General features: G+C 38.8%; 4 protein-coding genes, 1 long non-coding RNA gene and 6 other non-coding genes across 13 annotated transcripts; 3 read left to right on the forward strand and 8 right to left on the reverse strand.

Annotated features, from left to right (window-relative positions):
* The first annotated feature begins 1,980 nt into the window (after positions 1 to 1,980).
* On the forward strand, positions 1,981 to 3,716 carry LOC139933848 (probable G-protein coupled receptor). Its single transcript, XM_071928080.1, has one exon. It carries the CDS (start codon positions 1,981 to 1,983, stop codon positions 3,340 to 3,342), a length of 1,362 nt encoding a protein of 453 aa, XP_071784181.1. The 3' UTR covers positions 3,343 to 3,716.
* Positions 3,717 to 35,394: 31,678 nt separating this feature from the next.
* LOC139934014 (uncharacterized) lies at positions 35,395 to 42,509 on the forward strand. The gene is made up of 4 exons (XM_071928286.1): positions 35,395 to 35,521; positions 37,074 to 37,552; positions 38,698 to 39,495; positions 40,562 to 42,509. The coding sequence occupies exons 2-4, from the start codon at positions 37,232 to 37,234 to the stop codon at positions 40,763 to 40,765; spliced, it is 1,323 nt and encodes a 440-aa protein (XP_071784387.1). The 5' UTR covers positions 35,395 to 35,521; positions 37,074 to 37,231; the 3' UTR covers positions 40,766 to 42,509.
* A 10,425-nt stretch (positions 42,510 to 52,934) lies between these two features.
* On the forward strand, positions 52,935 to 78,123 carry LOC139954043 (uncharacterized). Its single transcript, XR_011788044.1, has 3 exons — positions 52,935 to 53,036; positions 59,756 to 59,853; positions 77,149 to 78,123. It is a non-coding gene; the product is annotated as an uncharacterized lncRNA (long non-coding RNA).
* LOC139954035 (origin recognition complex subunit 5-like) lies at positions 71,576 to 87,626 on the reverse strand. Of its 2 annotated transcripts, none has more exons than XM_071953697.1 (10): positions 87,421 to 87,626; positions 84,869 to 84,980; positions 83,771 to 84,067; positions 83,066 to 83,258; positions 82,341 to 82,471; positions 80,767 to 80,906; positions 79,200 to 79,422; positions 78,644 to 78,754; positions 76,312 to 76,424; positions 71,576 to 72,131 (listed from the first exon to the last, which is right to left on the reverse strand). In XM_071953697.1, the coding sequence occupies exons 2-10, from the start codon at positions 84,965 to 84,967 to the stop codon at positions 72,083 to 72,085; spliced, it is 1,356 nt and encodes a 451-aa protein (XP_071809798.1). In that variant the 5' UTR covers positions 84,968 to 84,980; positions 87,421 to 87,626; the 3' UTR covers positions 71,576 to 72,082. The 2 variants fall into 2 exon arrangements, with proteins under 2 accessions (XP_071809798.1, XP_071809787.1); XM_071953686.1 differs by lacking the exon at positions 87,421 to 87,626 and adding an exon at positions 86,944 to 87,351.
* Positions 87,627 to 90,313: 2,687 nt separating this feature from the next.
* On the reverse strand, positions 90,314 to 108,558 carry LOC139954588 (ER degradation-enhancing alpha-mannosidase-like protein 1). 2 transcript variants are annotated; one of them, XM_071954467.1, is made up of 14 exons: positions 108,464 to 108,558; positions 105,525 to 105,976; positions 103,596 to 103,668; positions 103,251 to 103,354; positions 101,276 to 101,447; positions 100,511 to 100,694; positions 100,041 to 100,132; positions 98,613 to 98,695; positions 96,866 to 96,986; positions 96,005 to 96,175; positions 95,422 to 95,495; positions 94,506 to 94,602; positions 93,884 to 94,075; positions 90,314 to 93,409 (listed from the first exon to the last, which is right to left on the reverse strand). In XM_071954467.1, exons 2-14 carry the CDS (start codon positions 105,833 to 105,835, stop codon positions 93,323 to 93,325), a joined length of 1,761 nt encoding a protein of 586 aa, XP_071810568.1. In that variant the 5' UTR covers positions 105,836 to 105,976; positions 108,464 to 108,558; the 3' UTR covers positions 90,314 to 93,322. The 2 variants fall into 2 exon arrangements, with proteins under 2 accessions (XP_071810568.1, XP_071810569.1); XM_071954468.1 differs by having other exon boundaries at positions 105,525 to 105,700; positions 108,464 to 108,549.
* Positions 108,559 to 109,274: 716 nt separating this feature from the next.
* Positions 109,275 to 109,346, reverse strand: Trnaw-cca (transfer RNA tryptophan (anticodon CCA)). Its single transcript has one exon. It is a non-coding gene; the product is annotated as a tRNA-Trp (tRNA).
* Positions 109,347 to 109,966: 620 nt separating this feature from the next.
* Positions 109,967 to 110,038, reverse strand: Trnaw-cca (transfer RNA tryptophan (anticodon CCA)). The gene has a single exon. It is a non-coding gene; the product is annotated as a tRNA-Trp (tRNA).
* Positions 110,039 to 110,333: 295 nt separating this feature from the next.
* On the reverse strand, positions 110,334 to 110,405 carry Trnaw-cca (transfer RNA tryptophan (anticodon CCA)). Its single transcript has one exon. It is a non-coding gene; the product is annotated as a tRNA-Trp (tRNA).
* A 782-nt stretch (positions 110,406 to 111,187) lies between these two features.
* Positions 111,188 to 111,259, reverse strand: Trnaw-cca (transfer RNA tryptophan (anticodon CCA)). Its single transcript has one exon. It is a non-coding gene; the product is annotated as a tRNA-Trp (tRNA).
* A 792-nt stretch (positions 111,260 to 112,051) lies between these two features.
* Positions 112,052 to 112,123, reverse strand: Trnaw-cca (transfer RNA tryptophan (anticodon CCA)). The gene has a single exon. It is a non-coding gene; the product is annotated as a tRNA-Trp (tRNA).
* A 295-nt stretch (positions 112,124 to 112,418) lies between these two features.
* Positions 112,419 to 112,490, reverse strand: Trnaw-cca (transfer RNA tryptophan (anticodon CCA)). Its single transcript has one exon. It is a non-coding gene; the product is annotated as a tRNA-Trp (tRNA).
* Positions 112,491 to 116,075: the final 3,585 nt, after the last annotated feature.

Here is a 116,075-nt window from a genome sequence, read left to right on the forward strand (position 1 = left end):
TGATGTAGACGCTGAAATTTCGATGTTAAAACCCGCCAGCGAGAGACCTGGTTGCAATGCCCGACAGAATTTTGTTCAAGCTCTAAAGATTTGATTAGCATTTTCAAGAATTTTTGTCACGTTTGTTGTTAACTTTGGCTAATTTAGGCTTTTGTTTGTTTAATTAATCACTATGTTAATTTGGTTTGATATACCTGTTTGCAACAAGTTCGTCGGGAAATCATCTCGAGAGAGGGCGCCCCGGTGAGTTTCTTTTTTAGGGGAAAAATACGATGTCTGAAAATGAATGACTGATACGATGTAAATACTAAAGTCTGCAATCAGCAAACTTCATTAGACGATGCTCTGTTGTTTACAAATTAGATCAAACTGCAAAACAGAAGGCTTTTTTTTAATTTGGTATCATTCAAGTTGAAAAACGAGCGCGAATGAAAAGTTCACGCGTTGTCTGGATTTAAAATCACGTTCTTTCTGTCTAGCGCCCTCTTCTACTTCGTTGTACCCAATTATACAAAATCTTTGATCCTACAAAGATATTGCTCACCTGATGTTCGGACTTTTTATCGCTGCCTCATTTTAATATGCTTAGGGAAGATAAAGGGAAAAGCCACGGTAAATCTCTTCAAAATTATTTGTTTAAAGTGTAAAAGTTAGTACAAATCATAGGAACAAATTCCGTCATGACTAAAATGTGAAATAACTATTTTATATAAAGCATCGGTAATACAATTTTCGGCATTCGAGTGTTATCGAAACTGAAATTTAAATCTCAATATGAAACTATTATTGATTCATTTTGTTATGAAGCGTTAACAGCATTTTAAATCTTAAGTCAATTAACATAAATCGACATAGATGTTTTTCCATTCCTCTATTCTGTATTTGTTAAACAATTGTTGAATAAATCGTGCTGACGAAAGTGGTTTCTAAACAAAATGAAGCAATTATTAGCAACGGCAATGTATTGAATTTGATGCTAGGATAGAAAGCAGTTTGTTTTAACCATAAGATCATTTTTCTGCTAGCATTTATTTTTTGTCTCACGGCAGGCACATCATTGTTTTCCCACTGGGGCCGCACTGCATCTTTTCCCTTGACATCCGTGACAAAGTACATGCCATTCAGCTGATCGTAATTGCATTATTAACTAACTAACGGGGATAAAGATCAGCCTCCCATTGACTTTATGTACATAGGATGTATTCTAAGTTATTTGAAAGGATCGTAAAAGGACTCGGCGTGGGAGGAGGGAGAGCAGATGAAGAGTGCACTGCTGGCGAGGAGGGCATAGTTTTCAATTCCAGGTCAGCAGCGCGTGCTGCGTGGTTCTAATGACGAAAGAGAGAGTGAAACAAGTGTATGGAATACTGAACAGGGGAAGACGGTGACTTGAAGACAGATAGCGAGGTTGTATAATAACTGCTGGCTTCAAATTCGTCTTTTTCTACGTGTTGGATGGAAATGAGGAGGAGGTGAGCTTCGATCCCCATGCACAGCTTGTACAGGTGACTTCTGAGCGTGCTTGGTGTACGTTGAACGCATGTCAGTGATTTAACTTTGCTTGGCTGTACAGCGTTATGGTAATCGTGTTTCGTCATTATCATGTACGGTGCGTAGATGTGGTTTGATTTCCCCTCCTTTGTGTCACCACCACCCCCCCCCCCAGTTGTGGATATGAATGCTCAATTCAACGCTGCATCACCAACGTGCTCCCGTCGCAACCTTGGTGGGCTGAGATGTAGTGCTGTGTAGATCACTGCAGCAAACGGTATACCTCGATTGATCATCAGTCGACGAGAGACCCAGCTGTCAGCTCAACCATACTACACGCGCGCTGTAAAGTTATCTCATTCACACACACATGCTACCTTGGGTTTTTGTTTTCAAATTGGTAGCTTTTAATAACGGGTAGACATTCTCAACGATCCACGCATAGTGATGTGGAATTAAACAACACCGGGGAAGATTTAAACCACCACCATGGCGAACGATACCAACGGTACGGGATCGATTGACAATTTGTCGGCCGGAGAAATCGTCTCGGTGCTGCTGATGATTCTCGTAGACATCGGTGCCATCGTGGGGAACCTTCTGGTGATCACCATCATCGTCAGGACTCCCCAGCTCCGCAACCTCACTCATCTTTTTGTCTTTAATCTGTGCATTTTGGATTTGCTCTGCGCTTTTACCGTCATGCCGGTCTCCATTGTATCGTCCATCACCGTGGAATGGAGACTCGGAGACGCGTACTGCAAAGCCAATGGATTCCTGAATGCATTTTTTGCATTTTCCTCGATACTAACTCTATGTTTGATCAGCGTGGAGAGGTACTACTCTATAGCCCGCCCCATGGACCACGCTGCCAATCTGACCCCAACAAAGACCATAGTGACCATAACTTACATTTGGCTGCAGAGCGGTTTGTGTGCCATGCCGCCCTTGATCGGCCTCAATCACTACGCATACAGCCAACATCGCGGACACTGTACTTTCGTCTGGGAGCATTCGCCAACCCACATCGCGTACGTGGTGCTTGTAGGTTGCGTGTGTTTCCTACTACCAGCAATAGTCCTAGTGGTAACCTACTGTAATGTCTTCAGGGTTGCCCGTCAGGCGGCCCGTCAAATAACACCCAGCTACACCTTCGGGAGCTACGGTGCCACGTCGTCACGAAACACCGCCGGGTCGTCGGCTGGCAACACCACCGTATCCAAAATGGTTGGAGGTGGGACCCCCAACGGTAGAGTGGGAAGATCGAAGACCAATAATCAAACACAGAAACCCTCAGAGTCCGACAGCTACCAGAGAAATGCGCCTGAGAGTCAGAATGATGTCGCCAAGAAAAGCCGCTTCTCGCCTAAGTCCTTCTTCAAAATCACGAGCAGCGATCTGAAAGCTGCCAAGACAATACTTTTCATCGTATCAATGTTTCTAATATTGTGGACTCCTTACTTCGTCTTACACGTCTACGGGGTGATCTCGGGCCATCACACCGGCAGTACAGCTTTCTGGGAGCGCCTGACGACGTGGATCGCCTACTCTTCATCAGCAGTCAACCCCATCCTCTACGGTGTCCTCAACAGGCAGATCAGACAAGAAATGGCGGATTTGTTCCAGGGCCTGTGGGAGCGTTTCGTGTGTCACCGAGCCACGGTTTCCACCCTAGACGATGGGATGGATCCGGGTGGCGCCGAGGATTTCTTCCAGTTCTTGGAGAGGACGAGTATGTTCACCAAGTCGACCTCGGTCACCTCCGGCTTGAACACCAAGACAGGAGACCAAGACATGATCAGGATTCCTGGGCAAATCCCGGAGATATCAGAAGACGCCCGCAGTAATTAGTTATAGGTTCCAGACTACTACCCTCACACGCTGTCAAGTCGTATTAATGTAGATGGTTGCATTAAGTAGTTAATGGCATAGAAACACTCACCGCTCACGGCCAAATTTGCCGTTCTTATTGCAAGATTATAGTATAGATAATAAAGGGCACTTTAAAATGTGAAACACTTTACTTAACGTCAACGTTGGTCACAACTAATTACTGTGTTGAGGTATTGCATTGTTGGTTTAGGAAATTTGAAAATATTGAGAGAACACGTGTCTCGGTTCCCGTAATAGTACGCAACGGGGATTGTTATCAACTGATGACTGACCTGGGCTAAATTTCATACAGCTGCTAAGCACAACAATTTGCTTAGCATGAAACTTTTGCCTGGATAAAAACAGGATTTCCAACCAAATTTCTACGTGATTCTCAGAATAATCAAACACTCGCTGAATACCAGTTACAAGCAATATGCAACAAATTGAAATTTTGGTTGGTAATCCTGTTTTTATCAAGAAAAAAACTTCATGCTAAGCAAATTTTTGTGCTTAGCAGCTCTATGAAATTGGGCCCTGGAGATTCTAGGCACGCACACAGTTTCATTTCAGGTATTAGACTCGCGCGAAAAGATTGAAGGTTGCTATTAGCTCTTAGAGATCTCCTTGAAACAACAAGATTGCCCGTTGCAAAACACATTTCAGGGTTGCAGATATTGTTTTAATCTGAAATGCTCGTCGATGGTTTAATTCTGATGTGGGGGGGGGGGTGGTTGAGTTTTTGTGGGGTATAAGTTTAGGGTGACTTTTTTCCATTCTGATTTTCGTAAAAGAATCCTGGATTCGACTTTGTTTTTTTACTTTTATGTGAACATTTTTTACAAGCACATGACTTAAAATAAAGTCGATAAAATCTTAGATGCCTAAAGTTGCCAAAGAGAAAAACCCATTGGTTTATATTAAGTATAATAGATCAACTAAAATATTTTTTTTTCGAGTGAATTTAAGTCAACGTTTATTGAGTATTTGTGAATTCGGCTCTTTTCATTTCCATTCAGTCATTCATTTTTATTAAAAAAACCAACAGTCAGCACAAAGCTGAATTTTGTAGCATTAGAGGGACAAAATATTGAAAAAATGCACAGATAAAATACATTAAATTGCACCACATTAGTACAGGGGTACATATGTACATTAAAACAAAGATGTCAATAAACATAAATGATGAATGGTGAATTGACCTTGTGATACTAGAAATCAAATTAAATACATCATAAGAAAGTACTTCAAACATATTTAATCTCTCTATTTTGCACAATTAAAAATAATAATGAAAAAATATATAAACGTACAAATAGATATTTTTCCCAGTTATTTACGAAAGCTGATAATAATAATATGCACTACGTGAATAATAATCCATGTATTTCTGTCTCTATCAAAATCAATCATGCCCTATGGGTGTGTAGAGAAATTGCAAAATCCATTACTTCAAAATTGAATGTACATCACTTTTAGACACTTTGAAATCCATTCACCCTAGGGGAAATAATGCACTGTAATCATCGAGGTTTTACTCGTAATATTAAAATGAATATTCCTGAATTATTGTATTCGATAGTTATAATTTCTGAGAAAAAAATGTAACGGTATTTGCTATTAGCATCAGCCATTAGCCAAGTGGATAACGTTTTTCCGCTTTATTTTAAACGGAATGCAAACATTGGAAGGGTTTATTTTGTAATGATTTTTTTTTAAATGTATAATTAAGGTTCCAAATTGTTTTGAAAATTTATGCTACATCTAAACCCCGTCACTAAGATAGTCGGAAAAATTGTAGAGACTTCTGGTATTGGAGGTTCTTGAATTGTGGGTTTGGTGATTCTTGGAAGTTAGGAGACAGTGAGCCCGGAGTTAAAGGAAAAAAGATTTGGCTATAGGGAGATTTGGCTACTTGGCTTTGAAACATTGCAGTCCATTAAAGGCAGTGGACACTATTGTTAATTACTCAAAATAATTATTATCATGCGACCTTATCTTGGTAATGATTAATGGGGAGCTGTTGATAGTATAAAACATTGTGGGAAACGGATCCCTCTGAAGTAACGTAGTTTTCGAGAAAGAAGTAGTTTTCCACGAATTTGATTTCGAGACCTCAAGTTTAGAAAGTGAGGTCTCGAAATCAAGCATCTAAAAGCACAGAACTTCGTGAGACAAGGGTGTAATTTCTTTCATTATTACCTCGCAACTCCGACGACCAATCGAGCTCAAATTTGCATAGGTTTGTTATTTTATGCATATGTTGAGATACACCAATGAGAAGACTGGTCTTTGACCGTTACCAAAGGTGTTCAGTGTTCTTAAAACATGGCATCATTACCACAATTTAACAATTGTGGCTCTTCGTGGTTGTTTTGTCAAAGGACAAATCTGCGGTGGTCCTTTAGCAAAATATCTTTCCCATGACATATTCTGACTGTAGCAAACTTTCTGCTTGTATCGTCAAAGGCACAGTTTCCCTTAATGTTTCCCATATCTGCCCCTCAGAAAGAGTTGTTTAACAACCGGAATAATGTGCTGCTTTGTAACAGCATGCCCTTAAGAGCTTTCTCTCGACCATACTGTCCAAAATACGGTTTGTCTCTAATGTAATTTTTTTTAAAGAACCTAACTCCAACTGCCACCAACCGAAATCCGATTTAAGGATGTTTCGCACTGTACACTCTTTGAACTTTTAAATGGATTCAACCTTAAACAATCCATGCGAACTGCGGGGAAAATCACTGGGATTTCATCGCCTGGTGGCTTATTTTTCGAACCCGCTGGACAGCTGAAAGAGGAATTAAAATGCAAAGTGCGTCTACGTCTGTCATGTACGTTATCTTACTGGTTTAAATTCTCAAAGCTCATGGTCTTGCTCAATTATGCTCGATTTTGCTGAGAGTTCCGTTTCAGTAAGAAACGTTACAATTGCGACGTCAACAAACTGTTGTTGCTGGTTTCGGTGTAAAAGCCTGAACATTTTCGAAAAACCCTTTTCAAAAGTTGCTTTTCTGATGTTTATGGTTGCTATTGTGAGGAAGAATTTTTTTTTATCTGATACAAAATATTATTGTTTACTTTCACTCTAGTTTCAATCTCAACCCAATATATTATATTAAACTGAACATTTTCAATATAACTATTTGTTGTATTATTAACAGATGAAAGGCCTATTACAATATGTTTTCCGAAAGATTTTAAATTTTGTGAAAAACAAAGCCCATAGCCATTTCACCTGACATAAATGGTGTTTGAAGCTTTGCATGGCATGAAAAGTGAAGAGTAAGAAGTAGGGGGCATAACTATAAAGTACTAAATAGTTAACTTGCGGGTACAACCGTGGGAGTGTTAACTCTGAAAAGAGCCTGTGTGGTATCGACGTTTCGAACAGTATACTCTGCTAGTCTTTTTATTCCTGATCGAATGGACTCGGCATAATATTAGGCGTATAATACCGAGCTGGTGACAGTCACTATTGTGGAGCTAATTTAAAACACCATTTTAGTACTTTACAATGTATACTTTAAAGAGGTGGCAAAGTTTGTTTTTCCTAGACTGGGGCAGTATTTTGTAAGACATCTGTAAGCACTGGTGCCGCCATCTTGTTTCTCCCACTCAAATCTGTGTGACCAAAGTGAGGCTGAAAGGGGGAATAATCTGGGGGGGGGGGTGGATACTGGAAATCACTGTGCATAATTAATAATGGAAATCACTGGGCATAATTGCCTGTTGCATACAGGAAACATGACCAATAATGTGTGCATCAAAGAAAGGGTCAATTGGCGTTGATGAAGGAGGAACCAAATAGACTGTTGTTATTCTGCCGCTTAATGTTCCGTGTAGTTCCTGGCATCAATGTGTACCAGTGTTTCCTACCAAGTAAAAAGGTTACTGAACAATGATCCTCCCAGCCTTGCTTTGATGACGTTGGTTTCATCGGCATAATTAAAAATGGCCGGCTTATAAGGATACGGCGACCGTTGTATTACAAAATAAGAAACCGAAAGCGCCCGACATTAGGCCGCATAAACTTCTCATTAAAAATGTGTAAACAAATCTGAAACTGCCAACTACAATATATGTGTCAAAATAAACAAGCATTAAAATGCGAAAGTACAATTATGCAGAATACTGTGATGATTCTACAACGCCGTGTTTGTGTTAGTTTAATACGGTTTGGTAACATGAGCTGCGACAAGGTACAAAGTCAACACCCACCGTACACCGATGGTTGTGTTTACTCTATTCATTTTGAAAAATTCTATGGAATGGTGTAGGACACTTTGTGTTTCTGTTTTTCTTTCGTCTTTTTCCCCCAAGCATTGCTCCCGATATGTTTCTTTCTTGCGTCAAAATAGGTTGTTGTAAGCAGATGAAAATTTTATTTTTAAATAATGACAACAACAACAATAACAACCACAGGGGAGGCAACAGCAACAACAACAACAACAATGTCATCATCAGCAACAGCAAGAAACAAAACCAAAAAATATTAACTAAACAACAGTGGCCAGTCTTAAATTAAGAAAAAGCTTGCATTGGAAAGTTGTGGTATAGACCTAGTCAGCTGAGAATGGCAAAACATTTGTAAAACGACAACACCAAAACAACAGCAGTTGCAGCTGTTACAACTGTTACACCAATAGCAGTGTGAGCAAAAACTAGCAAAGAACGGTGACATTTCTCTCTCCAGTGAAAACAAAGGGTAGATTTAGTTTTGTAAAATTTATATTATTAGAGGCACTGGACCCTTATGGTAATAACTCAAAACAATTAGCTCGTTAGACGTTTGGTACTCACACTCTTTAAAGTGTGAATTCAACACTGTAATTTAAAAGTGTAAGGTGGTCACTGTGCTTAACCTTCCTTGATTTAAGTTGGCTTGAAATACTGTAATTTTTTTTTATATTTTTTTTAAGTCAACCATTAGTTTTGTTCTTGCTAGTCCAAAACCCGACTCACATCAATTTTGTTAATGGTCCAGAACCCTTGTATAACACACAAAAAACCTACATAAATACACGCCTTATTTTATATTGTTGACTCGAATTTCCCACTGGTTTGTTGTAAGAGTGTTTTGAGTACTTGCGACAGGAACCAACAAACATCAACATCTTCAACAACAACAACAAAAAAGAAGTAGTTTCCCCTTGAATTCTACTATATTTTGTCGGGAAAAGTTGAAGCATGACATAGTTCAAAACACACAGACCTATACTAGACGTGCGTTCATGCATCTGTACCATCAACCATTCCACACATAATTGCAGGCGGCAAACGAAGATGCTCCCCTCTCACTTTCTTTCCGATCAGTTTCACATTAATTATAGGCCGAGATTAGGATGACATTGGACGTGTTCCTCAGAGCTTGATTCCAACCTCCAAGCTCATCTGATAAGGAGTTTAAGATGGGGGATTATTTACGTCGCCAAGGTTCGCATGAAGCACAAAATCCCCCCCCCCCAACACACACACACACACACACACACAATTTCTTTTTCTGCATTTAAGAATTGCCATCCTCAACAATTTTTTCCTGAAATTGTTTTTAAGGATTCAATGATTCCCTTCTTTAAATCGTTAAGAATTTAAAAATGCATACAGCTTAGGGGAAAAGCGACTAGAGTTGAGCATAGTCATTGAATGTCTTCGTGAAATGCATAGGAGTACTTTAAAATGGTGGTTGAAACGAGCAAGCGGCATAGACGAAAGCGGGCAATGTATGACAGAGACACTATGTGGGTCTATTTATTATTCATTTATACACATGCCTTTACTCTGTGCTGAGTTGTTTGGGTTTTATTTTACCAGGAAAAGCTTTTATCAAAGGTTATTCTGTGAATTTCGGCCAAATTATGGAATAATGTCAGCACTTGCATGCCTGGATAATATTTGAAGGAATCAAGAGGGGTTCTGGCGATGATGACATACAACGAAAACATCCCCGAAAACGTCCGCCCGTCAAAATGCACTGATTTAGCAAAATGGGTTAAATAATCAGCATGCATCTTAAACAATGGAAATATACAATCACTCAAGTACTGTAAAAATACTTCATCGTAGATGGCAGGGCTATTGTTTTCGGAGGAATACATGCAATGGTGTTCAAATTTTAGTAGAAGGAGAAGTTTGTTTTAACCTCGTTCGTTGCCATTGGTCAGAGGTAAGGTTTCAAAAATTGTTTTAGCACTGACTTATGTTGTAAATGATGTATGTCGTGAGTTCGAATCCTCCAAGATGCCTGAGGATTGTTTTCACTTGCTTTAAGAAACCTTGAGTATTATTGTAGTTGGTATACATCAAGCAGCCAAAAACAATTATCCCCGGTGCAAAATTTGACACCGTTGACAAGCATTGCGATCACACTACAAAAACAGGATTCGAACCGCCTCTAGCAACCGGGCCAGCTTGGTGATCTAGAATGGCAAAGGTCGCGGCTTCGAACCCCATCTGAAGAAATACCTGTAGTCCCTAATAATCCTTTCCACAAAAGTACTTATGTATGGATAAAACACACACAACAATTAGTTATTATAATCCCCGATGCAAAGTTAACATCCATCAGAAAACCATCTCACTCGATTGTCTTGGTGTATAATAGAGTTGTTTGCAGCGAACAGCTAAAAACAGTGACGTCATCCCCTCTCGATCCATACGGTCTACACCTCTTCATTCTCCTCTCAATCCATACGATCTGGCCTCTTCATTTTACCGACAATTAAAACAAAAACCTGTGACATCGAGAGTGGTTGTCAACCCCAAGCACCTGCTCGAAATGATCCCCTAATAGAGAGACGATTTCGGCTCAAAGTGAAAAAAAAAACACTTAATTTATTCACGTTCGGAATCAAGTTGTTTTCACCGACAAAGTCTCGAGCTGAGTGTGACGTCATGTTCCCATGGGGATCACAGCGGATGATATCCGTCGTTTTATTGTGAACTGCAGCGTTTTTTGTGAAACTCTGACGTCATTCAATATCTCTGTGAAACTCCCTGTTTTAATCTCGTAGCCAAAACGAGCTTTTAATAATGCATTTTCAGCAACAACAACTTTTCTTTCTGATGTAAATATGCCTCTGCTAATAACAAATTAAATTGCGCTTATCTTTTGTATGTACTTAAGCGGCTCTTATGAAGTTGGCCCCTGGAACGGGCTCATATGAAATTCTTCTGAAAGCTGTTAAGCAGAAAATCCTACTCAGCAAATTTCTCTGATGAGAAAAATTGAGTGGGGCACCAGTCACAACAATGTAAACCTAGTAGAATTTTGGTTGGTAACCAATTCCTGTTGAGCAATACTTTTCTTTGCTTAGCACGTTCTTGTGCTTACTGGCTTTATGAAATTAAACCCAGGCATTTTTTTTTTTATTCTAATAGATGTTAACTTTGCATCGGGGATAAGGAATATTATTATTATTTTTTTTTTAATCTTCTGTTTTTTTAAATTCTGCTAAGCAAAGATAAGCAAGGTAGGCCCCTGCCGGTTGTACATGTGACATGGTGATTCAGGATGGTAACCTTGTCCTAGTAAACATGATTGTAATGCGCTTACCTACTTTAAGGCTTTATAAAGTAGCTCTATGAAATTTGGGCACTGCTGAGATTCTTTTTAAACGATTTACGAGACTCCAATTCGAACCAATATCACAAAAGCGACAAAATTGTGTTACCCCCCCCCCCGCACCCCCCCCCCCCTCAATATTCACCAGCAGCGCTCACAGTAATTGCAAAACACAGAACATGACAAACATTGACAGTGTGATAAGAGATCTACAGAAAAAAATTGTACAGGTTGTCAGCGGCCACTTGTCATGCTCCCTTCCAACATTTTCGGTGCAACAAGTTCAGCCCTTCCTCTAAAACATGCCGCATTCATGTTCATATAATAAGGCACGGCGCATTCTTTGGCACGCGTGTACTTGTAATAGCTTCAAGCAGTTGAGAGAGAGGCATCTATAGTGTGTTCAGTGATCAAGCTCATACACAATGAATAGGACTCAATGTTGCTTAGCAAGAATGTTGAGAAAATAGAATTAGCTGTTGCAAACAACTTACCAACCAAATGGACCGATGGTATAAATGCAACAAATAGTCAGGCCATTAAGGTTTCGACCCTAGCACTGCCTAGCAGAGTCTTTCTCGAAAGTGTAACATAGCAAAATTTTGTATTAGATTTTGAGGCATTGCATGGTGAGGTATCAATATATATTTGGTTTAGTGCGGTAACACAAATACTTATTGCCAGTTAGATTTGTTGTTTTGCTAGATATTCTACTCCCGCGGAGTAGATTTTTGTAGATTTTTGTAGGAACCAGTTTCAAGCATCGAAGGCAATATGTGGTATTTTGGGCTGGTAAACTTCTCTTGGCTGGCACTTCCATAAGCATGGTCCCATGTGCTAATCGATTTGATGTATTTTTTAGCAAAAAAAGAATGCACCCAAGTGGCCAGTTTACGGACGCTGTCAGCTAAGAGTGTGATATAATATGTACATATGTGGGAATTTCTCGAGGCAATTCTTATCAAGCAGCAAAGACGCAACCAATTTCGTGCTGCGATCATCCTTGAGCATAGGGCACTTGAGAAGCACTAGATGAATTTTCTTAAAGTGTCCAAGTGTCCCCAACAATCGTCTTCGTCTTCCTTCTGTTTTGGATGTGTCACTGTAGTGTACTGCCAAAACCGGGGTGTTAAAATTGACACCAGGGGTATTGTCAAACAATTGATACCAAAGAGGGAATCTATTGTACATAATGGTGTTAAACCAGCACATGCATGTGTTCTGGCAGAAATCAGTGTTATTATTCGGACTTCATCTGGCTGCCAGAAAATCCCGGTGGTCTATAGTGGGAAGACATCTGCTCTGTGGCAAAGGTCCTGGATTCGAATCCCACCCGAGTTATATGCACTGTAATGTTTGTTCACGGGGAAAGTACCGAGTACACGGTGCTGTAACTCACATCGGTGTATAGGTAAACAACAAATCATGTTCTCCGTCCCCAATGCGTCTATTAATTTTGTGTTCCTATAGATAAGTCGCTTGCCTAATGCTCTGCGTCTTTATTTGCAAAGTGACTGTGAAAAATTGGGCCCATATGGAGCATCATGACAAACAAGAGCCCTCGATTAATAAAAAATCCCTCGTTGAACATCTCTACAAGGGTTGTTTTACAAACATTATTGCCTATAGCCTCACCGAGGGACTCTATATAGTATTGAACACCCGCGGGTCCCCCTCCTACACTCTCACCCCCATCGTACGGTTAAGACTCAAGTTACCCGACCCCAAGTCACACACAAACATGGATTGGGTCGATCAACTCAACAAGGAAAAACATCAAAATGCCATCCCCCCTAGCGCTCCCCCATTAATGACGAAGACCACGTCAAGCTTTCTGGTTCTGAGGCAAGGGATAAGGGGGAGAGAGTGAGGTCGAGGTTGGAAAAATATTTGTTGGTCGCCGACGTAAAGGGGAAACATCGTGAACGCTCGAAAGGGCACATTTCCGGTTGTTGAACATGGTGTGCATAGTCTATTATGAAGAGTTTAATCATAATGTAGACGGCAATGTACGACACCGATCGACTGGCAGAGCGTAGTGTGTTTGCTCTTCGCTTTGCGATGTAAACAACATCACATGACAGATACCAGTAGTTAAAGACAATGGACACTATTGGTAATGTCAAAGACAAGTCTTCTCACTTGCTGTATCTCAACATATGCATAAAAAAATTGAGTTCGATCGGTGGTCAAAGTTGCGAGATAATAATGAAAGAAAAAAAACACCCTTGTCACACGAAGTTGTGTGCTTTCATATGCTTGATTTCGAGATCTCAGACTCTCAACTTGAGGTCTCGAAATCAAATCCGAGGAAAATTACTTCTGTCTCGAAAACTACGTCACTTCAGAGGGAGCTGTTTCTCACACTGTTTTATTATTACCAACCTCTCCCCATTACTCGTTACCAAGTGGTTTTATGATAATATTTATTTTGAGTAATTACCAATAGTGTCCACTGCCTTTAACGATAGTTCTAACTAATCATCAAATGTATCAAAGACAGCTGTTAAGTTTAGAATTACAAGAACTGTATAGAATAAAATTAAAGTATACCTTTGTTCAATTGTATTATCCCACGAAGATGCATACAATAAAACGATTAAAGGCAGTGGACACTACTGGTAATTGTCAAAGACTAGCCTTCACAGTTGGTGTATCTCAACATATAGATAAAATAACTAACTTGTGAAAATTTGAGCTCCATTGGTCATCAGAGTTGCGAGATAATAATGAAAGAAGAAAACACCCTTTTCACACGAAGTTGTGTGCGTTTAGATGGTTGATTTCGAGACCCTAAGTTCTAAATCTGAGGTCTCGAAATCAAATTCGTGGAATATTACTTCTGTCTCGAAAACTACGTCACTTCAGAGGGAGCCGTTTCTCACAATGTTTTATACTACAAACCTCTCCCCATTACTCGTTACCAAGTGGGGTTTTATGATAGAAATTATTTTGAGTAATTACCAATAGTGTCCACTGCCTTTAACGATAGTTCTAACTAATCATCAAATGTATCAAAGACAGCTGTTAATTGTAGAATTACAAGAACTGTATAGAATAAAGGCAAAGTATACCTTTGTAGTTGTTCAATTGTATTAATCCCACAAAGATGCATATACAATAAAACGATTAACATGCGAACATTTCATTTTTAAAGGAAATGGCGTTTTGAGATATTGCCGATAGTCTGAAGCGATAAAGAACAATTCGTATTAATGGAATACACAATATTTGACGGTATATGACGCTTCTAATGTTCAAATGTGGGTAATAAAACTGATATCTTTTCCCATAACCAAATTACAAGTAAAGTGTTTCTCAAAATACTTTATACTATATCGAAAGCTGCACTTCTACCAAAAAAAGCAAGTTTTTGTCAAAATAGTACGTGCACAACAGCACGCTTTCTCAGTCGATATCATTTGCGTTCAGATTTATCAAGTTAAACTTCCTCCTGAAATGAATCATGAAAACGAAATAATATTTGTTGCTCAAAACAATCCTCTCTTATGTTGTATCCCCGGCACCCTCCACCCCTCATTCCCATTTCATCTCCTAAATCAATGGATGTGTTTATACTTGAATGGTTATTGTTTTTCCAGCACCGTGAGCTGACGCACGCCTGGTGGGGCAGTTCAAGATGCTTTTTTAGAAGAAGAAAAAAAAGTACATGGATTTTAGACCAACATAACATCAAAACATGTTTTGAAAGACCGGGACATGTCATTTTTTTTTAGCTTACCAGAAAAAAGTCACTTATACGCAATTTGATTTACCCAGCTGCTGTCACGTGTCAGGTGTTGATGAAACATTATTTTCCCACAGTAGCGAGGACGTTTAGTACCGGTTCGAGTAGGCCTCTCTGAAACTCGGAAACCTTTTAACAATGCAACAATGTTTTTATGATAATTTTGTTCAAAAATGCAGTTCTATTTAACGTTTTTTTTTGCGTTTGGTTGTATTGTTTTTCGTGAGTAGTGCAGAGCATTACCATAAATCTGTATTTTATGAGACTGGGCGTTACATACGTTTTCGTTCTATTAGTGTGTGTCTTTGTCATTGGTGTGTGGTTGCATTTAGCTTTTTGTTTCCCCTTTCGCTATAGCGAGTTATATATACTGTAGGCACTGGACACAGTGAATGCTCTCACTTGGTGTATCCCAGCATATGCGAATAACAAATCTATACAAATTTGGACTCGTCGAGTTTGCGAGAGAATACGAAATTTGTGTGCTGTGAGATGTCAAATAAAAGGCTTCAGGCCTGAAACTTTAAAGGGTGGCTGCATTTTTTTTTTTTTATGATTTAAACGATTATTAATTTAAACGATTAAAGGTTCAATACATATATCAGAAATAAATGACAGCAAAATTAACTGTTTTATTTTAATTCACTGCAGCATCCCTTTAAATATTGAGTGAGAAATAACCTATTACTCAAAGAACTTTACTTCTCACAATATTTTATACAATAGACAGCTCTCCGTTGCATGGTACCAATTAAGTTGTTATTCTGACACATATTGTCCAGTGCCTTTAATGTTTTCTTTCGTGAAGTTGTGTACAAGTCGTGCCTGATATTGGAGTCCAGGCTCTGTTGATATTTGTAAACGTTGTCTTCACTATTATTGTGATATAGTGTGTTATATTGTGCTATATTGCATAGTGTAACGTGAAAAACATTAGTTTATGTAGTCAAGAAAACCAGACCATCAATGTTAATTAAAACTAATAATGAAAAAAAAATATATATTAAAAAATAGGCGACACTGACACTGTGTTACTAATTAACACTTTCAATTAAAACAACATTTGTTGCTCTGTAATTACATAGAAATGGTCCTGCATGACCTATTAAATAAACCTAACAAGCAGTTTTTTGTGTGTGTTTTTTAACGAAAAGGTAACATCAAGAAACGCTCCCGCTACAAAAATACCCCAACTATTAGCCCGCTATATAAATACCCCGCTATATAAATACCCCTTCCCCGACTGACACGATCGACCCAAGGGTGATGGAAATACTTGTACAGTAATCAACATTGAACCTATGATAATATTGTCAAGGTATAGCAAGCTTCTATTTGGGTCTAGTGTAACAAGATACAGGTCTCGTTACAACAACACTTTCAATGTTCTGGGGTGTTTTTCTTTTACTGGACGGGGTATAAGTGGATTTTATTCAATTGGTTTCCATAAGTCCCTTTGCGCTGAATTATGCTATGATATGTAATACTGAATACTGAACTGTGCTTCTAACTTGGATAGGTGGTTTTTTTAACTGGCTCTCTGCTTTGACTCTACATGATATCTAATATCGAATACTGAACTGCGCTTTAGCACAGGGATAGGTAGTTTTATTTTAACCGGCTGTCTGCTTTGAATTATGCTACATATCTGATACCGAACCTTGAACTGCGATTTGTACGGGTAATGATGGGGGGGGGGGGGGGTCTATTAGTCGTCCCTCTGCTTTGAATTATGCTATGATATATAATACTGAATACTGAACTGCGATTTATAAGGGGGGTAATGTATTTTTTATTTGAATCGGCTGTCTGCTTTGAATTATGATATCTAATACCGAACAATGAACTGTGCTTTATACAGGGTAACGTATTTTTATTTTATCTCGACTCTCTGCTTTGAATTATGCTATGATACCTGATACCGAATACTGAACTGGGATTTAAACGGGGACGGGGTTATTACCAATTAGGCACCCGTTTGATAGACGTGGTTTATTCCAGTGCCTCAGTATCGACTATGTGTCCATTAGGGTAATCTCGTAGTTGTTCGTGATAGTTTATAAATGAAGACGGCATTATGGAACTGCATGCTAGCTGCATCCCGTGTATGAACTACCCATCATCGGTGTGTATGTTTTTTTCTTTCAGTTTTGGGAATTTTGAAGTGTTTTCGTGGTGGGCTCTTCGAGATGTCTGCTTCCGCATATATATCCTTAGGCAAAGAAACACCCCCCCTTTCCCCCTTACGACGACCCCCCCCCCCATTCCTTTTTATTTGTCCACTATAATCTCAATAGATCTTGACGTATTGGAGAGCAGAAGTGCCACAACAGAATGGAAAATGAGAGCCTTTTCTTTTCATGTTTTTACCATGTGGAGAATCAAATAGCTGAGGTCGTTCCTGACGTCACAGGGCGAACCTTGCACGCAGAGATAATTACACAAACTATTAATTCATTTGAAATGAAGCCCCAGGATGTTCGATAAATGTTTGATACAAATAAAATAAGTCCATGTGTTGGGGCACAGACAGTCGTATCCCCGGGGTGGGGGTGGTGGAATTGTTTAAAATAAAAGAGACACACACAAAGTTAAATGCAATGGATGTTATTCGTTTGCTCAATATAATTGTTAGAACATAAAAACAGTACTTGTTAGCCATCAATGGAGACAGTACAAAACATTGTGAGAAACGGCTCCGTCTGAAGTAACGTCGTTTTCGAGAAAGAAGTTATTTCTAACTTAAATGTTTGAACTTGGTTTCAATACCTCAGAATTCGGCCATTTTTAGTTTCTTCTATTGTGCCTAACCGCACACAAAGCATACACTTACTAGCTGCTGTTTTCTCACAAGTGCGAGGAACAAAATTCAATTTAATTTCCACTTTTCAATTTTAATCCATGTTTTTTTACAGAAACTGTTAAGGGAACAAAATTCTATTTCGATAACTTTGACTCCACAACAACACTGTCTCTTTAACCTATTTTCAGCCATACCGGAGCAAACTATTAAACACTTTTAAATACGTTTGGTGCGCACGGTGGTCTTGAAAACGTTACCATAGCAACGCTGCTCTCCTCCCGGATGAAGAGAAGAGGCAAGTGGGAGACAAGAAGAGAAGGGTAGAGTGGGAAGGAATATCTTGTAAGTAGGAGCAGGACTATCGACGCAACTCCAAATAGCTTGATTCAATTCGACTCGATTCAATAAACACTAAAACTTTCAACGCTACTTGTCACGTTCTGACAAATTGCAGAGAAAAGAAACACAAAACTGATGTGGCGTATTTTTTAGTATAGGAGTTATATACGGTGAATAGTGTCACATCGACCTGACATGTTCAGTTATGTGATCAAATTAGTAGGTAGGCAATAGACATATACATCACTTGTTTGGACTTTTACTCAGTGGAACAAAATGTATCCACATAATGTTTTTTTTGTTTCTTCTTTTTCTTGCTAAACTAGGTCCTCACAGGGGAATTCTTTAGAAAAGGGATTAACTTAGAAGAACAACGCTAGCAAATTTCAACCATGTGTGCATATGGAGGACAGTCCTCATTTTGCTTTCGTGCACAAAAGCAATGGGGTGTCTCTAAAACAATGAGTTCAAACAATGGGAGAACATGGGGTGTTGTCCTCGGTTTACACCATTTACAAAATGTATGTATATATGACTTAACTTGAACTTGTTTGTATTGTGTTTTGTTGCGTTTTGTTGTTTTGTTTTGTGTAGTGCTGTTATTTGGCTTTCGACAAAGACTCCGCTGTGTCGCAATGTCAGGCAATAATATCCGTCAATTTTGTAAGCAGTTTGCAACAGCTAGTTCGCTTGTCTTTATGTCATCAACTCATTATTAAATCAACCTAATTAAAGGCAGTGGACACTATTGGTAATTAGTCAAAATAATTATCATCATAAAATCTTTCTTGATTACGAGTAATGAGGAGAGGTTGATAGTATAAAACATTGTGAGAAACAGCTCCCTCTGAAGTGACATAGTTTTTGAGAAAGAAGTAATTTTCCACGAATTTGATTTCGAGACCTCAAGTTTAGAATTTGAGGTCTCGAAATCAAGCATCAGAAAGCCCACAACTTCGTGTGACAAGGGTGTTTTTTCTTTCATTATTATCTCGCAACTTCGATGACCGATTGAGCTCAAATTTTCACAGGTTTGTTATTTTATGCATTATGTTGAGATACACCAACTGTGAAGGCTAGTCTTTGACAATTGCCAATAGTGTCCACTGCCTTTAATTTAGCGTCAACTTGACTAAAGGCGACCGTAGAATTGACTTAACGGGACGGTACCGTCCAAAAAGCGACCTTTGGGCCTATACGCAGTGCAAGTTTAGCATAGACTGAGACAACATCGTCCCGGCTAGAGCACGGTAACCAAAGACGGGAGACAAATCTGCCCTTTTCTTTCAAAGTACGGTCGTCTTCCCCTCCTAGCCCTCTGCCAATCGCCGGGAAATGATTTTTACAGCAGGGCTACTTTGCAATTGGAGAGGTTGACAAACAGAAAGGCGAACATGGCGGGTGGGGGTTTAGTTGACTGTGAATGCACAATGTCCGTGCATACGCAATGCCATAATGCAGGATTTGCTAATTGGGCCAACACTGGTCACAAATCCATGGTTTGACGTAGGTGAACTTTAATTAGGACAAAATATTGAAGGGTTGTCATGGGGGGGGGGTACAAAATCACATCCACCAGCCTAAAATTTTGGTATGTTTGGGGAGATTAATTGACGATTTCAAGGCTACAAATTGAACCCATTATAATTATTGTTAGGCAAGGATGTTTCAAAACTGTCAACACTTAAAGAAGTTGTTTTCATTTATATAAAAAAATCTTTGAAACTCGAGCAGTTTGTGTGAAAGAAATGTGCTAAAATACAAAGTAGATTCTTCTGTTTTAATACTTATAAAAACTGTAAACCTTGTTGCGTCTGTAAAGCCATTGGACACTTTCGGTAAACAGTAATGTCCAAGGCCCACACTTCGTGTATCACAACCTATATATAAAATAACAAACCTGTGAAAATTGAGGCTCAATCGCTCATCGGAGTCGGGAGAAACACCCTTGTTTCCGCACGTTTGGCCGTGTCATGACGTGTGTTTCAAATAAATCCGTAATTCTCGATATCGAGAATTTATATTGTTTTAATGTTTTCTCAATAAGTAAAGCATTTCATGGAATACTATTTCAAGTATTTAACCATTACCTTCTGTAAACCCTGTAAGTGATTTTTAAATCTGTGAACTTTAAAAAAAAATTATGTGCCGAAAGTGTCCAGTGCCTTAAAGGAACACGTTGCCTTGGATCGGACGAGTTGGTCTATAAAAAAGCGTTTGTAACCGTTTGTTATAAAATGCATATGGTTGGAAAGATGCTTTAAAAGTAGAATATAATGATCCACACAAGTATCACTCGAAATTGCGTGGTTTTCCTTTTACTGTGCAAACTAACACGGTCGGCCATTTATGGGAGTCAAAAATTTGACTCCCATAAATGGCCGACTGTGTTAGTCGACGAGGTAAAAGGAAAACCGTGCAATTTCGAGGCATGTTTGTGTGGATCATTGTATTCTACTTTTACAGCATGTTTCTACCCATATACATTTTATAACAAACGCTTTTCAAAGGCCAACTCGACCGATCCAAGGCAACGTGTTCCTTTAAGGCCAAGCTCGGTGGTGACGTCTTCATACACGTGTACCTCTTCTCAATGCATTTTAGTCAGGTAACCTTAGACCCATGTCAAACTACGGTAATTAACAGGCAACCAGGTCCACGCAATCTCATTGAAGTAAAACCATTTACATTTTGAATATCACATAATATTTTTTGGGGGGGATCATAAGACACCGTTTGTAAAATCATGTGAATGTGATCCCGTGAACATGCATTCGATATGTTGCCTGTAAAAGTTGCATCGCTCCAACAGTGAAATCTTCTGTTGTATAAACCATGCGCAGATTGTGTACAAAGATAAAGATCGATCTTAGCCGCGTGTCAATCTTAATTGTTAAGAAAAGTGTGAAGACACAATACAAACCACCGTTGAAACAGACAACTCATCTTTAAATGAATCTTTGTGTTTTTGTGATATCCACTCCATACTCTGCCATGCTTGAGAGTCGAGACACTGACAGTAGGTAATGTGAATGCACTTTCAACTCTTCAAGAGGTGATGTACTTTATATGAAGTGAATTGAGTGGCACACAGTGCACCTAGACATTGTGTATTTAATGGGTATACCCATGATGTCATCAGGCAGGCAGTGCGTAATTCGTCCGCACCGTTTCTCGCTTTAGGTTGACGGATGGTGTTTATAGGCGCACCCCGTTTGAATTTAACAAGCGCGCAAGAGTTCATTTAGGACGTTAATATAAAACCCCGCCATTTTTGACAAATAGCAATGCTTGTCTTAATATACTAGTCATATATCGATGGATAAACGATAAACTGACTGATAGCAATCACACAGTCTTCCAGATAGTCTCAGAGATTGTATTTTACCATCCTTTGGGCGGACCAATTTACAAGACTAAATTAAAGCTCGTTTGTGTACAAGTCAAGGGGAAATTTCCATTGAAACAGCGGACCAGTCTATGTTGCAAAAAATCCAGCAGGTAATCCATCTTGCATTGGCCACTTCGAATTTAAGTTGTTTATCAAGCATTCTCTAGAAGTCAGGGGCAATGGGATGATTTTAACTAAATTCAAACGCAAATTTATTTAAAACAAGCTTGAACATGAAGTTACTAAACTGGCAGTGTGACGCACTGTATTGTTTTAAAGGCTGGGTATACCTTAGGTACTAAAATTGTCAAAGACCAGTCTCCTCACCTGGTGAGCACAACGTATGAATAAAATAACAAACCTGTAAGCATTTGGGCTTTATTGGTCAACGAAGTTGCAAGAATGAAGAAGTCAGCTATATTTCATGATAAAACGAAAACAGTTAGCAGACTCCGAAATCCGAATCATGAAAAAAAATGCAACTTCAAACGTTAGGCGAGATTTGGTGGCATGGGACCTTATAGATTACTTCGTGGGTGGGACCAGCGATTAATTATTATACACATCCGAATGCCGCTAGAGAAATCCAGGGGCACCGGAAGTTCGGTGTTCAAACTTTCAATCTTCCGCATGGGAGAACTGTTAAAGCGGTGAAGAAAGACAACCTCGTGCACTTTTGTTGATGTGTTCGAACCCGTGACCTTATGCATGCGCTCTAGAACATGCCTTTAAAGGCAGTGGACACTATTGGTAATTACTCAAAATAATTATTCGCATAAAACCTTACTTTGTATTCGAGTAATAGGAGAGGTTAATAGTATAAAACATTGTGAGAAACGGCTCCCTCTGAAGTGGCGTAGTTTTCGAGAAAGAAGTAATTTTCCACAAATTTGATTTCGAGACTTCAGATCAGAATTTGAGGTCTCGAAATCAAGCATCTGAAAGCACACAACTTCGTGTGACAAGGGTGTTTTTTCTTTCATTATTATCTCGCAACTGTGACGACGACCAAATGAGCTCAAATTTTCACAGGTTTGTTATTTTTATGCATATGTTGAGATACACCAAGTGGGAAGACTGGTCTTTGACAATTACCAATAGTGTCCAGTGTCTTTAACGACCAAAGTTGACCGGTGACGAGAGGCTATTCCTTCTGCTGTTGTTCTTTTAATACGTTTTAAATCTCTCTACTCTGACTGTAATTCATAATTATGACAATAATAATGGACATTTGTAGTGTGCCATAATGTCAGAGTGCGCAAAGAAAAGAACCCTAGTTAATGACGGTACTTTAAGCTATGATTGAACAAATGACTTTTCATTTTGGTCTTGGAGCTGTAGATAGTTTCTACTAGTCTAAGGTTCAGTGGGAGTAATGTTTTTTCATGATTCTCATTTTTAAAGAAAATGGACACTTTTGGTAATTGTCAAAGACCAGTTTTCTCACTTGGTGTATCTCAACATATGCATAAAATAACAAACCTGTGAAAATTTGAGCTCGATTGGTCGTTGGAGTTGCGAGATAACTATGAAAGAAAAAACACCCTTATCACACAAAGTTGTGTGCGTTCACATGCTTGATTTCGAGACCTCAAATTCTAAACTTGAGGTCTCGAAATCAAATTCGTGGAAAATTACTTCTTTCTGGAAAACTACGGCACTTCAGAGGGAGCTGTTTCTCACAAAGTTGTATACTATCAACCTCTCCCCATTACTCAGTACCAAGTGAGGTTTTATGCTGATAAGTATTTTGAGTAATTACCAATATAAGTGTCCACTGCCTTTAAGAAACATTACCATTATGTTAAACAGCCGTTGTGATTATTTGTATTCTGTATAAAGATCTTTGAGAAAATCCATAATAATTTAGCAGTGGTTGGGTTCGTAAACAATTATTTAAAGGCAGTGGACACTATTGGTAATAGGCCTACTCAAAATAATTATTAGCATAAAACCTTTCTTGGTGACGAATAATGGAGAGAGGTTGATGGTATAAAACATTGTGCGAAATGGCTCTCTCTGAAGTGTCATAGTTTTCGAGAAAGAAGTAATATTCCACGAATTTGATTTCGAGACCTCAGATTTAGAATTTGATGTCTCGAAATCAACCATCTAAACATACACAACTTCGTGTGACAAGGGTGTTTTTTCTTTCATTATTATCTTGCAAGTTCGATGACCAATTGAGCTAAAGTTTTCACAGGTTTGTTATTTTATGCATGAAATTATGTTGAGATACACCAACTGTGAAGGCTAGTCTTTGACAATACTACCAATAGTGCCCACTGCCTTTAAACCGACTGGAAATGTTGTTTGGTGTATTATTTTGAATACAAATTCGCCTATCCTTATGATTGTCCCGTTGCTGGGGTACCCAAGGTTTAACGTAGAATGTGGATGTGATCCATGACTACACGGCAGTTACAGGTTGAGTTGCTTCTGACTGGCACACTCAGAACAAAAATCATTTATGGAGACCGCCAAAATTGGGGCTGTTGATCAGTTGTCTCTCTCTCTCTCTAGTCGACCGAGGTCGGAATCATGTTGAGGCTCGCCCATCCATGTCTTCCTCTCATTAGGTTGGGAAGATCAGCTGGAAGCACCCCGATGTCCCTAGCAACTACATCTGTATAGCTGAGCCTTTGTCTTCTCTGTTTCTCCTTCCATGTTTCGGTGACCAGGTGATAAGCTGGGAGACAGTTTTAAAACTCCTCTATTTATGGGCTCTCCTGGAAATCGTTGAGCCAGTCTGTTTGAAGGTGGCGTGGTTTGCAGTGGAATTACGTCACAATTATGATCATGATTAAAGATACTGGACACTATTGGTAACTGACCAATAATAAGCATAAAACTTACTTGGTGACAATCAATGGAGAGCTGTTGATTAAGTATAAAACATTGTGAGCAACAGCTCCCTCTGAAGTAAGGTTTTTTTTTTTTTTGAGAGGTACTTTGTCACTAAAAATACTTTAGCTGAAGCCTTTCATTAGACATCTGATCTGATAGCACACAATTGTAAAACAGGAGTGTTTTTTCTTTCATTTTTTCTTCCAACTTCGATAACCATTTCAGTCCAAACTTTCACAGGTTGGTTATTTTATGCATGTTGGACTTCATCAAGTGGGAATCCAGTGATATTTGACCGTTTCCAAAAGTGTTCTGTGCCTTTAATCTGACACATTCATGTTTAAAATAAAGCCACAAACCCATCTAATCAACCAATTTAAACATCAAAATGTTGTTATTCTTAAAATTCCAATATTCTCTTTACACGCAGCGGACTTCGGCCCGTTTGCAAGATACATCTGACCCCTCGATCAATGCAGTGTGTTCGAGGTTAAATATCCGTGACACCGATATCGATTCGTTTTCTATTTAAAGTGTGTACGAGGTTGAAAAACGACAGTGGCAATTTGTGTGTATAGAAACAAAGATATCTTGCCCAATCGCTGCCAAATGCTGGCTGCTTGACGATCGTCCAGGAAGTTTTTCACTCTTTGATGGTTGCATTATCGGATTAACTGAGGAATAAAGCAAACACCAGTAGTGTCAACACAATCGTGGATGTCATTGTGTGCCGAGAATGTAAATTTCTTCCGTGTAAATACTGATGTCTGGAATTCAAATTATTTTTACAAATACAAACTGCTGGGATTGGGGAAAACAAATTGCTTGAGCAGTTTTCTGTTAAAGACACTGGACACTATTGACAATTGTCAAAGACCAGTCTTTTCACTTGGTGTATCTCATGCATAAAATAACAAACCTCGGTCAATTATCTCGCAACTTGGACGACCAATTGAGCTCAAATTTTCACCGGTTTCTTATTTTATGCATATGTTGAGATATACCAAGTGAGAAGACTGGTCTTTGACAATTACCAATAGTGTCCAGTGAAGAAAGAACAAATTTTGAGATGTGTCCAATCCTTCGAACAAGAAGTTGATCACAAAATGTTCAACTTAATTCTTTCTTCCATTAAACTGTGTACATATTTTGCCTGCAGGAAGTCCATGCTCTGTAGCTCTTTTGTGAAATTACGTAGTCATAATCGATAGTGTCTAACATTAATGCACGGAATTGAGTGAAAAATAGCACTGGGGCCATAAAGTGTGATCAACCAAGTCTGTGACGTAGACCGTAACTGACGTGATGGGACAGTGTACGTTGAGCTCTGGTGACTTCGTGACGACAGTATAAAGTGACAGCGAAAACACTTGTTCGTTAAAGGGAAGTACACGTTTGGTAGTTGTCAAAGACCAGTCTTCTCACTTGGTGTATCTCAACATAAGCATAATAACAAGCCTGTGAAAATTTGGTCATAGTAGTTGCGAGAAAATGATGAGAGAAAAAAAAACCTTGTTGGACGAATTTGTGTGCTTTAAGATAGGAATAACAGACTTTAGAAATTACCTCTTTCTATGCTATACAGTGGGAGCCATTTCTCACAATGTTTTTTACTATCAACAATGCTTGCTACCCGTTGCTTGCAGTGCATGTTGTAATCAACCACATACATTAACTAACAAACGTGTAGAAGTTTGAGATCGACGATTGCCCCAAAAAAGGATTGCCCATTTTGCATGTTCACGATGCAAACAAAATATTAATAAAACGCTCACTGAGCGATAAACTCCAATCGTGAAATTGTATTATTTATTTCTCATCAAATGTGACATTTTAAACTGACAGAAATATGTCAATCTACTATCATCATCAGTAGACTGTGTTAGTTTTATGTAAATCTGTGATCTTCGCGATTTTTTTCTTCTTACCAAGTGTATAATGTTCCTTTAACTCTGTGTGGAGAAATGTGCCAAAAAGGTGACTAATCGGAAACTAAAGTGAAGAGCAAATCGTCCGTCGACGGTCCTCGATCCCTCATTAATTATTCAACCATTTATTCATAAAAACCTACGCACATCTTGGAAGGACTGACACGGTAGTTCCGTTGTTGTGTCGTTCCTGTAAACCCGATTCGTTTCCCGAAGTGAGTGTGTATTCTTGGCCATCACTTAAAGGACACGATTCAAGACGGTATTATGATTCGTAATCGATTGCTCGCTTCTTTTATAACACGAAATCTTACGCTACAACGATGACGACAATTTCGTCTTAAAGGGGAGTTAACGTCAGCGGCGTCAGGGGGGCATTGGTCCAAAGAAGGGAGTCAGGGGGTGGGGGTTTGCCGTTTGTCATTTGGGGGGGGGGGTCATGCTTTTGTTTTGGAAGGAGTCACCATCCTTGTATTGCATTTTGCTGTCGTAGGGGTCTCGCGGCCGCGGTTGCAATCTTTCGTATGATTTGTTTTGTTGTATATACAAAAACGCATTTCTTGTTTCTGTCTACCTTTTCTTTCTAGCATTATCGCATGTTCTCGTGGGGGGGGGGGGGGTCCACCACAGGGGTACTTGAACAACTGGATTTTTTAAAATTTATTTATTTGTTTATTATTTATTTGGGGGGCACGTACCTCCCCCCCCCCTGCCCCCTTCCACCCCCCCCCCCCCCCCGCCCTGGCTACGTCGCTGTACGTAGAATTATCAAATCTATATGTAAAAGCTAAATCTATAAGGGACGGGTTCCACTTCAATGTACAGCCCTTGGCCTGCTTATAGTTGATGGATGAGAGCTATTTTTACCAACTCTAAATGGTATATTGAAAGAAACGTACAGTTTGTAAATACTGACTTATGTAGAAACACGTGAATAAAAGTGTAAGACACTCATAACAAGTAACCTGCATTTGAGTTGACGAGTTTCAAAGGGTTTGTGAATAGTGCATTCCTCTTGATTGTTACGCTTAATTAGGTAGGCGTACTTCTCGGGGTGCAGAGAGTGCAAGATGTATTTTATAGAGCTTAAAACATACATCATGTTGGTGTAACTGTAGCCTGCTGCACGCCTCTCCAGGCACGAACAATGTGCATCTTTCCTGACAGTTTTGTTGCACCGTTCATTAATGTGGACACCACTTTAAATAAAGACAAGGTATACCGGAGAAAAGTAAAAAAGTTGATTGTGCTCTTTGATAAGAATACTTAGGAAAGGTCGATCAACCTGCTTCGTAGTTCAAATGTCTTCGCTCTTCTAGTCCGCTATCAGCACATCAGACGAGCACAGCTCATCAGCATATAGGTGAGTTTTACATTATTTTAACGAGGGTCTATAGTACGTCACTTCGTCAAAATACCACATACACTTATTTTCGGACCAATTTAAGATCTGTCGAGATCGTTAAGTACTGAAGAAAATAATGTAAAAACATAATATATAAATCTCCATGTATCTCTGTGTTTAAAGGTACGGTTTGGGGTAAAATAAAATCAGTTACATCCACTTGTTTTAAATGAACACATCATTGTGTTGAAACTAGACTTTGTTTCGCCAGTGGTCGCAAACTTAGAGAAGACGTTGTACAAAGTCAAGCTGTTTGCTCAAGGATTTTGAGAACCCCTGACCGAGTGACTCTCGCCTACAGGTCGCCGTACAACTTTTTAAAACGTCGGATCGCCAAAAAAATGCGCACAACAAATATGGAATCGGGTTAATCTCTGACTTTAAGAATTAACAGCGGCAATCGAAATCTTTAATGTGGGCTTTCGAAAAATAGTGAATGTTTTCTATATCATGATAAATTTACGATAGTGTTGTAATCTGAACATCACGAGTCTATTACAGAGCATATGGACAGTATAAGCATATGTTGACATTGACTGTTAACAATGTTGACTGTTTACATATCGATTTCAACCATTGAATATTTACTCAGATATTAAACCAATACACAAGGCCTGCATAACCCAAAAATGCATATATTGTGTACCAAAAGCGTGCTGATTCTACTTCAGATATTAAAGGGCATTAGGCCTATGTCATTCGTTTATCAGTTGTTAATCAAACTTCAGTTTTTGTCCGGAAATGTCGACCTTGTTGATGTGTTTAGTTCCCGATATAGGCCTACTTAACTAGTGGTGGGCCGGTCGTGGCTGTTGGATTGCGGACCTCGAATCGAACGATGGTGAAACATGAAAACGCAAATCTTTTTCTCGCACACTAAGTGTATACGCGTAAAACCGTATAGTCTTGGTGCAAGACGTTTCTCGTTTTCCTTTCACGCACACCGCGGCCAATTCACCAACAGCGCCCGCACCGACTCACCTGACTTAGTCCACACAACGCCCCGCACCAAGACTAGTAAAACCGGACTACATGTCCCTATACTCTTAACCTTTTTTGCAACAGCTCTCATTGGTTTTGTACACGTTTTCCAACCGTGTCCTCGTTTGTTAGGTCCCCGGTTTGAATGTGTATATGTACCTACAGGATACTGGCCAATGAGCAACCTTCGTTTTAGCCTGAACGTCTGACGTCAAACTTCGAGGCTCTTGACTGCCGCCTGATATCGGCAATAAATATAAGAACTCGGCATTTGCTGTCAGATGTACTTCCACTGCCACATGTCATAACATTTTGTGTCCGGCACATTAAACCGGAGGTCGTTGGTTCAAATCCAACTTTAATCATTTGTTTTTCTTCGTTCAACACAAAATTATTTCAAATTTACCCATATCGTTTCCCTCATGGTTTATGAAATGATACTTAAAAATATTAAGCCTACCTCTTTATAGTATAAATAATGTATAATAAAAACAAACAGCTTCACTGAATAATTTAGCCCTGTTAGATTAGCCTGTATTTATGATTACCTTCTACGGCAGGTGTTCGATCGGCCGCCCCAGCGGTTGAAATTTACTCTGGGTTGCTGGCCTTAACGTTTGTGAACCGCTGAACGCTTTAAAGGGTAACTCGTTGCCGCAAGTGACCGGCTGCACTCTATGAACACAATCGGGTGTGCAGTTACACAGGTTACCTTTCGTTCATTCCAACGGCTTATGTAGAATTCCACTGGACACTGGTTAAAAACCAATTTCATAGTCGAGCTGCTTAAGCAGAAAATATTGCTTACTATTTTTCTGCTGAGCAAAACTAGGCAGGACACGGAGATTATATGTAAACATGTCAAATTGTGTTTTAGCTGGTAACCGTATTTTGGTCATAGTTTTGTTTCGTCTAACATCTGTGCATACTTGATGACATTTGCCCAGGTCGGAGTCTTCACATTTTGGTTAAAGCCATTATACACTTTCGGTACAGAAACAAAATTGAAAGTTCACAGATTTACAAATAATTAACAGAAGGTAGGGGTGAAAGACTTATCTTGAAATATTATTCCATAAAATGCTTTACTTTTTGAGAAAACATTAAAAACAATATCATAGCCTTCATTGGCTTCCTTATCATAAGCTGTTGCCATAACACCAAATCTTATGTCATACTGATCTGCACTTTTGTTGCAATATCCAGCAAATTTAAGTCTCCTCTTGCCGGGATTTTACTCTTCCTTACTGTATAGATGACCTTCAAATTGACATTGTTTTTCAGAAAGCCCGCCCTGCCAGTAATTGCATAATTCAAAGGGTTTGACACAAAACACTTGACGGCTATTGACTGTCACAAAACAAAGTCAAAACCTGTTTGCACCTTTCCAAATTAATTTCCCGTTCGTTTAACACTGACACCTGCATTCTACGTGTTGTAAATCCGGTGTGGGATCGACCACTGAGAAATCAAACAGTCTTTGTGAATATTGATCAGCTGTCTTGTTTTGTGTGGATGGGAAGAGACTCTTTAAAAATTAATGGAAGAACTGTACACTGAAAAGGGCGTTTCAGTTAATAGCTGAAAAAGGTTTACTGCCAACTTCACCTGTGACTTAAGCTATTTATTCCTGTCATATTATCCGTACGTCAGTGTCGTCATGTGACAAGAAGTAAAGTTGTTTACGCTAGAGACATGGAGGTTAAAGCTTTTTAGAGAATGGATATTTTGGTTACGCGGGCAGAAAGTGCTCGCGGATCTAATGGAAAATAAAAATTAGTCGAAACAAGGCCTGGATACCATGTCTTGTAAAATGGAAAACGTAAGGCCTGGATACCATGTCTTGTAAAATTTAAAACGTAAGGCCTGTATACCATTTCTTGTAAAAAATAATAGAAAACGTAATGCCCGGATTTTTTGTACCATTTCTCGTAAATAGAAAACGTTAAGCCGGGATAACAGTTCTTGTCAAATGGAAAACGTAAGGCTGAGTACAATTTCTTGTAAAAATTGAACGCAAGGTCTATAATTTTATACTGTTTCTTTTAAAATGGAAAACGTAAAGTCTGGATACCAATTGTCAAAATTTAAACACAAGGCGCGGATACCATTTCTTGTAAACTGGAAAACGTAAAGGCCAGGATACCATGTCGTTTCAAATAAAAAAACGTAAGGCCTGGATACCATTTATTGTATAATGGAAAAGGTCAAGTCTGGATACCATTCTTGTAAAATGGAAAACGTAAGGCCTGGATACCATGTCTTGTAAAATGGAAAACGTAATGCCTGGGTACCATTTCTTGTATACTGGAAAAGGTCAAGTCTGGATACCATTCTTGTAAAATTTAAAACGTAAAGCCTGGATACCATGTCTTGTCAAATGGAAAACGTAAGGCCTGGATACCATTTCTTGTATACTGGAAAACGTAAGGCCTGGATACCATGTCTTGTCAAATGGAAAACGTAAGGCCTGGATACCATGTCTTGTAAAATGGAAAACGTAAGGCCTGGAAACCATGTCTTGTCAAATGGAAAATGTAAGGCCTGGATACCATGTCTTGTCAAATGGAAAACGTAAAGCCTGGAAACCATGTCTTGTCAAATGGAAAACGTAAGGCCTGGATACCATGTCTTGTATAATTGAAAAGGTCAAGTCTGGATACCATTCTTGTATAATTCAAACATAAAGCCTGGATACCAATTGTCTTGTAAAATGGAAAATGTAACGCCTGAATACAATTTGTCAAATTTAAAATTCTTGTAAATTAAAATAGCGGCACAAAACCCCTTTTTCGCACAAAGAACAGCCTCAAAGACTTCTCAGCAAGAATTCTGATCCGTGATGTTTTCAAACCTCTAATTCTGCCGACAAATGGATGAGTTTGTCGGTTGAGACCTCGGTGTGTGCCGTAATTTCTTATCCATTCATTCTGAGCACGAGTTGCTTTGCCTGACATTTGAAGCTAAAGCTCCGATGGGCTGTCTGTTTATTACGATTGCCACTTTAAAGACGTGCTCCCGCGGCCGCAGTGTGGTCCAATAATTGTATTAAAGGCAGTGGACACTATTGGTAATTACTCAAAATAATTATTAGCATAAAACCTTTCTTGGTGACGAGTAATAGGGAGAGGTTGATGGTATAAAACATTGTGAGAAACGGCACCCTCTGAAGTGCCATAGTTTTCGAGAAAGAAGTAATTTTACACGAATTTGATTTCGAGACCTCAGATTTAGAACTTGGAGGTCTCGAAATCAACCATCTAAACGCACACACCTTCGTGCGACAAGGGTGTTTTTTTCTTTCATTCATATCTCGCAAGTTCGATGACCGATTGAGCTCAAATTTTCACAGGTTTGTTATTTTATGCATATGTTGAGATACACCAACTGTGGAGGCTAGTCGTTGACAGTTACCAATAGTGTCCACTGCCTTTAAAGGGAATTAAAAACAAGTGTTCTTATTATTGTACAATGATAATCCATTTATTACAGTCTAATTATATTGACTTGCCGGCAATGCCTTTGAAGTATCCACACCTTTTTGGGGACACGGGGTGGGGCGTAGCTAGGGCTTTTTCGGGGCACTTGGTAGACGAGACAGGCATGGCTTTTCATTTGGGGAGGAGCTGAAGTGGTAGTGTGGTGTTTTTGTTTTAAATTAATACAGTATTAGGAACATTTCAGGGTCTTTTTCAAACCGTATTAATATGCAGACTCACACAGGGACCTATATAGCTATTTACGTTTTAAACGTTTGATCACATTTTGGGAGGAGACTTGGCAGTTGTAGCCTAACATTCCCGGTGTACCCTCTGGCTATACGCTGTCCACTAAGTCACAAGTTAGAAATTTGCTTTAAAATGTCACCAAAATGTGAGACCTGTATGCATAATTAATGTCCCATAATTCTGTTTGTCTAGTCTGTCTTGTGTTTTCTCACTTCCTGTATAGTATTTTATGTTGTTTGTCTGTCCATAGGTTAAGGCACAAAAGCCTCTGCTTCACCCTAACCTAATTGTTGTCCTACTTTAAAAGCTTCCTAATAAATAACTATCTAAATCATTGTAAACTTTCATATCCTAATAGTAAGTAATACTGTAAACTACTCATAATTTGAATATATTTATAAAACTTTGTAAAATGTGTAAGTTCAAATGTAGGGCAGCAATGAAATAAATGTGTGCAAATACAAATAAATGCGCACGACGAGCGCGCAAAGAATTTCAGGTGAAATTCGAGTCAAAGCAGCACCGCCGGCAAGCTGATTTGGAAGCAAGATTGCCGTACACAATCATGGCCCTTTTCGAAACCACGGCTTCGGCTTTGGATTTGGCTTCAGGCCCCGTTCTCTCGTCTGAAGCCCTGGGCGCATACACGCAAAACACGACCAATTGTCAAAACAACCGCGGAGCCAAGCTAGCCTGAGCCGAATCCAAAGCCAAATCTATAGTCGTTTCGAAAACATGCATTTATAAAACCTGTATCTTGACAGCTTGATCCTGTAATACTAATTGTAACTGTCTCGTTTTCCCGAGATGCATTGTGGTATCTTTTGAATGGCGCTGGTGCATGAACATTTCTCATTATTTTATACATGATATAAGCCTCCGGAATAATGTGTCTCAGATAGTTATTTTTAACCTAATGTATGGGCATGCCTCTTTAATCTGATACCATTTTAGACCTACATTTTAATTTAAATTCTGCTGTGTTTGGAACAACATTCCGCACCCTTTTGATGTTGTCCTGTTGGCATCCAATGCGTATCTTCTTCAACCCTATTTTTCTTCTATCTGCTGAAACACCCCTCAATGCGAATGCACAGTAAAAAACAAACGCCACGATCCCACGTCACATGTACAATGTTCAATATGGCCCTCGGTGAAAACTCTCATATCACTTAACCGGTGACATTTTGTTTTCATCTAACGTAGAGCCCCGAGGTATCTCGGGAAAAAGACCCACCCGTTATGCCGTACATCTGCGTTAAAGGCACAGGACATACTTGGTAATTGTCAAAGACCAGGGCCCAATTTCATAGAGCTGCTAAGCACACAAATTTGCTTAGAAATGAAGTGTCTACCTTGATAAAAACAGGATTACAAACCATATTTCCAGTCAGTATGAACAAACAACAGCTGAATACCAGTAACAAGCAATATGCAACAAATGGAAATTTGGTTGATAGGCCTGTTTTTACCAAGGAAGAAAATGCTTAGGCAGCTCTATGAAATTGGGCCCTGTATTCTCACTTGGTGTATCATTCCCAACATTGTGCATAAAGTATAACGAACCTGTAGTTGTTTTGGCTCGATTGACCATTTGAGGTTGCAAGGGAATGAGAAAAAACACTTGTTGCACAAACTTTTGTGCTTTGAGGTGCATAATAAAAGGCTTTTTTAGCTAAAGAAACTATTATTTGACTGGAAAAATGACCTCTTTTTCAAAATTAACAACGTTACTTCAGAGGGAGCCATTTCTCACAATGTTTTATAGTACAGTGCGTTTAATGTGAAGAAGAAACCACTAATCAGACATCTTGCACTCACGGGCTCAAAATGATGCTTAATGCCCAAGATGAGTAAAAGACGTGTATCACTTATCCCAAAATAGTGCATAATTGACACTTGCAATAGACCCGACGACCCGGCCGTGGACGATTATGCTCAATTGCGTTGGATTACCAAGTCGGTTTGGTTTCGTGTCACACTCACTTACCCGTTCTCCAAAGTATGACAAGCCAAACTGCAAACAACCTCGAACTCAAGGTGATTTAAATATTCACTATTATTTGTAAACTTCAAAATAAACGTTAACTGTCTGATATTGGCCGCCAGGCACAAACCCCGAAGCTTGAATTTCCCGACGTCAGAAATAATGCAAAACTTGTAAAAAAAAATCATTTCGCGCACAGTCATGTAAACTTTCTAAATTCGTTTGCTTGTACATTATTTTTGAGTGGCAGTTAAAAAAAACTCATTTCATCCAAACACGACCGGGCAATGCATCTACAAAAACCGATGGTTCTAACTACTATGCAGTTGGACTTAAATTCATATTACCGCTGCAGGAGTGCTTGCCCTGACGGGTAATTGATGTGTCTATTATATTATAGGCTCTATAGTGCACTTAATTAGCAGCCTGTAGATTTCCAATGCATGTTTTATAATCTCAAGGCTGTCTTAAAGGGATAAGGTTTAAAAAAACACCTCATTGTTACATTTTAGTATTAAAGATGACTGATTATTCCTAATAAATAATTTCCTCTAAAAAAATGAAGTATCTGAAATCCTATTTAAAACCGCAACAGCTGAGTACGGATCCAAAAGGAAGGAGGTTATCAAACAGAGCCTTTACAATGAAGTTTATACACCCGTAAACGTGAGGTAATAGAAAACTGAATGTTTTTCTCCCCACAAAAAAGAATGCATCACAAAGGTGAAGTGTGTACAGCCCTTAGCTCAACCAAACCATCTTCCTCCAAGACCAACTTCCCATGCATTCCTTGTTTAGCAGATTGAACAAGTTGCCAGACAAAACACGGGGCGTAGTTGGCTTAGTGATTACCTGCTCGTGTTATTCTAGCATCTTGAGGAATGCATATTCGGGTGCGTTCGTTTGGCTCCCCCGGGTCGACCCCGGTCTGCCCCGGTACGTTCGAATAGCTTTGACGGGGCTCACCCGGGTCAGCCCGTGACCGGATCGGTGCATACCGTCACCACGAGAGGGCGAGTGTGGTCGTTCGATTAGCTCTTGTAAGGGGCTCACCGGGGTGAGCACCGCGGGGTGTAGACCCAGGGAAGCGAAACGAACGCACCCTATGGATCCCGAGTCGAACATAGAGGTGTAGTTCATGTTCCCGTGTCACTACTTGTTTATCCAATGAAATCATCGCAACCACGGCGCGCGGCAGCCGTGCCACTTTATCGGCTTATTCAACTTTGACCCCGATGCCTGGTAGTCAGCAGCAGCATGCAGCGAGCTAGTGAAAATCGATGCTAAAACGTAACACGTCCGAAGTATATATGCAGCAGTACACCGGTGTGTGTGCGCGGAAGCAACATAATTCATGTTCAAAAAGCTGATCAAACTGCTCAAGACAGCCAGAAAGTGTACGGCGGAGAACAGCATTGTCAGACTATTGAAGAAAATGTAAGTTATTTTGCATAGAGTTCGTCAATAAGTAGTCAATAGTTGGTACAGTAGTCATGACTATATAAACTATAGGCATGATCGAGTTCAGCCCAGGTTGGACTCCTCCGTTGCAGGCAACTGACGTCCTACCAGGGCTAGATCGAGTTGTGTCTTGGATAACTTTTTTGTGAACTTATTTGTTATGACAATGACCGCATGCACATCATCATCAGGAAAAGTTTCCGTATGACGCCACCACTTTTTCATTCGATATGAAATAATATAGTATCTAATTTACCTCAATGAGATATCCCTTTTTGTAAAAATGAGTGAAAAAGTGGTGGCGCCATACGGAAAGTTATCCCATCATCATCTGATCATGGCGATTGTGTGGTTGAACTAGCACCACTTGTGCTACTATTTACTAACTACACCGTACTAGCCTTGGGCCACACATTGGGGCGAAACGATTGCCAGCTAAATTGTTTTCAAAACATTATTATAAGATGACACCCAAACGACAGAGTTAATGTGCTCTGTACATTATGAGTGCTCATGAGTCATGATTATATAACTTAATAATTAGCAGCAATGACTAAAATGAGTTTCTACTTGCACCATTGCTTTGTACAAAAGTTGTTGCGATAATAATGTAACCCTCCACTTGCCGTCAGAGGAAAGTTATTTTTATGGGCAAGTAGAGAAGAGAAGTACAAGTAGTCCCTTGGCTTTTACGTCCTGTCTTATGGACCCTTGCAAGTATACAAACATACAAGTACTAGTAGGAGTAAAAGAGCTATAGTACCCAGTACAGCGTCTGTAAAGTGACAACTGGGGAATAAATCATACAAAAAAGGGTGTTTCTATTAGAAAAATTATTGGATAACTTTCCGTATGGCGCCACCACTTTTTCACTCATTTTTACGAAAAGGGATATCTCATTGAGGTAAATTAGATACTATATTTATTTCATATCGAATGACAAAGTGGTGGCGCCATACGGAAACTTTTCCAAATTATTTCACTTCTTGTAAGTTGTAGTAGGTACTAGGGCTCAGGGCCCCTCTTCTTAAAGTACTCCTAGAACTTGGCCCCTTAGGCTTAGCACATCTTTTTGGTGAGCTGTTGATGGCTCTCTTTTAACATCAGTCTCATCACAGTCACCATTATAGAATGGCGACTATGATGAGACTGATGTTAAAAGAGAGTAATTATTTAACAGCTCACCAAGTAAGTTGGGCTTCCCTACTACTACACTAGTACTAGAACTATGAGGTTTTTTCCGCTATAGCGAACCAAACCTCATAGTTCTAGGAGTAAGGGCCAAGAAGTGTATTGGCAGCAAATCAGGGCTAACAAAACAGTATACAGTAGATATAGCCTGCATAGAGTAAGATATTATTTACATGCAGTATAAAATTTTATTACATGCAATGTTCAAAAATTGCTCGCGAGAAGTCCAGTCTCACTTTATTAACACGGTGTTACAGGTAGCATTATGACTGTCTATTGTCTGAAATGGTTAAAGTTCTATAATCATATTGCTTTTTTATGGCAACTTGTTTTTCAGTCAATCCCGGTCCGGACAATTCTGATGCTGGAAGCACAGCAGGAACCTTGATGATGTGGTCTAACTGAGCAAATCGCAAAAGTATCAAGGCATTAAAGTGAGCATTCCACAGACGAAAGAAAAAATTCTGCCGCACAAAGAAAACCAAAAAACCAAAAATGTCCTCCGAGGGGACCTTGAAAATGCAGAGAATAACTCAATTCCACACAACTAGAACAGTTTGTTTTGTGTGCCAAAAGCTCACCGATTCCAAAAGTGGGAGCAGTGTTTTTTCGTGCCGGGGTCGCCTTGACATACGAGAGTGTTTAAAGAAGTATGTATGCCTAGATGTTACGGGGGAGGCTTGGATCTGTCGCTGTTGCAAATTGAGACTGCAATCGATGAAGAAGAAAGTTGACGAGTTTAGAAAGTCTGTCTTGGACGGTCAGCGCAATTTCCGACAGCAGGAACTGAGCAATCAGAGTGCCGGCATCAGAAAGGTATGTATTTTGAAGCGGATTGATTTAAGTAAGGAAATATTTAAGTATAAGAACTAAGCCTGTGTGACTAGTGTCAAAGTCATGACTATATTGGTTGCTTAGTTGTGTTGTGACTATCGTTTTTAAACTACTTGTCCTTGGTTAAACAAGCTGCAATGACTGCCACAAAAAGAGATGGGACTTCCTGCTCGGTGGACAATCTGTCATCAGTCATGTCAGTGACACATTCCAACCCTGCAATCCTTTTTTCTGTGAATTTTGCTGCACTATCAGCAAAACAATATGCCTCATGACTAGTCGGAAGTCGCAACTTTTTGAGGCGTGACTGGTTGATTAGTAAAATTCACTAGACACTCGGGCTTGAAGGCACAGGAAACAATTGTTAATTACTCAAAGTAATTGTTCACATAAAAATTCACTTGTTAAAGAGCAATGGAGAGCTGTTGGTACAGTGTGAGAAACAGCCCCCTCTTAGTAAATTACATTTTGAGGTCTCAAAATCAAACGTCTGAAAGCAAACAATTTCATGTGACAAGGGTGTTTTTTCTTCCATTGCTGTCTCGCAACTTTGATGACCAATTGAGTTAAATTTTTCACAGATTTATAATTTTTTGTATTTGTAGAGATACACCAAATGCGAAGTCTGGTCTTTGACAATTACCAAAGGTGTCCAGTACCTTTCTGGAAAGTACTACCTCAGCCAGTGCTTATCGAACATCAAATGTAACTTTACACCCAGAAACTTGTCTAAATTCCAGATTCAATTACATGTAGTCGCAGTTCCCACTGTGCAGGGTTCAAACTGATTTCTTTTGCATTATTAAGGATAGTTCTAAAGAGACCGTGTCACATTCTTATGACAGGCCTGTTAGCTTCATTTTTGAAAGGGCACCAAGGCGTTTTCCACTAAAGTAAAGGGCACCCTATGAGGAAATTGTAAATTTCTAGAAATTCTAGTGGAGCATTTCATGGGCACCAAGGCAATGACCAGTGAACATGGAGGCACTGCCTTTTAGTTGCCTTTGTGAAACTATCAACCATAATTAGACCTATGAGATGTATGACAGTGGCCTTTTTTATACCAGTTTCATCATTTCCATATTCATAAAACTTTAATGACAAACAATTGTGTTTGCTACATACAGAATCTGGAGGTCATTGCTGTCTCTGGAACACAACCTATTGACAAAATGGCAAAGGAATCAAAGGACGAGGGAAAATCACTATCGCCCCAGTATAAACCAACGTTTAGAACCATCTTTCCCAAATCTGAGCCAGTCACCAAAGCACACCAGCAAGAGGACTCTACACAGGATGGCTCAACGGGCCAGATTGCTGAGTGTCCCCCTAAAGAAGATGAACCTATTAATGCTGTGGATCATTGCTACGCCTTGAAGAAGGGACAAAAGAAAGAGTTCACTCCAGCGAAAGAGGTCCAATTGTTACAGGGGGTGCTGGTGAGAAAACCGACCCTAATAGACAGGGCACAGTACCACTGCCTACTGAGTGCCATGCAAAGTAAATCGACGGACATTATTACCACAGAACTTTTGAGAATCCCTGCTCTACGACAGAGCTTCTTGGACGGGTTGTCTGATGAACTCGGCAGTCGCCCGGACAAGCAGAGAAGTCATAGGGTCAAGGGTCAACAAAGGAATGGGCAACCATCGGTGTTGATGATCAACGATTTCCTGGAACTAAAAATGCATTCCTGTTGGGACGACATCATTGTTGAGTTTATTCAGAAGTACCCGGAACTGGTGGAGATCCTAGTGAAGATGATGCTGGGTCCCGGGGCTCGCAGGAACGCCGTGAAAGTCCAGCAGTTGATACCCAAGTTGGCTACTGTGTATGGCATTGTGCTGCAACACCGCAACCATGAACTTAGTCGAATCCAACGTCTTGTCGGATGCCTCTTTGCTGACAATGTCGTGGAGCAAAAGGTAAGTGGTTAAATTCAGCTCAATAAGATCCAAGATGTAGACAGAGCTGTCAACTCTGTCTGATTCTGCTGAAAGTTCCCTGAAAATCAACCATTTTTTCCATGTTCTGATGAACCAATTTGAACATCTCCCTAATCATAGAACAGTTTTCCTACTCTGGTCGATGTAAATCTGAATATGTCCGACATTGCTGTACAAAAGTCTCCCAGATATCCAAGATGTACATGTTGACAGCTTTGTAAGAGCAGGGCCCAATTTCATGCCTCTGCTTACTGCCGGAATTCCTAGCTTGCGATCACGATTCCTCGCTTACGTGCAAGCCCCAAATTTCTGTGCTCCCTTGTAAGCATAGAATGCCTAGTAACGTGGAGTATGCACGCGCAGAAGCCAAAATTCGCCGCTTACCCGTGAAATACGCTTGCCTGGAATAGGGCCCATGTTGTTCGGTCTTGATGGAACATGACAGAGTTTAACAATACAAGCTGTAGTCAAGCTCATTATTCTTTTCACCACCAATAAGGGGAAAGCAACATTTTTCAAAAGGGAGGGCAGGTGTCTTGGGAACCTCGGAAGCTAGCCCAGGCTACCAGCAAGAAATGTGGAAGCCTGCTTCAAAGAACAGGTACCTCCGATAAGTCAGAGGCTTTAGCTGGGTACAAGTAGATCTATACATGGTGGACGTGTGTCAGTACATGTTTGGACTTGATCCCCCATTTATACAGTGGAATGATCCAGTGTACGATATCAATGACTTTGACTCCCCCATTGCATTACACAGTGAAATACTTCACGCCATGACTAAAAGCACGGAACAATTTCATCCAGACTTTTCCATAGCAAAGTATTATGACAGAACAGACTCTGTGCACACAGAACGCTACTACTGAGTGTTTAATGATGATTTTTTGGTAACAACTAAAACATTTTGTGTACCAGTTTGCTCTGATATGTAAGGGAAATCTTTCTTAGCGTTTACCAATGCTCATTTATAAGGGTTTTAAAAAAGCTTGAAATCTCATTTTCACTGTTAAAGTAACGCTGTGGTCTCATTCCAATAATGTTACAGGTGTATGACAGAATGAACAAGCTAGGCATCTGCTCAAGTTACAATCGGATGTTCTTGATGAAACGAGGAGCTGCAGCCTTGTGCATCCCTGGCGAGACCAACACGAAGAAGCGAAAAGCTCAGAAGTACGCGGGAACGCCGGGCTTCTCTGAGATTGGTGAGCAGTTTGATCGGGAGTCGGATGTTGTGAGACGCGCAAGGTGATGAAGACCGCCACTCGGGTGCAGGTGTTTTCTTCGTCGTTTTCCCCCCGGTTCAAAACCATGCAACCACATTGAGACAGTTGGGGAAAATTATATTGCCCCTTACTTTTTTGTATGCAAGATTGGGAACAAGTAGCCTGAAACAGCAACTTTTACTGTGCCCAATCAAACTGTAATTAGTGGAGACAACTGATTTTACGTAAAAGCGTACAAATCGTCTTGACAGCCTATCCACTAATCCCTGCCAACTTTTGCATATGGCCTCAAATAGACCTATCCATAAAGCTCCACCCACCTTGTCATCTTCCTGACCTTATGGCCTCCCATATACCTATCCATCCAGCCCCGCCCACCATGGATACACCAAGTGAGAATACTGGTCGTTGACCATTACCAAACGTGTCCAGTGCCTTTAAAGACACTGAACACTATTGGTAATTGTCAAAGACTAGTCTTATCACTTTGTGTATCTCAACATAAGCATAAAATAAAACACCTGTGAACATTTGGGCCCGATTGGTCGTCGAAGTTGCGAGATAACTATGAAAGGAAAAACACCCTTGTCACACGTGCTTTTAAGATGGTTGATTTTGAGACCTTCAATTCTAAATCTGAGGTCTCGAAATCAACTTCGTGGAAAATTACTTCTTTCTCGAAAACTACTTCACTTCAGAGGTAGCCGTTTCTCACAATGTTTTACACCATCCACCTCCCACCATTACTCGTTACCAAGAAAGGTTTTATGCTGATAATTATTTTGAGTAGTTACCAATAGTGTCCACTGACTTTAATAATAAAAAAAGGACAGTGGAACATCATGAATTGTATTTATGATACCCCCAGCCCCTTATGGCTACATTGTGTTCCAGGAATCTCAGGAATTCTGTAGAAAATTGTCATGGGGTTCTTCTGGCTGGACCAGAAGACAACTGTTTATTGTATGGGCTTTATTGGTAGTTACTCAAAATAACTGTTGGCATAAAAACGATATCATCATGCAAAATGGGCAATCGTTTTTGTTTCACCATTTCTCGTGACCCAGGTGGCCGATCGATCTCAAACTTCTACAGGTTTGTTTGTGGTTGATTGCAGCATACACTGCAAGCAACTGTTTTGTAACAAGCAATGGGAAGCTGCTGATAGTATAACACATTTTAATGTTATTTAATAGTAGTTTAGTAGTTTCTTACTAAACTACTTGAATTGAATTTGCGACCTCAGCTGAGGTCGAGAATTCAAGCATCTATTTTATAAAAGCACACAAATTGTGCGACAAGGGGTTTTTGTGTTCATCTCTCGTAACTTAGACGAGCAATTGAGTTCAAAATTTCACATATTTGTTAATTTATGCATTTGTTGAGATACAAGTGAGAAAACTGGTCTTCACCAAAGGTGTCCAGTAGTTCCTTTGGAGTACATGTATGTGGACACTGTTAGGGGTACCCTCTGCTGCAACGTATGGTTATGGAATATTTCTACCCACATGTACTACGTGTATAGCTGTACAATTTAAAGAGTTGGTTTTTCAATTTTTTATTTTTTTTATCAAAATCAATACTTGACATTTAACTCATATTTGAACTGTATAATATACAATTAAATAAGTATTGTTTGAAGTTATAAATAAAAGATGACTTTGTTATGATAACCATCATGTCGTTTTGATTTGATGTTTGCTGTTTATGAAAGGACGGCTTAGTGAAGAAACCAAATAAATTCTGAACCAAATTTGGAAGATGACGTTTAAAGAATTAAAGCAGATTATTTGTCAAGGTTATTTTTGTTGTGTCAAAAACGTTTTTTGAAGCTATTAGTGGTTCCTGAGAGGTTTCTGTCACCTTTGTGGACCCAGGTTCGAATCCTGCCTTAGACCGAATTGGTTTTTCAGTCCCTGCCTGGTCGCGTATAGGTTTTCCTCATTTTGTTTTTCCCTCCTCTAAAAATTAACATTTCTTCGTTGTTTCCTATTTATCATTTTGTTGGCATTTGCACTGTTGAATGTGTAGTCTGTAATGAAAAAAGAAGGGTAAGGTTTGTGGTGACATTGTGGTAATCTCTTCCGAATTGTAGTGCTTGACCAAAGAGCTGTTTCAACAGAAAAAGTAGCTAAGCTCAACAGAATTACGCTTAACAACAGATTAAGGTTACCAGCCCCCCCCCCCAAAAAAAAAACAAAAAAAAAAACATCACGAGTCAATCCGTGACTAGCAACCTGCATGTTTTTTTTGCGAAGGTGGGCATTTTGAAGCGATACTTTTTGCGTTAAGCTCTGGACACTAGTGATTATTACTCAAAATAATTGAAAAGCAGATTCGTAATTTCTTGCTTAAATATTTGAATTGAATTCGAGACCTCAGCTTAGGTCGCGAAATCAAGCATCTGAAAGCACATGACTTGTGCGACAAGGGTGTTTTTTCTTTCATTGTTCTCTCGCAACTTCGACGATTAATTATTGTGCTCTAATTTTCATAGGTTTGTTGTTTTATGCATATATTGAGACACACCAAGTGAGAAGACTGGTCTTTGACAATAACCAAAGGTGTCCACTGCTCTGCAGCTCTATGATGTTTGGACCGAAAGGAGCCAGATTCTTACTAAATAAAACTGTCATTTTGGGCCACAACAATCAGGCTGTCTAAGTTCTGATACACGATTGCTGTGGGTGCGATACAAATTATGATAATATAGTTTTTCCCGGCCGTTTAAAAAATAACCCGTCGCATCATCATCCCGAAATCAAAAGTCTGAAATTCAATTTCAACAGTTTTAGCATTCTCTCGTCAAAAATGAGATCATTCAAATCATTGAGGTTGCATGAGATAATTCAATCGTGTCAAAGCCAGCGGCGATGGGCTAGTCAACCATTCAATGTCATCAATTATAGGTACTAGATGAAATTCAAATGAATCTAATAATGGTGAAGTATTGAGTGACTGTAAATGAAATAGAAATGACTAAGTCAAATCTGATTGAGCAGACAGTTATAAAGAGTGCACGATACACGAATTGAATGCAATAGAGCCTATAGACTATGCACAAGAAAACCTATCTATTGTTGGAAAGCGCTGGGCAAAAAATTAATGATTTTGGAAGCATTTTAATGTTGGCTGAAATTTGCCAAGAAAACTTAAAAATGTAAAACAGTTTGACGGCCTATGTTTTACAATTTCGACACGAGTAAAATAAAATATTGCCGTCCAAATTAATTCAACAATAAGCGGAAAAAATCAGAAAAATGCATCTTCCTGTGACGTATTTATTTTAACATAATTTTGCGTACTCGGGTGGTTTTGTCTACCATCACTCTGATTTAGCATTAATATTGTTACCTTCCATCGCTTTGATTTTGTTGGTCTTTGTACGCCAATTGTGCCGATCTTTACTTTAATTTTGCTTATACCCCGAGTTGGTTGGCCGACCGTTGTCCTAATTTGGCTTCTACCCCGATTTTGTCTATTCGGAGATATGTAATAACGAAACTGAAGTAGAAAACGATGTGTGTTTACCGGGAAATATGTCTGGTCTGCCCAAAGGCACACAGGTGCAACTAGTAACCAGTTTGTGTGTTTACTACCTCGGGTGCTACTCAAAGTTGTATCGCTACTCTTAAGTTGTTACTGTAACTATAATCATTATCGAATCACATGTGACCTACTTCAAAATAATGTCAAGTGTTTTATTGTGATTCATGAATGTTTGCAATAGTCGAGAGAAGAGAGTTGGCGTGATTTAACTTGTTTAACCAATCAGGTAACATTTATCATATGACGTCACGTGAGATTCAACCAATCGAAGTCTTTAACTGATACGCCCAGAGCATATACACCGTGATATTAAAGGAGTTGTATCGCGTCCTCAATCGTTACAAAAATGTTGAGTAGAAAATTATTGCTAATGCTTTTCAACACAAGCCGGGGCAAAGCAGCACTTGCAACAGTATAAAAGCGCACTGCCCGATTTTCCGACGGCAGACCCCAAATATGTAGATTTTGCTTTCTTGAGATTTGTGATGTTATGAGAAAACATGAAAACATATCATCATTTGGTACAAGTCATAATAGTTTATTTGTATTATTTCCTATAATGTGATAAAATTCATAAATTTGACCCAAATGTCACAAAAGTCATAATGACTTATGTTAATTCAGAATTATAATAATAATAAGACTTGTAATGCGCACATATCCACCCTGCTGGGTGTTCAAGGCGCATGAGATGCAAGCCATAGTTTATGACTTTAAATGAAACTTCCTCGACCACGAAAATACATTTTTAGTACTTAAAACAATTTTTACAAAAACCTTCTTTAGCGATGCATTTTGGCTGGTATCCTATTTCTGCTTAGTAGCGAGTAAGCTATATGATAACCAGTTGGGTCTTCGTACAAAGAATCGGGGAATTTTAAATAATCGTAAAAAATCCTCTGTGGTCGGTTAAGATTTATTATTATTTATTTTTTAAGCGGTTTTTATAATCCGCCAAGTGACGTTTCTACCGAAATCTATTCGCACAACCACCTTCTATATACCAAGATCAACGAAGCATTTCACTACAGACCATTTTGTTATTGATGGGGTGCTTTCTTTACTTCTAATTAATTAGAAAAATCACCCACACCTTTACAGTTACAAATACAAGCCAACAGTATGTCAAATAGATAATATTAGTACATGTACAAAAGTAAATACAAAGCAAGAAAAATATGTTCTCTTCGATTGCCTCATGACTATCTGTACTTTCAACAATCAGTAGTAAAATCCAGACGGTATGTTGCTCGTTTGTTTTGTAGCGGTCGTGCCTATGAATCTGTTATCGGTGTCCCCAAAAATCAAAATCAAACCTCTGCAATGCGCCGGGGACGGAGCGCAGAGGGGGTGGGGGAAGTGTAGACTTGATTCAAAGTCTGTGATCGTGGCTCTAAGTCTACCCGATAGCCAATGACCGCGATATTAGTCTTGAAATCAAGTCTAGGGGAAGTGCGGCGTGTGTGCCGTTGAATAATTTTGGCACGCAAATCGGAAAACGAGGCGAATCCGGCCGGTTCTCCGTGTCCGAACGTCAGATCCGGGTGTTACAACTCCCGAGACGACGGTTTACTTACAATGAAGGGCCGGCATTTACGGGACCTACAATGTCCTTTGAGGGATGATGATCGAAGAAGTTTAAAACACGGGGTGACCACTCTAAAACATTTGTTGATTTTGAGTCTTCGTCGTGTTCGGGAAAGAAATGCTCGCATTAACGCATGCTATTTTGTATTATTTGATTGTAACTATTTTGAATATAAATTGGTTTTATGCACAACGCGAAGAGGCCTTGTTTAGAAATGCTGCTGAGTTTACTTCGCCGAGAAGGTACATAAGAAATTAGCGTCCATGCAGGCAACCTGCCGGCTTGCAGCTCTGAAATTATATGCAGTTCGGTCGTTGCCGAGTCGAACAAGGTTGATAGAAATATACAATAAGGCAGTGGATAGCTACAGTGCTATACTTCTCGCGGCATCCAACCGTGCTAGTTGCCTTCATCGAGTAGGAAATTGAGGCTTCGATTTCCCTACAAGCACCTCGTTACGTATTGATGGCCCCTGTATCCCGCCCTGTTGTTTCCGCCCGACGCTGCGTGCTGCACCGGGGCGAGCGAGGCATGCCGGCCGGCGGTCGAGGCACACACGGGTTCTCTCAATCCCACCATTATCTCGTATGACGACAGAGACTCTAGTCCCATGGGTTTAATGTGTGGGTTGTTTTTTGTCGCTCTTGGCGGCGAGCTGAGCACCGATCGATGGCCATACCCTGGTTTTTAATATCCTTCATTAATGGATGAAATATTGGACAGCCATTGGTTTGGGCGAAGTTCATCAGTCTACTCTAAAGTGCTATACATGCGGTCGGGAATTTCTCGTGGACCGAACGTGCTCCTTGTGCGAACGTAGTCAGCTGTTGTTCTTTACTCTGTTTTAAGGCTCTGATTAAAACTTGTTTTAAGCTGCTTATTCGTTATCTGCTTACTTGAAATTGTATCTTTCACTCATTATGTTATTTTATTGGTAGTTCTCTTTATGCGCTTATAGAGGCGTTTGCATGTATAGGCGATTTTACACATGTCTTTATTATTGTTAATATTATTATTGTGTTCACGATTATAATGATTACGTACTTCTGGAATTGTCCATAACTATTAACGGTTAATTACATACATGTTATTTTGGAAATGCATTGCTCAGAGTTCAGAACACGGCCTTCGCTCTAAACTATACACAATCGTCTGATATTAATTGAACCATAACTTAACTATTCGTAAAGTTAAACTTAAATGCGCTAACTATAATCATAACTAAACCACATCAACTAAAGCCACTCTGTACAATCTCCCGGATCAGAATTTACTCGGCTGATCCCAGTGGGCCTGGCCCACTTTTGGGTCAATAATATTGGGAGCCAATGGTTATTTAGAGATCAATTCGACGTGGTTTTGTGGTGAGTCACAATATGACTTCGTGTAATTGACTTTATCAATTTAGTCACGAACCATCCCGCATGACGTCAGAACTTTGCAAATTGCAAAAGTGCGTCAAGCCATGAAGCTAAAGATGAACTGGTTATGAATAATCAACCTAAGCTGCACACCATTTTGTTGTCTTTAATGCTGACTCTGCTTCTGCTGCTGTTTTTGAAGTTGTTTTGTTGTTGTTGTTGTTGTTGTTGTTATGTTGTTACTGCTGCTGCTGCTGCTGTCGTCGTCGTCGTCGTCGTCGTCGTCGTCGTCGTCGTTGTCGTCGTCGTCGTCGTCGTCGTCGTCGTCGTCGTCGTCGTCGTCGTCGTTGGTGGTGGTGGTGGCGGTGGTAGTGGTGTGATTGCTGCTGGTGTGTTACTGTTGTTGTTAATGTTGTTACTCATGCTGCAGATGCTCGATGTTGTTGTTGGTGTTGTTGATGTGATTGTTGTTGGTTCTGTTGCTGTTGTTGCTGTTGTTACTTATGCTGCAGATACTGTGGCTGCTGTTTTTTATTTATGTTTGGTTACTGTTGGTGCTGCTGTTGATGTGTTGCTGGTGCTACTGCTGCTACTGTTACTTTTGCTGTTAATGTGATTGCTGCTAGTTTTGTTGCTGTAGTGCTGTTGTTACTTATGCTGCAGATGATGTTGTTGGTGTTGTTGATGTGATTGTTGCTGGTTTTGTTGCTGTTGTTGCTGTTGTTACTTATGCTGCAGATGATGTGGCTGCTGTTTTTGTTTTTGTTTGAATGCTGTTGTTGCTGCTGTTGATGCTGATGGTGTTGGTGCTGCGGGTGCTGTTGTTGTTTTTGTTGCTGTTGTTGCTGCTGTTGATTAGGTGCTGAGGGTGTTGGTGCTGCGGGTGCTGTTGTTGCTGCTGTTGCTGAAGTTTGCTTCATGCTGTTGCTGTGTGCTGCTGCTCCTGTTGGTGGTGATGTTGCTACTGTTGCTGGTGTTACTTTTTCCATTGATGTTGTTGCTGTTGCTGTGGTTATTGCTATTGTTTCTCTTGCTTATGGTGATGACGATTGTTAAGTTTTCATTCTGTATCCTTTTATATTGTTCACCATTTAGATTACTTGGCATACTTCTTTTTATACCTTTTCCTAGCATTTTTCCTATTTGTTATACTCGTCAGGAACTTCTCTTCCTACGCACAGACCCAGGGGCTGATAACTCTAACTTGAGACTGATTTTCGTCTGACCTATTTCGTAATGAATTCATCCATTACGCTCCATTGGGTGTTCGGCTTATAAAGAATACATGGTCGCAACAAGTTCACTCCTGAGGGGTGTTTTGTGAGTTATGTATTATAAATAATCCTTCATGATCATGTTATATAATCTGGGTCAACGCCTTAAAGAGGACTCTTATGTGTGAATACAATAAATTACAAACAACCGTTGACCTGGAATCCGGTTCCGGGTTCTGACCCTGAAAGTGGTTTTAAAATGGGATTTTCCCTTCGGATTGTATGTCACCTTGACCAATTTCTGGGTAATTTTGACACAGATTTCGTGTTACACTGACCCAGAGATGAGGTCAGGCCCCAATATGACCCGGATCCGGGTCAAGATCCGGGTCCGGGTCAAGATCCGGGTCAACTTTGACCCAGAAGTTCTAAGAATCACGTTACAACGATTAGTATGGTCAACTGAAATCCAACATCATTTGCAACAAATATTAGAGTTTTCTTTAAGGCACTGAGGCACAAAATGAATGGATAGTAAGCCTGATGGAACAGGTGAGCTTTGAGGAATTTTTTTCATGTGTAACCAATTTTCCAGAAAAATTGTAGGCATAATATGTCTGAATTATTTCCTTTCTCCATAGTCAAAGTCAAGGCAATTTTCCAACCTCCAACATCAGCCTATGTCGGTTGCTGCTTCACTAAAAGGTAGCCACTTTAAACACAGAGCGCGCTTCAAGAGTGTAACTTCATTCAAAAACATCCGGCGTACCAACTTGACCTTGTTGTATCAAACCGATTGTATTGCCCCTAGCACCCGGGCACCAGCCTTTGCCCTATAGTCTCATCAATCGGATGATAATATAGTACAAACCACAGAGAACGTATGACCTCCAGGCTTTGGGTGTAGTTCATTACATTTTTGCCTTCAAGTTCAGGGCGTTTTTTTGTAAGTTTTTTCATTGTCCATGGATACAAGTTGGGCCTCACGAGTCTCTATATCTTTAGCTTTGTGTGCTTTCAGATGCATAATAAGGCTTCAGCTGAAGTTTTTTTTATATTCTGAGTGAGAAATTAAAGTTTTTTTTATGCTGAGTGAGAAATTACTTCTTTTTCCAAAACTGAGTTACTTCAGATAGAGCAGTTTCTCGCAGAGTTTTCTACCATTAACAGCTCCCCGTAGCTCGTTACTAAAAAAAAGTACGTTTTTACGATAACAATTGTTTTGAGTAATTACCGATATTGTCCGGTGATTTTAACCATACATAAAGGAAATATGGAACTGTTTTCTTCTGAGAAGCTCACACAGTAATATCAAAGCGGTACCGACCCAGAGAAATAAATAAATAAATTAATGAATTAATTAATAATTAAAATGAGAACTCTATTAAGACGTTCACAGGTTGGTTGAATAATTGAGTCCTCGGAAGAAAATTACTCTTATTGCAAAACAAGAACAAAATGGAGAGCTTTCCCTTTAAAGGTGTTGTCTTGTCCATTCTCGCAACTGATATTCACGACGCGTCATATAAGCCAGCCGAGGGGATGTGTACGCTGGGGTGCATTCAAGTGGGACTTGATATGCTTTGGAGGGTACGATGACGTCATTCGGGAGCGTGTCTCTAAAAGTGAAATGTTGTTTTGACGAGTTCAACTTTCAGAATGAGAATGTTTTCCCTTGCCTATGGTAGACTTGCGGACAAGTCGTTAAATTAATGTCTGCATGTCGTGTTGATAGCGTTTCAACTCAACTATCTATCACCGCGACAAACTATTAACGACTTGTCAACAAGTCTACGCCATTAGATGTTTGATATAGTGAATAATTGGGACATGTTTTTTTATAATTGATGCGTTTTATATGAACGTATCTCCAAAGTGGCGAAGTATAACATTAGTTCCAGCGACACCATGTAACCCCGTATGTCTGAAGATGATTTGTAGAGAATAAGTTTTAGATGGGGTAATGGGATACCAACGCAATCATAGAAACTTGACCAAATGCACAAGGTGGGATTCAAACCGGGGTCCACATGCTGCCACGTTGCAAGACAGCGAGGAAAACAACTGAGCCAACCTGAACGTCTGACTATAATTATTTAAAACAAATTATTTCATTATCTTAATCAATCACACCGTTAAAATGTCATACCTTAGACACGCCACCCGCCCATCAATCAATCACAAAATACGTCGTTGTTCTGTCTAAATATTTGGTAATTCAAGTTAATAAAAGCAAACGAACATCCGTATATGGACGTGTATGCTATGGTTGATATAACTTAAGTGCTTTGCAAATAGACAAGATAAATACACGTAAACTCCGGTAAAAGTAGACAGGATGTCTCGCAAAATCTCGTTTATAATCCTCATGGATGAATTGCCCGCTCTATTGACAGGCGAGATTTGCAATAACAAATTGTTTTAAAGGAATTGCATGCAACTTCGTTGAAGTATTTAAAATGTGTGTTAATAATTATTATGTGTTTTAAAGACACTGGACATTATTGGTAATTGTCAAACACCATGTCTACTCAATTGGTTAATCTCAACATAATATGCATAAATAACAAACCTGTGAAAATTTGACCTCAATATTGGTCGTCGAAGTTGCAAGATAATTATGAAAGAAAAACATCCTTGTCACACGAAGTTGTGTAATCTCTACATATGCATAAATAACAAACCTGTGAAAATTTGACCTCAATATTGGTCGTCGAAGTTGCAAAATAATTATGAAAGAAAAACATCCTTGTCACACGAACTTGTGTGCTTTTAGATGCTTGATTTCGGGACCCTTAAAATCAAATTCCGAAGTCTTGAAATCGCCTAATTCGTGAAGAATTACTTCTTCCTCGAAAACTACGTTACTTCAGAGGGAGCCGTTTCTCACAACTTTTTATATTATCAACAGCTCTCCATTGCTTGTTACCAAGTAATTTTTTATGCAAATAATTATGTCCACTGCCTTATAACGGTTCCACTGGTTATCGGACAAGGTTTTTTCATGAACCTTATTGTTAGTGTACTCGACAATACAGTTATAGACTGGTCCCCTGTAAGACAGGCACTGCTCTTACAGAACCGGCGATTTCATTGGATATCATGCAGTGACGTAAGCTTTCCATATCCGTGTTTTGATTGGTCCGAGCTGCGTCAGCTCCACTTGCGGCCGTCTGCATGAATGCAACGGGCATAATGTTTGTATGTACAATATGTGATGTTGTGTAATGTATACATTTACGTATGATTTGACTGCAAATCTGCATCCGAAATGAATGCTAGGTCAAAGGTGCAATCGAAATTATCCGGACGTACGCACATGGCAGGATCTGGCGTAACTTAGTAGCCTCGAAATGTGACGTCAGAATGTTCGGGCTACTACTGTAGTCTCTCTATCAGGTGTCTGTTAGAAAACAATGTACTTTTCAAGACAGCCTCGTCCGTCAGACGGTATCATGAGACATCCGTCATCGCTATAGTGTTACTTTGGTGCTTATGTTTCGCCCATAGATTCACAAACACACCCCGAGTCTTTATGAATTATAAATTCATCACCAACAACTGCCCGAGGTATTTTGTCTGTCGAGCTGAATCGCCCGTAGGGAGGTTTCCTTTTGCTCGTCGGTCTCAGATGTGTTGTTCCCCCGCAATTTTACTTCCCTGCAAAAAAAAAGAAAAAAAAAAGAAAAAAAAAAGGAAAAAAAAAAGTAAGTTTTAGGAACCAACAATTATGGAGTAGTTTTCTGGTTACTGTTTGGGGTTGACCAAACCCACCTGACGTCATGTCACAAGAGGCCTACATAGGCCCACATGCTTTCGCCATGTTGATCCGATTAAGGAGTCGACATAACCCTTGCATAAACAGCGCCCTCAATGAGGGTAAGGGAGGCAGATCGTTGGTCAACAATTTATCTTGATGTGTAAATACGTGCACGTGACCTCAGCGTACCAGCAGCATTGCAAATCTGCATCCGAAATGAATGCCCAGTAGCCAATACCCCCCGCCCCGTGTAATTTTTCATATAGTAGAATTACCTGATTTTTGTTTAAGAATACCCTTTTTTTAATCTACTTAGACATTCCTTCCACAATTTAAAAGCACCGCGGCAGTGGCATATTTATTTTGATTGTACAGAAAAATAAAATTGCCCTCGTTTATACAAAGGTGCGCGGCGCGCATGCAGCATAGAAGTCCAGTCTTCCATGCATGTTTAACTCCTAGGCAGACTGTGATCAGACAATGTAACTATATTGGGCAGACAGTGGGCAGACAGTTGCCATGAATGACGTCAGTGCTCAATTTTTATAATAGCAAACAAAAAAGTGCAACTCTACAAAGTTTGTCACAAGTGCATGCAACACGAGATTTTGTTTTCTCGCGAGGAAAGAAAACAACTTCTGATTTGTCGTACTGTAGGGACTCCGTAACGTTCACATTGCATTTATATTATTTTATTTTGTCATTGCAGGAACCGTGCAAAAATTGTACAGTTAAAACAAAAAATGGCGGATGGCGTCATCATTCTGGGGTTTTAAACTTCAACACACTTGCAAGACGTGTCTGCATTGCTCGTCAATATCAATGGTAAGTTAACGTAGGCCTATGAGATTTTCCTCGATACATTATAATAAAAAAAATAGTTATCTCCCAAACCTCAAAATTATAGAAATTTCAGCTATAGTGTGGAGATATTGTTCAAGATGTCATAAAAACAAAGTTACGATGTTAGCCTATGGCCTAAAATTAATATGAAAAAAACATGCCTCTAAGCGCATAAAGAGAACTATAAATTATACAATGAGAGAAAGAAACTATTACAAATAAACATATTGCAAATAAGCAGCTTTATAAAATGAGTTTTTAACAGAGACTTTAAACCATTGTATGTAAAGAACTAGCAATTAAATACCGGAAGACTATTCAAATGAAATGGTGCGGCATATGATTATGCTCTGTGTCCATAAACACAAAATGGAAGAAGCTCTCTCGTAGTTGATAGTGCAGAAAAATAAGCAGGAGATTGACGTGTTTCAGCATATACTGAACCCGGTAATTATAAAGTAAAGAACAGCAAGAGTTTGTATTGTCTCAAGTTACATTATGAAGACGTCTGTTTGTACGTCATAAAATCTAGTCTGGTGCTAAGTATGCAAGTAAAATACAACGTGACGTCATACACTCGCACGCACCCCATACCTGCACTATTGTCGACGGAATATACCTTTCTAGTGCAATGTCACAGCCCACATTTTGTCAACGCAACCAAGGTTGAAAAACTATGGAAAGCCATAAATGCAAAGCAACAACAGGTCGATGCAGTTTGTAAAAATGTTAAACAAAACATTTAAAATAGTGGTGGATTTGTTGGAAACAAAGCTGCAAATCACGGGATGTAGTTCGTTGGGCCGTCCGTGCCAACCAGGGCGGTTTTCTATAAACTCTCCGTTGCTCGTAAGGTTTTATGCGAATATATATTTTGAGTAATTAACAAACGTGTACAGTGCCTTTAACAAGAAATAAAAATGCTCAAACCTGTTGACTCTTTAAATCGATTTGAAGTTGTTGATGTAAAATATTTAATGGGCCCCAATCAGACACATTATTATCTTCGGCGTCAGCGTTCCCACCGAAAACACAATGGATTTGACAGAAATACAGTTTTGTAATCTTCATGGTCTTGGCATAAATCTTTTGAATTTGCATTTAATACAATGTTTCAAGCAATTTACAGTTTTATGCTGATGGCCAAGACGTGGATACCCAAAATGTCAGAAAATTATTTCGGGAATTGTGAAAAAAAAATCAAAACCTTCCAATTTGTCCGTATGTCACACTTCAACCCCGTGGGGCCAATATCTGCTCGGTAACAGTATGCGGCTTTAGTTTGACGGGGGCGGGTCTCGGAAAAAAAAAAAAAAAAAAAAAAAAAAAGTGCAATGCAATAATTTAATCAAAGAACTTCAGCAGTTTGTAGGAAAAGTGCTTTTTTGGGAGGAGGGGGCTAGATCAAATTCCATCCTGTGGGTTTTAATGAAAATAATAATACGTCATTGGTAAAGTTTGAAACAAAACGAACCATTCATTCAATACCATTTTCATTATTTAATTAACACACATCATCCCCCAAAACCACTGAACCAATACAAAGTGGTTTTATTGTGCTAAAATAAATATGGAAATTTTGTCGAAGTCTTCAAGTTCAAGGCAAAAAGAAAAACATGCAATTTCCCTTTAATTCTTAATTCTAGAAAAGAGAGGATCTATATTTCAAATGAACATGGGGATTTAAAATCAATTTCCGTTTTATGCCTCAAAAAATGAATGTTATAGAGGTTGATACGACTTGTATTATTATAACTCATAGACTGGACGAGACCTCTGGGTTTTGCAGAAATTGGTTGCAAATCTTTGCCGTCGGTGGCTCTCTTGCGACGGTACGAAGGGGAGCTACATCAAGCCTTAAAGGAACACGTTGCCTTAGATCGGACGAGTTGGTCTTTGAAAAGCGTTTGTAACCGTTTGTTATAAAATGCATTATGATTAGAAAGATATTTTAAAAGTAGAATATAATGATCCATACAAGTGTCACTCGAAATTGCGTGGTTTTCCTTTTACCTCGTCGTCTAACACAGTCGGCCATTTATGGTTGACTCCCATAAATGGCTGACCGTGTTAGTTCGCAAAGTAAAAGGAAAACCACGCAATTTCGAGTGATACTTGTGCGGATCATTTTATTCTACTTTTTAAATATCTATTATTGAGGCCCTGTCTGACAAAAAGGCACTAGACAACTTTGGTATTGTCAAAGACCAGTATTCTTACTTGGTGTGCCCAAAAAAATAACTTGTGGTAATTTTGACTTATAACTCATCGAAGTTGCAAGAGAATAACGAAAGAGAAAGCAATAAGCAAACTTTCAGATCACTTAAAACAAGTTTTCAGATCACTTAAAAGGGCTGCAGGCAGGCCTGAAGTCTTATATTATTTGAATGAGAAATTACCTCTTTCTCAAAAACTACGTTACATCAGAGAGAGCCGTTTATCACAATGTTTAATACTATCAACAGCAGCCCTCCGTTGATCGTTTGTGCGGCACCTAAATGTAGCCCGAGCCCTCAATGTCGCCTGACCTAAATGTAGCCCAAACCCTATACCTAAATGTAGCCCCAAACCCTATACCTAAATGTAGCCCCAAACCCTATACCTAAATGTAGCCCCAAACCCTATACCTAAATATCGCCCGAACCTAAATGTAGCCCCAAACCTGTACCTAATGTCGCCCGAACTTAAATGTAGCCCCAATGACATTTAGGGCTCGGGCTACATTAATGGGCCGCACACTCGTTCAAGGTTGTTATGCTAACTATCAAAAGTGTCCAGTGTCTTTAGATGATCGGTATGAGCTGACAAAATAGTCACAAAAAGTTGTTTTGTTTTGTGTGGTTACTAACACGAAATAACAAACATGTGAATATGTTGGCTTTATCCTCTGTGTGCATCACAGGGGAAACTAGTGAAAACTATGCACAGCTTTCATCATGTCAACTCATTGTCCTTAATTCTGTTTTGTAACAACCGATATCAGCGGACAGTTGTTCTGGCTTGTAGACACTTTCTTTAAGAGATAAATATTTCACAAAAAGCAAATTGCTCTATGTAGGAGGTACTTCATGATACCAATGCCAACGCTATTTTTGATTTGTTTAAACCGAGAAAATAAAGTCTCGCAACAACCGTTAATTATTTTCTACGTGAAAACATTTCGTGATAGCGCGTCCTGCCTAAACGCAATGCGTATGCTTCAGTAATAATTTTCATTAGCTGTAACTGCACACCAGCTATTTTTGTGACAGTGACATCCCCCCCCCCCTCCCCACACCCCCAACACACACTCTCTCCATTTGATTTTTAACCTTCGTTTCGGAACCACTAGTAAATTATTACACTACAGATCCTGTGTAAGCGAAGAATGCCTCGTGTGGAGTACGCACGCGCACAGGCCAAAATGCCATGATAACCCATGACGCTTGACGTACGCGCAGAATCCCCCGCTTCCGCAAGCACCGATTCTTTGCTTACGGTAAGCAGAACCTTGAAATTGGGCCCTGATGAGCTTGTACACAATGTTTGCTTGTTGAATTCAGGATGGTTCCGGATGTAGTGACGCATGATGGGACTGGCAGATTGGTCGGTGCACTGAACCGATCGCAACACGTGCAGAACGGTTAGTTAGTCCCGTCTTTTTAAATCAAACTGTTCAGGTAAATTTTGAACTTTGCAGACGAGTCCCACTTTCTTTTTAAACACGAGAACAATGACTTTAAAGAAAACAAGCAGTTTTTGTTAGATGTTAAACCCCCAAACTGAGCTTGTTTTAAACTACTCACGATTCGATACAGACAATGCATCCTTTTGTAAAAAAAAAAAGAGTGAAATACTGTTATTGTACATGTAGGTCTACGACCATGTTCCTTTTGTGTGGCAGGCAAGATATTGCACTGTTCATTTGGAAAACTGTACATTTTGTGCCACAATTTCCATACAAATTCAGAGTTCTTACATAACAGCATAAAAGCCTGCCGAACAAATTTTGAGATGCGCCCATTTATTCAAATTATAGAGAGGCATTTGGTGGTTAGTGCGTATTTAAGCACTCGTCTCTATCACCAATGTGACACTGGTTCGATATCCGGTAATGGCACCGGCGCGTTTATAAAGTTGTGCGTTGGGTCTATCCCTAGGCCGTAAAGATTTTCTCCCGGGCCCTCTGGTTGTCCTCCTTCAGAGAAGAATCAAACACTTTCTCGATCTCTGGCTGTGCTCCGTGGGTATGGGGTTGATGTGGAAGGCTTCCAGGGGCGCTCTTAAATGCAAGTAGCCTGAGCACGTTGTAGCGTCCTTCGCAGTTCAGCTTCCCAGCTGCAAGTAGGCCTAAAATGATGACTATATAAGCCTTTATAAGGGTTGACACAAAGCATACAGTGCAAACCCCATAAAAAAATATAACATTTCATGTTTTCTCCCATTGATCTGTGTACAAAACGTGCCTGTAGTAAGAGATGCTCTGTGGCTCTTTTGAGAAAAACATGTGACGTCACACATTCCCATGATCTATACTAACGTTGCCCTTTCGATCACTTCAACTGTCATCTACTGCTCGGTTTCAATTAGTGACTTTCAATTAAACAGCGTGTCAATCCGAGCTTTAAACAAAAAAAGGAAAGACAAAAAAAGAAAGACAGAAGAGAAAGGCCTAAGATGTAAATCAATTTTAAGAGATTCGAGGGTTTCATGCGGCGGTTGCTTCGTTCGCAGCAGTAGAGACGGTCGTTTCATTATGCACAGCCACGTGGAATCGTACAGGATATAACATAGAGTAGGGAGGATACCAACCAAAAAAAAAAGGAAATGTCAGCTGTCGTGAAGTACTGAACATAAGATGCAATTTCCGTACGGTTGATGTTTAGCCCGGACGTGTCTAACCGGGCATGTATTCTACTTTGGAATGAGATACTTTATATGGTTTACAACCAATGTTTCCCTTTTAAGGGAAGTCAAATTGAGTAATGGTCTTTTCTACAGGTATTTCTTATGGTAAATGTGCCACCAGTGTGTCCGACCTGGGCCCAATTTCATAGAGCTGCTAAGCACAAAAATTTGCTTAGCATAAAATTTATTCCTTGATAAAAACAGGATTACCAGCCAAATTTCAATTTCTTGCATATTGCTTGATACTGGTATTCAGCTGTTGATTGCTTATCCTGAAAATCACGTGGAAATTTGGTTGGTAATCCTGTTTTTATCAAGGAAGAAGTTTCATGCTTAGCAAATTTTTGTGCTTAGCAGCTCTATGAAATTGGGCCCTGGTTCCTCATATTGATAGTGAGGCAGTCTGCATCTTCCAACCCAAACACCCTTGCTTTGGTAAGATCGAGAAGAAAGAGCTATTCCACATACTGCATACCTTTGGAACTCCTTGATGCCTAGTGTATATTTCCCTCCAGCCGGGAATCTAGACTGTTTTTAAGAGGAGTATCAATGCCTAGGCTTCAGCTCCCTTGAGTTAACTAAAATGTTTTCTTCAATAATAGCCACTTGAGTAATACCAAAGTGGTTTTTAGCCTTGTTTGCGGCTAGCTTGAATTCCTTTAAAGGATTCTGGTACTTTATGTAGGACACAAAACACTATACAGACACAAATAATTTTCGTGACATTGTTTCACTCATTTCTCAAAAACTACAGCACCTCCTATACAAGTAATGTTTTAAGGGAGGCTTTCTACTATCATTATCTTCAAACCGTGTAAGTTTAATGTAAATCTGTGGACATTGTGTTTTGTGTTACAAAAAAGTATTCAAACCCAGACAATTGAAATTCTTACCTAAAACAAATATTTTCAAAATCAAAAGGTTTTTTTTCCACATTGTTCTATATTAGAAGATCAAAAGGGTTCCCTAAACAAATGATTGGTTTCAACGTATACGCCTGAAAACACTTTGTGAAGAGAAGGCGATTGGCGAATGTTTAATTGAGATATCTAAAAGTGAAAAGAACTATAGATAGCAAGGTATTTTCCCCCACTATTTTCTTTCGAATGATTGAGCTTAAACTGTTACACTTTTGTTATTCTTTTGAAAGGATGTTGGGTCACATTTAGTGTGGAAACCAGTCATTAAATACATACTGTCTTCGTGCTTGAGATTTAAACAACCCCCACTCTATATCGTGTGTCTAAAAAAACACTATACTTTTGAAATGGCTGACGGATGATTAAAAAATATATGATTCTGGGGGAAAAGGTTTAGATGAATGGACAGCTTATGGACTCAACTTTCATAAATCATATGACACGAATAAGTCCGAAAATTATTAATGCTCGGTCGGTGAGCACTGCTCACTGAAGAAGACATCTTAGAGTGAATTTTGTAAAAGCTCTAGAGGACTTACCTCCCACAGATTGGAAGGCTAACTACTGCACAACCAATTTTCATACCCTTTACAAAAGTGAGCAGTGCTCACCCAATTATAAATTATTTTCGGACTTTTTGGTGTAATATGAAAGTTGAGTCCGTAAGCTATCCATACTAATAACCCTTTTCCCCAGAATCATAGATTTTTTATTCGGTAGCCATTTCAAAAGTGTATAGTTTTTTTTTAAACCACCCTGGAGTGGAGTCAGAGAAACGCACTTGGCGTTGCGTAGCGAAAGGAACGCATTGTGCAGCCTGTAACGTCTTCCACAGTATCTTCACATCAAACTATATACAAATAACTTTATAACTTTTAATTTCTCATTCATCAGAATGAATAAACATTGAGGATACCCGTCGTTGAGGATACCTGGATACCTGACAAAGTGGATACCCGACAGACGGAGACTTCACACACACATAAAGCAAGGTACATCATGAATACTTTAAATGGATACATTATTAATAGTATGGCTCCTTGTGAGCAGGTGTGCGTACACCGGCAAGTGCGAAGTGTATATTTTATATACTTTCTCATCATTGAACGATTTTAATATTTGACGCACTGAGTTGAATTTTTTTGGAGACCGTGTTTCTGTAAGTTGCTGCTCAAATTCAAACGGCGCCGCGCTACTTCAAAGAAGAATAATTTATTGTATAAAAAAAGGTGTTGGTCATAATAACCTCGTTTTTCAGAAAGCTAAATTATGGCATTGCTTAAAAACGACATCGAAGATGTCAAGTTTAATGTTGCAAAAGGTCAAGAATACGTCAAGACAGTCAATACAAAGCAAGACAAGACAAAACAATAAGACAAGACGTATTAAGTTAAGACAAGACAAGTCCAGGCAAGACTGTTATAGGCAAGGAAGACAACACAAGCCAAGACAAAACAAGTCAAGAAAACACTTGGTAAGACATGAAGATAAAGCAAGGCGAGCCAAGACAAGACAAGGCAAGACAAAACAAGACAATACAGGAAAAGACAATACAAGTCGATGCAAACACAGTTTATCAAGTCAAGATCTGGCAAGACAAGAACGAAAAAGGCAAGTCAAGACAAAACAAGGAAACACAAGACAAGACAAGTCAATTCAGGACAATACTGGACAAGGCAACACATGAGAATACAACAAAATACTAAAAGGCAAAACACACATGAAAAAGACACATACAAGACATTAACAACAACAACAGTTAAAAAGAATAAGAGGAGAGAAGCATGAAAAGGGTGAAGAAAACATCAAGAGACATACAAGACAATAACAACAACAAAAGTTAAAAAGAGTTGGACAAGAGAAACATGATTAGAATGAGAAGATGGTAATTGTAGAGAAGAGAAGATTATACAACACAATACAATTATTATATAACACTTACAAGACAAGATAAGATGGGACCAGGGGTAACATTTAACATTGCTTTGTGACAAACCATTAGAACATTTGCACACTTCAAGGTTTGAAGTGCGTACACCGAGTTTTAATGGAAAACTCAGTCTACGGTCTACGGTTATAAGCTTTTTATGGTATCATCATCAAGTTTCTTGAAAGATAAGCTCCATTGATTTTAAGACGACACTTGTGGAAAGAAAAATAATCCGTACAAACCCCTGAAGGGTTTTTGCCGCTTCAGAATAAAGAAATGCCAACAAGTTGTGACACCTTTAGTAATTGTCTAAGACCAGTATTCTCAGTTGGTGTATCCCAACAGTAACACAAGCATAAACAAAAAACTGTGAAAATGTGGACTCAATTGGTCATCGAAATTGCAAGATAATGATCAAATACAAAACACCATTGATACACACATTTGTATGCTTTCAGGCCTGAATGCTTTTAATATTTGACTTGAGAAATTATTTTTTTTCTCAAAAACTATACGTAACGTCAGAGGGCGCAGTTTCTTACAATGCTTTATACTATCAACATCTATCCATTGTTCGTTGCGAGAGTACGTTATTACACTAACAATTATTATGAGTAGTTATCAACAGGGTGAATTTCACAAAGAGTTCAGACTATATAGTCTTATCTCGAGTTAAGACGAGTCGAGTTAAGACGAGTCGAGTTAAGACGAGTCGAGTTAAGACGAGTCGTCCTAACTTAGGACTATAGCCATACGTTTCTGATATCTATTAGGACTAGTCCTAAGTTAGGACTTGTCCTAAACTCTTTGTAAAATCGACCACCCCCTCCCTTTAAACCTACATTAGCATTTTTACCGGACATAATGTATTTTGGGGGATTTAGGAGACATACGCCTTTTGGTGATAGTTATTTTTTTTTTACTTTTATGCTCTCCTGGGCACCCCACTGTTGTTTTACTTTGTTTTCTTAAATAAATGTTTAATGTATGAACATGTGCTTGTAAATGTGATTGCCCGAATAAATATTATTATTATTATTATTAAAGTAACAAAATGTAAGCTGGAGGATATCCGCGCTACACAGCCACCGTACGCCTATAAACAAATGACTGGCCCAACAATCTCTTCTTTTTTTTCTGTACACCAAAACTGCCTCTGTCGTCGTGCTTTTCATTGGGGAATTATTTTTTTCTTTCTAAATCGATTCAAAAAAAGAAATTACTTTAAAAAAAAATCAGGAAAATGTTTGAGCATGGCAATTCTATACTACAAGAAAACAATAATTGCGATCGGGTCGCCCCCTTGGGGTGTAATTCTTAACCCTTGCCGGCTGAGAATCATCGACGTGACCTATCGGGCTCTTTATTATTCACGCCTTTTGTCTTTGTTGAATTTACCTGTCGGCTAAACACTGAGTTAAGAGACACTAACCTTCATTTGCGCTTCGGGTAGCAATTTTGTTTTTCTTCTGCACACTAGAATTGACATCCTTGGTGTCCTTGTCGTGTACAAGTTCCTACCCGTCACGGGGAAATGTGCAAAAGCAATATGCTCAACATTTTCCCCTGCATGTTAGCTAGCATGTTAGTTACACTCGATATTATCTTCATAATAAAAACCCATTTTGTTGCTCCCCTTGCGCACTGAAGTATAGTGATGTGTAGGGTAGGGTATACCAAACCCGATATGTGGCAGACCACGGTGAGAATTGTTGGCTTACCTTTTAAGTTTACTTGAAGATGATATCTGAATTACACTCGGTAGATTTCCACTGCGTCTCATTGAACAGTCACCTATCGATTGTACTATTCTTGAAGTTCAGCATTTGACTTTTCCAGACCGGTTGCAGGATTACAGAAGATATTCATATCCTGTGAATTTGTGCTCGACCAAAAGTTACAAGATTCGATATAAGCCAATCAATGACGCGTTAAATAATTAACATATTTGACCTCGATTTAGCAACGGGGCTCTGGCTCTGATAATGTCAACAATCGTCGCCCTCTCTACTCCACAATTTCACTTCCAAAATTAAATTCTGCAAATTGAGGTTTATAAATGTACTCGGGTGTGCGTTAGTTTAAAGCCATTGGACACTTTCGGTAAACAGTATTGTCCAAAGGCCCACACTTCGTGTATCACAACTTTTATATAAAATAACAAACCTGTGAAAATTTAGGCTCAATCGGTCATCAGAGTCGGGAGAAAATAACGGGAAAACCCACCCTTGTTTCCGCACGTTTCGCCGTGTCATTACTAGTGTTTAAAATAAGCCCATAATTCTCGATATCGAGAATTGATAATTGTTTGAATGTTTTCTCAAAAAGTAGAGCATTTCATGGAATATTATTTCAAAAGAAGTCTTTCACCATTATACCTTCTGTGATGTAAGTTATTTGTAAATCTGTGCACATTTATTTTTTTCTGTTCCGAAAGTGTCCAATGGCTTTAAAATAACTATTTGGGAGCCACATAGAGTTATTCATTAATCATTAAATCATACCGGCAACCGGCGGTGTTAATGTTTTGGGGGGATATTTGCTTTTTGATCGATGTTATCAAAAATGATGTTATAATGTTTTTAGTATTCTAAAAAGATCGAAAACAATAAGGCCATCTACTCTACTCATGTTTTTAGTATTCTTATTCATTTTTTTTATTTTTTTATGACAAGACTTGTGGATGGCACATCTTGTTGATGACAGTTTTTCTTCCATGGACTTCTCCTGGTCAATATGTTTTAATTGCCAACATCTGCATTTTATGAGACCCATTATTATAAATAATAACAAACCTGTCAAAGATTAAGCTCAATCGGTCATCTGAGTCACGAGAAAGTTCCCGGGGAAAATTTTTATTGTTTTTACTGTTTTCAAACCTCGTCTCATTGACTCTCGAGATCAAAAACTTTAGCATTTCTTGCTTAAACATTTCTAGGTTAAGCATTCCGCCATGACCACCTTTAAGTTGAGTGAAAATCAGTGATAATTTTAATAGTTTTATACTATAACCAATGTTGTGCGCACACTTTAGCGTTGTGGGAAATAATCAACCTTATGTGAATTTGCTAAAAGGAACAATATTGAGTTATGGGTCAAAAAAGGGGGGGGGGGGTAACTGCTTCAATTTAAAGACAAAGGTCAGCCTTTGAAAAAAAATCTCTCTTTTTTGTCTTTAATAGAACGGAAATCTTAATATTGATGCAGAAACCGCCCTCTCCGTCGATGTCCTTTAATGTGATACGTTTGCTCTTTCAACTTGATCCCGTTTTCCAGATAACAGGGTACGGCCGACCTCGGACATAAAAAATGAAGGGATAAAAATCTGTCTGTCTGGTGGGATTGGATTGATAAAATCCAAATTAAAAAATAACTTACTTGGAATGTTTAACGTCCTTTTAACTGATCTGTTGTGATATTGTTTAAATAAGTAGGTAATTAGGCCGACGTGGGCGAATTTCGGCTCGTATTAATGCCTTGGATCGGTCGAGTTGGTCTTTGAAAAGCAATTGTATACGTTTGTTATAAAATGCATATGGTTAGAAAGATGTTTAGAAAGTAGAATACTTTAAATTGCGTGGTCTTTCTTTTACTTTGCGAACTATCACGGTCGGCCATTTATGGGAGTCAACATAAATGGCCGACCGTGATTGTCGACGAGGTAAAAGGCAAACCGTGCAATTCCGAGTGATACTTGTGTGGATAATTATATTCTACTTTTTAAATATCATTCTAATCTAAGCATTCTATAACAAACGGTTACAAACGCTTTTCAAAGACTAACTGGACCGATCCAAGGCAACGTGTTCCTTTAAAAATGTACCACGGTGGTAGAGCAAAATGTTTTACATGAGTTGTACCATTGAGAACGCTTGAACCACTCACATTTTAAATAATGTAACCGAATTCATTTAAACTGGAGGCGCCACCGATGCAAAGTATTTAATACAAACAAAACCTGTTTAACACTTCATATTAAATACTAAACTGCTTTATGTCGAGTGAAATGAACAAAGATAAATCAAAGGGGAAAAAAGCCAGCCCCTAAATATTAAACATCGTGGAGACTATAATCACGAAAACGAATCTTAAACTTGATCTTTATTTACATGTATTTGTGAATAATTCAAAGAACTTGGTTGTTCAAATAACACCACGAGGACGTCTGCGGCTATAACGTACAAACAAAACCTCCATACGGAGATCATTTAAAAAGAGTGAATTTCGATTGCTCAAACAAGATGACCATTGCGGAGCTAGAATTCTACCTCGTAATATTTATACCAATCTTTGCCGAGCTCGGAATGTCGACCGAACAAATAAAAAAAAAATACTCTGCCGTGATCAAACAATAGAACAGCGAGATAAGAAATGAAATACAAGTATATAGGTCTAATAACACTCTGCGCTGGATTTCGAATAGCTCCTTGCGTGTTATCTCCACTTCCAATCGATCGTGGGTCATGCGGTCCGATGGCGGGAGTTTTCTGCCCCGTCGGATCACGCAAGTCGGCCCCCCTCTTGAAAACATCTGCCGATGGGCATTGATTCTTGAGTGTTTCCGTCAATCATTACGGTATTCAAATTAAACGCATGGATCGTGAACCAATCTAGTAATAATAGTCTGGTAAAGTACACCTTTGTATTTATGAAGAAGGAAAAACAATGGCAATAACACGACAATGGTGAGGAATGTATTGGGTTTAAAATCAATCATTGTTATTTTTGCCAATTTTTTTTTTTAAACGCGTCACACTTATGATTAGAAAATGTATTTTAAAGTACTCCACTTCGTGTTAAAGACAGTGGACACTTTTGGTAATTGTCAAAGACCAGTCTTCTCACTTGGTGTATCTCAACATTATACATAAAATAACCAACCTGTGAAAATTTTAGCTCAATCGGTCGTCGAAGTTGCGAGATAATAATGAAACAAAAAACACCCTTGTCACACGAAGTTGTGTGCTTTCAGATGCTTGATTTCGAGACCTTAAATTCTAAACTTGAGGTCTCGAAATTAAATTCGTGGAAAATTACTTCTTTCTCGAAAACTAAGTCCCTTCAGAGGGAGCCGTTTCTCACAATGTTTTATACCATCAACCTCTCCCATTACTCGTCACCAAGTATGGTTTAATGCTAATAATTATTTTGAGTAATTACCAATAGTGTCCACTGCCTTTAATACAAAGTGTGATATTTTGTAAGGCTAGACACATTTTATAGCAATAGCAAAAATATATCTATTTGGGGGTGGGGCTATCAAACTTACACCATAAACAATTTCAATCAAAATGTTAAACTTACAAACAAATTTTGACAGAAATTAAGAACAATAGTGTGTAAGGATGTCAACGTTGTCTTTTCAGGCCTATATCGCATGATTTGGCTTTATTACTTATCTTCCCCCTCTTGTGTGCATGTTCTCTGAGCAATGGTAATTACAAAGAAATCTATATTATACGAATAAATATTAGTCAACTTAATATCTTTACCAATTTTTGTGAAAATATTTCTGACGCGTGCCGTTATCAATTAGGGTTGAGTATTGTTCAAATATTGAATAAATGTTGTTTTTGTTACTTCAGCATAACGAGATCTTGCCGCAATTAAGTTTCACTTCAAATTCACTAATAGTACCTTGTTGGTAGATACGTGCGCCGTATAAGACTTCGATATTATATTATTTTGTATTATTTAGTGTTTGGAAACCAACAGTATTTTAAAAGAAGCCTTGAACCAAAGGTGAACAACCCCTTCAGTGTGATATTCCGGGGTGTCGGCAAGTCCTTTGCTGATAACGGCTGTAGCTATCATGCTCAAGAGCGAGTGACAGGAATAGATCATTAATTGAGACATGTCAGTGACACTCATGTGCAAATCACTCAACAAAATATTTGCCCAACAAAAAAAACATTTTAAATCAAACCAAAATATACGCGGCAAGACGTTTTTTTATTTTAACATCAAGCTCTCCGAAACGCAAGGACGACTTCATATTCCCCCAGTGTTTGTCTTTCATTTTCTGTCTGCATCTTAAATACTTAGGGAAAGTAAATCCAGATTTAATGAGCGAATTATTGTGATATTATGATTGGATTTGCGCGGGAACATTTCTAGGCTAATCACTTTTTGATATCTACTTACCCCGGCGTCTGGTGGCTGCGGATAGATCAAATATTATCCGACCGCTGCTCGGAGATCGACCGTTCATGATCACTATGGGCCCAGTACGCCGCGGCCATACTTTCATCTTTCCATGTTAAAGACGCATTCTGCCCTAAAAGACGCATTCTACATCTAATAATTTTAACAGATTTTAATCTTCGTATAAGTCGAGAAAAATGTAAATCCAAATAGATTTTGCCGGCGGCACAAGGAGGTATATAGCATAATATTATTAGTGTAATTTGTACACAATAATAGCGTGATCAATCTGGTTGCAATTATTTTAGGTACAAGGTTAGAACCGCATTTAGTTTGCGACTTCATTGTTGCTTTTAGGTTTAGCAGGCATTTCACAAACAATTTCGTATGGCGTTAACGTTTTTAGAAAATGGGGGGAATGACTGGCCTCTTTTCTTTAAAAATAATAACCAACGATGCTGTAATCCGTAAAAGTGATTTGTAAAATAAATTATTGCCAATTAATCTTCTGTAATAAGGCGGAAAGAAAATAAACTCAGTAGATTGAATTAAACAAACTTTTAAGTATCAATCTGACTGTGAAAATCTCAAGGATCGGGGAAAATGCATTACTCTCCCAAGACTCTCCCAACAATAAACCACTCAACTATAATATTGCTTTCTATTAACAGACGTTCAAATGTCATTAGTTTACCTATCACATTACCTTGAGGCCCTCCATATCTTACCACATTGCCAACATAACAAAACAAAAACTATTTTGCTGTTAATGTACGTCATGATGTGAAATAAATTATGGTTGTCCGGCCATGTTCACACTTCATATGCCACTCGACATCGACAGCTACTCTCTTTCTTTCTTCGTTTTATTGGTAATTTCTCAAAACAATTGTTAGTATAAACACTTACTGATAACGAGCAATATGGTGAGCTAATGGTGGTAAAACACACGTGAGAAACGGCTCCCTCTACAACTTAGTTTTTGAGACAGGTTATTTCTCACTCAAAAGCAAACAAATTTGTTAAACAAAGGTTTTTTTCTTACATTGCAACTGCGATGACCAGTTGAGTCAAAATGTTCACAGATTTGTTATGTTATTGGGATACACCAAGTGAGCACCAAAGTTGTCACGAAACGCTAGGATTAATCCCATCTCGAGTTAGGACGAGTTAGCCCGTCCCAACTTAGGATGTATGTATCCTAATGTCTTCGAATACGGAACTTAAAGGAACACGTTGCCTTGGATCGGACGAGTTCGCATATACATCGCGTTTGCAACCGTTTGTTATAACATGCACGGGTTGGAATGATGTTTTAAAAGTAGAATACAAAAATTCACACAAATTTGCCTCGAAGTTGCGTTATTTTCCTTTTATTTTGCGAACTAACACGGTCGGCCATAATATGACTCACATAAATGGCCGACCGTGTTAGTCGACGAAGTAAAAGGAAAACTACGCAATTTCGAGGCGTATTAATTTGTGTGGGTCATTGTATTCTACTTTTACAACATCTTTCTAACCGTATGCATTTTATAGCAAACAGTTGCAGACGCTTTTCAAAGACCAACTCGACCGCTCCAGCAACGTGTGCCTTTAACTCGTCCTAAGTCCTCATATTAATCCTAAATTAGGATGAGTTTGGTGAAACCTAAAGACAGCGCCTTTAAAGACAAACAAGGTGGAAGTAATACTTCCCATCTTCTGGAGAACGATAACAATTCTTGTACGTCATCACCGGAGTGCAGAAAGAAATCCCAAAAGACGGGAAAACTGTCTTGACAAATCTTCCCAGGGCGTCACTTTTGCGGTCACTGACATTTCAGAATTTGTGGCCGTTGTTGTCAAGTGGTCAATGTAGAATGACGCATTTTACGGAAGCAATAGCTTCCCTATTTACACATCATTTGAAAACAAACTCCCAAATCTTGCCGTCAATCAAATTTTCTTCTTCTATTTTTGAACTTCCCCATGGACACATAATTGTGGTGTTTTTTTGTGTGTGAAATAAATAGCTTTAGCTTTCGACTCCATTTTATTGATAATAGTACGGATAGCAAAAACATCGATATTGTTATCGGCGCCGGAGGGTACAATTTAAGGGGGCACAAGGAGGTGCGCATTTTTTTTAATGGGGGGGGGGGCCTTTTAATGTACTTTACACTTTTGAAAAGAAACTCTGGCGTTAGTGTAAAAACAAGTACATTGTCTGCGTATAAGTGCAGAATTAAGTTTCAGAAACTACAAGTCAAAAAAATTATAACACTTATATTCTGGAAAATGTCCAAACCCCAAAGTCTAGACTATAAATTGGGACGAGGAGGGGGCACGGACATCAATTGGGGGAGAATGTTCATTTCTTCTTGACATAATTAAACATTGCCATAAAAATTGCCATAGTTTTTAAACTCTCGTCGAATTATAGGTCTACATGAAACACGAACGTCCAATACATCTGTGGTTTCATAAAAACTCGAATGTCACTTGAATGTTAAAGGCAGTGGACACTATTGGTAATTGTCAAAGACCAGTCTTCTCACTTGGTGTATCTCAACATATGCATAAAATAACAAACCTGTGAAAATTTAAGCTCAATCGGTCATCAAAGTTGCGAGATATTAATGAAAGAAAAAACGCCCTTGTCACACGGAGTTGTGTGCGTTTAGATGGTTGATTTCGAGACCTCAAGTACTAAATCTGAGGTCTCGAAATCAAATTCGTGGAAAATTACTTCTTTCTCGAAAACTACTCCACTTCAGAGGGAGCCGTTTCTCACAATCCTTAATACCATCAACCTCTCTCCATTACTCGTTACCAAGTGAGGTTTTATGCTGATAATTATTTTGAGTAGTTACCAATAGTGTCCACTGCCTTTAATCTGACGAACTGAATTGATTAAAGCATGGCAATTATACCAAAAGGGAAATCTCAAATTCAGGACAAGTTGTTATTAGGTTTTTAAAAAATCGATTTGGGCTGGAATTCCCTTGTCGGCTCGCTAGCTCGGTGCTTGTTTGTAGTCACCCGGCACGTAGACTCACATTTTACTTTTAAATTCAATTTCATTATGTCTTTGATAATGTTTGAATGTTCTCAGCACAAAGCTGCATGGCCTTGTGTAATTTAATTTAATTTAATTTAATTGCAGTCTGTGCTTTTTGATGCAGTATGTAATTGTACTTTCTTGATGCAGGCCCTACTTTTTTTCATCGGTATTTTTTTCTTTTTTTTTCAAGTTGATCAGAGGCGCTCTCTCATGATTTATTGGATTGTTTCAATGTTTTATACTCCTTTTGTAATTGGATAGTTGTGTTTCCCTCGGATTTCGAATTTGTTTGATGGTTCCCGGCAGTGCACTTGTGAATGCTCTGACGTCATTTGTAAGGAGCTACACTGTCTTAAACAAAAGCCTTTAATTTTGTGAAGCCTCTGCAAAGTAATTTGCACTGCAGAAGTGTTGAAGCGCCTCTTAATTTTAAAGTAGATCGTTTTCTTCATTTTTTAACAAATTGACAACACTCGACCCTGTCCGCATTCAACTCCTCAAGGGAATAGTTTGCACGACATTAAGTAGGCCCAATATTGAAAATATCTTAAAATGGTCACATATTTACACGTAACTTACACGATGTAAAGATGGTTATAGTGGAAACTACCCCCAATGCTGTAGTTGTTGAGAACTTTAATTTAATTGGCAAAACGATTAGTTTTTATCACGGGAGTCCAAAACTTTATTGTTTGAGAGTTTAAGGGGGGTTTAACTACAACTTGTGCCACAAGTCAAGAACACAAAATGTTATTTAAATATAAGTCATATGCCTTGTTTAAATACTTGTGGAGATCTCATGAATTGTAGAGACCTCATAACTGTAGATAAAAGTCATAACTATGACTTGTACGGTGGAATTTCTATTGCAGCTATGGTTTCGTCGAGTATTCTTATCTGTTTTAGTTCCGAAAACATCTTGTGAAAGCTTTAATAATAAAACAACTTTACAAAACAAAACTCAAGTAATAACACAAAACTGATCCTCCATACTTTAAATATGAAAGTATACATTTATTATCTTTGCATAGTGAATTCCTACCTTATCGGTCGATACATTGAAAATATGTTGTGCCTTAACTAAGTTAAGTCACGAATTAATAAGGGGGTAAATATAATTAAATTTGTATTTCATTATTAAATATTGAATGTGATAGCACAATGCTGGATCAAATTGGAAGAGGGTGAGGGCAAATGTAGAATCAGAGAGGGTGGGGAAATGTTTTGCCATTTCTCTTTGTAATTTGACTGCAATTCTGCCTTTGGCTAAAATGGTCTTTGTTTTTAATAAACCATTTCATAGCAAATCAAATCAAATCAAAAAACATAAAGTTGACACACACCCAAACGTGAAAAAGACCCTTTGCTTTTAGTACTTTAAGTGCGACTGTAATGGCAACTGTAAATTAAAACAGCTTCCTGAATCCCATGTGCACAACTAGAGTATTTCAAAAGTACATTTACTTTATAGGAGAAATGCAGAATTTAACAATCAGTAACTTGAGTTTGAACCTCTGACAACCCCGAAAAACCTCAAAGAGGGACCCATCCACTCAGAACCCTTGCCCCCCCCCCCCCCCCCCCCCCCCCGGGAATGTCTGGTTTCACCACTAAACCATAAATTATCGCATGCCTGCTCAATTCACACAAAACTCTTTTTACCAAATAAACCCATAATCTTTTCCCTTGAGATTTGAGCCAATAATTGTTGTGAACCAATTCTTCCTTTGTTTTCCTCATATTCTAAAACTGCTCTTTACTCATAAGTTATTCATAATGAATAGTGCATGACCACCAATGGGTCCCAAAAAGGAAACGCACAAAATCTGAGAAGAAAAATAAATGCAAGAAAATTTCTTAGGACCCTCCTTAACCAACAAATATGTGACAAATCCAACACTGTAAAACCCACACAAAATGTGGTCAGGTACTGGACAATACAGGGCATATTATTTGCCAGCATTTACTAGAGTAGCACACAGTCTCCAATTGTAAGGTTGTCCTTGTCTCGTTGTTGCTCTTTGCTTAAATGAAAGTGCAGTCCTTTCTGTCCTTTGATCTTTGACATTTGATCCCAAAGTCACAATTGATTGCGTATCTTTCACTTCACAAAGTCGTAGAGGTAGCGTATGACGTCGAAACTCACAGTCCTGAATTCAGAAAAAAAGACAAATGGGACACTCTTGTTGATCAACACTTACCGAGTGCACATATAGTATTTATAGCATTGTGACAATGTCTAAGAAATCCTGTTCCATCACCCCCATTCTGAAACAACTACACTGGCTCCCTGTCTCTCAACGAATCATCTTCAAGCTGATGCTCATTGTCCACAAAGCACTTAATGGCAAGGCTCCCCTCTATATTTCTGAACTTCTTCAAGTTTACACTCCATCAAGAAATCTTCGATCAAGTTCCATGCTTCTTCTCATTCAGGGGTCGAAATTAAGTGTATTTCCATGGTAGTCAGCAGGGCTAGTGACCAATAATTTTTAGTAGCCCTGATGAGATTTTGGTAGCCCGAAAGACACATTATGTCTCGCGTCACGGCTCAAACTTTACAATACACCAATAACATAGTTCTTTATTGTTTGTGATGATGATTTTTGCATTATTTTTCCACTAGCCCGTCGGGCTATCAAACTGGAAAAATGAGTAGCCCGGCTGTAAATCTGGTAGTCCCGGGCTAGCGGGCTAGTGGCAATTTCGACCCCTGTCATTGAACCCAAGTCTCAAAACTCATGGGGAGACAGGTCTTTTTCTTCAGCTGCGCCACGCATCTGGAACTCTCTACCACTTAATCTTAGAACTTGTCTTTGTACCACAACATTCAAATCTCTTTATTATTATTATTATTATTATTATTATTATTATTATTATTATTATTATTATTGATTTAAAAATAAACAAATAAAATAAAGAGAATCCAATTCAGCAGAAATTGGTTTCCATCGCATGGCAAATATCAGTCTTTAAATAAGTGAACTTTCACAATTGAAATGATTTTAATTTTTGTCATGATGGTTTCAGAGCTGCAAACATTGCATCTCCTTGCTATCAGGGAGATATCATATATTTACCATTGGCATACATTCAACATAATAGGGGAAAGTTTCCATAATCTGGGAAATTATCAAATTTGCTCTTCAGAACACATAGAAATAATTAAGGGAATCAATGTGTGGTGAAGAGGTTTTCAACTAGTGGTTGAATCCCAACGAGGCCTGGTTCTTGATAATTTTACCGAGATGAAGTCGAGGTAAATTAGGGTCATTCCGTGTCAATTCAACACGCTTTTGGACCTGACCCTCATGGATTTAAATGAAATTCGGTGTGCTGATTGGACTCCCTGAGAAATGCCCAAATCCCAAATTTTATGTAATTCGGATCATGATTTTGGGAGATACGGCTTAACGAACTTTTGACTAATTAGCATGACCTGCTATGTTTGGACAATCATATCTCCAAAAGTAAAACACCTACAAAGATAATACTTACATCATTTTGAAGCTCTTGACATGGCCCACATTTGATAACATAAAATCAAAAAATTTCCACGCACCACCGAAAAAATACGCAAAAATTTGACCTTTGACCTTGATTTGCGAAAATGCGTATTTTTCAAAATGCGTAATTTTTTTATAAATGCAAGTTTAAGATGTAAGCAACAATATTCTGAAAAATTGTGAAGGGCACTCTTACAGTTTTTTTGTTATGATTTTTTTAACATTGGCTAACAAGGCCAAAACCATAAAAACGCATTGTACATGTACATACATGTGTGTACATGTACATGTACAGTATTATGTGTAGTTATGTGTACATGATACATGTACATTAGAAATTCAACATGTTCAAAGATAATCATTCACATTTTGAGTTTCACATTTTGATGTTAGTATGAACACAAACTGAATGCACTCCACTAGATCCGGCAAGGATGCACTGCTTCAGCCCAAGTTCAGCAAATTTTCAGCAAAACTTTCAGGAGGATTGTTTCCTTGAAAAGTTCAAACACTTCTTTCAGATTACAAAGAACAAGATGTTTCTGGAGATGTTTCTTCTCACCATCAACAGTAACCGACACAAAGTCTTTCATCCATGGCATTTGTCTGCTGACGGACTCGAACAAGTAAAAGTCTCTCACAGTTTGCACCATTTTTAATGAAAGAGATTTCCAGCGCTAGGATTTGGAATGGAAAGCATTCCCTGCTAATTCACCAGTTTCTTTGCTTTTCTTGACATGTAGTTTGATGCTCCAAAAATAAACTGCTATTCTTTTGATACTCCAACTCACTGGTAAGACGGTCAAGACTTGAACTTTTTCACTTTTCTTGGTCAAGGAATGAAATTTTTGTTTCAACTGACTTATCATCTCACTTTCATCATCACCGAACTGTTTTCCTGGAGCAGTTTCCAGTTTCTGCTTAATTGTTGTCTCTATTCTCTTAACTTTGTTTTCCATGTAACTTCCATGAGCTTTCTTCTTACTTATGATAGGAGATACACCAATAATTGTCATAGCCTCATTGATAATGTTGATGTTGGTATTTGGCTGCACAAAAACATCCTGATGTGCAGATGACATTGATGGTGCCTGAACTTCTGGATCACTGCTAGAACTTTCAGTTGTGGAGAGTATTTTCTCAGGCGACAATTCAGATATCTTCTTGCGATAGCCGGTGCATAAACTGTGCTCGAGTGAAATGAAGACTTGGATGCTCCAATATAAACCTTTCTGATACCTGCTCTAAGCCTGCTTTTTTTCTTGCTGTGTGATTTAAATGGGTCACAACACATTTTTCTCTATGATCCATCCTCCAGGGAATTGACTTTTAAAGCACTAAATGTGAATACTCTGTACACTGTACATGTACAGTGTACAGAGTATTCACATTGTATTGTATAACATGTATACAGTATGTCTGATACACAGTGTCTTCTATATTAAATCAAGGGGATGAAATGAATTAGCTCATTAAGTCATTTCATGAAACAGACTTTTGGACTCCACATTATTACCAGGGTGACATGGTTTTTAATGTGCGTGTACACACTACCACACAATACTCTGTACACTGTGTACATTGTACAATGCGTTTTTATGGTTTTGGCCTTGATAGCCAACGTTAAAAAAATCATAACAAAAAAACTGTAAGAGTGCCCATCACATTTTTTTAGAATATTGTTGCTTACATCTTAAACTTGCATTTAAAAAAAAATTACGCATTTTGAAAAATACGCATTTTCGCAAATCAAGGTCAAAGGTCAAATTTTTGCGTATTTTTTCGGTGGTGCGTGGACATTTTTTGATTTTATGTTATCAAATGTGGGCCATGTCAAGAGCTTCAAAATGATGTAAATATTATCTCTGTAGGTGTTTTACTTTTGGAGATATGATTGTCCAAACATCGTAGTTCATGCTAATTAGTCAAAAGTTCGTTAAGCCGTATCTCCCAAAATAATTATCCGAATTACATAAAATTTGGGATTTGGGCATTTCTCAGGGAGTCCAATCAGCACACCGAATTTCATATAAATCCGTGAGGGTCAGGTCCAAAAGCGTGTTGAATTGACACGGAATGACCCATTATCAAGAACCAGGCCTCGTTGGGTTAAAACCACTAGTTGAAAACCTATTCATCACACTTTGATTCCCATTCATAAATACCTTTTCGGTCAAAAACATCAACACTTTTTTGTCAAAAAGTAAAATAAATGCAAAAAATATAATTGTTCAATGATTTCTTTCAACACAACACCCCTCCAGCAATGAAATGGTAAGGCCCTCGGCCCGATCGGGTAAACAACTCCTTATAAGGGAATGCTGTGCGTGCAACGCATATCGCGTGATGTGGCACAACTGTCCCGGCCGTTGCTCTCGACCAATAGGAATGAAGAAACTGTCTTATAAGCACAGGTGGGAGCTCGCGTATCACGCCCATGTTTCAACACTTTTTACTGGATATAAACAGGTTTTATAAGTTTTATACACACCCACGTGACTCGCTCTCCACCAATAGAAATAGCAAAACTGTCTGAGATATTTATTATTGGAAAACTTTCCGCAGAATCAGAGAAAGTTGCCAGCTCTGTAAATACCAATCCAGTATTTGAGCCGAATGAAATATAAACTAAAATGAAATCGAAAAAGTAAGGAGAACAACACAAAAATAACCATCAACTGTTCTAAATGTTGGCCAGGATACACTGATCATTGAGCTGTCATAAAAATGGGCTACGACAACATGAAGCTGTCACACAAAAAAAAACATGAATTCTCGACCTCACCCCCTTTCCATGTTTGACGATAAATATTTCTTGACCAACCTGGCTATAGAGCGTATAAACTCCAGGGACACTGTACACTTGTACTTTGGCGTATCCAGCTGATCCTCGTGTCCCACTTGAGCCAATAGCTGCAGGGTGACTAGGGACGAGATCTGTGTGGCATACAAATAAAATAAAGAGCGGAACGTCACTAATACTGTCCTCTTCCCCCCAAAAAAACTGGGGCAAAATGACGTCTTGTTTCTGGCGGGAAATGGCATCTCAGAACTGAGACGATTTTGATGGGTGTTAAATTTGCAGCAGTGATAAAGAATATCATTTTCAGGTTACTCATACTTTACTACCGTACCAACAAGAAAAAGTTCTGAGAAAATAGGTCTTGTTTCTAGCGGAAATAGCTTCTTAAAAACTGAGATGATAAAACAAGCACGTTTTGGTAGGAGTAAAAGTTGCAGCGGTAATAAAGAATATCATTTGCCCGTTACCCAATCACAGGTACTGTACCCACCCCCCCCCACCCCCGAAAAAAAAATGGCTTCTTAAGTTTTGGATAGAATAAAGAAAAATTTACTGAAGTGGGACTTGAGCATTAACGAAGGTTCACGTGCAAGTCCTGCTTCTGTAAATTTGTCTTTGTTTAACCCAAATTTATACACAAAATTTACCCAGTCAGTTTCCCTAGTAAATACTTAAATAAACATCTTGCTTGGTCAGTTTTTTTGTTTAATACTTTATAGTAAGTACAATTTGTTTTCCATTAATTGGGCAAACAGAAGTGTTTTGTTCTCAAAAAGTGTAAAAAAATAATTGACAAAAACACAGGTGCTCACAAAATACACACATTTGAAGACTAGCTAACACAATTATATTTTTCAGGAGGCCAACGTGTAAGCATGCTACTTGGAATGAGAACAACACTTAACACGACAGCTGCCTACGACCTTCCCCCTGGGGAACATGAAATACTTCAGTATCATCCATGGAAACACTATTGGAAGAAGGGAGAAAAAAAGAAAAAAGGACAAGATCTCTATGCTCGGACACGGTTGATGTGATTCCAAGATGACATTTAAGGAGCATCTTTAGAAGTTGACGAGTCGAGGGAAAAAAGGTGAGAATGCTAGTCACCTGCCACTAGACGGCTTTTGAGTTCACTTACTTTACCAGTATAAGTGATCCCTGCGAGCCAAAAGTACTTCACGCAAACGTGAAGAGAATTTGACATGAACGGGATTTGTGCGAATGTACAAAAACAAAAAAGCTGATCGCCAAGCTTATTAATGGAACCTCATACCAGCTGACATGAAAGAGACAACTAATTTAGAGTACTTCACTGACGCCATTAACCTCGGAAATCTAACCCAAAAAGTGCATTTTAAAATGTAGGTAGCCTGCAGCATGCATGACAAACTGTATGTAAAAGCCTTCCAGGACGTTTTCATACAGAATAATTTCTGAAGAATCTGAAGATACCACTTGACTGGTGGAAATCATGGACTTGCGATGCCAAAGTCCACTTTTCATTCTGAAGTGAGGAAACTGTGCACTCTTCTGTTTCGATTTATTGTTTCTACACTTTGATGTTGTTTCTAATGAAGAGTTGTTGCTACAAATCATCCTGTGTCATTTGTATCTTAATTGTGTTGGCCCCCATGAGGAAGGATGGGACATTAAGCCAGAGCTCTGTGAACTCGGATTGGTAGTGCACGTAAATTAACCCAGAGCGCTTACCATGGAAGAGAAGGGGGTTAACCCCAGTGATTCTGGTTCACATGGACAAGAATCCTTGTTTCCCTCAGGCTTGCAAGCACCATCAATTAAGTTCACCGATAATGCATCCTTGGTTTCATAACCAAAAATGTGAAATAATAATAATCCTAATGGTGGATGGGGCTTAGTGGATCAACCTATTCATGGTCTATCCACCTTTAGTGGTTTCAGACTTGCTCTCAAAACCCATCTCTTCCATAACAGTAGTTTGGCTTGGTTTCAGATATGTTGTTTTTGGACTGATAGTTGTTTATATGTTGTTTGGGAGTGTTGCTATATAGATCGTATCAAATATGACGTCACCTTTCAAGTACCTGCCCTACAACATGGCATCTGTAAGCGTGTGCGTGTACGTGCACATGTTGTAGAAATCGAACAGGGATGGCTGCGTGCTTCATTGATGTACACATTTACACACGCACACTGCCTTCCCTACAAGATGGCGACTTTCATAGCAACAAAGGGGTTATTCGATACAGTCTAAATAACTATTTTCTAGTTTGTGTTTTCCACTGCCGCATTAGCGTCAAGACTCGACAGATAGCGGTGCATTATAAGTGTTCTTACTATTATTTTTATTTTTACTTATTTTAAACGTTACCTGTGAGAAGACATTAGCTGTGGGAGCCACTCTGGAGTCGACGATGCTGTAGAATATAGCCATGAGTCTATCCAATGGGAATGCCTTGGGTCCAAGGAGTTGATGGCTGGTCTGCAATGAGATCATAGGAGCAGTAGTCAGTGGTGTCAGTACCGACAAAATGTTTTGAAACTAAGACGGGCACATATTTTAGGAGGAAGGATGGCAATTCAACCTTTTGATAACCCCCGGGCCCAATGTCAGAGCGCTGCTGGATATTTTGTTCAAACTGTGCGAGTTTCCATTTCATAGCGCAGCTGCATGAGCACACGAAAAGGCATGCTAACCTTCCAGTGCTTACTTGCAGTACTGTATGAAAACTAATGACTTGACTTTTTTTGTGACAATATTTTACTCATTTCTCAAAAACTAGAGCACCTCGACAAGTAGTTTTTTAAGGCAAGGTTTTTACATTGTACTCTCATTTTCTTCAAACTGTGTAAGGTTAATGTAAATTTGTGGACATTGTGTTTTGTGTCGTACAAAAAAGACCCCAACCCCTTTTATCACTACTCACTTCTTTCTTCCGGTTGACGGCACTCTTCTTAATCTTGCCGTGGTGTTTGGAGAAGAACCTACGGTCGTACCTTGCCGGATTGTAGGAGGCCAGATACGCAGCGATGAGGAGGTACTTAGAGTAGAACGGTAGCTCTATCTGGGCTCTAGATGATAGACTACTAGGCTGTGAAGGTAAGCCCTGCTGGCTGATCTCACCCAGTTGGTACTTCTCCCATTGTTCACTGTCATATCATAAGGGGTAAAATTATTTTAGCATGTAAAATCCCCTCAACCAGTTATGATATTATACCAAAACCATAGCATTACTGTTTAATACGTTTTTACATGCTAAAACTGAGACGAAAATTATTACTTTTACTCATTTCTCAAAAACTACAGCACCGCAGTAAATAAAATTTCAAGGGAAGCTTTCTACTATCATAATCTTCAAACTGTGTAAGTTTAATGTAAACCTGTGGACATTGTGTTTTTTTGTCCGACAAAAAGTTACATACACCTTTTAAAGGCACTATTGGTAATTACTCAAAATAAATTATTAGCATAAAAACTTACTTGGTAACGAGCATTGGAGAGCTATTGATAGAATCAAATATTGGGAGAAACAGCTCCCTCTGAAGTAACAGACTTTTTGAGAAAGAGGTAATTTCTCAATCAAATATTAAAAGACTTCAGGCCCGAAGCCTTTTTTAGGCATCTGAAAGCACACAAATTTGTGTAACAAGGGTGTTTTTACTTTCATTCTTCTCTTGCAACTTTGATGACCAATTGGGCCAAATTTTCACAGGTTACCAAGTGACAATACTGGTCTTTGACTATAACTGAATGTGTCTAGATTTATCTTAGGACTTAGGACGAGTTAAGGTTTGTAACCCATCCTAAGTTAAGACGAGTTACTTGTCCTAACTCGAGATAGGATAAATTCTAGCGTTTTGTGAAATCGGCTATATTGCCTTCAAGTACAAAAAGGAGCAGAGCAAAACGACATTATCATTACCAGAATAAAGCCTGGTTCATACTTCATGTGAATGCGAAGCGAATTTGACGTGAATTTGACGTCACAACCCTCCTTTCGCAGCGATATTCGCAAGTGAGGTGTGCAGAGTTGAATTTTTCGTTGCGAATTTGTGACGTCAACATTTGTATCGCATTCGCATTCGCAGCAAGTATAGTGAACCCGGCTTAAGGCTACCAGACAAAATGGCATGTTACATGTACCTGAGATTCCAGAACATCATGGAAGAATTTCTGCTATGGCTCACGTCCGAAGTTTTGCAAATCACAGTGAGTGCCTACTGCTCAATTTTCTCACTTGACAATATCAAATCCAAGTGAGAACCTTACTTTTTTCTTTACTTAATCAAGTCGGGGCTTCATTGTGGCAATAATACATGTTCACAGGACAAACAATAAGTAAAGAATTTCCACAAAAATAATTCCATGGGAAGGCACCCACAATTTTTCAGAGTACAGAACCGAAGTGATCCGGTCACAGCCACTAATCCTTAGAATGAATTCTAAACGATAAGTCTGCTGCCACCTAGTGCCCACTAAGTTTCCCTTCACACCTTGTTACTTCTCTGAGGTAGACAGTTTGAAGAGCTTTCTTCAAGTGGGGTTCGATATGTCTCCACAACTTGTGCGAGTCCCTTTCAGTTGCCTCCCCTTTTGTGATCGGTTCAACGTACTTAGGAAAATTTAGCTGTGCCTGTTGGAAAATTGAACAAACAAATGTAATATTTGGCTCCATTATTTGATTATATTACCTTAGTGGAACCTACAGGTTTTAATTCAAGTGACATGGCTAAGCGATCTGTCAGTACCAGACTAACGTTGTGGTGATGGAAGTCATCAGAGTGTAGGTTTGAATTCCTGTTGTGACACTTGTGTCCTTGACAGAGCTGCCAATAATTGCATCTTGCAATCAGGGAGAATTTGTACAACAATCAGGGAGATAATTAAAGTCACGTCCAAAATAAGAGGAAAATTTTTTTCATAATCAGAGGACTTGAACTGCCTCTAGCTACCGGGCAACCTCGGTAGTCGGGTTGGTTAGACACTGCTCTAGAATTGCAAGGGTCGTGGGTTTGAATCCCACATGCCTGTGATATTTTTTTCACAGGACTCGGGAAAGTACTGAGTATACAGTGCTCACACACATCAGTGTATGGGTAAGAACCAAAATTAATAATCAGAAAGGTTGCCATTAACATGTATGTTCATCAAAACATGGACAGATTGGTTGATATTCGGGGAACTTTCCGTCAGAATCAGGGAGAGTTGGTAGCTGTTCCTTGAGCAAGACACTTTAGTGTAATTGCTTCTCATCACCCAGAGGTTAATGGGTACCTGTGAGGGCAGAGATGTTTCAAGTGATTGATATTGCTTGATGTACTGCATACTAGGCAGCAAAAGGCTGTATACTCCACAGTGAGCTGCGATAACTCTAAACTAGGACGCTAATATTCATGTGCGATGAGCATCACACATGTATGTGATGGAAATTGGTCAGGGCTCAAAATTAACACTGGACCGCATCATGCCCAAGGCCACAGTACTTTTAGCGTTGGGCCAGTGAAATCAGGACCAGAGAAGCCTGGTGGTCTTTTGTTATTCAATTGATTAACAGTAGTACCTCATTGTCTAGTGTCTCGGTGAAAAATGTTGACAATCAATCAATCAATCAATCAATCAATCAATCAATAGAAAAAATGAATATGATACATCTTTCACTTCTATATCGAATATCAAAGTAGCATAGACCCCTTTACAAATAGGAAAAAACAATGCATTCTGGGATAGGATGCGATGTTTTGAGATGTTCATCATGCATAAAACGTGCATAGCTTACTCGTAAACTCTCCCCAAATGCATCATAATCACCACTTCCGGCCTATCTGTAAAGGGGTCTATGACAAATGAGATAACTCTTCTCTTAGTACTGGTTCACCTCATTTTTATTCTGGTCTTATAAAATATGTTCTGCAGGTCCAGTTAAAATGTGGAGCTACAAGCTCGTGGAATCTTGTGTATTTTCTCCCCCAAATTCAAGCCCTGTTGGCTCTATATTTGAATTGTCCATCATTATCCTTAAATGTACTACGTAGTTAATCTCCAGATCTACTGAGCCAACAATACTCACGAGATGTCTGATTTCATTGAGATCTCTGCACACCATGTAGAATATACTCATGAGTAAGTTGACGTAGGACGAGTAGAAGTCTGCCGAGTAACCCTCTGGAGTATCCTTAGCGATAATCTGCAATAACTCATCTATCAAAAATACAAAATGGAAACGATAGCTGATCAACGGACTCAGATATGAAACCAGGCTCCTTCCCCTAGCCTGGGTCATCTAGGGCCGAGTTCAGGCGGTGTGTTCTTGGCCTAAGTGCACTGTTCGCATGCCCCAACAATGAGAACACGACCCAAGAACAATACACTCAGAACAAGATCAGATACCAACTTTCAGCAGGGATCAGTCGAGCACAACATTTCACAAAATGGTGGTACATTTTGAACTCTACCTCTTTCCCTAGCAAATATGTAGGGCTATGTTTACAGTATGAGACCTGGGGTTGATTTCACAAAGAGTTAACACTAGTCTTATCTTGAGTTAGGACGAGTTACTCTTCCCATAGAGAAAGGACAACTCTCTTCCTAACTTAGGACTAGCTATACGTTTTTGATATCTCCTAGGACTAGTCCTAAGTTAGGACTTGTCCTAACTCTTTGTGAAATCGACCCCTGCTCCTTTTATATAGCACCATGGTTTACAAGGTGCTTCATGGCTTTACGTCCCATCTGATATAGAAAGGAACCATTCGAGATCGGACACCAGAAGGCTAGAGATAATTCTCCACTCACTCTTTGTGTAGTCTGGGAAGTGCATCACGAAAGGCTCGAAGAAGTTGGAGCCGAACCCGAAGAGGAATTTCTCCCAGACGATTTGGCTGAGGAGTACGACGCATACATTGCATCCAGAGAGCTGAGAGAGGTTGAGAAATGCTGGTAGGATGTTGGCGTCCATGTTGCGCAGACGCTCAGCTTTGTCGAGTACCTATGTGTATACAGTGCAGGATAATCATTCTTTCAATAAATGGTTTCTGCCTGGTGCAAAAAAAAAAAGAACCTTTCTAGCCTAAAGAAGAGGGCCATATCCACATCACAACATAATAAGCCTGTGTTCCTTAGGTAAGAATGGGTGTGTCTGTTGTGTGTTTATTTAGTAAAGAAAAATGCAACAGTTGATCAACCTGGGTTTTTTTTATTCAGAAATTGGAGAATGACAACCTTTTAATTTTGTATTTGTTTGACTATTTTCTTCAAGGAGGACAGTTTCTTTATCAGAATTTCAGTATTCAGTCTATGATTAGCTTCAAATATTTAATAAGTAAATTCAACATAAATAAGTCAAATAGCTGTCCTGTCAGGGAAAATTTGTAAATGATTTAGAAAGAAAATTTGCATAAAAAGTAAAACCACAATGCCCCAGCCTGTGCCCCAGCAATGGAGGCGCACGGCCATGGCAGCGTACCACACTTTTGTGTATGGATTGGTCTATAGACTCACAATATAAACAGTTTGGTCCTGAATTCCCCTCTCTTCAATCGTTTTCTTTAGAAGTCGAACAAACACGCTCATGTTCTCGCAGCGATTCAAACTGCAATAATTGTTCTCAGGACGAGGCTCATGATTGGCCACCTGGTCCAGAATTCTGACCAATAGCTGGCGTGATGATTGACACTCTATACAGTTGACTATTGCATGGGGCAACGACATCGTCTTCAGGAGCGTTGAAACTACGAGAGTCTTTCCGGTCGCACCATGGCCATAAATGAACACCGAGGGACATGTTGGCTGCGATGGCTGTGAAATAAAAAGAAAGTATTGTGTGGATCACTTTATTGTTGTTTCACCCAGCTATCGAATCATCCCAACTACAGTTGGTCTGATTCAACTGTTGACCAATTTAAAAATCCGAAGCACACACATTCTGTCCACCATTTTGAGAGTCAAAATTTACACAAAAGAATTTAGCTCGAATCCAATAACTCCATTGACCCAAAGTTTAGGATATGATAGCATCATCTGCTTGTTGCAACAATCGTTAACCTTGATCCTCCTGCTCGACGATTGCTATTTACCATAGTTTCCCTTGGTGGAAAGCCTTTAAGTGTTGATTAGTGACAATTTCCCCAATAGCGGATGTTATCATCAACAAACAAACCGCTCTCACGAAATGAAATGCTTCTCGTGGAGTGGTTCGTGTCGAGACAGTGTTTTGTGAATAATAGCAACCTCTTCTAGGAAAAAAATGTGACAAATCAACTTGAAAAGGTATTTTTACCATGTGGTAAAAATCTTTGGTCTGAGGCACGTGGCCGAGAGCCAGCGCTGCCAACAGCTGAACTACGATTACCGCAGCTGGGCATCTGGGATAGATTCATAAAGCTATTAAGCAGAAAATTCTGCTTAGAAAATTTCTAGGATAAGCAAGAAATGACTGGGGTACCATGCAGCCGCAGCAACGGGATTTTTATGGTATTGTGGCTAGTAACCTATTTTTTTCAAAGCAAAAGTTGTTTGTGCTAAGCAAGTTTTTGATGATTTTTGGCCCCTACAAAAGAGTCAATCAAAATGTAAACACTGATCGAAGGTTTCTCCCACCTCTCCCATCAGAGTCTTCAACAGCGCAACTTGCTTCTGGCGGCACAAGATCATCTGGTTAATGTTGCTACACTCCGAATCTATCTCAACATCCGCCATCTTGGTGTCAATTCTGCATGTGACATAAATTAACATCTTTTACTTTATGTGAAGTGATTAAAGGGAAAACAATTAAATTGAATAGACATTGATCCTTGGGTTGACAAATGATGATGTCTCAATATTATGTAATGACTAAAAAATTTCCATCGAGTACAATTTTTTAATTTTTTTTTAACAAGTCATGGACAGACCTACCTCCATCACTCATTCTATGGGGTTGAATGAGCAGCATTTCGATAGCTGGGCCTTATTTCATATTCATAAATACCCCAGACAGTTTCTCTACTCCTATTGGTGGAGAGCGCGTCACGTGGGTGTGCATAAACCTTTTGTTAACGACCGGTAAAAAGTGTTAATTCATGGACGTGACACGCGACCTTGCACCTGTTCTTATATGACAGTTTCTTCATTCCTTTTGGTCGAGAGCAACGGCTGCAACAGTTGTGCCACATCACGCAAAACGTGCAACGCCCACAGCATTCCCTTATAAGGAGTTGTTTACGCGAGGGCTCTACCATTTCATAGCTGGAGGGGTGTTGTGTTGAAAGAAATCATTTAACAATTATAATTTTTGCATTTATTTTACTTTTTGACCAACAAGTGATGATGTTTTTGACCGAAAAGGTAATTATGAATGGGAATCAAAGTGTGTTGAATTGGTTTTCAACTAGTGGTTTAAACCCGCTGAGGCCTGGTTCTTTTTAATTTACTCGACTTTGTCTCGTTAAATTATCAAGAACCAGGCCTCGTTGGGATTAAACCACTAGTTGAAAACCTCTAAAGCGCATTGATACGGTTTATTGTGAAATGCGCTATATAAGAACTTGTTATTATTATTATTATTATTGATTCCCTTATTATAACACACATCTTGCTTGTTCTGTATTAGGCCAAATAAAAAAAATAAAAAGTTGATCGTCCCCGCCCGCATCCTTTTTGGGGGCCGCACCCTTTTTTTTACTATTTACTATTTTTTGATTTTTGTAAAATAAAATTAAAAAGTTTTTTATTTTTTATTTTTTTAATCCATCTTTTCAAAAGGACTGTGTTATCCAACCCTGTTATATTAGTGTTAACACAGGTCCTCATGCAACTAATAGGTATAAATAAGTTTGCGGTTGATTCAAACTGAAGAATTGGTGGCCTGTTTGATTTGAAATACTTAGTGGCCATCTTGATAAAAAATAGTAAATAGTAAATAATAAGGCCCTCATCCTCCTCTTTTTTGAAAAAATCCGGACGATCAACTGGTCTTTTTTGTTATTTGGCCTTATGGCTGGCTGAAACACGGTCGCGTGGAATGAACTAATATAGTCTAGTGATCACGCACGCGTGTTTGCGGGAACTAGTTCCCGAGCGGGCACTACTAGTGCTTGTCTTTGAAAATAGTGCCCGGTTACAGCGCCCTCTCTTGACATGAATTGTGAACAGCAACTACAAAACTTATTTCTTTTCCAGATTTCTGTTCTTATTTCACATTTAAGACTGAGCCGTGTTATAAAACACATATTGACTGGCATAATTCGGTAACTATTGTACGTCTACCTTGTTTGGTAGATCGGGCGCTATATAAGACTTCGATATTATTATTATTCCCCTCGGGGCCTGTGAGTGACCAGAAGAGGGGCCTATTTTCAGGTAAGTACGCATATTTTTAAGAAATAATTTTTTTAAAATATTTCAAACATGGATTTGAATTAGTTGCGATAACGTTACCCCCTGGCGGCTGTCAGGAGGAGGGTTACATTTAAATTGCAACTACATGTAGGATTTGAATCTGAATTCTATAAAAAAAAACTAAATTCTTAAGTTACGTTAGTCGGTTAAAAAAAGCATTATATTGCAATTGCAATCCAATGGAAACATCACACTCACATCAATATTTTAGAGAAGATGAACCCTGATAAAGGAATTTAAGTTTTAAAGTTTTTAGACATGAGACTGAGGTGAGAGATGAGAGGAATAATTTTAACCCCATGGCAGATGATCATGTCTGCAATCATAAGGAAAACTCCAAGCAGTGACTGCCAGTGTCGGTGAGGTAGGAACTCTCTAATCCTAATCAAGCCAATCTACACCATACCATGTAATGCGCATGGCTCCGACCGGGCTCGAACCGGGGTCTATATAAGGCAAACAAGGAGAGAAACGTGTGACTGTGAGTGAGTGAGCCAACAAGATCTGACTACCGTACCAAATGGATGGTACTAATTGATAGGCTAATCCAGTCACACCATCATGGAGGAAGGAATAGCCTCCACTACCTCCATGGTCACACTGTCCCACTACACTAGTGTGGACCTGACAGTCCCACTGTGTGGACTGTGATGTGAGTGTGACACTTTTCTACCTCCATGCACTGATGATCATGAGTCCGTCTGCATGGCCACAGTGTCACTGTCAGCAGGAGAGTTTGGAATATTCTCCATGGAAATAGTAGTAATACATACCATCAAAGACCTCCACAATGACTAGAAGTTACCCAACAATCAATTAGCATAAGTAGACATTGCTTCTTTGTTGAGGTGTGCAATGAAAATGATCGCCGAGACACTGTCGCTCTTGAACAAAACGAACGTCGCGCGCACACACAAACTAGATTGTGACAACTGAGTGACCAACTTCAGATTCATTGACGGAGTAGGAATCCTTATCTTAAAGGAACACGTTGCCTTGGATCGGACGAGTTGGTCAAAACAAAAGCGTTTGTAACCGTTTTTTATAAAATGCATATGGGTAGAAAGATGTTGTAAAAGTAGAATACAATGATCCACATAAGTTTGCCTCGAAATTGCGTGGTTTTCCTTCTACTGTGCGAACTAACACGGTCGGCCATTTATGGGAGTCAAAATTTTGACCCCCATAAATGGCCGACGTGTTAGTCGACGAGGTAAACGGAAAACCACGCAATTTCGAGGCTTGTTTGTGTGGATCATTGTATTCTACTTTTACAACATCTTTCTACCCATATGCATTTTATAAAAAAACGGTTACAAACGCTTTTCAAAGACCAACTCGACCAATCCAAGGCAACGTGTTCCTTTAAAGTGACAATTATTTGTCTCAAATGTGACCTCCATGGTAGGCCTATGTGCAAAGCAAATGCACTTTTATTTGAACCTGATTCTATTTCAATTAAATACTGATCGAGGGGATTAATAGCATAAGATTGAAGAATTGGACCAGTTGCCTCTTTTGCAGGTTACTTTAGGGTGTGCGCATGAATCATTAACAATTACAGCAAGACCTAGATTAAAACAAGCCAGATGCAGCCAGAGCTGGGGAAAAGTGTTGTGGCGCTGTGTGAAATAATTATGTTCCTTGCTCTTATGGTGAAATCGATCACCCCTTGAGGAGCGATTGTGTGTACCCCCCCCTCCCCCCCCCCCCCCCCCCAATTTTTGTTTTTTAAAGGAATACGTTGCCTTGGTTCGGTCGAGTTGGTCTTTGAAAAGCGTTTGCAACCGTTTTTTATAAAATACAGATGGGTAGAAAGATGTTGTAAAAGTAGAATACAATGATCCACACAAACATGCCTCGAAATTGCGTGGTTTTCCTTTTACCTCGTCGACTAACACGTCGGCCATTTATGGGTGTCAAAATTTTGACTCCCATAAATGGCCGACCATGTTAGTTCGCACAGTAGAAGGAAAACCACGCAATTTCGAGGCAAACTTGTGTGGATCATTGTATTCTTCTTGTAAAACATCTTCTAACCATATGCATTTTACAAAAAACGGTTACAAACGCTTTTGTTTTGACCAACTCGTCCGATCCAAGGCAACGTGTTCCTTTAAAAACACCCATCATCCCTTCTTCACCTAGGTAGCCCGCATGCCCCTCTGCTCACATGTCACTTCCTTAAAAGATCAACAATATTATAACTTTCAGAGTGCTACTCTAATACTACTTTGGGCCCAGTCGCCAAATGGTCACCCATCTACAATTGGTCACCCGTCCCTCCGACTATCACACTTTCTTGCTACGTACGTATAGTCTACCCGCAGCACATTAATCTCCTTTGTTATTTATCTGCAGTAGCGATATGGTTTTTCGTGCGTGACCTCCGTGTGAATATTAAATCACAAGGGGTAAGTTCAGCAATTTCATTAAATTTAGGGCCAAAAAGGGGAAATTTCAGAATGGGTAAATTCGACAATTTTATCAAATTTAGGCAACGAAGGGGGAAAAAATCACAAAGTGGTAGTAGGTTCAGCAATTTTGTCAAATTTAGGCAAAAAAGGGAATAAATCACAATTTCATCAAATTTAGGAATTTTATCAAATTTAGGCCAAAAGGGGAAAAGTCGCAAGGGGTAACTTCAGCAATTTAATAAAATTTAGGCCCAAAAGGGAAAAATCACAATTTATCTAATTTAGCAATTTTATAAAATTTAGGCCAAAAAAGGGATTAAAATCACATGGGTAAAGTTCAGCAATTTTTTCAAATTTAGGCCAAAAAGAGTAAAGGGGATAAGTTCAGCAATGTTATCAAATTTAGGCCAAAAGGGGAAAACATAACAAAGGGTAAGTTCATTAATTTTATTAAATTAAGCCAAAAAGGGAAAAAATCACAAGGGGTAAGCTCAACAATTTTTTCAAATTTAGGCCAAAAAGTGAAAAAATCACAAGTGGTCAGTCTAGCCGTTTAATCAAATTTTTGCAACGAAGCAAAACCTAGTACAGTAGATTCTGGCTAATTTGAAGTAACTACTTGCCAGCAGGGTAGGTGGTAAAAAACCTAGACCCATCCCCCATGGACACACTAAGAGTTATCAGCCTTCCAAGTAGTAATCCTTGGTCCCTTCTTTCTTATAGACCACCAGGTACAGCACCAGAACCTCATGCCAGGCAAAGGATTAGACGGCAGTATCATTCGACCCAAAACAGGTCCGGCTGGATACTTTGAGGCCCCAAGCCCCGATTCCAGCGCTGCCTCACGCAGCGGATCAGAGCTGTCCGGTCTGTCCGAGGCACGAGGAATGTCTGGTAATGTGTCCCCAGACTCTACATCATCGCATCAACTACCCGGTAGCCTGAATGATATGGCATTGCCTGGGTATGGAACCGATGACGGCACTGCTGGTGGTACATGTATACCTTCTGAACGCTCCTTTGTCATGTCTACTGACAGATGATCAGTTCTACAGATTTGCACATTAGTAAAGACATTTATCTTCGTGATACAATTTTGCTTTCGCATTCGCAGGAAGTATGACCGGTTTCACTTGTTTCAAAGTTACACCACAAAAATGTATAAAAGCTTATTACAACCAAGTTCAGTCTGCTAGGCATCATATTGTTGTTGGCCTTAACACACAGAACAAAACCACATTACAAAAAGTTAACCTTGGCTTTGAGCTATTCAGTGGATTTATTTATTCCTTACATAATCATTACTGGTGCGTTCAATTAGCTTCCCTTGGTCTACCCCGTCGTGCTCAATCGGGTGAGCCCCTGACAAGAGCCATCAGGAGCTAAACGAACATTCACTCACCGCTCTCGTAGTGACGTCATGCACCTGGGGCCAGCCCCCAAGTGACCCACTCCACAAGCAGGGCACTGGAGGCTGACTGGGGTGAGCCTCTGGAATGACGTCAAAGCTATTCGAACGCACCAGGGGAAGACCGGGGTCGACCCAGCGAAGCTAAATGAACGCACCCTTAATTAGTCACTCCAAGTTTTCATAGTTACCTCTTGTACATTCGTTTATACATGTAATAAGGAAGTTGAATGGTATATATTAAAACAAAAATACAATAAATTATTTCATTAAATTAATTGGAAGCACCAAACTAGTCTTTAAACTCGTAATATGTTCTATCTGGAAAGGTCAGCCGTCCAAACGCCAAATACCCTAATAATGACTTTCCTTAATAATTATGTGGACTTGTGGACAAGTCGCTTATGTCTGTCGCAATGATAGCATTCTGACTCGCTCCACGATTCCTGCGAAATTGGCGATATTGATCTCGCGAGAGCAGTATTCGATTGTTGAAACCTGAATCATTAACCAACCACCACGACTCTACTATCTCACCACGACAGACCATATGGACTTCTCCACAAGTGTAATTAATATTCTTCCTTGCCACACTTGCCTTTAAACCATTAAAGACACTGGACACTAATGGTAATTGTCAAAGACCAGTCTTCTCACTTGATGTATCTCAACATATACATAAAATAACAAACCTGTGAAAATTTTAGCTCAGTCAGTCGTCGAAAGTGCAAGATAATAATGAAAGAAAAAACACACTAGTCACAAGAAGTCACAGGAAGTTTTGTGCTTTCAGATGCTTGATTTTGAGACCTCAAATTCTAAATCTGAGGTCTCCAAATCAAATTCGTGGAAAAATTAGTTCTTTAGTAAGGTTTTATGCTAATAATTATTTTGAGTAATTACCAATAGTGTCCACTGCCTTTAAATGCTTCACATCTCTGTAAACTGTGCCACATTGGCCATTAGTATTCAAGTTGTCATGAGTAGATACAAAAACTTCAAACTCAATTCAACCCAAATTAAAGATGCTATGTCAGATTTTTGGTCAATTTGACCCAAAAATTTTAATTTAAAATTCAATATCAGGTATTTTGATGGGGGTCGAGAAAGTTACAAGCTTTCATTTGAGCCATTCCCCGAAAAAGTTAGCCAATTATTAGTAGCAGTGAAATAAAGTGCTCAAAATTAGTTGTCGGGATCCCGACAATATATCACGTGACCAATTCTTAAGTGGTAAATTTTTGTCATGGTTCCTGACCATTAAAAGTAAAAGTTAAACTTTTTTTTTTTTAGAGCCGGTGAAACTCTTTGAAATACCATTCACTCAAAAAGATCTACTTTTTAATGTTTGGGGCCAAAAATCTGACATAGCATCTTTAAGTGATACCCACTGTGCATTTTTAAATAATAATAATTTAATTATAATAATAATAGTACAGAACATTGCGGAAGCCTCCATGCACAAAACACGTAGATTTAAACCAGCGAGTCTTTAAAAGTCTCTTGAAAATCAGCAGAGAGTCAGTTTGACAAACATTAACTGGTAAGTCATTCCATAAAATGGTGCAATGAAACTGAAGGCAGGTTTCAAGTTTATATTATTGTATATTATTGTTTGCTTAATATTGTAAAAAAAAAAATTAAATTAAAAGAAATATGAAACAAGCCCTGATAACCCGATTCCTTATTTTTTAGTCGCCATCGAAATTGCTTTAAAATAAGTACTCATTCACATGTGTACGAGTAGGGCCATTGGGACAACGATAGGTTAGTGTGCACCCAATTGTTACATATCAATCTTTTGAAAGATGGTCTACTTCTTGCATTGTTGCTTTAAGAGACTAAGCAGTATTTGTTATGGCAGTCATCTCTGCTTCAAGAGGGGGGGGGGGGGGGGTTCGAGGTCTGAAGTGACCCTGTTAATTAGAATTCACTAAAAATATCCATTATTTCTGGGGTGTCCGTTTTTGAATGCTGCAGCCAAAGACGAGTTTGGTACATGCTGTTACCTCGCTTAACTTGAATGGAATTGAAGTTCTTTGACGAAAATACTGTTGGAGCTTTTTGCTGTTATTTTTCTTCAACAAGTAGACACTTTATTAAGCTGAAACTTTCACAGATGACATTTATTGTACCTTTCTTGAAAGTTTTGCCTATAAATCTGCAAAAACAAATCTATGACCCAACCTTTCAACATCTGCTTCAAAATATTCCTCTCTAATAATAATGATAATCATGGCTAAGTTTTGAGGATTGTGGAAATACCTAAAAACAGCTTGCCGGACTGGGTTCCCCGTTATTAAAGACCCAGAACCTTAAAGATGTTATAACGCGGGAGGTTCACAGCCTCTTTTTGCAACATCAGAAAGAAAAGAAACACAAAATTGCACACAATTTAGTCTATTTCTGTTCTCCTTTTGGTGACTCAGGCCTGTTTGCTTTGTTTTTTGAAAGGGCAAGGGCACCTAGGCATTTTCTTCTCGGTAAAGGGCAAACTATGAGAAAATTGTAAACTTCTACCTGGAGCATTTCAAGGGCACAAAGGCAATGAGTAGGGGCCATAGAGGCAATCGCCTTCATTGCCTTCATGAAGTATCAGGCCTGGTGAACATCTTTCAAGAAAATGTAAATGCTCTAGAATTTTTTTTTATGAAAAAAAATCCTGAATTTAGAAACAATTCTGTAAAAATCACACACCTGGTTAAAGTAGTGATAATATTTACCAAATTTTATACCAATGATCTTACAAAATATACAAAGATTTATCATAAAAACTTGTAATCATCAAAATAAATGCTATATTTACGTGGAAGGTTCTGATTGTTGCTAGTGATAGGAAGGGATGTGGTGTCATAATCCAACCAGTTGATCTATCTGTTCCAGGTACACACTGTCTAACGGCAATTTAAACCTGCTTTCACTGGGGATATAGGAACACTGCGGGGAAAAAAAAGGACAAGAATTATTTTATGAATACTATTTCATTCTCATGAAACAAACCCCTGTAATGTTAAGCCATTGCGTTTCTTTGATCAGGGCCCAATTTCATAGAGCTGCTTTATCCAAATAAGCAAAAAAAACATACAAAAATTACCAGAATAAGGTTACCATCCAAACTATCACGTCAGGTGTACAATTTGTGCAACAAGGGTGTTTTTTCTTTCATTATTCTCTTTCAACCACGATGACCAATTGAATCCAGATTTTCACAGATTTGTTATTTTATACACCAAGTGAAAATACTGGTCTTTGACATTTACCAAAGGTGTCCAGAGCCTTTAAATAACATAAATTCCGGGTTGGGGGGGATTAAGCAAGGCATATTGGGATAACATGGTGCAGGGATATTAAACCAGCCTTGGTAACGAGGCTGGGCCCAGCTATTCGACAAATTTCATTCTTTATGCTCACCTCTGATAATGATCTATTATAAGGAAGCTCTTCACAGTCGTCGATCCTCGTTTTCAATGATCGTCTATTATTATAGAAATCTTTGCTAAGTTTTTTGGAGCGATACTTTCTTGAGATCGGTAGTAGATGTCCTTCAGTGCTAAAGATGTACTTAGAAGCAGCTCGGTTGACGTGATTGTCGCTGTCAAACAACTGCAAAATACACAAATTAAAAAGATTCTAAAAAATTATTCTTCAGTTTTTGCAAAGATCATTTATTTGCTTTTGAAACCTTTTGTACATGAGGAAAAGTGCATCCACAGGAGTCAACTATGACCAACAAAGTTCTATATGGGAACCGCTCAAGCTCTCAAAAACACTCATGCAAAATAGGTGCGTTTTGCTGGCCACTGCTCCGTGAGCAAAGACGAACCAGTATCCATACTGGCATACTTAAAATGGACATGGGTCTGGAATCAGCAGACAAGTCGGCAATGGAGGACAAAACAAGGCATGTAGAACCATTGTGATTGAAAAGACCACTTTACCTAAGCAAGTAAGCAAGCAAAGGTGCAGCGGCAAATATTAATTGATGTTAACATTTGCATTGGGGGTGTAGACTATCGTTTGGTTTTACACTTACCAGAAACAAATATTTACATGTCTCGCTGAGGAAGAAACTCTCCATTCGATCTTCCTTGGTTTTAGTGAAGACATCATGAAGGGTTGCATAACCACAGCTGTCAACAAATCAAGATAAAAACATTTTTAAAAACATGAAATCTACAGCACTACTACGACTAGTAATAGCAATATTTTTACAACACACACAAATCCACCAATACATTGCTCAGAGGGCGTATTAGAAAAATACTATTATACACATATTGACTGGCAATTCAACTCTATTCTCCCCGAGGGACTTTGAGAGACCAAAAAAGGGAACTCTTTTGGCTTTCACTGACCCGAGGGGGAAAAAACATACGCTAGATACCATTACTGAATTGTGCCAGTCAATATGTGTTTTATAACACACCTCGGTCTTAAATGTGAAATAGGAACATAAATCTAGAAAAGAAAGGATGTTTTGTAGTTGCTGTTCACAGTTCACATCAAGAGAGGGTGCTGTAAACATTGTAAGAAACAACTCCCTCTGAAGTAACGTAGTTTTTGAGAAAGAACTAATTTTCCACGAATTTGATTTCGAGACCGCAACTTCAACGACCAGTTGAGCTCAAATTTCCACAGGTTTGTTATTTTATGCATATGTTGAGATACACAAAGTGAGAAGACTGTTCTTTGACAATTATCAATGGTGTCCAGTGTCTTTAAAGTGCAATGTATCTATGAGCAAACATGTTCCGAGAAAAAAGAAAAGAAAACAAAAATCCTTCAACATTTTAGGAGTTTGCCAGGATGACAGCCTCAGGTTGCTAAACTAAAAATAATGTCTACTCTCACAGGTGCCCACACTTCAATAAAAATAAAAGTCTTGAAAAAAGACACAGTTGTCTTGACCCAAACTGCCACAAACCCTGAGCTACAAAGCCAACACTTACGTTGATTTTGTGTACGTTTCCAAGCTTTCTAAGATGTCACTTCCGACATGTAGATAGAATGGGTTCTGTGTCGCCTACAAAAAAGGATAAATGCTTCATCAAACTACAGTATTAAGACTCAAATTTGATTGTTATGTACACAATTAAAGCCATTATACACTTTCGGAACACAAAAAAAAAAAGTTCACAGATTTACAAATAACTTACAGGGTTTACAGAAGGTAATGGTGAAAGACTTCCCTTGAAATATTATTCCATGAAATGCTTTACTTTTTGAGAAAACATTAAAACAATTATCAATTCTTGATAGCGAGAATTACAGATCTATTTTAAACACATATCATGACACAGCGAAATTTGCGGAAACAAGGATGGGTTTTCTCGTTATTTTCTCCCGACTCCGATGACCGATTGAGCCTAAATTTTCACAGGTCTATTATTTGATAAGTTAGTTGTGATACACGAAGTGTGGGCCTTTGGACAATATAAAACTACATCTCTGTAAAAAATCACAGGCATATTACTCGGGTGGGATTCAAACCCACGACCTTTGCAATTCTAGAGCAGTGTCTTAGAAACTGACCTGATATAACAAATATGTGGATTCAACAAGTTCCGGTCTGAGTGGATAGAATAGGACATCTGGCCGTTTCGTCTGCCAGTTAAACCGTTCCGGTATGGCGCCGTACTTCCTCCATATGGCATAGAAAATGGCATGTGAGCAAATGGCTTCCTCTATGTCACCAGCAAGCACCTGAACAACAAATCAAATGACAATGAACTTATAATAATAATAATAATAATAATAATAATAATAATAATAATAATAATAATAATAATAATAATAATAATAATAATAATAATAATAATAATAATAATAATAATAATAATAATAATAATAATAATAATAATAATAATAATAATAATAATAATAATAATAATAATAATCAGTGGGTATGGAGGCAACTGCCTTCTTTGCCTCCAGCGAGTATCAGGCTGGAAAGGAAGTCTGCAAAAGTTACACCAAATTTTTGGTACCAACCCTAGTTTTTTCAAAGACATGACACCAATTTCAATAAATTGTCTGCAAACTTGTTTTCAAGAGAGGCTTCAAGGTCAGAATTCAGTTTCATGATGCACTCATTTTTCAATGCATAGATTCCTCATGATGGGTTTCATTATTGAAACTTGAAAATGCTAATAATGTCCCTGCCCCCTTAAGCGCTGACATATCAATGACAAAGTGTGTTATAGTATTTTGCTAGTTTTATCAAACAAAATACAACAAAATTGTACTGGTTGGCATCTCTGGGACTATAGCTCATTTACTCAATCAAATTAAGATTTAATTTTCAACATTTGGATTCTCCCAAACAGGAGGTGTTTTATAAGCATGATCTGACTTTGCGTTTTTGTAATTTTGAGGAAGAAGTGCAAGTTTTACCTGAACCCCTGAAAAAGCCGCTTGCAGTGCATCAATCCAGGAGTTCAATGTCCGACCATCATTCATATTAACATTGACATAAAGAGGAACTTTACCGTCACCGCTGGTACATGAAGCTCTCCTTTAAATAGAGGGAGGGGGGGGGGGGGAAAGAACTTTTTAATTTTTTTTATTTACCCTACCCTGCACCGCTGTGCGGATATTTGTATCATGTATAAAGATCTTGTATTAAAGGAACATTACAGAATTGGTTTTTGCAAACACAACAGTTGCTGGCAGTGTAAGCACTTTGTGTAATCCACCCTAAACATAAACTGACAAACCTGTAGAAGTTTGAGATCGATCGGCCATCTGGGTCACGGAGAGAAAAGTGAAAAACCGATTGCAAATTTTGCACTGAATAAAACGCTCACTGAGCGATAAACTCCAAACGCGAAATTAGATTATTTATTTCTCATCAAATATGACATTTCAGACAGCAATATTTCAAGGGATGTTTTCTACTATCATCATCATTAGACCGTGTAAGTTTTATGTAAATCTTTCTGTGATCTTTACGATTTTTGTTTCTTACCAATTCTGTAACCTTCCTTTAAACAAATAAATAAGTAAGTACTGTATACTGTGGCCCCAAGGAAGGGTTCTACAGCATGTTGAAATGTACAAATCCACAGAAACGCTACTTGGAATGCAGAAAGTAATGAAGATCTATTATCTAAAGATCATTTATCCTAAATCTGTGGCAAAGTAAAATGTGAAGTCTGTCCCAGGCCAACCATAGCTCATCAGGCCAGTAATAATGATCTGGGCCCAATTTCATAAAGCTGTTGAGTAAAATATACTGCTTAGCAAATTTCTTTGCTATGAATTTGCTAAGCAAAAGAAAAAGTGAGGAAACAGTCGCAACAAAAGCAACTTAACTGTGGCTGATAACCTGTTTCTATTAACGCCATTGGACACTTTCTGAACAGAACAAAAATTAAACGTCCACAGATTTACAAACAACTTACAGGGTGTTTACAGAAGGTAATGGTGAAAGACTTCCCTTTAAATATTGTTCCATAAAATGGTTTAGTTTTTAAGATAACATTGAACAATTATCCATTCTTGATATTAAGAATAACAAATTTATTTTACACACATGTCATGACACGGAAAAACGTGAGGAAACAAGGGTGGGTTTTCCCAATATTTTCTCCCATCTCCAATGACTGATTGAGCCTAAATTTTCACAGGTTTGTTATTTTATATAAAATTTGTATGCTAGCTGTGTAAGCAAAGAGTGCCTATTAATTATGTGGAGTACCCATGCACACAAGCAAACATTCCCAGCTAACCTGTTGTATAAGTTGTGATAAACGAAGTGTGGGCCTTTGGACAATACTTTTTACCGATGTTGTGCGATTGCTTTTAAGCAACACTTTTCTGCTTTACAAAAGAAAAAGTGAGGCACCAGATGCAACAATGTAAACTAAAATGTGGCTGGTAACCTGTTTCTGTTAAGCAACACTTTTCTGCTACATGTAGTTTTTGTGCTTACGGGCTTTACGAAACATGGCCCTGTTTTTTTTTGCATTAAACAACTGAGAATATTTCTTCTCCCCCCTGGACAAGATGCAAAAGTTACAATCTAGACTTACATGTAATATGAAAGACAGATAAAAACCACTGGTTTGAAAGAATAGCAGTTTTAGTTTTAAAGAAACACGAGAAAGAAAAATCTTTAAAACAAATCTCAAGGTCTTACCCCTTCCTCATGTGCTTTTTGATGTTGTCATAAATCTCATTAAATGTTCGTAAGTCTTTTTCCTCTCCAAACATTATAAATGACTGTGAAAAAGTAAACAATATATATAAATTTACAAGGAAATTTTAAAACATTTAAAACATAAAATTCAGACATTAGCCGGAATGATAATTAGTAGGCCTGGGCGACTAGTGAAATTTACTACTCGCCCAGTCACACCTCAAATAGTCGCAACTATGACATCATCCGTCGAATCCTAAGTTAGGCCGAGTCACTCGTCCTAACGCGAGATAAGACGAGTCCTAATTTTCAATTCTCAAGATGCATTGTGGCTAAACTTACCACAGGCACAATATAGTAAATTCAAGCTGAAAGGATTGAGGGATCGTGTCACTGATGTCTGATTGTGTTTTCTAGGTAAGTTATGTTTTCATGAATATTCGAGAGCGACACAATTGGTTCACCATATAGGTAGTCGCGCTTATTTTTTGAAGTAATCGCGACTCCAGTAAGCAATCAGTAGTCGCGACTACAACACTAGTGGCACTAGCTGCCCAAGCCTAAAAATTAGTGAGCTTTTGGTATGTGAAAGTACAGTGTATAAAGAAAAAACAGTTTAACATTAGCAATAAGACCACATTATGAAAAATATATTTTGTAAAATTCTGAGCCTCTCAGATGCTCCGTTTGGAACAATTTACAAAGTTTTACAACACAACAAATAAACAAACGGCTTTGGTTTGGCTTAATTAAAACAATTCAACTCTGCAATCGACAACCACAGCCAGGTTTTTCCAACACACTCTGGGCCAAGTTTGCCCAAGGATAATTATTTTGACTAAAAGCCAATTTTCTTCTGGCCCCGAACTGAAACACACGTTTTTGAGCATGGGTACCACTCTCAATATCAGCAAATGGTCGCTGTGAGAACTTCACCCTCGTACAACCCTCATTAACAGGCATGATATTTGGCCCTTTGAAAAAGAAGAAACATTACTGACTGGAAATTAGTACTGGAAATTTGTCCTCGCCACTCCTATTGGTTCATAGCCACCAATATTGTCTCTGAAATAGAAACTTTGATTGGCTGTTATTTTCCCGCTTCTTTTTGGATCCTTTCCTTAATCCCTTTCCCCCTCTCTTTTTCTATAAATGGATATGTATTTGTTTGTACTTGTTTTATGCCTCTGAAGAAGGTCCGGATTGGATCTAAAGCTAAGGCCATCTACCCTATTCATTATCTGTCTATAGACATATAGATGTACTAGTCTTTTATATGCCCCTTTTCAGACTATTTAATCAAATTTTTGCTGATTTTTTTTAGAGGAAACCAATCTAAAATCAGACAAAAGTAGGAAGATTATCATGCCTCTATTTAAGAAGAATGATCCAGTTTCTAGCTTGAAACCAAATCCAATGAGCATTTACCTTCAACAGATACTCATAGAAAGAATCCGCTCCAGCTCCTAGACCACTCTGGATTCCAACCCATTCACCAGTCTGAATATTAATCACATTTCCTGTATTATACAAGTATAAAAGAAACTCAGTCATACTGGTATTATTGTCATGTTTTTGTGGTTCAATGTCTTGTAAAAAAACATGTTCATCGTCCCTGCAAACCTCCTTTTAAGAGGCTGCCTCCTATTTTTCTGTTTCTGTTTTTTTTTTTTTTTAAAGAGAGGATACATTTTAACAATCTCAGACAAACAAAAAACTATTTTGAAAAGCAGCCCAGCCGGAAAATGTGCCCCTCCATCCACACCCGTCAAAAAGGCAGGATGCTAACCAAAAAAATTGGGTGGGGGGAGAGGCCCTAAATGCCCCAGCAATTTTCAATTTGTATATTTCATTGAAAGGTCCACTCTATTCAGCAAGAAATGACATGGATGACAAACCTAGTAGGCCCGTCTTGTTGGAGCGTCTTATGAAGAGTGCATCAATGGCCGTCCTAGCCACATCTTCAAAGATTGGATCTTGGACCAGTTGACTCAAGAGTCCAAACTCAAGGATGAGAGATCCTGCTCCCGCTGTGCATGCCTCTTGTACACCTTGAGCAGGAACGCCATTATAGAGGCAAACCTAATGAAGATGAAAGGTTCATTACCATTGTTATTTACTGGGCCATTTCAAAAAGTACAGAAACAAATACTTGCAAACAAATGTTTAGCTACAGGGGGGGGGGGGAATTAACATGTTTTACAGAACTACCTGTAGGTCTACAGGCTAAATAGAAACTATTTCTGAATGAAGATAACTGACAAAAGGTTTTTGATACAACAAGGAACATGTGAAGTATAGATGAAAGATGGGGTTAGATTAGGTATGGACAGGAAATGGGGTGGGACAGGGAACAACAGGGAACAGCAGGGAACTAGGGAAACTTTTCTCAAGTCAAGTCACACGTCGCATAATGTTCCAAAGTAAGTTCGCTCTCTTAAGGTTAAGCTTAAGTACAATCAAATCTTTTCGTCAACTACCTTTGTTTCTGCTAGGTAAGCAAATATGAGAAAATCACGGCAGCTTGAACTCTCAAGCAATCGGTATTATGAGTCCCATGTTCAAAATGGGCTGCTTGGATACCTATTAACATGAGGCCAAACCGAGAAGACTTTTTTAGAGGATTTATGTGGGGCATTACTTTAGGGTCAATGGAAACCTACCCTGGGGTGAGGGATCCCAGTTGATGTATTTTGGAAGGCAGGTAACAACCTTATGGCCAGATCATGTGCCATATGTAGTAGCTCTCCATCGTAGTTATCAGGGTAAAGGTCACCATGGGGTCGATATGGGTCAGTGATCAGCAAATGAGCTGAGAGCAGACCTCCCATCACTCTGTAGATGGTAGAATAAAGACCAGTCATTTGTTGATTAGAGTATTAGGTCAAATTAACTTTTTAAAAAACTCAGCATCCCCGCCCTCAGCCTATTTAGAGGTGGCCTCTTTTTTTTTTTTACTTTAAAGGCAGTGTTGGTAATTGTCAAAGACTAGCCTTCACAGATGGTGTATCTCAACATATGCATAAAATAACAAACCTGTGAAAATTTGAGCTCAATCCATCATCGAAGTTGCGAGATAATAATGAAAGAAAAAACACCCTTGTCACACGAAATTGTGTGCGTTTAGATGGTTGATTTCGAGACCTCAAGTTCTAAATCTGAGGTCTCGAAATCAAATTGGTTGAAAATTACTTCTTTCTCAAAAACTATGGCACTTCAGAGGGAGCCATTTCTCACAATGTTTTATACCATCAACCTCTCCCCATTACTTGTCATCATTAATTTGAGTAATTACCAATAGTGTCCACTGCCTTTAAAGGTCTCAGACGAAAAAACAAAACTGATTGTCTTTTAAAAAGTGAAGGGGGGGCCGATCTCTTTCCTTTTATTTCAAAAAGGCAGGACGCTAAACATGTTTTTTTTTCGTCTAGTCGTTAACATTTATCCTCCTGTGTACAGTGTTTTTGTTTTGAGAGAAAAATGGAGGCGGAATTAGCCTTGCTCAAGGCAGTCGCATTATTCGCTCCGAAAAGACGCAGCTGTAAACCCACCCGCCGTATACCCTGTGCGTGGTGTGTGCGATCACACCGAATGACCAACCCGTATACACACTGTCACATCGCACGAATACTGTTCACACAAGTCATCGCACTCGTACACCACTAACCGCATGCGGAGGCCGTCAGGCCGACAGCCTTGTCGGATCTGTATCTTCCCGTTTTAATGTGTTGTATTGAAAAAATTCCAATAGTGGACGAAATTGGGGGGGCTCGAGGATATGCTAGTATGCAGCTCATGAATATGTATATCGTTTGTCAGACCTATCAGACAACACAGGATGTGAGGCAAATGAATTATTCATTTTGACGTCCAATCACGCACTTCCCTTATCACGACCTTTGGACCCTATCATACGTCCGTGGTGGTGGTGGTGTGTGAGGTAAACATGTCTCGTCTTTCGCGGGCATTATGGTAATGAGCTGACCGTGGGAACTCTTCGCTTATTATAGTAATGAGGTCAGTGGCTTCAACACAGATCCTACAAGGCTGTCGGCCTGACGGCCTCCGCATGCGGATAGTGTACGGGGCATCGTGTCGTGCGATGTTACGCACAGTGAATACGGGTGGGTTTTACGCACAGTGAATACGGGTGGGTTTTTATACAGCGGCGGTCTTTTTTCGGAGTGAATAATTTGACTGCCTTGAGCAAGGCTAAGGCGGAATTGGAGAAGGAAGTGGGCGGGGACGCTAAACATGTTTAGGGGTTTTATTGGCTAATGAATTCAAACACTTTAAATGGGTGAATTGACAAAATGAGACCAGGGCCCAATTTCATAGCACTGCTTAGTGGCCGATTTTGTCTCTACTTTGCCATTTCCATTTCATAGCGCTGCTAACCGTAAGCACACGAAAAGGCATGCTAACCTTCTGGTGCTTACCGCACGAAAATAAATGACGTCACAATGCAACTGCACGGTAAACACGCAATATGGCCGCCCAATTTTTCTGCTAACCTGTGAAATACGCCAAGGCTTAAGCAAATTTTTCTGCAACAGTAAGCACGCAAATTTGCTTACTGTTAAGCAGCGCTATGAAATTGGGCCCAGAACATTGAATGGGGATTGAATTTGCACTTACCTTATTGTTGATTCAAATACTTGCACAGTATTATTGTGATTGAAAGATACATGATCAATCACTAGGTTAACGGCTCTCTTGAATTCTGTACCGTTACCCAAAATCTGTTGGTTCAATTATGAATATGAATTTAACCACAGGATGCAAAGCTGTCATTGCATTTGGATTATTTAGGTAAAGATCGACGGTAATTATAATGGTTCTTATTATTGAGCCTGGGGGAATAGTGCGACAAGTGTCAAACTTGTGACTATTGATCGCTTAGTTGAGTCGCGACTACCGCTAATGGCCTGATGCTTTGACCCTTATAAGAGTCTTTCACAAAGGCTGTAACTTGTTACTTACAGCAAGTGTGTCTAGAACATCCACCAGTGTCAGTGAATAGCCTCCTAGAACGTCATTGATGTTCAGGTTTGACCTGCAGATGAAAAACATACATTAAAAATTAAGAAGTATCTATTCCTTGGGGTTACAACTGCTGTCAATCTCCTTTGATGGGAGGAGTGTTGCTTGTCTCTGATCTGAAAAGAACCAACTGATAGGCCTGTTCTCAATGTTTTATATGTTTTACATACTGTTCAGTGTATATTAGGTATTCAATTCTTTTACTTTGCTCGTCTTCAAAAATGTTATTAAAATATCTTCTCAAAATATGCCTTTCATCTCTGCAATGAGACAAAATAAATTACATGTTGCCTAAAAACGACATGTTTCATTTCATCAAAAAATTCTTCCGGTGAGTGAAGTAAGTACATTTTTATTGTGATGGCATATTCCTCAGGGTATATTTGTCTTCACACTGTCAGGTTAATGAGTAAAAACTCATTAGGCCAAACAATAAAAGTGAATGCCTACCAGCAAATATTTTTACAAATCCGACCCTGTTAATAGTGTTAAAGCCATTGGACATTTTCGGTAGACAGTATTGTCCAAAGGCCCACACTTCGTGTATCACAACTTATATATAAAATAACAAACCTGTGAAAATTTAGGCTCAATCGGTCATCAGAGTCGGGAGAAAATAATGGTAAAACCTACCCTTGTTTCCGATGTTTCGCCATGTCATGACATGTGTTTACAATACATGTAAATCCGTAATTCTTGATATCGAGAATTGATAATTGTTTTAATGTTTTCTCAAAAAGTAAAGCATTTCATGGATTAGTATTTCAAGAAAAGTCTTTCACCATTACCCTCTGTAAACCCTGTAAATTATTTGTAAATCTGTGAACTTTTTTTTTTTTTCCTGTTCCGAAAGTGTGTTATGGCTTAAACACAGGTCCTCATGCAACAAATAGGTATAAAATAAGTTCGCAATGGGTTCAAACTGAAGAATTGGTGGCCTGTTTGATTTGAAATACTAAGCGGCCATCTTGAAAAAAAAAAATCATGCCCTCATCCTCCTCTTTATTGAAAAATCCGGATGATCAACTGGTATTTTGTTTTATTTGGCCTTCATCTGACAGTGTAAAGTCAAGTCTCAACTTAATGTAGCCCTGGCAAGTGTTACTTTTGAAAACAAGTGAACTGATTGAGTAAACATCAAAAGCAACAAAACATGTAGCCAAACTTCCTTCAATGGGACATAATAGTAAAGCTGTTGGTCCAGTGTGTTGTGTTGTGTTGTGTTGTGTTGTGAAATGCACATAGAGCCTGCAGGACACTAATCGATTACATGTAGAAGTGGTTAGCCCAGTGTTTCTATGGTTGGCAATTTCATGAGCACAACTATCTCTGCCCATGTGACCACAGTGGTGTTCAGGTGTTACCCAGAGCGGGGTGTCTGGGTTCCTTTCGGACACCCTGTTTTAAATTGTATAAATCTGTCATTTAGGGCTACCTGTGAATGTATTATAAGTGAACAAATTGGACATTAAAACTTCCCCCAAATTATGAAACAATTTTACCAAATCCTACTTAAACCTTGCTAGTGTGACCCCTCAAAAGGGATGTTGATGCAGTATCCATTAAGACAGACAAACCTAGAACTATTGTCAGTCAGGGAGGATTTAGCCTCCAGTGTTATTGTTCTAGTTGGGGAGGCTTTAAATGGTTATCACAGACTTTTACATGTTCTGCTATTTAGTGAAGATAAAATATAAGGCCAATATTACACATTAAAGTTTACCATTTTAGAGCATGATGATTTTTTAGCATCATTATCTTTAAACTGTTAAAGTTTAATGTAAATCTGTGGATTTTTGTGTCAAACAAAAAATACTCTTTAAACACCAATTATTGTTGTTATTATTATGTTCTGTTGTTCATACTTACGGGTTATCGTGGTCAGGGCCTCGACCCTTACAATGAATTGGATCCAGCTCGTCCAATGGAAAAGCATGCTTCATGTAATTATCATATCCAAAATAAAACATCTTCTTCACATCTGCTAGCTTTTGCTGCCGCTCCTTCTCCGTGAATGCTCCGTACCTTTTGTCATACTGTCCCGTCTTTGCAGAGAACCAGTTTAGTTGTTTGCCGTTGGACAAGAGGAAAACAGAAACATTGAAGAGAAGGACAAAGATTGTGAAGCAGGCACTGCACGTCATCGTGGTGAATTCTGATTCGCGGAGCAACGTCAGCATTATGAATCAACTTGGAGGATCCATGGCATGCTTTTAAACGTAATCATATCACAAGCATCAGCTTTCATGTGTCACATCAATAGAAACGATTCCTAGTCAGTCACTAGTCAGAGCATGGAGGTTCTATCTCCATGTGAGGCACTAGAGAAACAAAACAACAAAACAAAGTATTACAAACATCTCTTGCATTCACAAGTTTGTGGCTCTGAAGCCTACCAAGCTAACCGCTGATATCACAAAGACTAGAAATACTTAAAAGTATTTGCTTCTAATTACTAAATCACAATTTATTATTATTGTTATTATTATTATTTATTCGGCATAAAAACACATACTAAGTACAAAAATAAACAGTACAAAACAAAAGCCAGGGACATATGCCTGGAATTAAAAAAGTTTACCTAAAAACTGTAGCCCGAAGGCCTTCAATTCCAATATCCCTGGCCATATATTAAAAATCTATAATTATTTACAATAAATATATAAAGACATTAAAAACATTAAGACAAAAACAGAAAGATGATTAAAAGCAAGGACGCAGAATGAGTAAAAATGCAAAATAGCCCCACCCCCTCCCATCAGGCAAAAAATGAACTTAACCAGCAATAAAGAAACATATAATAAAATTAAAAAAATTATTTAAAAAATAAATAAAAAAATGAATAAATTAGCAAAAGAGAAAATAAATAAAAAATATAAACAAATTTCTTGATTTTTGCAACATTCATAGACAAACCAATGTTTGTATTACATGTAGGTGTCAGGTGAGATTGGCTGTTGCTACTTTTCAACTTTGTACTCTTAGTAATAGAACTATGGCTTCCCAGTGGGAGCCTACACTACTTCTGTTCTTAAAGTGGGCTGTTGCCAATTTGGTGTTGATAATTATATCCCCTTGTGGGAGTTTGCAGGGTTCCCTTGTTGAACGAAGCTCATCTAACTAAACAAGCAAACAAACAAACAAACAAACAAACAAACAATTACAAACAAACAAACAAACAAACAATAAAAAACTAAATTAATACTTTCCCTGCCCACAAAATCAAATCAAAATATAATAAATTAATGACAAAATTTTGCTGCCGACAGTATTGCAGAATTTCAGAGGCCTGCATATAATTCCAGGCCTACAATTTTTTTTTCAACATAATTAAAAAACATCCACACCATCCATACCTCATGGAAAACACTGCAGTACTAAAATGATGAGTGGGTATAGCCTACTATAAATCATGCATTGTGCATGGGTGATACATGAATGATATAAAACTTTCACCAATGAATCCGCATGGCTGATTTTGCCGAGTGAATGGCCAAAGGGACTGTGTTGGATGGAAAAGGGGGGTTTTTCACACTCACAGTGACTGACTGACCACTAGTTGCGATAACGCAACCCTCCTGCCGACGGCGATTCACCAATGAGTCCGCATGGCTGATTTTGCTGAGTGAATGGCCAAAGGGACTGTGTTGGATGGAAAATGGGGGCTTTATTCACACTCACAGTGACTGACTGACCACTAGAACTAGTGGTTTTGCGATAACGCAACCCTCCTGCCGACGGCGGAGCCGGAGAGTTACAAAGCATACGCAACCTGTGCAGGGCGAAATGGTCAAACACTAGACCCAGTGACGGGGGCACTAGACTACAGTCCTGTATGCTTCATTTTTGAAAAGGCAAGGGCACCAAGGCATTTTCTCTTTGGCAAAGGGCACCCTATGAGGAAATTGTAAATTTCTACTGGAGCATTTCAAGGGCACCAAGGCAATGGCAAGGGGCAACGGAGGCAATCGCCTCCGTTGCCTCCGTGAAGTATCAGGCCTGAGACTAGATTCCTTTTTTCGAAATTTTGACATTATCGGTCATCTAGCTAGATGACCGATACATGACCGATAATGTCAAAATTTCGAGAAAAGGAATCTAGCAATGACCCATAATGTCAAAATTTCGAAAAAAGGAATCTAGCCGCCCCAGTCACTGGGTCTAGTCAAACACATACAATTTCGACAGCTAGTCAACAGATTTGCTCAATTTTTACCACTTTCAAAAATCATGACACAAATTCTAGACTATGAACACGACCTTAATCCTCAATATCCAACGAATAACATTTAAAACACCATTGAGAAAAAATTGTGAAAAGGGGAACCAAATTTACCAATCGGACGAAACCGAAATAGTTCTACTTCTACTTTCTAATTCTAGGTGTACCAAGTTAAGTAGCCGGCCTACTTGTGTGGCCCAGGCCAAGGCGGATAACTTTCCGTATGGCGCCACCACTTTTTCACTCATTTTTACAAAAAGGGATATCTCATTGAGGTAAATTAGATACTATATTATTTCATATCGAATGAAAAAGTGGTGGCGCCATACGGAAACTTTTCCCAATTAAATAGTGGAAAATCAATTACCACCCTCCCTTGTTACGGGCAAACCACCAGTAAACCAAAATAGCAATAGCAACCAATATATGGAGTGGATCGGAAACGGGAATGGAAGCTGAATTGGTAAAAAAAAAACAAAAAAAAAACGGGACTGCTGTTCGGTGTAGGCCTACACCTACTTGTTGAAAACATTTGTTATTTTTAAAAGAAGTTGGAACTCAGTTGTTGTCATATTTACTCACTTACCTATGCAAAAGAATATCACAAGAACTCAAAAACGTGAAATTTTGACTGACTTTGTTGACTCGCCCGACTGCCCATGCACTCGCCCAGTAAATCCGCCATCTTGAATGTTATTATTTTTTCCCTACGACTGTTTCCTGCACAATTACAAGTAAATCAGCCGTCTGCACCGTACAAACTATTTTGTCTTTTTGCAACAAAATAAATTATGAAGTTAAAAATGTATTCATAAGATTTCAGTTAAAATTTATCAGTAAAAATGTTTTGAAAAGTGTGTTAAATGTTGTATTTTGTCGGGTTGCCTACTTCTCTACACGTGAAAAGGATCCAAGGCAATTGAAGCTTCAAGGGAAGTGTGAACATTTTCAAGGGACATGTGGATACATTCCTAAAGAACGTCGGGGGGCTCTACCGTCTCCTCCCCAGTTGTGTGATGGCGTCGGTGGATTCAAGTAAGTTCAAGTAAGTTCAAGTAAGTTCAAAGTAACCACACTGATGAACGCTTTTAGACTTGACCAAGTCCGTCCAGCATATCTCTTGTGGCCGAATGTGCTTGACTCGAGTGGGGAATTAAAGTGCCTACCTCTATTGAAAAAACACTGTATACGTCATGTTTCGCCGGGCAAAAAGACACATAGTCATGGTCAGATTTAAAAGGGCATTATTGACTCAAACACTCTATGGGATAGTGGTGTTTTGGGGGGTGGGTCATGGCTCAACTCTCTTGCACCTCCACACCTATACGATTCACAGTACAGCGAGTAGTTTGTCATAACAGAGAAGGCCTCTCTAATGAATGAACAAAAATACTATTTGACCCCGACGTGATTCGAACACGCAACCTTCTGATCTGGAGTCAGACGCGCTACCGTTGCGCCACGAAGTCACAGTTGACTAATGAGATTAATTAATGAATTCGTTTGTTACACTGCGGCTCCAGTAACGTGCTCAGTAAGATACAAAATGATGAATGAATAGCACTATGCCTTAGAACGTCAATATGTATTCAATGGTAAGTTGACTTCTCGTTGGTCTAAATTGTTTTTGGTGAGATTCATCTCAGCAAGTTGATCTCATCACTTTCTCAGATTCAAACTTTTTGGGTGAACCATAACCTCTTTCTTTAAATCTACATGACTTCCAAAGGGGGTCATTTCTAAAAATGTTTTATAATATTAACAACTCTCAAGTGCTCTTTATACCAAGAAAGTTTTCATTTCTAAAAATGAAAACTGTTTTATACCTCTTTACTGAGTAAGTTTTTTAACCACCCGCCCGCTTTTTCCAAGGGTAAAATGTTATACCTACGACTTACAGTCCAGCGATTTAGTTATAGATTTAATTTTGTATTTATTTGTATTCAAACAAAATGATAAGCCGCAGTAGCTGAAAGGGTCACTTAAAAATGGTAAAAATATACGCACATGTAAAAGTATAAACACTCACATAATGATATTATTAAATATATATTATATATGCCTCTAATGATTGAACAAAAATACTATTTGACCCCGACGTGATTCGAACACGCAACCTTCTGATCTGGAGTCAGACGCGCTACCGTTGCGCCACGAAGTCACAGTTGATAACCCTTAATTAATTAATGGATTCACTTATTACACCGCGGCTAAGTGCTGTGCGCAGTAAGATACAAAATGATGAAAGAACAGCACTACTTTTGGGTGAAACACAACCTCTTTAAACAAAATCCACGTTACTTCATACATAAACATGTTTTATAATAATAAGAGCTCTCCAGGCTCTTGACAAAATAAGTTTTCATGGTCATTTATTTGGAGAATTTACAAATATCAACCTGTCCTTTAAACCACCTGCTGCCCCCACCTTCTCATGATGGAACAAAAATGCTATTTGACCCCGACGTGATTCGAACACGCAACCTTCTGATCTGGAGTCAGACGCGCTACCGTTGCGCCACGAAGTCACAGTTATTTAAGGTTAGTAATTAATGGATTCATTTATTACACCGCGGCTCAGTGCTGTGCGCAGTAAGATACAAAATGATGAAAGAACAGCACTTAATATTAGTGTAAGTTGCTTTGGTGAGGTAATTTATTTCATCTCATACATTTATAAATCTCAACTTCAGCAGTACAAAGTGTGATGACATTAATATGTTAGAAATATAATAACTTTTACATATGAATACTTGATCTATAGTTATTGAACAATAATATAAATTAACAATGTGACATTAACATGTAGGAAAGAGCAAGCGCTTTTTGTTCCCCTATCCTAAAAAAAAAGTAAAAAAATATGACAAAAGTAACCTTCTTCTCATTTTGTGTAAAGATGTCTTGGTGACAACTCATCTCTGTATATGTCGACGTCTTATGTAAGTTGTCAAGGTGAGATAATTTATCTCAGTAAAAAGTCGACTTCATAACTTTCTCAGATTCAAACTTTTGGGTGAAACAAAACCTCTTTTGAAAAAAATCCACATTACTTCATAAAGGGGGTCATGTGTAAACATGTTTTATAATAATAAGAGCTCTCCAGGCTCTTGACAAAATAAGTTTTCATTGTCATTTATTCAATGGAGTAATTACAAATTTCAACCTGTCCTTTAAACCACCTGCTGCCCCCACCTTTTCCAAGGACAAAATGTACACCTACGATTTACACACAATTTTATTAGTTTATATAAATTGAACAAGAGTTAGAGAGTAGTGAAGGCCTCTCTAATGATTAAACAAAAATACTATTTGACCCCGACGTGATTCGAACACGCAACCTTCTGATCTGGAGTCAGACGCACTACCGTTGCGCCACGAAGTCACAGTTAATTACTCTTTATTAATTAATGGATTCATTTATTACACCGCGGCTCAGTGCTGTGCGCAGTAAGATACAAAATGATGAAAGAACAGCACTTTATACCTTAAGACTTCAAGGTATAGTTCATTGCTAAGTCGACTTCAGTGTAAGTTGTTTTGGTGAGGTAATTTATTTCATCTTAGATACATGTATTTAATCTCAACTTCAGCAGTACAAAGTGTGATGACATTAATATGTCAGAAATATAATAACTTTTACATATGAAAACTTGATCTAGTTATTGAACAATAAATATAAAATAACAATGTGACATTAACATGTAGGAAAAAGGAGAAGCAAGCGCTTTTTGTTCCCCTATCCTAAAAAGAAAAAGACAAAAGTAACCTTCTACTCATTTTGTATAAAGTTGTCTTGATAACTCATCTCTGTATATTATGTCGACTTCTTGTGTAAGTTTTCAAGGTGAGATAGTTTATCTCATTAAAAAGTCGACTTCATAACTGTCTCAGATTCAAACTTTTGAGTGAAACACAACCTCTTTTTAAAAAATCCACATTACTTCATAAAAGGGGTCATGTATAAACATGTTTTATAATAATAACAGCTCTCCAGGCTCTTGACAAACTAAGTTTTCATAAATTTCAAGTGCGCTTTAAACAACCTGCTGCCTCACCTTTTCCAAGGACAAAATGTACACCTACGATTTACACACCATTATTATTAGATTATATAAATTGAACAAGAGTTAGAGAGTAGTGAAGACCTCTCTCATGATTGAACAAAAATACTATTTGACCCCGACGTGATTCGAACACGCAACCTTCTGATCTGGAGTCAGACGCGCTACCGTTGCGCCACGAAGTCACAGTTAATTGTGTTTTATTAATTAATAGATTCAATTATTACACCGCGGCTCAGTGCTGTGCGCAGTAAGATACAAAATGATGAAAGAACAGCACTACTTTTGGGTGAAACACAACCTCTTTAAACAAAATCCACATTACTTCATATATAAACATGTTTTATAACAATAAGAGCTCTCCAGGCTCTTGACAAAATAAGTTTTCATGGTCATTTATTTGGAGAAATTACAAATATCAACCTGTCCTTTAAACCACCTGCTGCCCCCACCTTCTCATGATGGAACAAAAATACTATTTGACCCCGACGTGATTCGAACACGCAACCTTCTGATCTGGAGTCAGACGCGCTACCGTTGCGCCACGAAGTCACAGTTGCAATTGCTTCAACAATTATTTAATTCATTCAATGCACTCCTCAAGCAGTACGGTTTCAATATGATGACTGAATATTTTTTCTTATAATTAGTCATATGCCTTTATACAGTTCAATGTTAATCATTAAAGTAACCATGTCGAGACCCCCTCACCCCCCAATACACACTGTAAATGTTAATTTAATATGTGTGTTACATCAGTTTTCAGGGTTATGATTATTATTTTATTGGTATTGCATCATCTGGACTATGATAACTATAGTCCAGATGGTGCAATATTGTGCAGCGGGATATGTGTACCGATACCATTAGGCATATAGCATTATAATGATAAAGTTCCCGTAGCATACGGTAGATAATAATCGCTGTATAAGGCCATACACACAAAAATACCAGTTGATCGTCCCCTCCCCATCCTTTTTTATAGGCCGCATCCTTTTTTCTTTCTTTTTTTTGTTATTTTTCATTTTACATTTTTTTTCTTCAAAGACAAATTGTCTGTGTATTTTTCTCGTTAAACTTACTCATCTTTTAATGAGTAAGAACCTTACTACATCATATAAGGGTTTACTTTTAAAATATAAATAACTTTGATCTTCATTAAAGGAACACGTTGCCTTGGATCGGACGAGTTGGTCTATAAAAAGCGTCTGTAACCGTTTTTTATAAAATGCATATGGTTGGAAAGATGTTTTAAAAGTAGAATACAATGATCCACACAAGTTTGCCTTGAAATTGCGTGGTTTTCCTTTTACTGTGCGAACTAACACGGTCGGCCATTTATGGGAGTCAAGACTCCCATAAATGGCCGACCTTGGCAGTCGACGAGGTAAAAGGAAACCGTGCAATTTCGAGGCATGTTTGTGTGGATCATTGTATTCTACTTTTACAACATCTTTCTACCCACATGCATTTTATAACAAACGGTTACAAACGCTTTTTATAGACCAACTCGACCGATCCAAGGCAACTTGTTCCTTTAAATTGTTTGTTTTCTGCCCCACGGCTGCTCAAAATCATTGAGCAAGCACAACTCATTATACCCTTTATTTGGGCAGCAAAACCGAAAACAAAGCTAAGCAAAAAAATATATACCCCTTATTTGGGCAGCAAACCGAAAACAAAGCTAAGCAAAAAAATATATATCCCTTATTTGGGCAGCAAACCGAAAACAATCTTAAGCAAACAATAAGCAGGTAAGCGACGTCACTACCAGAGCGGTGAGTGATTGTTCGTTTAGCTCTTGTCAGGGGCTCACCCGAGTTAGACACAGGGAAGCTAAACGAACTCACCCATTATAGGATCAGGATATGCAAAGGAAGGCAGAAACACAGCGCAAACGACTTCCGCAGTGTTAATTCCAGTAACAAAAAAAAATTGTTTAACGTACTGAGCAGGATATCAGTTTCATTTGTACATGTAAACTGGTTATTTAGTAAGAACCTTTGTATATTTTTTTTGCTAGCCACTTTGTATGCTTCAGCGGCCGTGTTTGGCCTAAACCTAGTTTCTGACAAAAAAAACTTACGATGCAGGAATTTTTTTAATTAAAAAATTAGACCATTTACAAAACATAAATGTTTAGGCATTGACACATCAGTCCTGTATCATCTTTTTAGTTTGGGGCGAAACTGAAATTCCTCAAATTGAGATAGTTAAAAAAAAAATCGCAAGAAAGTCTTCTTTTGCGGCATGTGATTGAAGCATTCAATTTTCACTCGATGTCGTCAAGTGTATGACGTCCCCTTCAGGGCACCATTTATGTGGAAGTTGGAGCAATAGCAAGCCAATTAAAAAAAAACTCTTCCAGATTTGTTAAATAAGAAACCAATGACAGTTATTGTGTTCAATGTAGTCTTGGCCCAAGACGATGGTGCTTGATTCTGGATAGTGTACTACGCGCGGTTGAATCGCCAATGCGCGCCCGCCACGGTATGATTTAATTACGTGGACGGCTCGAAATCTAGACTACACTCTGCAAGCTACCTTGCAGAGTGTAGTCTAGATTTCGAGCCGTCCACGTAACTAAATCATACCGTGGCGGGCGCGCTTTGGCGATTCAACCCAGAGCCGTATATACGGCTCTGATTCAACCGCGCGTAGTACACTATCCAGAATCAAGCACCATCGTCTTGGGCCAAGACTATGTTCAATGATGAACAGCTTTGTGAAACTGGGCAAAGATTAAAATACCGTTAACATACACATGATATAACATTCATAAATACCCGCGTGTCAGGCGCGCAAGATTATTACGCGGAACTAGTAACAGTGCTAATCTATTTCTAAGCGCGCGCGTAATCTGTTTCTAAGCGCGCGCGCGTACACACAACCCACGCCATCAGACTCTTCACAAAGTTTTTGAAAACAAATATTTCAAACCTGAAATTTTCAATTGTCAAAGTGTCTGTAGTTGTTTTGTTTTTTTAACGTTTTTTAACAAAACGGCATTTATGAATGGGAATAAAAGAGTAGTGACTCGTTCTTAAACGTCCGTTTAAAGCCGTCAGGGTCGAACTGCCGTGTGATAAAGGCCCAAGCCGAAGGCGAGGGCCTTTAGCGCACGGCAACACACCTGGAAGATTTTAAACGGACGTTTTAGAACGTGTAAGAACTCGTCGCTATACACTTTTATTCCCTTATTAATATCAGCAGCATACACGCTCAACCTGCCATTTAAAAAGTACACTAATGTATCATAAAAGAGCATTTTTGTTTCTGACATACATCTAAAACTACAACCGTATGCGAATTCTGCAAAATTTGAAAATAGTTGACAAACACTTTGTCATTCGCATTGTTCCTTACTATACGGCTGTTGCAAAACGTTTCACTCATTTTTAAAGGGGCTTTACTTTACTTATACTAAGTATTATGAGCCTGATAAGTATTATCACCTGGGCCCAATTTCATTGCTCTGCTTACCGTAAGCACAGAATCGGCGCTACGGAAGCAGGGAATTCTGTGCTTACGGCAAGCGTATTTCATGGGTTAAGCGGCGAATTTGGGCTTCTGCGCGTGCGACTTCACTAGGCATTCTACGCTTACAAGGCTAGCGCAAAAATTCGGCGCTTGCACGTAAGCGGGGAATCGCGATCGTAAGCGCAGAATTCGGCGGTAAGCAGAGCCATGAAATTGGGCCCAGATCACTATTATATTATTACCCTGATCGGTGCTTATCACCATGATCACTGTTTCTGATCAATATTTTCACCCTGTGATCATTCACTCATCGTTCTGATAACCCTGATCAAGTTTTATCACCCTGATCGCTAGTATCACTATGATCAGTTTCACCCTTAAATGTAAACAACCCTGATCGCTAATGACCCGAGCATGTCATTGTTCGTTCTCACCCTGGTCACCCTCACTGCCCTGATCACCCTGCTGGTTCTCACCCTGGTTCTCCCCCTGGTTATCACCCTGATCACTACCCTGATCACCCGTGTTCTCACCCTGGTCACTCTGATCACTGCCCGAGCATATCACTGTTCGTTCTCACCCTGGTCACCCTCACTGCCCTGATCACCCTGCTAGTTCTCACCCTGGTTCTCACCCTGGTCACTACCCTGGTCACCC

This window comes from Asterias amurensis, chromosome 2 (assembly GCF_032118995.1).
Source record: "Asterias amurensis chromosome 2, ASM3211899v1".
Classification (NCBI taxonomy): Eukaryota; Metazoa; Echinodermata; class Asteroidea; order Forcipulatida; family Asteriidae; genus Asterias; species Asterias amurensis.

Excerpts from the sequence above, each read along its gene's own strand:
- LOC139934014 (XM_071928286.1), top strand. The coding sequence starts at position 37,232 with ATGTCCTCCGAGGGGACCTTGAAAATGCAGAGAATAACTCAATTCCAC. Across the intron at positions 37,553-38,697 it reads AGAGTGCCGGCATCAGAAAG|AATCTGGAGGTCATTGCTGT; the intron begins GTATGTATTTTG and ends TGCTACATACAG. Across the intron at positions 39,496-40,561 it reads ACAATGTCGTGGAGCAAAAG|GTGTATGACAGAATGAACAA; the intron begins GTAAGTGGTTAA and ends ATAATGTTACAG.
- LOC139933848 (XM_071928080.1), top strand. The coding sequence starts at position 1,981 with ATGGCGAACGATACCAACGGTACGGGATCGATTGACAATTTGTCGGCC.
- LOC139954035 (XM_071953686.1), bottom strand. Across the intron at positions 79,423-80,766 it reads TACCTCAGAGAAGTAACAAG|TGAACAATGGGAGAAGTACC; the intron begins GTGTGAAGGGAA and ends ATGATATGACAG. Across the intron at positions 78,755-79,199 it reads CCGTCAACCGGAAGAAAGAA|ACCAGCCATCAACTCCTTGG; the intron begins GTGAGTAGTGAT and ends ATCTCATTGCAG.
- LOC139954588 (XM_071954467.1), bottom strand. The coding sequence starts at position 105,835 with ATGCTGACGTTGCTCCGCGAATCAGAATTCACCACGATGACGTGCAGT. Across the intron at positions 103,355-103,595 it reads ATGTTCTAGACACACTTGCT|ATTTTGGGTAACGGTACAGA; the intron begins GTAAGTAACAAG and ends TTGAACCAACAG. Across the intron at positions 98,696-100,040 it reads TCTATGAGTATCTGTTGAAG|TCATTTATAATGTTTGGAGA; the intron begins GTAAATGCTCAT and ends ACTTTTTCACAG.